This window comes from Mobula birostris, chromosome 4 (assembly GCF_030028105.1).
Source record: "Mobula birostris isolate sMobBir1 chromosome 4, sMobBir1.hap1, whole genome shotgun sequence".
Taxonomy (NCBI): domain Eukaryota; kingdom Metazoa; phylum Chordata; class Chondrichthyes; order Myliobatiformes; family Myliobatidae; genus Mobula; species Mobula birostris.
In genome coordinates this window covers 154,042,015-154,163,910 of record NC_092373.1, presented here as the reverse complement: position 1 = coordinate 154,163,910, position 121,896 = coordinate 154,042,015, and the positions used below count along the sequence as shown (strand labels likewise).

At 40.7% G+C, this 121,896-nt stretch overlaps 1 protein-coding gene across 1 annotated transcript; it reads left to right on the top strand.

Moving 5' to 3' along the window:
* The first annotated feature begins 341 nt into the window (after nt 1–341).
* On the top strand, nt 342–77,733 carry LOC140196671 (TBC1 domain family member 14-like). The gene is made up of 14 exons (XM_072256270.1): nt 342–599; nt 5,187–5,916; nt 29,471–29,594; nt 52,758–52,876; nt 54,573–54,655; nt 56,878–56,995; nt 58,893–58,999; nt 60,274–60,354; nt 61,171–61,265; nt 61,908–61,979; nt 65,099–65,227; nt 67,039–67,148; nt 70,011–70,269; nt 74,507–77,733. Exons 1-14 carry the CDS (start codon nt 440–442, stop codon nt 74,570–74,572), a joined length of 2,253 nt encoding a protein of 750 aa, XP_072112371.1. The 5' UTR covers nt 342–439; the 3' UTR covers nt 74,573–77,733.
* The last annotated feature ends 44,163 nt before the right edge of the window (nt 77,734–121,896 follow it).

Genomic DNA, 121,896 nt, shown 5'->3' with positions numbered 1-121,896 from the left:
CCGGATCATGTCTGTTTGAAGGAGAAGTAATTAGAAAGGGACAGATGATGACTGAGATACAAAACACTGGTGTACCTGGAAACTTGAAACAACAGCGAATACTGGAACTATTCACTAGCAAGGCTACAGCTGTGACGAGTGAAAATGCTGAGTTAACTATCGGTTACCTCTGATAACAAACTGGCAATGTTTGGTAGCTTACATTACTCAACATTGTCCAAATTGACGTCATGAGCAGCTCCTTGCCCTGACGGGTACCAAGGGTACATGCGCAGAGCTCTCCACTTGACGCTCTCGGTTGCTTTGGTCTGAAAGGATTGATCAAGCTGGACTGATCGTGCTTTATGTGACATCATTATATTTCAAAATGGCGGCGCTGAGGCTGCGATACTTCCGCAATATGGTTCGGGGCTGAGCGCCGGCCGCCGGACCGCAGCTGATGGAACGTCGCTCCCAGGACCAAGCTAAAGCCGACGAAGTCAGAGATGGGGCCGCGCCACCTGTAGTTCAACTAAATGGCGAGCAGAGCGATGCGCACGGTTCCGTTCAGGGTCCGTCCCCCTCCCGGAGGGTCCGCGTCCTCGCCAGGGCCAGAGCCGGTGAGTCTGGAGTCGTTGGTTGGGGAGGGAGCCGCCCGGCCTTCGTCTTTTGGTCGATGGTGCTGTACAGGCTGTGTGCGCACCGTTCACACCTTCTGCCGCTGGTCGGCGCCACCCAATAGCTCCTACTTTCCAACCCCCTTCCCGGAGTCAACTTATTCTTCTCCCGTTCTCCCCCACCCCCTCCCCAACCCAAGCCTCCCTCAGGGGTGACTTTCTTTGCCTCTCCTCTCCCCGGAATCTTTCTTTCTCTTTTCACCTTCTCCCCTCCCCATCCAGCACCAAACCTTCACCCCAACAGATATGCTTCTTCAGCTGTGTGTAAAACACTCGAAAACTTTTGTCTGTGGCTGTATCATTCAGGGGTAGTGAAGGAAGGGTTAAAACTGATTGGGATAAGAAGTCAGAGGCGAAAGACAATCTTAAGGAAAGATCTAAGCGTCCTGATGAGGATACAAGGAGGGATTTTAATTATTTTGATATAATTTCTAAGGTGGTGTGGGTGTCACTAACAAGGGCAGTATTTGTTTCTGATCCCTACTTGGCTTGAGGTGGTGGTGAGGTGCTGCCTTGAACCACTGAAGTCCTTCTGGTGTGGACACTCCTGCAGAATATTGGGGGTTCCAACACTGTTTGTTAAGTTAAGTTAGGCATTTTCAAAGGCCCATAACAAATGGCTGTGTGGAAAGAAAGTTGAATAATATTTACAAGTCAGGATAGTGCACAACTTAGAAGAAATCTGCAGCTGATGACATTCCCATGCGTCTATTGCTGTTTGGTCGTTGAAGTTGGTATGAATTTGGAAGGTACAGTTGGAATAACTGGTTAGTGACTTCACTTTGTAAGTGGCATGCACTGCAGATGCAATGCACTGATAGTGGAAGGAATAGTGTTTCGGGTGGTTGAGTGAATTCCAATCAAGTTGGCTGCTTTGTCCTGGAGGACAACAAGCTGCTTGAATAATGATGGAGCCACACTCGTTAGATAAGTGGCAACTATGTTATTGTGCTGCTGATTTGTGCCTTGTTGAAAGGTTTTGGGGTGTTAGAAGATGAGTCTCTTGCCACAGAATAGACAACCTGTTCTGATCAGCAAAATATTTATATGGCTGGTCTGCTTGTATTCTAATCAGTAGCAAACCACCACTGTGCAGACTGAATGGTGATACCATTGAATGTCGATAGAATTTTTGTAAGCTTTAACTTGAAGGAAGTAAATAAATCACGGGACTAAGTTCCTCATTGCCACAGAAATAGAGGAAGTATTTTGCAATCGAAGCCCACCGGTGGTTGGGGTTGTTCATGGATGTTGTGTCCTAGCTGATACACAAGCCAGAACAGCATGATACAGAGAGCACTCTTTGCCCATGCACAGACTCCCCTGCTCCACATCGTTGCTGAATGCAAAGGAACTGCAGAGACCGAAACACTTTGGCACAAGCTGTGTTGCAGAAGTTCCCAGTCAGCGATGAACTCAACATAGGCAACACGCACAAAATGCTGGTGGAACACAGCAGGTCAGGCAGCATCTATAGGAAGAAGTACAGTCGACGTTTCGGGCCGAGACCTTTCGTCAGAACTAACGGAAAAAAGAGATAGTAAGGGATTTGAAAGGGGGAGGGGGAGACCCGAAATGATAGGAGAAGACAGGAAGGCGAGGGATGAAGCCAAGGGCTGGAAAGTTGATTGGCAAAAGGGATACAAGGCTGGAGAAGGGAGAGTATCATGGGACAGAAGATCTTGGAAGAAAGAAAGGGGGAGGGGAGCACCAGAGGAAGATGGAGTACAGGCAAGGAGTTATTGTGAGAGGGAAAGAGAGGAAAAAAAAATAAATTAGTGATGGGGTAAGAAGCGGAGGAGCTACCTGGACTATTCCTCTTCCCTCCCTGTTACTTGTAAAAATGCCATCCCCTTCTCTCAATTCCTCCGTCTCCGCCACATCTGCTCTCAGAATGAGGCTTTTCATTCCAGGACGAAGGAGATGTCCTTTTTTAAAGAAAAGGGCCTCCTTTCCTCCACCATCAGCTCTGCCCGCAAATGCATCTCTCCCATTTCATGCACATCTGCTCTCACCCCAACCTCCCGTTACCCCACTAGGGATAGGGTTCCTCTTGTCCTCACCTACCACCCCACCAGCCTCCGTGTCCCAACATATAATCCTCCATAACTTATGCCATCTCCAATGAGATCCCACCGCCAAGCATATCTTTCCCTCCCCCCCCCTCCACGTTCTGCATTCCGCAGGGATCGCTCCCTGTGCGACTCCCTTGTCCATTCGTTCCCCCCCCCATCCCTTCCCACTGATCTCCCTCCCGGCACTTATCCTTGTAAGCGGAACAAGTGCTACAACTGTCCTTACACTTCCTCCCTCAGCACCATTCAGGGCCCCAGACAGTCCTTCCAGGTGAGGCGACACTTCAGCTGTGAGTCTGCTGGTGTGATATACTGCGTCTGGTGCTCCCAGTGTGGCCTTCTGTATATTGGTGAGACTGGACATAGATTGGGAGACCACTTCGCTGAACACCTACGCTCTGTCCGCCAGAGGAAGCAGGATCTCCCAGTGGCCACACATTTTAATTCCATGTCCCATTCCCATTCCGATACATCAATCCATGGCATCCTCTACTGTCGAGATGAAGCCACACTCAGGTTGGAGGAACAACACCTTATATTCCGTCTGGATAGCCTCCAACCTGATGGCGTGAACATTGACTTCTCTAACTTCCATTAATGCCCCTCCTCCCCTTCTTGCCCTATCCTACTTTATTTATTTATTTATTTATTTATTTCTCTTTCCCTCTCACAATAACTCCTTGCCTGTCCTCCACCTTCCTCTGGTGCTCCCCTCCCCCTTTCTTTCTTCCAAGATCTTCCGTCCCATGATACTCTCCCTTCTCCAGCCTTGTATCCCTTTTGCCAATCAACTTTCCAGCTCTTGGCTTCATTCCTCCCCCTCCTGTCTTCTCCTATCATTTCGGGTCTCCCCTTCCCACTGTCAAATCTCTTACTATCTCTTCTTTCTGTTAGTCCTGACGAAGGGTCTCGACCCAAAACGTCGACTGTACTTCTTCCTGTAGATGCTACTTGGCCTGCTGCGTTCCACCAGCATTTCGTGTGTGTTGCTTGAATTTCCAACATCTGCAGACTTTCATGTGTTTGCGAACTCAACATAGGACTGCCTTAGGGACTTCAGCTCCAGATTTTTCCTTGGGTGGGGGAGGGGCGGGTTTGCTTCGAGGTATAGCTACAAGTAGTAGAGGTTTGAGATGAGAGTTTTTCTTCTCTGCTTTGCAATCAAAATCTTTAATATTGTACAGGTAAAGTTCAGAGTGGCAAAAAAAAGTTTAGTTATACTTTAAAGTAAAATGAATTCAAATACTGGGTCAACAGAAGGGCAAAAGTTGATGCTCTGACTTTTCAGTGCTTCTGATGAACAGAAGTTCGTTATATTTGGCATCAAACTGTGTGGTTGATTCTTTAAAAAATGCTTTTAGTAGATAATGTTCAGTGTCGGGGTATAGAACATTGACTGGCAAATCGGATCCAAGGTTTCTTATTGGCTTTGGTTTAACTGGGCACACTGGTATCCATCAGGTGTGATCTTTTTAAATTTATTGATTCAGAATTGCTTGTGAGCAGTGATCCGCTGTTGTTCTTCATTTACCTATGCACAAATTCAATAATCATTTTTAGTAGATTCCTTATGTCAACGTGTTTTCAAGATTGTTTGACCCTTAATAGTGAAGCCTTATGTGATGGTAGAACCTTGTGTTCTTGAATGTTGTTAGATGAGCATAAACTTCAATATTACAGCATAATAAAATTCATTTAAACACACGCAATGTTGAGAGACACTTCAAAACCTTTAAGCATGCCAGAACAATTTTAATGGTGTAAGCCAACAAAAGCTTGCCTTTGTGCCTTGTAGCCAACTCTATCCATCTATAGAAATGGCAATGCGATTATCAGTTGCAGCACAGTCTGAGTGAAATTTGCAGCTTAGATGCTGGCCACAAATCTCCAAGCTACTGCCAGTTAGATAAGTAAATAAACTTAGTTATCTGGGACAGGTGACATTTTGAGTTTTAAAATTTCTACACTGATCTTTGTCATCCCTTAAAGTTTGATTATTTTGTACCAAGATGACTGTAGTGAGATATTTCCTCCTTGTGTAACATAATCTTGTTTTGATCATGTCTAATAATGGTGTCTCATTAGTCTGGGTTAATATGCTTTGCTTGTGTTTTTTTTCTCTTGATAAAACATTTTAATAACTTTATAAACCATCTGTGCTTAATATTGTTAGTCATCATTGGACTCCCATACTGAACTACAAAAGATAATTAGAAATGCTCTCAGTTTTGGCTCCAAGCCAGGGCAAATTTATTTTCTGAAAGTATAATGTTGACTCCATTTAACAGTTTGACTTAATGGTTTTCTTATCATTCTTGTGCTTTTTCAATTTGGTCTGAAAACCTGTTTTTACGATCCTGGTTTTTCTATGTTTAATGTTTTTTATCAGAGCTTTGAGTCCTCAGATTTTTGTTTCGTGGCCAAAATTCAATGTTATTTTTACTTTTTTTTTAAGGTACATACAGCAGCGCACCTAAGATATTGGAGGACAAAGTTTGGACCGACTTCACGACTCCTGCTGGACAGTGTGTTGGAAATTCTGAAGTTGTGAATTTTCAAAACTGTGAAGTAAAAACAAGGTGGTCTTTGTCTGTTCCAACATATAAGCACAATTTGCACTGTTCTAGGTATGAAGACAGTAATAGCCTTAATTCTGAGGACTCGGGTATTCCTACACTAGAAGTTGGAAATCCAGAACCCATCCATTGTGGTGTGTTAAATGTCAGAACGAACAACTTTGATCCATCCCAGTGTGCTGGATTTTCAAATGACAAACTGGGACAAGGTTCAAGTAGTCTCCCACCTGGCATGTGCTCACCAGCTATACGACTGGAAAATGACAACGCAATACGAAAATCCTCCACATTCCCTCGTTCTGGTTATGACAATGTGAAGCTGTACAGTCCATCTGCTAGAGGAGTAAACAAAGCTGATGAGATATCTGTAAGCAGTATTTCAAGCCTGAGCACAGAACTCTCCACAACCCTGTCTGTTAGCAATGAGGATATATTAGATAGTCTGGTGACCAGTGATTCGAGTGCAATTGTAACTCTGGAAACTGATGAGGCACAGTTCATTGACATCAGTCTAAATTCTTCCAGAGACACATACTTGCAAGCAGACAGTTCATCGGAACAAGAGACCAAATACAAAAGGTTGGGTACCCTTGCCAGCTTTTTTGCCAGGTATAATATAATTTTTAAAACATTTCTCTTCTATTAGAGAGTGAGTGGTGTGAATGTTTCTAATTTGTGTTAGCATGGTGGTTGCATTCTTGGGCCACTGCATTCTGTTTAGTGACTTGTTAAAATGGTAAAATTGAAAGTGCAATATGAAAATCCTTGCAGCATTTGCCACAAGGCAAATTAATGGCACAAATAAAGAGTAATGATCTCGTTATCATTATGGAAACAAGGCTGAATGGTGACCACAGCTGGGACCTAAATATTCATGAGAATTTGACATTTGGGAAGATCAGGAAAAATCAAGCTGCTTCTGTTTTGATGAAGGAGGTCAGTGCAGTGATAAGAAATGATCTTAGTTTGGTAGATCATTACATGGAATTAAAATTAATTTGGGTTTGCAGAAAATAAAGGGTGCAAGTCAATTACAGGCCTCCATAATTGTATTATTAGCTTAGTAACTAGATATAAAAACAATGGATGACCTCAAGACAGACTATGTTAAATTAGTTCTAATAAGATAATGGGAATGGTCATTGAATGTAGATGAACTGATTATCTGATCAATATATCATTGAGGATAAGGCTATTTTAAAGTTTATTTTGTGCAGTGAGGTGGTGTTAATTAATGAGCTGGCATGAATGTAATGGACCGAATGTCCTTTTTCTGTGGTGTCATAATTCTGATTTTTATCTCATTGTTCAGTGCCCTTTATGAAAGGCTTTCCATATCAAATACGTCATTAAGATAAAAATGGGTGCATCTTAATCTGAAACTGCTGTTCTAAATGTAAACAGTAAACTATGAATGTGTGCGTAGTAAGTTGGTCAGAGTAGGTTTGGGTGATTCATTGATCGACATGATGGTGGTGAGGCAGTGGCTAACAATGAATGTAGTATTGCAATAGTTTTTCATTCCTTTCTGGCATAAAAAACTAAAATAAGAGCAACCCATCGGTGGCTAATAAAATAAAGTGAATGATGTATTGCTGCCAAAAGCCTGATGGTTGAGAAGTTAAATTCCACAAAAAGACTTGGAGATTGAGGGCAAATATGGTATATACCAATGAGATTGCAAGCAACACAGTCAGACTGTAAAAGCTTCTGCACGTAGGCAAAATTAGTAAAAACAAATTTAAGTCTCTTGCAGTCAAAAGTAGGAGAATTTATAACGAAACCGAAATAGCAGATCATTGAGAAAAATATATTCTTTCCTGACAGAAGGCAATATGAATAATTCCACGGAAATGGAAGGGAACCAAGAGCCTGATAAAAAGGAGGAATTGAAGTAAATTATTATTCATCAAAAAAGGTGCTTGGAAAATTAATGGGACAAAAAACTAATAAATACCCAGGGTCTGGTAATCTGCATCACAGAGCACTGAAAGAGATGGTCATGGAAATGGTGGATTGTAGCGGTGTGCTACACACAGCGCTAGAATAACAACACGTAGTGGGTGAGTTGGAGTTGCGATAAAAGAGATTTATTCAAATTTTGCGGCCTCCTTTAAAGCCTTCCCGTTCCCGCCCTCCTGGGGCGGGATTGCTGTGGGAAATGCATATTCCCAGACCCTTTCTGCGCGCGGGATTTTCCCCCTGCTGGTGAAGATGGCCTGGCTCCCTTTTTGGGGCCAGCCCTCTGCCTGCGCGCGCTGTTGTGAGCCGGTTCGTGTGCGCTGGAAAGTGGGTTGCCACATAACCCCCCCCCAGAACCAGCAATACCTCCCCCAATGTCCACAGTCTGGATTGGCCTCTGTTTAGGAGGTCTGCCTCTGCGCCGCGGTGCCTGAGCCTGGACCGGCTGCGCCAAGTCCACATGGGCCGGTTTGAGTCGGTCCACTGTGAAAATCTCCTCTCTCCCCCCCAATGTCCAGCATGAACGTGGACCCGTTGTTCCTGATCACCTTAAATGGCCCCTCATAGGGCCGCTGTAGTGGTGCCCGGTGTCCGCCCCGTTGTACAAAAAGTACAGTTCTGCAGGTCTTTGGGTACGCAGGTCGGGCTCTGTCCGTGCTGTGAAGTGGGTATGGGGGCTAGGTTACCGAGCCTCTCATGTAGTCTCTCCAGGACTGCTGTGGGTTCTTCCTCTTGCCCCCTTGGGGCCAGTATGAACTCTCCTGGGACGACCAGGGGTGCGCCGTACACCAGCTCGGCTGACGAGGTGTGCAGATCCTCCTTGGGCGCTGTACGGATTCCGAGCAGGACCCAGGGAGTTCGTTCACCCAGTTAGGCCCTTACAGGCGGGCCATGAGGGCTGACTTCAGGTGATGGTGGAAACACTCCACTAGTCCGTTCGACTGTGGGTGGTAGGCAGTTGTGTGATGTAGCTGTGTTCCTAAAAGGCAGGCCATAGCTGACCACAGGCTGGAGGTGAACTGAGCGCCCCTGTCGGAGGTAATGTGGGCTGGTATCCCGAAGTGTGCTACCCAGGTTGCGATCAGTGCTCGGGCGCAGGATTCGGAGGTGGTGTCGGTGAGCGGGACCGCCTCTGGCCATCTGGTGAACCGGTCTATCATAGTTAAGAGGTACCGCGCTCCTCGTGACACTGCCAGGGGCCCCACGATATCCATATGAATGTGGTCAAACCTCCGGCGGGTGGGTTTGAACTTCTGCGTCGGAGCCTTGGTGTGCGACTGTACCTTGGCCATTTGGCACTGCATGCACGTTTTGACCCATTCACTGACCTGTTTACGCAGTCCATGCCACACGAACCTGTTGGCGACCAGCCAGACGGTTGCCCTGATGGAGGGGTGCACTAAGTTGTGAATAGAGTTGAAAACGCACTGCCGCCAGGCTGCCGGGATGACGGGGTGGGGTTGGCCGGTAGCTACGTCACACAATAGGGTCCTTTCACCTGGGCCTACGGGGAGGTCTTGGAGCTTTAAACCGGAGACTGCAGTCCTGTAACTAGGGATCTAATCATCTGCCTGCTGTGCCTCTGCCAGCGCTGCATAGTCCACCCCCGGGACGGGGCCAATATAGTAGGTCTGGATAGTGCGTCCGCCACAACGTTGTCCTTTCCCGAGACACGCCGGATGTCCGTCGTGTATTCGGAGATGTAGGGCAGGTGTCGCTGCTGGCGGGACGACCAGGGGTCGGACACCTTAGTGAATGCAAAGGTAAGCGGTTTGTGGTCTGTGAACGCAGTGAAGGGCCTACCTTCTAAGAAGTATCTGAAATGCCGGATTGCCAGGTATAGTGCCAGTAGCTCCTGGTCGAAAGCACTGTATTTGAGTTCGGATGGTCATAGGTGTTTGCTGAAGAATGCCAGGGGTTGCCAGCGACCCTCGATGAGTTGTTCCAGCACTCCACTGACTGCTGTGTTGGGTGCGTCCACCGTGAGGGCAGTAGGAACGTCCGTTCTGGGGTGCACTTGCATCGCGGCGTTTGCCAAGGCTTCTTTGCTTTTAACGAAAGCAGCCACGGCCTCATCATCCCAGGTAATGTCCTTGCCGTTACCCGACATCAGGGTGAACAGGGGGCGCATGATTTGGGCTGCTGAGGGGAGGAAACGGTGGTAGAAATTCACCATATCCACGAATTCTTGCAGGCCTTTGGTTGTGTTGGGTCAGGGGAAGTGGCGGACCGCGTCTACCTTGGCGGGCAGAGAGGTTGCCCCGTCTTTAGTAATCCTGTGGCCCAGGAAGTTGATGGTGTCAAGTTCGAACTGGCATTTGGCCGGGTTGATTGTAAGGCCGAATTCGCTGAGTCGGGTGTAGAGTTAACGGAGGTGGGACAGATGCTCCTGACGACTACTGCTGGTTATGAGAATGTCGTCCAAATAGATGAATGCAAAGTCCAGGTCGCGTTCCACTGCGTCCATTAGCCGCTGGAACGTCTGTGCGGCATTCTTTAGGCCGAGCGACATTCGGAGGAATTCGAAAAGGCTGAACAGGGTGATGAGTGCTGTTTTGGGGATGTCATCTGCATGTACCGGGATTTGATGGTATCCCCGGACGAGGTCTACCTTGGAAAAGATCCTTGCGCCATGTAGGTTTGCTGCAAAGTCTTGAATGTGCGGCACAGGGTAGCGGTCTGGCGTAGTACCCTTGTTCAGCCTGCGGTAGTCGCTGCATGGTCTCCAGCCCCCCATTGCCTTGGGCACCATGTGCAGGGGGGAGGTCCATGGGCTGTCGGACCGTCGTATGATCCCCAATTCCTCCATCTTCTTGAACTCCTTCTTCGCCAGTTGGAGCTTGTCCGGGGGGAGCCTTCGAGCATGGGTGTGGAGGGGTGGTCCCTGGGTCGGGATGTGGTGCTGTACTCCATGTCTGGGCATGGCTACCGTGAACTGCGGTGTCAGAACTAATGGGAAATCCGCCAGGACCCTGGTGAATTTGTCGTTGGACAGCGTGATGGAGTCCAGGTGTGGGGCTGGCAACTTGGCTTCACCCAGGGAGAATATTTGAAAAGTCTTGGCGTGGACTAGTCGCTTCCCTTGCAGGTCGACCAGCAGGCTGTGAGCTCGCAGAAAATCTGCCCCCAGGAGTGGTTGGGCCACGGCGGCCAGTGAGAAGTCCCACGTGAACTGGCTGGAGCTGAACTGTAGCCGCACTGTGTGGGTGCCGTAGGTCCGTATTGTGCTGCCATTTGCGGCCCTCAGGGTGGGTCCTGGTTCTCTGGTGTGGGTATCATAACCCGTTGGAGGTAAAACGCTGATCTCTGCTCCGGTGTCGACCAAAAAGCGGCATCCCGACTGCTTGTCCCAGACATACAGGAGGCTGTCCTGATGGCCAGCTGCCGTAGCCATCAGCGGTGGCTGGTCCTGGCGTTTCCTGGAATTTGCAGGGCGGTCTACAGTGGCAGGCTTCTGTGCCCCACCGCTGGTGGTAGAAGCACCATTGTTCGTTGAGCTCCTCACTCCTGTCGCCGGGTTTTGTAGGCTCTGCTGCCGGGCCTGGTCTGGTCTGTCGTTGGGCATGCGGCTTGGTGATCTGTGCGACGGATGCCCCTCTCTCCTTCTTGGCATTCCACAGCACATCTGCCCGGGCCGCCACCTCCCAGAGGTCGCTGAAATCTGCGTCGGACAGCAGCAGGCATATGTCCTCGGGCAGTTGCTCTAGGAACGCCTGCTCGAACATGAGGCAGGGTTTGTGTCCTTCAGCCAGGGCCAGCATTTCGTTCATTAATGCTAACGGTGGCCTGTCTCGCAAACCATCCAGGTGCAGTAAGGGGGCGTGCTCGTTCGCGCCATGAGAGCCCAAAAGTCCTTATGAGCAGGGCTTTGAATGTTGTGTATTTGCCATCCTCTGGGGGCGACTGTATAAACACCTCAACTTGTGCAGCTGTCTCCTGGTCGAGGGAGCTCACCACGTAGTAGTAACGAGTGGAATCGGAGGTTATCTGCCGAATGTGGAATTGGGCTTCTGCTTGTTCGAACCATAGGTGGGGTCGCAACGTCCAGAAGCTTGGCAGTTTTAACGAAACTGCATGAACAGATGCGGCGTCGGTCATCTCTGGTCCAAATATCGTTTGGGCCGTCGGGGTCACCAATTGTAGCAGCATGCTACACACAGCGCTAAAATAATGACATGTAGTCGGTGAGTTGGAGTTGCAATAAAAGAGATTTATTCAAACTTCGTGGCCTCCTTTAAAACCTTTCCGTTCCCACCCTCCCCGGGTGGGACTGCTGTGTGGAATGCATATTCGCAGGCCCTTTCCACTCGCGGGATTTTCCCCCTGCTGGTGAAGATGGCCTGAGCCGGTTCGTGTGCGCTGGAAAGTGGGTCGCCACAGGATGCATTTTGTCATCTTTCATTATGTTGTGAGTTTATTCCTGCAGATTGGAGAATAGTAAATGTAATTCTATTTAAACAAAGGAAGGAGAGGAAAGACTGTGAAGTATAGACAGGTTTGCCTACATCAGGGGTAGGCAACCTACAGCCCGCAAGCAAATATTGGGATACTATGCTTATCCGGCCCACGAGTGATTTTTTTCCTTATTCTGAGTGTTTCACGCGACCATACTGATGGACATGCATGGCATCTTGTTTCACTGGCCCCAGGTTCCGTTTTGTTCTAAACCAAACACTGATATATACGAATGACGGGAAGACAGACTACCTTATTAATATGTATTAGATACTCTCTGTGCACGCTCAGGTTTTCAGATGGGATCGTTCAAATTTGTAAACAGAAACAGCATCACTGTGTTTTAACAAGAAATCCACATTAAATATCCAGATATTTACATGTGCTATGATACTTGTTGAATAACTCGCGTTTTGAAATAAAATTGAAGAAAAAAATTCCAATGGCAATGAATGCAAAACACAGGAAGGTAGACGCTGAGTGCCAAAATTTCCAAGACACTTGGACACTAGATTACTTCTTCATCGAGCAAGCTGGGAAACCAGTTTGTTTCATTTGCCTAGAAAATGTTGCTGTGAAGAAGGTGGCAAATATCAGGCGACATTACGAGGCCTGCCATAGAAAGCTGCAATTGTGGGAGTACCAGCTCCAAAAAGGAAATTGTGCACATTTTCCCACTTTTCAAAAAAGTAAAGCACAAGATCCAGGCCTTTTTGTGAATATGGTCCAAGAATTGAGAAAAGTGTTTTCATCTCGTTTTGCTGATTTTCGCTTGCGTGCAAATGAATTCAAGCTGTTTGCTGCTCCATTTGATGTGGAAGTGGACACTGCATCAGAAATTTTTCAAATGGAATTGATTGAGATGCAGTGTGACGATATATTGAGATCAAAATTTCATTCTGAAGATGTCAGTGCTTGACTTCTATAGAAAATATATTCAACCAGTTGGGAAGTATCCTAACTTAGAGGGCCATGCAAAAAAGATGGCATCATTGTTTGGCAGCACTTATCTGTGTGAGCAATTATTTTCAAAAATGAAGCACACCAAGAACCATTTGAGAACAAGATTGACTGATGCCCATCTGGATAATGTCTTTGCTCTTGGCAACAGGTCTGACACCCAATATTGAGAAGCTTTCAAGCAACAAACAGCATCAAGTTTCACATTGATTTATCAACTGTTTGCATTAAAATTTTCTTTTTTATTATACTTAATTTACCACCATTCAATGCATCATGTTCATACGTTTTATGTTTAAAATTCATTGTGTCCTTTTAATAGATTCAAAAGATGCCTTGATTAAAATAAATTGCAACTAAACTGAGTTCTTTGATTACTAATTGGCATCCTTGGTTAAGCACAAATGATTTCTAGCATGTGTTATTCATTCATTTCAGGCAAAACATAACTAGATGTATTTAAATGGATAATTCCTATATTTCAAGTTTTTATGGCATTTATCTGGCCATTAATACGTGATCCGGCCCACAGAGGCAAAAAGATTGCCAACCCCCGGCCTACATCAATGGCAGGGAAATACAAGAGTTAGATGAGAAGAAATTTGTTCACTCAGATGATTAAGCTGTGAAGGCCAGTTGGCACAATCTTTTTAAAGTGATGGATGTCTGAATACAATATATCAAGAAGTATAAGGAGAAATTATGGATGTTCAGAAAGGGGTTCAACCTCAATCAAAGCGTAGTGAGTTGAATGATGTATTCCTGTTTCACTGAAAGAATAGCTGCTGTATGGTAAAGCTGCATGGCACTCGGCACAAACGGGCATTTAGATAATTGAATGAATTGCCAGCAGACTCCAGTGCTCAAATATTGCTGCGGGTCTGTCCATTCATCTAACTGGAGAGTACTTTGTTACACTTCTGATGCTTTGTAGCTGCTGGAGAATTGAGAGGAGACTTAATAGTTAATATGACTTTGCTTTAGCAACTTTAATTATTTGTATCCAGGACATCTGTGAGGGAGATACAATGACTGCAGTATGATATGCTTGGGACTCTCTGTGAGGATTAATGACATACTTGGGATTCCTTGTGAGGATGAATAACTTTACTTTGTGGCTCAATTCTTCAACAGATCTTCATTTTTGAACGTATTGGAAAGAAGTTCATTGCAACTGAAGGTGGTAGGGCTGAGAGTGTTGCCCTGATGACCATCCTCACCATTGTCCTGACATTGAAACGTTTGATCTCTGACAATTGTGAATAAAATCTTGTCATTTGTGGGGCATTTTACCCAGATATTATTCACTTTAGACATGTTGTGCAACATTCTGTCAAATATTCTCTGGATCTCAAAGACTGACATTTAGCTCAAGGTTAATTACTTTCACTTAGCCGCTGGTGTTCATTTTGTACATTCGCATTTAGAACAAGGCCATAACAGTGACGACAGTGGACTTGTCCTAGTGGAACTCAACTGTTCACTTGACAAGGTTATTATTAAATAAATGTTACTTGATTGTGTTAATCTCTCTCCAGTAGTGTTTTGATAATGAGTTGATTGAGCATACGTTAACCGATGGGGTTGAATTTTCTGTTCTTTCTGGACAGTGGAGTGGCTTTGATGGTGTATTTTTGATTTTTAACATGCTTCGTAGCTCTGTACATCATAAAGTGAAGTTTACAAGGAATTAGTTTGGATTATCATTGAGAATGCAAACAATAGTGACAGTAGGTCATGTGGGCCTGGAGGTGAATCTATACAGTCATTGTGTTACCCTTGGGATCAAGTTGTATTTCTTTTTAGGCAACAATATTGCACATTTTGTATAACTCTTATTTAACTGAATTGACATATCGCCGTCGTGCAAGCTTGGTATGTTTGTTAGACTAACTTGTTTTGTTATTTTCGAGTCATATTTCACAGAATTTGGGCACCGCACATGCCTATTTTGTACTGAGATAACAGCTCTTCCTGTAAATATAGCAAATGTAAATATAGTAATATTTAGATCTGAAGTATATCTGTTGGATGTTCGTAAAGTAGTGCTTGTAACTATTTCTCTAGATTTTCCTACCTTCCTACTCTAGGTTCTACAACAAATTTCTTTATTTCATTTAAGTTAAATTTAAAGCTGTAGTCATTTTTTTTTTTTGTTTTAATCTCTTGATTTCTACAGTACAATCCCAGACAAAGGCATGGCTTACTTTTGCCACATACTATTTCTTATTATGGTGCTTATGCAACGTTTAATTGTTAGATATAGTGCTTTCTTACTCCAGAGAGAGATGGCAGAATTGTTTGCTCACTTGAAATTTGTGGCAGGAATGGTGTTTGTGCTGCTTCTGCACATTATCATTCTCAATCATCTTCTTTGGATCACTTTGATTTAAACCGAAATCTTGTAAAATAAAGGTATCTATAGTCATCTAATTCAAATTAAACATTAGTTGGCCACAGAATTATGAAACATTGGTTAGGGACAGCCTAAAGAAAATTAGATCTGCTATAAAGATAATGAATATGAAAATTGTAGCAATTATGAAAGTAATGAAAAAAATATTTACATGAAAAGCCAGAGAACTGTACTCTGCTAATGTAGTCACTTGTTTAAACTTGTAGGCACAGATCCAAGGAGATTTTGTGTGGTTTCTCAGTGTTCAATTCTGAGAATTCCTCAATATTGTTGATAGCCTGTTTTCTGAACAAAATTCATCGTGTTTTGTTTGTGAAGTTGCCTAGATAGCGAGGCAAAACCAATAGATAATATCAGATGCTTTTTAAAAACAATTCACCTACTGCATAAGTGACTTCTACAAAATAGCTGATTGATTTTGATGCTCATTCAGATTTTCTACACTCGGTAAATTTATTAGGTACACCTAAACACCTTGTTAATGCAAATATCTAATCAGCCAATCGTATGACAGCAACTCAGTGTTAAAAAAGCATGCAGATGAGGTCAAGAGGTTCATTTGTTATTTAGATCAAACATCAGAATGGGGAAGAAATGTGGTCTATGTGACTTTGACAGTGGAATGATTTTTGGTGCCAGATGGGATGGTCGGAATTTCAAAGAAACTGCTGACTTCCTGGGATTTTCACAGGCAATAGTCTCTAGAATTTAGAGTATGATGTGAAAAACAGAAAACATTCAGTCAGTGTCAGTTCTGTGAGCAAAAACACCTTGTTAATGAGAGAGCTCAGAGCAGACTGGTTTGAGCCAAGAAGGCAGCAATAACTCATAATCTTGGGATACAGTGTTGTGCAGAAGAGCATCTCTAAACGCACAACATGTCCAACCTTGAAGTGGATGGGCTACAGCAACAGACTACCACACAGGATTCTACTCCTATACCTTAAAAAAAAAGTAGTCACTGAGTGTATGTCTTCCTGAATGGTTTAAATTTCAACAGTGCAGCTATTGGAGAAGAACTATGTGAAATATTAAATTTATAACATGAAATTATTAAATATATATCCTGTTTCCCTCTCAACAAAGCCCCATCAAAGGAGGTGTTCAACAAAGTTAAACCAACACGACTTACTGAATTAAAATACTGAAATGGTCTTTCAACTACTATTGTAGAGGCTTCATTAGTGTAATAACTGTAAGAGTTTTGAGAAAACTCCCTGCATCACAGTAGGTTTGTGGCTTGACAACATGTGCATAGCTGGTGGGTAAATGTGAGTGAGTACTGAATACCCTCAGGCAAGTTTTATCTTTCATCTTTGAAACTTTCTGCATCATTCTCTTTGTGCATTATTTAACATTGTGCCATATAGCATTATTTTTATAGACCTTTCTTTCAGAAAGCCATCAAAGTCAAATTTGAGAATTATTTGTACTTGGTGTCAAGCTAAGTGTATTTGATTAGAATCAGAATTAGGTTTATTGTTACCGGCATGGGTTGTGAAATTTTGTTAACTTAGCAGCAGCAGCAGTTCTATGCAATACATAAGATAGAAGAAAAAGAAATTGAGTAGATAAAAAAATAGTGCAGAAACAGAAATAATATATATTAAAAAAGTGAGATAGAGTTCACAAATTCAATGTCCATTTGGGGATCAGCTGGCAGAGAGGAAGAAGCTATTTCTGAATCGCTGATGTATGACTTCAAGCTTCTGTACCTTCTACCTGATGGTAACAGTGAGCAAAGAGCACGCTGTGGGTGCTGCATGTTCTTAATAATGGACACTGTCTTTCTGAGACACTGCTCCCTGAAGATGTCCTGAGTACTTAGTAGGCTAGTACCCAAGATGGAGCTGGCTATATTTATGACCCTCTGCAGCTTCTTTCGGTTCTGCGCAGTAGCTCCTCCCCCCCCCATCCCAGACAGTGATGTAGCCTGTCAGAATGCTCTCCACAGTGCATCTATAGAAGTTTTTGATTGTTTTTGTTGACATAGCAAATATCTTCAAATTCCTAATGAAGTATAGTCGCTGTCTTGCCTTCTTTATAGCTGCATCAATATGTTGGGACCAGGTTAGGTCCTCAGATTGTGAAACTGCTCCCTCTCTCCACTTCGGATCCCTCTGAGGATTGTTATGTATTCCTTTGTCTTACCCTTCCTGAAGTCCACAATCAGCCCTTTTGTATTACTGACATTGACCGCAAGGTTGTTGTTGCGACACCACTCCACTAGTTGGCATATCTCGCTCCTGTACGCTCTCTCGTCTCCATCTGAGATCCTTCCAGCAATGGTTGTTTCATCAACAAATTTGTAGATGGTATTTGAGCTATGCCTAGCCACACAGTCGTGGATATAGAGAGAGTAGAGTAGTGGGCTAAGCACACACCCCTGAGGTGCACAGTGTTGATTGTCAGCGAGGAGGAGGTGTTATTACCAATCCGCACAGATTGTGGTCTTCTGGTGGGGAAGTTGAGGATCCAATTGCAGAGGGAGGTACAGAGGCCCAGGTTCTGCAACTTCTCAATCAGGATTGTGGGAATTAAGATGTTAAATGCTGAGCTATAGTTGATGAACAGCATTCTGACATGGATGTTTGTGTTGTCCAGGTGGTCTAAGGCCGTGTGAACAGCCATCAAGATTGCTTTTGCCGTTGATCTGTTATGGCGATAGGCAAATTGCAATCGGTCCGGGTCCTTGCCGAGGCAGGAGTTCAGTCTAGTCATGACCAACCTCGCAAAGCATTTCATCACTGTCGATGTGAGTGCTACAGGGCGATAGTCATTAGGGCAGCTTACATTATTCTTCTTGAGCACTGGTGTAATTGTTGCTCTTTTGAAGCAAGTGGGAATTTATAACCGTAGTAGTGAGAGACTGAAAATATCCTTGAATACTCCTTCCAGTTAGTTAGCACAAGTTTTCAGAGCCTTACCAAGTGGTGCGTCGGGATCTTCCACCTTGCAAGGGTTCACCCTCTTTGAAGGTGGCCCAACATTGGCCTCCGAGACAGAGATCACAGGGTCACCAGGTGCAGCAGTTTCTTTTTACTTAATAAAAACAATCCCAGAACTTTGTTTCAGCCTATGTGGAGCAAGAAGATAGTCAGAGGAAAAAGTGAATGCCTGAATGAATTAGGAGTAATCTATATGTGGATCTAGGTGATGGTATCTAGATGTATACTTCTAGTCAGTATTCACAAAGAAGAAGCATATGATGAGTTCAGGGAAGGATACATAGATAATCTGGAGTGGGTCAGTATTAACAAGGCTTTGAATGTCATGGGACGTGTAAGGGTTTTTTGGGGCCAGTTGAAATCTTTCCTACATTGCCATGGAAAGCATGGGAGAAGATAACTGGGGCCCTGATAGATTTTCTGCATGTTTGTTTACCATGGGTGATGTACCAGAAGATTGGAAGTTAGCATTTGTTATTTCTATATTTTTAAAAACCAGGAAACTGCAGGTTGGTATGTCTTGGGTAAGAAGTTGGGAAACTAATAGAGAATATCCTAAAAATAGGATTTGTGTACAGTTGGAAAGTCCGGAAATGACCTGGAATAGGCACCATGACCTTTGGGGAAATCCTGTTTCTATTAAGGATACGACTAGGAAGACTGGTGGCAGAATGGTAGACACTCGGTGTGGACTTCAATAATGCATATGAGAAGGTTGCATGTAGTAGGCTAGCCCACAATGTTAAGGTGCATGGGATCAAAGGTGAACCAGCTGATTGGATTCAAAATTGATTTGATAGAAGGTAGGTGGAAGAGCACCTTTTTGATTGGAAGTTTGTGACCAGTGGTGGATTGATCCTGTGACCTTTGTTGTCTGTGATGTATGTTAATGACTTGGATGTGAATGTCAGAGGCATGATAATGCTGGTGGTATTCTGGATAGCAAGGAAAGTTGTTTCATCTTATAGCAGAATACAGGTCAGATGAAAAGCTGGGCTAATTGTTTGCAGATAGAATTTAAAGTGCAAGATGCAACACTTAAAACGCTGGAGGAACTCAGCAGGTCAGGTAGCATATGTGAAAATGAATAAATCTGTGAAAACATTTTGGGCTGAGACCCTTCACCAGGTCTGGAAAGAAAGGGGGAGGACACCAGAATAAAAGTTGGGGGGGGGGGATGCGAGGAGAACAATGACAAGCTAAGAAGGTGATAAAGTCAGGAGTCGAAGGAATCTGATAGGAGAGGAGAGTGGACAGTGGGAGAAAGGGAAGAAAGAGAAATCGATGTTCATGCCATCAGGTTGGAAGCTACCTAGGTGGAATATGAGGTGTTGCTCTTCCACCCTGAGAGTGTCCTAATTGTGACACAAGAGGAAGGTATGGGCGGATATGTCAGAACGGGAGTGGGATTGGAGTGATCCCTGCAGAAAGCAGAGAGTGCAATATGCATTTTGGGAAGGTAAATAGGGAAAAGACATGTTCAGCAAATGACATTGCACTGTGGAATGTTGATGAATCCATGGTCTTTGTGGCTCTAATACGTAGTTCCCTGAAAGTGGTGACAGTATAGATCGGGTGGTGTAGAAGACATATATAGCATGTTTGCCTTCATACATCTAGGCAAAGAATATAAAAGTTAGGGATTATGTTGCAACTTTACAAAGCACTAGTTAGACTGTATTCGAATTATTGTGGACATTTCTGGTTGCCAGACGGTAGGAAAAGTGTGGTTCCATTTGATAGAGTGAGTAGGAGATTCATCAGATTGTTGCTTGGATGAGAGATCTTTTATTATAGAAAGAGATTTGATTGGATAAACTAGGTTTTTCCTGAAACAAAGGAGGCTGAGGCATGACTTGATACAGGTGCACAGATATAGATGGTCAGATTCTTTTCTGCCATGGAAAATCCAGGTTTAAGGTGAAAGGAAGGAGTTTGAGGGGATCCAAGGGAACTTTTTACACAGTGGTTGATATCTGAAACTCGTTGCCAGAGGATGTATTGGAATTCGATACAATCACTATATTTAATCAACAATTAGACACTTCAATGAGCAAGGCATAGAAAAATACATAAATAATCAGTTCACTTAAATAGCTTATCTGCTACTAAAAATGTAACTTGTACCTTAATTCAAAGTTAGAATTAAATCCCTTAAATATTGCTCAAATATTTTTTGACATAAAGAAACATTAAACCGCCACAAGATGGTGCAGAAGTACCTCCAGGTGGCTCACTGACATTTTAAGAGGCCTGATGCAGAGTTAAAATATGGCCCAACTATAGCCAATCCAAAAGAGTCTCACATGTAAGTATTTTAAATTATTTTCAATGCAATAATCACTGCAGTAAAAATAGTAATGCAGACTTACTATTGATCTGTATGAGGATGAAATACTAAATATTGATTGAGGATAGAGGCACATACAGTGCACTGGACAAACAATCCAAATCTTTATGAAAGTACTGTGATCAGATCTAGCCAATGCTGGCTAGGCTAAACTTGTAAAGTTTATCAGATAAATATTCAACCCAAATCTGGTGCATTCAGGCTTCAGTGGGTTCAATTTGGAACAGACGAGAGTACAAATGCTGGAATCTGGAGCAACAGGAACCCAGCAGGTTCAGTGGTATTGGTGGGGGCTGGGGTACAGTGGATCGTAGACATTTTGGGTTGAAGTGTTGATGATTATCTCCCTCACCAGACAGCTGCTGCTTAAACTGTTGAGTTCCTCCAGCAGATTTTGTTGTGGTTTGATTGTCCCTGTTTCCTTCAACATTTTTTTTTCTGAACTTTCTCTTTTAACTGCACAATATATAATCAAAATCCTGAATAGTGAGCTTGTGTGCTATGAATGAAAACTGATTTAAATTATTAAATTTTTGTTTTCTGCCAGCCATTTCTTTCAGATAATTTTGAGTAACTTGCCTTTCTGATAGCCTTGGGGGTATTCATAATTACTGATGATCAACCTCTATTCTAATATTATACATCATTCAAAAAAATAAATTTAAATGTGTGGATAAAATTGAGGATGTCTTTGCTTTGACTGAGGAACTGCATATTTAAAGAATATGGAAACTAGTTAAGCAACACACATCAAAGTTGCTGGTGAATGCAGCGGGCCAGGCAGCGTTTCTAAGAAGAGGTCCAGTCAATATTTCGGGCTGAGACCCTTCGTCAGGACTAACTGAAAGAAGAGCTAGTAAGAGATTTGAAAGTGGGAGGGGGAGCAGGAGCAGGAGATCCAAAATGATAGAAGCCAGGAGGGGGAGGGCGAGGGAATACAACACCTTATATTCCGTCTGGGTAGCCTCCAACCTGATGGCATGAACATTGACTTCTCTAACTTCCACTAATGCCCTGGCCTGCTGCATTCACCAGCAACTTTGATGTGTGTTGCTTGAATTTCCAGCATCTGCAGAATTCCTTGTGTTTGCGTTGGAAACTAGTTAAGATCTGTTAGAGAACGACAACTTTCTTTGCATTGGGACCTTCATCTAAAACAAGATGGCATGTTATTAATAGATCATTTCCCATTTATAAATATTACTGATAATTAAAAAAAAATGTCCTAGAAGTGTTTTATTTGATTTAGGATTAAATAAGCTTCTTCATAAGTCTTGGGAATATTTGAACAGATGGTATGAAACAGAATTTCCAGTAATTTTAAATGAAATCTCAACATCTCGTATTCCCTCTGGGTAGCCTTCAAGCTGATGGCATAAACATCGATTTCCCTAACTTCTGATAATTTTCCTCCTTGTGTTCTTGCTTTTTCCGGTTCCCATTTTGCTTTCCTTCTCTCACCCCTTCTCTTCTCACCTGCCCATCACTTCCCTCCCCCTTCCTTTACTTCCATGGTCCTCCCCTATCAGACTCCTTCATCCTAGTCTTCTTCCACTTATCACATCCCAACTTCTCAATTCAGCCCCCCCCCCCCCCGTCACCTGGCTTCACGTATCACCTGCCAGCTTGTACTCCTTCCCCACCTCCTACCTTCTTTTTCTGAATTCTTCCCTCTTTCCAGGTCTTGGCCTAAAATGTTGACTCTTTATTCCCCTCCATAGAAGCTGCCTGAGTTCCTCAGTATTTTGTGTATGCTGCTCATTCTTTTAGAGGGATAGCTAGTGGTTCTGCTGCTCCCAACCTAAAGCTTGGGATCACTTAATTCTTTTTGGTTGAAGTAATTTGAATATTGCATTAGACATAGAATAAAAAATAGAAGCAGGGCATTCAGTCTGTTGGGATTTGTCCAAAACTGAATTAATGGGTGTAATCTGAATTGTCTACTTTACCATTTCATTTTTCTGTCATCATTAATATTTTGTGGTATTGGTTTTTTATCACATGGAAAAACTGTGAGAGAGTTTTGCACGCATCCTTACAGATTATTTAAAACATAACTACATCAAGATGGTACTAAGGAAAAGCTGAATATAGTGTTATAATACAAAGAAAGTGCAGTCAGGTAGACAATAAGGTGCAAAGGGCCATAATGAGGTAAATTGTGAGGATGAGTTCATCTTTGAAGTGCAAGAGGTCAACGTAGAGTCCTAACAGTGGAATGGAAGCTGTCCTTGAGCCTGGTGGTGTGCATTTTCAAGCTTTTCCTTTTCCTGCATGGTGGGGGGGGCAGAGAATGTCCAGGGCAGGACGGTATTTTGGTTATGGTTGCTTTTCTGAGGCAGCGAGATGTGTAGAAATCCATGGAGGCCAGGCTAGTGTTCGTAATGGACTGACCTGTGTTCAAGGCTGTCTGCAGTTTCTTACAGTCTTGGGCAGAGTAGTTGTCCTACTTTGGTGCAACGGGATAGGATGCTTTCAATCTATAAATATTGGTGATGGTCAATGGAGATGCTGAATTTCTGAGCTTTAGTGTGATTTCTACACCATAGTCATTATGGCATAGTGTCTACCTCATTTGGCCAGCTCAAGCTGTTGGTGATATTTACACCTGAACTTGAAGCTCTCAAGCACCATTGATAAGTATGGGATAACATTAAGACTGCCTAAGCTTTTCTTCATTCACTAAACATTGAAATGAATTTCACAGCCTCAAGTCTTTATGAAGTCTTTCTTACCCTTTGGTTTTAGTGATAACATTTAGTTAAGGTGGTGGTGTAGTGGTGAATTAATTGGGTTAATAAGCCTTGACTCTATACCTGCTGCTTTCCTTTCCTTCCTCTATCTGTGCATTCATCGAACTATTGGGGATTATTAATGTTTTTCTTTTTTCTCTCTCTCCTGTATTTGTCTTGTGCATTTTAGTTTGTACTTTTTCAGGCATATAATTTGAGAATTTAAGCTCCGTTCTTGACCACTGTTGCAATTTAAGTTTGGTTCATAATTTGGAATTTTGTAGAGAAGGTTGAAGGTATTAAGTGGAATTGACTTTATTACTTCCATTCTTCATATACATGAGGATTCTCTGTCTGAATACGCAATGTGCAATTTATAGAAATTTATAATAAATAGCATGTGCAACAGGACAGTCAATATGACATGGGAATACAGTTGCATCAGCATGAATTAAGTAGTCTAATTACCTTGTGGAAGAAGCTGTCCCTGAGCCTGTTGGCCCTGGCTTTTATGCTGCAGTACCATTTCCCAGATGGTAGCAACTGGAACAGTTTGTGGTTGGGGTGACTCGGGGCCCCAGTGATCCTTCAGGCCCTTTTTACACACCTGTTTTTGTAAATGTCCTGAATAGTGGGAAGTTCACATCTACAGATGCACTGGGCTGTCCACACCACTCTCTGCAGAGTCCTGCAATTGAGGGAAGTACAGTTCCCATACCAGGCAATGATGCAGCCAGTCAGGATGCTCTCAATTGTGCCCCTCTCGAAAGTTCTTAGAATTTGAGGGCCCATACCAAACTTCTTCAACCGTCTGAGGTGAAAGAGGCGTTGTTGTGCCTTTTTCACCACACAGCCAGTACGTACAGACCATGTGAGATCCTCAGTGATGTTTATGCTGAGGAATTTGAAGCTGTTCACCCTCTCAACCCCAGATCCATTGATGTCCTACATTTATTCTTGTGTGCCAGATTTTTGTGTTTGAATCTTGTGATCATGACTTGACATTCTGGACCCTTAAACTATATTCACAATGTAATAATCTTAATTCCCATTTAGAAATAAAATGTATTTAAAATCTGCTGGAGCCCGGGGTTCAATTCCAGCACCATCTGTAAGGAACTTGTATATTTTCCCCATGACAGTGTGTGTTTCTTCCCACAGTCCAAAGATGTATCAGTTAGTAGGTTAATTGGTTATTGTACATTGTCCCGTGATTAGGCTAGTGTGAAATAGGTGATTTGCTGGGCAATGTGGCTCATTGGCCAGAGGGCCTGTTCCACACCATATCTCTAAATAAAAATAAATAAAATAAAATGCTTCTGTGGAGTAAGCAGAATTGTTGGAAGAAAAATTAACTATTCAAATCATCTCTGCAGTATCACTTAAGAATTGTTTATGTATAAATATGCTTAAAATAAATGTACTGTAATACCGTTATCAGAAACAGAAAACAAAGATGGAATTATAGTAACTCCATCAGAATTGATACAGCAACCCACAGTTTGTTAGACAATTTTCAGTACTGCTGTATGGCAGTGTGATCAGAACATTGACATGCCTTTATGAATGGGCCACTGTTCACTCTAGTAAATAAAATGACCTGCTTATGTGCCTTTAGATTAGCTGCCTTTTAGTTGACAGCACTTGTTGTTTGTAAAACTGTAGTGTTAAGATAGAGTTCTTGCAGGAAATTAATTTAATATGCAGCTTCCTTCTCTGAAAGTGCATGGTTTGTGTTGGCAGCTGTTAACTAAGCTTGGCTTTTATTGCTAGCTTTTACATTTAGGCATTGGTAAATCCAGTCTCCTCGATTTAGAGAATTGATACATCCTAGAAAGCCTCCAGTCTCCCAGTATTTGAGATTTATGGTAAAGAACTAATGCTAATTTTAGAATTTTAGCTTGGAATTTAATAATTTAATAATTGTGAATTGCTTTTACCCTTTTAAAAAAAATTGTGTGAAGATTTGACTGCAATCCGTCCCTCCTTGAGCTTGTCCACTGTACTATTACTGTTTGCTGGCAAGGCAAGATGTAGATGATTATTTCAGGTCTAACTGTCCCGTGTTTAATATTTTTGATCAGGAATATTTTGTAAATGCATAGTGCACATTTCCCCATTAAATTCTGATAGAAGAACCAGTGGGATTTTTGTTGGTCAGGAAATATTAACTGAGAATGCATATATTGTAGTTGAACTGCTTCAACCTAATTTTCTTCTATCTGCCGTTCCATTGCTGGGAAGATCTTAAAATATGTTAAGGCAGTCTTGGAGTAAAATTGAGATGCATTTTTAAGCTTTAAAGGCACATTTAAGTTGTTTAATTGGACAGGGGAATCTTTCACAGATAGGATTGAAATAAATAATTGGATAGTATTAAATGCTAACTTCATTCAATTTGGAACTTTATGCCCAGTTATGTTGTACATGACTGAATGCTGTTTTCATACTCACTATGGGGCTTTTCATAAAAGCTAAAAGTAAACTATAAATTGTATTTCCTGAAGGTTTTTAATAAAATTATATTCAGTGATTCCTGGGCTGAAATCTGCTGCTTTGAATCTAAGTCTGTTTGTTTCACACAGATGGTTTTATAATGTCATGTGACATTGTGCCTACACTCAAAATATAGTTTGTATTTCCTCCTGTTGAAACATAGTTGAAAGGATAATAAGGATATACTTTTAACGTATAAATATTGCAGTTTGAAATTTGCTCTTAATTTGAATGAGCCAATTGAATGCAACAGAAAATTAGAATATACTGTATGGCAGTGAGGAGCACTGTGGGGAAGAAGAGATATTTTGACTGCAGTCATGTGCAAAGATCTTTGACTGAGGCATAATATGGAGGTCTACATCCAATGACTGTTCAAAGAAGAACGTGGGCATTTCTCTCGTCTTGTATTGCAGTGATAATAAAGTTGAAATTATCAACATTCATTAACATTATCATTAGTTTGTGCAATTCACAGAATTTGGGAGATCTTATTTCATGCTTAGAACAATATTTTAGGAGGCTGCTCTGCCCATCTGGTCCAGTAGGCTGTTAAGGTACCAATCCTATTAAATTAATTCCTGTCACCCTCATTTCTCAGAACCCTCGCAACTCGCACAAGTCCATTCTTTTTTTTTCTGCCTATAGCCAACACTACTGGGTAACTTACCAGCATGTCTTTATGAGATCTAGTTGCAGTGTAAGCTCCACACAAGAATAGAATCGAACCCTTCTCCCTGGAGGTAGCAGGTGGCAACGTTAATTGCTGCACCAACATGTCACATGAATACAAAAATCCCAAATCTCTTCAGTGCTCATCGCATACAGACTGCACTGTTGCTAACATTCTCCACTGTGGCCAAGGGAAATTTAGCTGAATTGATCTGCATTTATGCATAGCTTCCTCTTCCAAATATGCTGGAAATCTTTTTAATTGCTTGACGTCTATATCAACTTTAGTGCCATATTAAACTGTCATGACTGGTCAGCAAACATTTCGGACGTAAAACTCAATACTCACATTTTATCATTTTAGAATAAGGCATGATATTTGAAAACATTAATGTTTTAGTCTGTATATTTAAGAGATTTTCCAATCCAAACAACATTGTGTCATGTTTAAAACCTCAGTTTCCTCGGGTGCTGTGTGTACACAAAAATACGGTTGATTAGCCGACTGGGTGAGTTTGCCCATCAGAAGTACTTTTTGAACTTGTACCAAGCCGTGTTTATTGTCTCACAAGGCTGAGGGCAGTAGGTAGTTGTGTGGTATAGAAACAGGCCTTTGACCCTATTGTCTATGTTGACCATGATGCCTGCCTGTACTAATCTCACTTGTCTGCATAAATTTAATAGTCCTTTATGACCTGATCATCAAGTTTGTGTCCAGGGCCCCTTATTGCTACTGTTCCTGTCTCCACCATCATCTTTGGCCGTTCATTCCAGATACCTCTACCCCACAGAACTTCTGAGCTTTCTCCCTCACTCCTTAATCCAATGCCTTCTAGATTTAGAACTGGAAAACCATGGGCAACAGACATTTGCTGCCTTCCCTGTCTATATCCCTCTTAATTTTATCAAGTCACGTCTCAACCTTCTTTGCACAGTTGCACTTCCTTGAACCCAATCTATCCATTCTCTCCTGGTAACTCAAGCCCCCCAATCCAGCCAACATCCCTGTGAATTTTTTTTTCTGCAAGCTATATCTTAAATACATCTTTCCAGTCATGGGGCAACCAGACGCATGCACACAGTATTTTGCATAGCTACAACATGACGTACCAGCTCTGTACTTAGTACCTCAACTGGCAAAGGCAAGCATGTCATAAGTGTTCCTCGTCAACCTGTTTACCTGTGTTTTGAGTTTTCAAGATCCATTTTTCAGATTTGTTTGAAATTTTCTTTTAAGACTGGTGAAGTATGCTCTTGTTTCAGCACGAAATGCAAATTCTGGATGATATTTCTCTCAACCAACAGTGTATACTTGTATCTGATCATGTTGTTTGTGACATCTTATTGTGTGCTAATTGTGTGCTACTTTTCTTATATAACAACACCAAAATAAGTTGAATTGAACTCTCATGTGATTCCGTAAGTATATAAATGCTAGTTGTAGCTATTATTGAATGTTGGTTTATAGATCTGCTCTTTGTTTTTTTTTAAAAAAAGTACTTCTACATCTCGTATGTACTGCCAAGAATACCTGGTGTCCTGCCTTAGGAAACTATTCTCAAAATAGTTTATAAATATGGCAATAGATTAACAAAACAATACATTTGAGATAACAGTACAAGTTAACAGAGTAATGGATTTGTTTATGGTTTTCATTGGTCAACAGTATAATCCAATGTATTTGAAATTTTAGTTCCTTTATCAATATTTATTTAAAAGCATTCTTTTAATGGTGGAATGTTTCAAGATATGAGATAATGTTCCTGTTTCCATTGATTTTTCTAGTGGTAATCTACATCATTGTTCGAGTAATTGGCATGCACTGATAGTCATCAAATCACATTCACAAAGTTTTCTAGTAAAGAACAAAATTTCACTACAATGTGAAGCTATTTCAATCAAAATTAAGTATAACTCAGTATCATCCTCTGTTCTCTGAATTGGTATCTGCTAAAATAAACATGATTTTTTGACAGATGAAAAATGTTGCAAATTGTGCCAAAGATAGTATAAACTACTTCATGCACCCATTTAAAAGTAGAAACATTTGTAATGAATTAAAGCATGTTGGGCACGTGGCCAAGTGGTTAAGGCATTCGTCTAGTGATCTGAAGGTGGCTAGTTCGAGCCTCAGCTGTGGCAGCGTGTTTGTGTCCTTGAGCAAGGCACTTAACCACACATTGCACATTCTAATCTGCGCCTTATAAGGCATGAAAATGCCTGACGCTGGCCTCTCGTGGTCTGAGTCGACATTCCCCACCCCCTCCCCCTCAAAGCATGCGACGTTGGAATCTATTTCATTTTCTAGACTGCTGGTAATGGTGGTTGATGATGTATGCACATTCCATGCATAAATAATCTGTTATAAACTATTGAATTGTTGTTATTTCTGAGTCTGAATCTTTTGGTAAGTCTGTTCTGACCAGAAAGTAGATATAGTTGATAAAAGCAAACTGGATTGATCTACTAAAGTAAATTAGACACTGCCAAGAGTAACAGATGTCAAATGTAAGCAGTTGGAATCTCTTTTCATGCAGTTTGATTTCTCTTCAATGAATACAAATAGTTGATAAATGAAAATTTTACTTAAAAAAAACCCCTCAAAATACTGGAAATACTCAGCAGATCAGACATCAGTGGAGCAGTGTTTTTAGCATCATTGACCTGAATGATTAACTCTATTCCTCTCTCTGATTGCTGCCTGGCTTGTTTTATTTAATTTCTTTATTGCAAATCCTGCTTGATGTAATATGTTATAATTTTAATCTGTTTTCTCTCTATGATATTAAATAAACCATGGTGTAGTTCAACCATGTTCTGGTTTTTGATTTCAGATTTTCAGCACCAGGAACTTACTTGATTTTTTTGTACTTTGTGAATGCTAAGCAATTGCCTTTTGAATGAATTTGCCGGTGGTGTTCCATAAGCAGGAGGGCCATATTTTTAATATGCAGAGCTTCTGAATGGTATGATGTTAATGGGATTTTTATCCTCTGTGGCAGGCGTTCCCAACCTTTTTTATGCCATAGATGCCTATCATCAACCAAGGGGTCGGTGGACTCCAGGTTGGGAACCCTTGCTCTATGGAGTAGTAATTCTCAAACAGTATGCTCGACACACTTTAGAAATAGAGAAAATTCCAGTTAATAGCTGTTTGGTTTTACTTTTTCAGGAATCTGTTTGCGAAGAAACTCAAAGATTCCGTACCATTAGAGCAGAATGCTCCAAGCTGGAAATTATTTGGGAGAATGCCTGCCAAGGAAAGCCCTCTTAAAGATTCTAAGAAGATTCAGCAGGTATTGGTGATATTCAGAATCATTATCCATGCCCTGATTTTGAAAATAAATTGTATGACATAAATCACAAACATGAGAAAATCTGCAAAGCTACACACACAAAATGCTGGAGGAACTCAGCAGGGCAGGGAGCATCTATAGAGTTGTGATGAAGGGTCTTGGCCAGAAAAGTTGATTGTTTACTCTTTTCCATAGCCTGGCCTGCTGAAGTTCTCCAGCATTTTATGTGTGTTGCTTTGTATGATATAAATATTCCTTTTGGTCTCAGTTTTTCCATGTTTATCACTTGCAGAAAGATCATTATGGTTGAAATGTATATGGACCTGTTATTTGTGATAATTACCTGGGATTTTAATGAAGGAAGTAAAAATTTCCCTGTTTTCCAGGATATATTAAGTAATTATTAAAAGGTGGTGAGAGTTATTTATAGCACAAATGGATACTGCATTGTTTCTTCTTTAGGATGAAATCTGATTTAATGTGGCGCTATTTTAACATAAAGAATTTTGTTCTGCCTAAGAATTAATGAATTGACTTTATTTCTTGCATCCTTCACATGAGGAGTAAAAATCTTTACGTCTCCATCTAAATGTGCAATCATAGTAATTTATAATAATTTATAATAGAACAGTCAATGTAATATAGCGTACACTCAAATCAGCGTGAGTTCATCAGTCTGATGGCCTGGTGGAAGAAGCTGTCCTGGAGCCTGTTGGCCCTGGATTTTATGCTGCGGTACCACTTCCCAGATGGTAGCAGCTGGAATAGATTGTGGTTGGGATGGTTTGGGTCCCCAATGATCCTATGTGCCCTTTTTACACACCTGTCATTGTAAATGTCGTGAATCATGGGAAGTTCACAACTGCAGATGCGCTGGGCTGTCCGCACCACTCTGTAGAGTCCTGCGATTAAGGGAGGTACAGTTTCCATACTAGGCATTGATGCAGCCAGTCACGGTGCTGTCAATTGTGCCCCTGCAGAAAGTTATAGGATTTGAGGGCCCATATCAAACTTCTTCAACCGTCTGAGGTGAAAGAGGTGCTGTTGTGCCTTCTTCACCACACAGCTGGTGTGTACAGACCACGTGAAGTTCTCCGTGATGTGGATGCCGAGGAACTTGAAACTGTTTACCCTCTCAACCCCAGATCCATTGATGTCAATAGGGGTTAGCCCGTCTCCATTCCTCCTGTAATCCACAACCAGCTCCTTTGTTTTTGCAACATTGAGGGAGAGATTGTTTTCTTGTCACCACTGTGTTAGAGAGATGACTTTTTCCCTGTAGGCCACATCGTTATTGTTTGAGATAAGGCCAATCAATCTAGTGTCGTTGGCATATTTAACTAGCAGATTGGAGTTGTGGGTGGCGATACAGTGATGGGTGTACAGGGAGTAAAAGAGGGGTTGACATTTGATGTAGGGTTGACATCTTGGAGTGAAAACAAAGAAACCCAAGTGTTGCATGAATTTAACTGAAGTCATTATTGTGCTGTGAATTCTCAGTATGGCTCTCTGATAATCACCATTAACAAACTGTAACCTTTTCATTTATTGAAAAAGCAATTACACAGGTAACAAAGTCTTTCTAGATTGATTCTTGTTTACAGAAAATGTTCCAAGTTCCTAGAGGACAATTTTGCTGGTTATATTTTGCTGTGGACTTCATGCAACACAGCTCATTCCTAGATAATAAAGGTGTGGAAACTTGAGGTATAATATTTTATTTTGCTGTTCCTATATCAACCACTGCAAAATAGTGAATTCCATCTTAATAGTGGTAAATCTAGCTCGTCATTAGGATGAAAATATTTTGTATTGAAACAGTATCTATATTGTGCTTTGAAATTATGCATGCTGAATTGCTTCACTGAGTTGGAGAAATTCAGGTATGAGGAAGTAAACTGCATGCAGTCTGTTTGTATTACAGGTGAAATTGGGAGCTTAACATGAAATCAAATTAATGTTGTGCAGGGATATTATGGTTCAAGGAAAAGAGGCACTAGAAATCTAGTGTCAGATATTCCACTGCCCTGATAGAATTACAGTGCCTGTAAAAAGTATTCACCCTCCTTGGAAGTTTTCATGTTTTATTATTTTACAACATTGAATCACAGTGGATTCAATTTAGCTTATTTGTTGACACTGATTCACAGGAAAATACTCTTTCATGTCAAAGTGAAAGCAAATCTCCACAAAGTGATCTAAATTAATTGCAAATATAAAACACAACACAATTGCATAAATATTCACCACCCTCATGTCAGTAGTTAATAGATGTACCTTTGGCAGCAATTACAGCTTTGAGTCTGTGTGAGTAGGTCTCCATCAGCTCAGCACATCTGGACACTGTAACTTTCCCCCATTCTTCTTTTCAAGACTGCTCACGCTCTGTAGGATTGCATGAGGATCATGAGTGAACAGGTCTTTTCAAGTCCAGCACAAATTCTTAATTGGATTGAGGTCTGGACTCTGATTTGGCCATTCCAGGACGTTAACTGGTTGGGCACAGGAGGACATTCAGCCAGAGACTCATTCTACCGAGATGCAACACAGAGCGTCATAGGAAGTCATTTCTGCCTGTAGCCATCAAACTTTACAACTTCTCCCTTGGAGGGTCAGACACCCTGAGCCAATAGGCTGGTCCTGGACTTATTTCCTGGCATAATCTACATATTACTATTTAACTATTTATGATTTTATTATTACTATTTAATTATTTATGGTGCAACTGTAATGAAAACCAATTTCCCCCGGGATCAATAAAGTATGACTATGACTAACTTTGTTTTTAAGCCATTCTTATGTATCTTTGGCTTTATGTTTGGGGTCATTGTTTTGCTGGAAAACCTATCTTCTCCCAAGTCGCAGTTGTCTTGCAGACTGCATCAGGATTTCCATGTATTTTGCTGCATTCATTTTGCCCTCCTACCTTCACAAATCTTCCAGGGGCTGATGCAGTGAAGCAGCATGATGTAGCCACTGCCATATTTCATGGTGCGGATGGTGTGGTTTTGATGATGTGCAACGGCACTTCACCTGTGAGTCTGTTGGGGTCATCAACTGCATCTGGTGCTCCCAGTGTGGCCTCCTGTATGTCGGTGAGGTTTGACATAGATTGGGAGACTGCTTCGCTGAGCACCTATGCTCCGTCCGCCAGAGAAAGCGGGATCTGCCAGTGGCCGTTCATTTTAATGCCACTTCCCATTCCCATTCCGATATGTCCATCCATGGCCTCCTCTACTGCTGCGATAAGGCCACACTCAAGTTGGAGAAGCAACAACTTGTATTGCATCTGGGTAGCTTCCAACCTGATGGCATGAACATCAATTTCTCGAACTTCTGGTAATGCCTCCCCCCTCACCATTCCCCCCTCTCACCTTATCTCCTTACCTGCCCCGTATGAAAAGCTTCTAATTTTGCTTTTTTAATCTTGCTGCTATTTATTTTTCTAGTTGCACATCTAAGAACTTCTAGTTTTAGAATTAACTTTTCAGTATTTAATTATACAAATATTTGATTTAAAAATTGATATGCTCTTTTTTTGAATGTTATTTTAGTCTCTTCCAGAGTCTCAACAGAAATCCTACTAAATCTAGCCAAAAATGTATGTAAAACCCTCTTTCCTTTATGCCATGCACCTCAATCCCACACTCAGCCAATCAGATAGAGGCTGTTGTCAAAGATTCTTTGCCACATGATTAAGGGGTTGGATGGTGTTGGTGGAGTTCAGTATGTCATGGATTTTTACAAAATGAGTTGAAAGTAACGTGAAGGAATAATCTGTATCTATAGTCATCAACTCCAAAGTTTGCACGGCCGAATTGTGAAGGAAATGTGAGGCATGAAATTATTTTCCAAAAGAGAATATGAATGAATAACTTGGAATGTAGACCACTTGTGTACAAGTCTCTTGAGTAGGCAGCCGTCGATCCCAGGGGATCATGGGTTTGCGCTTCTGGATGACTGTGGCCTCTCCAAGGCGCAAGCCTGGGCGGGAAACTGTTGTCTATGCAGCAGATTCCTTCTCTTCACGTCACTGATGTAGTCTAAGGGAAGGGCAAGCGCCGATTCAGCATGGCACCAGTGTCGTTGCAGTGGTTGTCAGAGCGAAATTGTAAAGAGCATCAAACTGCCTTTGGGACTCCAGCTCCGTATTTCTTCCTCTGAGTTTACTCCCGAAGCCTTTCCTATGGGTTGGTAGGGCCGCAAAGCAGCATAGGTTAAAGACCAGAGTTTTCCTTCTCCTAGGCGGGCTGCCATCCAAGGCTGATGAGCTCCACCTGCCTGAATAATATTAAGTCTCGACTGTATTATTGAATGAAGTTATTGATACTTGGAACACTATGGACTACAGTATTTGCATGTCCTATGGATTTGCTGGTAGGAAATGTTAAACCAAGGTTGAAGATGGAAGAGAAGCTTAATGAGTTTTAGGGTAATTTCTATAGCCTATCCTTGGGGAAGGTAGTAAAGTGGATTCACAGGTTGAATGGTGTATACGTACAATATTTGGTAAGGTGGGGGGGGAGTATTTTGAATAAAATTTGGTTGAATGATGCAAAAAAAAATCAGGTACAATTGTCAATGGGTTTAAAAATTCAGGTTGCTTCAATGTACAGTGGATTCCAGTTAATTATGCTATCATTTAATTGGGGCAGCTCAGAAAGAACAAAATCTAATCAAGAAAATAGCCGGGGTTCACTTAGTTATTTAGGGTACTATGCCAGTTAATTGGACAGAAGACTATGGCTGAATACTTTCTAACTAGTGTCAGTCTCATGCACTTGTGTGGCTGGCTTAGAGCGAACAGTTTTTAAATAGCATCAATTGCATGTATTTGTCTATTTACCTTTCAGAGACACAACGAATGATTTACAAAGTACCTTATACTGATCTGTATAAAATTTGATTTGGTTTCCACAACTTATTTTTATTTTTGGGAAAAGTTTGAGAGACCTGAAACCCGGTGGAGTACCTGGTAAGGCTCTGAGAACTTGTGCTAACTAACTAGTGGGCGTATTCAAGGACATTTTCAACCTCTTATTGTTCCCATTTGCTTCAAAAAGGCAACAATTCTACCAGCGCCTAAGAAGAATAATGTGAGCTGCCTTAATGACTATTGCCCAGTAGCACTTACGTCTAATGTGATGAAATGCTTTGAGAGGCTGGTCATAACTAGACTCAACTTCTGCCTCAGCAAGGACCTGGACCCATTGCAATTTGTCTATTGCTACAATAACCATATAACATCTACAGCACAGAAACAGGCCATCTCGGCCCTTCTAGTCCATGCCGAACACTTACTCTCACCTAGTCCCACCAACCTGCACTCAGCCCATAACCCTCCATTCCTTTCCTGTCCATATAGCTATCCAATTTTACTTTAAATGACAATGTCAAACCTGCCTCTACCACTTCTGCTGGAAGCTTGTTTCACACAGCTACCACTCTCTGAGTAAAGAAGTTCCCCCTCATGTTACCCCTAAACTTCTGCCCCCTAACACTCAACTCATGTTCTCTTGTTTGAATCTCCCCCACTCTCAATGGAAAAAGCCTATCCGCGTCAACTCTATTCCCCCTCATAATTTTAAATACCTCTATTAAGTCCCCCCTCAACCTTCTACGTTCCAAAGAATAAAGACTCAACTTGTTCAACCTTTCTCTGTAACTTGGGTGCTGAAACCCAGGTAACATTCTAGTAAATCTTCTCTGTACTCTCTCTATTTTGTTGACATCTTTCCTATAATTCGGTGACCAGAACTGTACACAATACTCCAAATTTGGCCTCACCAATGCCTTGTACAATTTTAACATTACATCCCAATTCCTATACTCAATGCTCTGATTTATAAAGGCCAGCATACCAAAAGCTTTCTTCACCACCCTATCCACATGAGATTCCACCTTCAGGGAACTATGCACCATTATTCCTAGATCCCTCTGTTCTACTGCATTCTTTAGTGCCCTACCATTTACCATGTATGTGCTATTTTGATTAGTCCTACCAAAATGTAGCACCTCACATTTATCAGCATTAAACTCCATCTGCCATCTTTCAGCCCACTCTTCTAACTGGCCTAAATCTCTCTGCAAGCTTTGAAAACCTACTTCATTATCCACAATGCCACCTCAGTATCATCTGCATACTTACTAATCCAATTTACCACCCCATCATCCAGATCATTAATATATATGACAAACAACATTGGACCCAGTACAGATCCCTGAGGCACACCACTAGTCACCGGCCTCCAATCTGACAAACAGTTATCCGCCACTGCTCTCTGGCGTTTCCCATCCAGCCACTGCTGAATCCCTTTTACTACTTCAATATTAATACCTAATGATTGAACTTTTCTAACTAACCTTCCGGGTGGAACCTTGTCAAAGGCCTAACTGAAGTCCATATAGACAACGTCCACCATTTTACCCTTGTCAACTTTCCTAGTAACCTCTTCAAAAAATTCAATAAGATTTGTCAAACATGACTTTCCACGCACAAATCCATGTTGACTGTTCCTAATCGGACCCTGTCTATCCAGATGATTACGTATGCCATCTCTAAGAATACTTTCCATCAACTTACCCACCACTGACATCAAACTCACAGGCCAATAATTGCCAGGTTTACTCTTAGAACCCTTAGAAGCAAGGTCGCATTGTGTATTCCAGAAACCAGCTAATGCCGGCTGGTTTAGCGAGCAGAGCGGCGGACACCCCTGCTGAAATCCGGAGGAAAACACACAGAGGATGCAGAGGGGGATCACAAAGCCGAGGAACGAGGACTGGGTCGAGACAACAGAGACTTATGGAGAAGAGGAGTTCAGTGGGTAATACTGTTCTGGCTGACCGGAAGTGCACTGGGAGCAGTAAGCGTAAAGGAATTGGGTGCTTACTGATCTGGTTAACAACAGATGGTGCAATCCGGGGCATATTACGATCGAGGAACGTGTTTGCAGACTGGATATTGAACTTTTTACTGTTGGACTTCGGCCACATTCCACAGTGATACAATACTTGGCGGCACGGGAGGTCGTTCCTGCCTGTGGCCATTGAACGTGCAGCTCCTCCCGGGGAGGGTCAGACACCCTGAGCCAATAGACTGGTCCTGGATTTATTTTCCATCTGGCATAGTTTGCATTTCGTTGTTTGACTGTTGATGGTTTTTGTATTGCTATATTTACGCTCTATTCTTGGTTGGTATGGCTGTAACGAAACCAAATTTCCCTCGGGATTAATAAAGTATATCTATCTATCTATTTTAAACAATGGAACAACATGAGCAATACGCCAATCCTCTGGCACCATTCCCGTTTCTAATGACATTTGAATTATTTCTGTCAGAGCCCCTGCTATTTCTACCCTAACTTCCCTCAAGGTCCGAGGGAATATCCTGTCAGGACCCGGAGACTTACTCACTTTTATATTCCATAAAACCGCCAGTACTTCCTCTTCTTTAATCATCATAGTTTCCATAACTTCCCTATCTGTTTCCCTTACCTTACACAATTCAATATCCTTCTCCTTAGTGAATACTGAAGAAAAGAAATTGTTCAAAATCTCCCCCATCTCTTTTGGTTCCACACATAGCTGTCCACTCTGATCCTCTAAGGGACCAATTTTATCCCTCACTATCCTTTTGCTGTAGAACTGTATAACTGAATATAACTGCAGAAAGCCTTTAGATTTATTTTCACCTTACTTGCCAAAGCAATCTCATGTCTTCTTTTAGCTTTCCTAATTTCTTTCTTAAGATTCTTTTTACATTCTTTATATTCCTCGAGCATCTCATTTTCTCCATGCTGCCTATATTTATTATAGATATCTCTCTTTTTCTGAACCAAGTTTCCAATATCCCTTGAAAACCATGGCTCTCTCAAACTTTTAACCTTTCCTTTCAGCCGAACAGGAACATAAGGATTCTGTACCCTCAAAATTTCACCTTTAAATGACCTCCATTTCTCTATTACGTCCTTCCCATAGAACAAATTGTCCCAATCCACTCCTTCTAAATCCTTTCGCATCTCCTCAAAGTTAGCCTTTCTCCAATCAAAAATCTCAACCCTCGGTCCAGACCCATCCTTCTCCATAATTATACTGAAACTAATGGCATTGTGATCACTGGACCCGAAGTGCTCCCCAGCACATACCTCCTAACAGGAGATCCAACACTGCCCCTTCTCTAGTTGGTACCTCTATGTATTGCTGCAAAAAAACTATCCTGCACATATTTTACAAACTCCAAACCATCCAGCACTTTTACAGTATGGGCTTCCCAGTCTATGTGTGGAAAATTAAAATCTCCCACAATCACAACCTTGTGCTTGCTACAAATATCTGCTATCTCCTTACAAATTTTCTCCTCCACTTCTCGCTCATTAGGTGGTCTATAATACAGCCCTATAAGTGTCCCTACACCTTTCCCATTCCTCAATTCCACCCAAATAGCCTCCCTAGACGAGCCCTCTAATCTATCCTGCCAGAGCACCGCTGTAATATTTTCTCTGACAAGCAATGCAACACCTCCCCCTCTTGTCCCTCTGATTCTGTCACACCTGATGGGTCAATGACAGACGCGACCTCAGTGGCTGTTCACACGGCCTTAGACCACCTGGACAATACAAACACCTATGTCAGGATGCTGTTCATCAACTATAGCTCAGCATTTAACACCATCATTCCCACAACCCTGATTGAGAAATTGTGGAACCTGGGCCTCTGTCCCTCCCTCTGCAATTGGATCCTCAACTTCCTAACCGTAAGCCACAATCTGTGTGCATTGGTGATAATATCTCCTCCTCACTGACGACCAACACTGGTGCATCTCACGGGTGGGTGCTTCGCTCACTGCTCTACTCCCTATATACCTATGACTGTGTGGCCAGGCATAGCTTAAATACCATCTATAAATTTGCTGATGATACAACCATTGTTGGTAGAATCTCAGATGGAGACGAGTGAGCATACAGGAGCGAGATATGCCAACTGGTGGAGTGATGTTGTAGCAACAACCTTGCACTCAACGTCAGTAAGATGAAAGAGCTGATTGTGGATTTCAAGAATGGTAAGACAAAGGAACACGTACCAATCCTCAGAGGGATCAGAAGTGGAGAGAGTGAGTAGTTTCAAATTCCTGCGTGTCAAGGTCTCTGAGGACCTAATCTGGTCCCAACATATTGATGCAGCTATAAAGAAGGCAAGACAGCAACCATACCTCATTAGGAGTTTGAAGAGATTTGCTTTGTCAACAATAACATTCAAAAACTTCTATAGGTGTACCATGGAGAGCATTCTGACAGGCTGCATCACTGTTTAGTATTGGGGGGGGCGGGTGCTACTGCACAGGACCAAAAGAAGCTGCAGAGGATCGTAAATTTAGCCAGCTCCATCTTGGTTACTAGCCTATTAAGTACCCAGGACATCAAGGAGTGGTGTCTCAGAAAGGCACCTTCCATTATTAAGGACCTCCAGTACGCAGAGCTTGAATTAAATTGACACATTCTTCGCATAGCTGAGTAAAAATCTTTACATTGCATCTCTATCTAAATGTGCAATGTGCAGTCAGGGTAATTTATAATAAATAGAACAGTCAATGTAACATAGAAATACACTCAAGTCAGCATGAGTTTATCAGTCTGATGGCCTGGTGGAAGAAGCTATCCCGGAGTCTGTTGGTCCTGGCTTTTATGCTGTGGTATTGTGGCTGGGGTGGCTTGGGACCCCAATGATCCTAGAGGCCCTTTTTACACACCTGTCCTTGTAAATGTCCTGAATCACAACTATAGAATTGGGTTGTCCACACCACTCTCTGAAGAGTCCTGCAGTGATGTAGCCAGTCAGGATGCTCTCATTGCCGTTTTTCTCATTGTTACCATCAGGTAGGAGGTACAGAATCCTGAAGGCACATACTTGGCGATTCAGAAACAGCTTCTTCCCCTCTGCCATCCAATTCCTAAATGGGCATTGAACTCGTGAACACTACCTCACTTTTTTAATATATATTATTTCTGTTTGTGCACTATTTTTAATCTATTCAATATACTTACACTGTAATTGATTTATGTATTTTTTCTTCTGTAGTATGTATTATGTTGAATTGCTGCTACCAAGTCATGACACATGCCAGTGATAATAAACCTGATTTCTGATTTTTAAAATTGTTTATCACAATCTCCAGAAGATTCCTTAACTGGTAATTTGGCTGTTTGTTCAGTAGTTCATATTTTAGCTTCATCCTTTGCTGTGCTGCAGTGCAACCTGAGTAATTGTTTATAAACCTGGGAGGCCATGACTAATTCAATTCGAAACTTGTTCCTGCCCAGCTGCATCAGTGATTTGCTACTAAGGCATAATAGAGGAGTCTGAGAAAACTGATTGGGTGTTTGCACTCTGCAGATGATTAATATGGCTGCAGCCTTTTCACTGACGGTGGTTAACTGCAGACCTCAGTGATATTCTGTATGCAGTAGTAAGGATTTGGAGAGAAGGTCATAACAGATAAATTAGCAAGCCTGACGTACTGTAGTATCCTTTGCAGAAAAAGCAGATTGAGCTTTAAGATATATAATGAAGTCTTTTCATTCTTGCTGTCCCTTGGATTGTTGTCAGGCCAGCTTTCATGGTAAGAACACACCTTAAAGCTGTGACATTAAGTTGAATAAACAAGTATTTTCAGATTTGCTTTAAAGTATATAATTATATGTTTGATACCTCGGTATTTTTATTGATGCAGTCTTTTCTTTGTCTGCTTGGCACACAATGTATTTGTGAATTACGCTATAACTAGCACTGTTTTCATGAAGGATCTGTAACCTGTTCTACAATGTTCTTCGTGCTTCCATGGGGAAAGGAATCTTTGTTTTGCACAAAAACTAACGTCACTCAAATTTTGTTGAAATATTATAAGCTGAGGATCATTGTCAAATTTTGCAGGGGTGAATCTTTTTTTAATCCAAATGTTTTCAGCAAGAGACGATGCATTTTCTTTGTATTGAAAGCCAGTCATTATTCAAGTGTACATGTTGATTCGCCGTGTTACTTTGCGTCATATTTTAGTTCAAGTTCAGGAAAAAAAAAACTATCTCCACGTTGGGATGATTTAATATTTTTCAGCATTGATTTTAGCAGAGGGTTTGTACACTATCACCACCAAATAATATATTTTTAAAAATTTCAATGCTTCAGTGAGCATGAGAAATTTGCTGCCTAAAGGGAAAATCAGATAGGTTTAATAGTTGGGTTGACATTGTTTTTTGCACCATGGAGCAGTATTGTATGAATAAGAAAGTAAAGGGAGATGATATAAAAAGAACCGGGTGGTTTATTTAAAGTATGTTGATTTGCATACATTTCGAAACTACATGGTAGAATGGAAATTAGATTACTAAAGTAGATCTCACATGCATTTGTGCTTGACAGCTGAGTGAGACGATTTATTTACTTGTATGCATTTATCAGTACACATACACAACAATAAAGTTATAATAAAAGTACTGAATACTATGCAGCTAAGGGAAAATATCAATGTTACTCAAAAGGGGATCTGGCATGAATATTTCAGTTACATTGACGTATTATTATTTGGTCAACTGTGATTAAATACATTTGAGTGACACATGTTTTCATTAGAAATGTCTGTATTTTCAGTTGTACTGAGTAGGGTCATTTTTGATTGATTTAATGTTTTGGAACATGTCCTGGATAATATCAGTTATTAGAAAATATTAGTTGTGGTCACTGTGTTTTGTCAAGGGAACGTGACCTCTTGTGACTGATCAAAGTCGGTTGTACTGAAGATTAAATATGACCATAAATCAGTACTGGTGGTTGTCACAAATAAACATCACTATCTTTCAGTTGTTTTGCTATTGCTGAGATAGGAAGTATTTGAAAGGAAATGGCCAGTAGTTTGTTCTAGGAACAAGGCTTAAAGAATTGCAATTACTGTGTTTTTACTTCTAATTAGATTATTTTAGATTCGATTATGAGGACACTAGGCCTCATTTATTGTCATTTAGAAATTCATGCATTAAGGAATGATACAATATTCCTCCAGAGTGATATCACAAAAAAAATTCAAAGAAAATTCAAAATTCAAGAACATTCAAAGTTCAAAGTAAATCTATTTTCAATGTACATAAATGTCACCATATATTACCCTGAGACTTATTTTGTGAGCATTCATAGAGCAATCTATATGCAACTTTGCGTTTGCATTGGACAGATGCACACAGATGCAACTATTAACATCTTACAGTGTATCTCATTAAATAGCAGAGTGTGTAAATGTATTGTGCAATATGAAACTAATGGAACTGATGGCCTTAGATTCTTATGTTTAGGTAACCCTGTCAGTACAATAATTGTTTCAGTGATCATGGTAGATGGTGGACTACTCTCTCTGCACAAGATATTTGTTGGCTGTAAAATGATTGGGCACTAATGTTCTTGAATTCTTATCAAGAAGCCTTTTTGTATTCCCAAACTAAATTAATTCGAATCTTTTATCTTTGTTATAGAGTTATCCTTTAACTAGAGACGTAAGAATTGATCATAATGTTAGCAATATGGCACCATTCTGAGAATTTACGCATTTTTACGATTGTAGGCTATTCTTGTGTAAGACTTGAGGCTCACAACCCCATTTACAAAAAAACACGCCTTTGGGAACTCTAGCAAATTGTGCTTGAGTACAATATTTAATTCTCTTTCAGTTTAGCATTTTTTTAGTAAATATTTCAAGATACATCTTCAGATGTAAATTCTGTGCCTTTTTCAAAAAAAGGAGTAATCCATTTCATGCCACATGAATTTACCAGAATTGACCAAGTTGTCAGTTTCATAATTACAGCATTGCTATCTTCAGAATCAGGTTTATTATCACTGAAATTTGTGCAGTAATTGCAATTTAGAAAATTTTAATAAATATTTAAAACAATAAATAGTGCAAAAAATAGTAAGGTAGTGTTCATGGGTTCACTGTGTTCCGAATTCTGATGACGAAGGAGAAGAAGCTGTTTCTAAAAGGTTGCCTGTCTTCAGGCTCCTGCACCACTTATCTGATGATAAGAATGAGAAGTGGTGGGGGTCTTATTGCCCTCCATTGTACATCTGCAGAAATTTGATGGTGTCTTTGGTGACGTACCAAATTTCCTCAAACTAATAAAACATAGCTGCTGGGGTGCCCTCTTTTGTATAGTGGACCCAGGATAGAACTGTTTAGAACTGTTGTCACCCAGGTACTTGAAACTGCTCAGTCATTCTTTCCACTGCTGACCCCTTGATGAGGACTGTTGTGTGTTCCCTTGACTTCCCTTTCCTGAAGTCTACAATCAATTCCTTGGTCTTACTGACACTGAGTGCAGGAACATTACAACACCCAGACAACCAGACGATCTACCTGATTCCTATATGCCTCATCCTCACTATCTGAGATTCTGCCGACAACAGTTGTGTCATCTGCAAATTTATAGATTATGTTTGAGTTGTGCCATATAGTCATGGTTGTGGAGAGAGTCAAGCAATAGGCAGAGCACTCATTCTTGAAGTGCACCGGTGTTGATTGTCATCGAGGAGAAGATGCTATTTCGATCTGTATTGACTGTAGTCAAAGGACCCACTTTCGGAGGGAGTTACAGAGGGCCAGGTTTTGAAGTTTATTGGTTAGTGCTGAGAGGATTATAGTGATGAATACTGCATTGTAATCAACAAAAAGCAGCTTGAAGCAATCCACATAAAAATTGCTGGTGAACACAGCAGGCCAGGGAGCATCTATAGGAAGAGGTACAGTCGACGTTTTGGGCCGAGACCCTTCGTCAGGACTAACTGAAAGAAGAGCTAGTAAGAGATTTGGGAGGGGGAGGGGGAGATCCAAAATGATAGGAGAAGACAGGAGGGGGAGGGATGGAGCCAAGAGCTGGACAGTTGATTGGCAAAAGGGATATGAGAGGATCATGGGATGGGAGGCTTAGGGAGAAAGTAAGAGGGAGGGGGAAGCCCAGACGATGGGAAAGGAGTATAGTGAGAGGGACAGAGGGAGAAAAAGAGAGAGAGAAAAAAAAAATTAATGATAATAAATAAATAACGGATGGGGTACGAAGGGTAGGTGGGGCATTAACGGAAGTTAGAGAAGTCAATGTTCATGCCATCAGATTGGAGGCTACCCAGACGGAATATAAGGTGTTGTTCCTCCAACCTGAGTGTGGCTTCATCTTTACAGTAGAGGAGGCCGTGGATAGACATGTCAGAATGGGAATGGGATGTGGAATTAAAATGTGTGGCCACTGGAAGATCCTGCTTTCTCTGGCGGACAGAGCGTAGGTGTTCAGCAAAGCGGTCTCCCAGTCTGCGTCGGGTCTCGCCAATATATAAAAGGCCACATCGGGAGCACCGGACGCAGTATATCACCCCAGTCAGCTCACGGGTGAAGTGTTGCCTCATCTGGAAGGACTGTCTGAGGCCCTGAATGGTGGTGAGGGAGGAAGTGTAAGCATCTTGGTGTAGGTTTTGCTTTTGTCCAGGTGGTCAAAGGCCAAGTGTAGAGTCAGTGAGATTGCATCAGCTGTAGACTTATTGTGGCAGTAGGTCCAGGTTCTTGGAGTTAATTCTAGCCATGACCAACCTCTCGAAACACTTCATCACAGTAGATGAGTGCAACTGGGTGAAAGTAGTTGAGGTAGCTCTCCCTGCACTATTTGGGTATTAATAGGATTGATGTCCTTGGCAAGCAGGTGGGAAACACCGACTGCAGCAGTCAGAGATTAAGCATGTCCTTGAACACTCCCGCCAATTGGTCAGCACAGGTTTTCAGTGCCCTACCAGGTACAGCATTGGAGCCTGGCACCTTGCAAGGGTTCACCCTCTTGAAGATGTTCTGATGTTGGCCTCTGAGACAGATATAGTGTTGCCAGATACTGCAGAGATTCACATAGATGTAGTTTTATTCTCCCTTTCAAAGCATGTTTAAAAGGTGTTCAGATCATCTGGGAGTGAAGCATCACAGGCACTTATGACAGGTTTTGCCTTGCAGGAAATAATGACCTGCAAATCCTGCCAGAGCTGACGTGCATCTGTTTCTGTTTCCAACTTCACTTGGAATTGCTTTCTCGCTCTTAGAAGCCTTCCATAGGTCACACCCGGACTTATAAAATTGATTCCATTTTCTCACTGCAATCAAACATATTTCTAAGGAGATCGTGTATTTGGTTCCCACTTGGATCTTTTTGGTTCTACTTTCACTCTTCACTTTTGTCATATTTAAGTGTTCATTTTGGCTAATCTACTAATCTGTTTAATTGGATTCTATTTAATGAAATGCATCCTTTCTGAATGCTATAAAAAGTAAAGTGGAAGACATTCTGTGCAGTGAATTAATACAACAAATGAATACATTGATTAATAGAAAAGCTGCAGAAAGGCAAGAAATTATAAAACTGTAGCTTAAATAAGAAAATATTGAAAGAAAAGCATTAAATGTTGATTTGTCTATATACAACGAGTCATTGCAACATGATATATACTGTAGATTCTAAAATAGATTGAGAAAATTTCTTGGGTTGCTGCCATTTCAGGGTTCTTTTAAAGGTATGTGTGAACCAGATGGCTGTGTGGTTATTCACTAAGAAATAATAATTAATTCCATTGTAATCAACCCTACTGGCCACATTGCTCTGAATGCTCGGGTTAAAGATGCAGATTGATCAGCTTTATTTGTCACATTGTATAATACAATGAAATCTGCCGTTTGTGTCAATGCCCAACACAGTCTTGAAAATTTATTGCAGGCAGTCTGCAAGTGTCACCATGCTTTCAGTGTCAACATAGTATGGCCACAGTTTACTAACTATAATCCGTATATAGAGTATAGAAATAACGTGTATTGTAACCTTTTAATCAAAACGTGGCATTGTATGTGGAGACTGAAAGACTGCTATTGTTGTCATTGTTTAACAGCGGATTCAGATATTCTCCGGATGCTGCTGTGTTGCTTTTGTTACCGTGCACACTTATTTTCATTATATTGTATGTCATTTTACTGTAAGCGCATGTGTGTGAACATGCGTAAGACAAAGACTGCTTACTGATAGCACGTAGATTCAGGGTTGGAACAATGGCAATCCCAAGATATCTCATATATTCCAAAATCCAAAAAAATCTAAAACACTTCTGGCCCCAAGCATTTTGGATAAGGAGTACTCAACCTGTACTTGGTAATATTTCTCAATGTGAGTCTGGAAGTCTTCAGGTAGCTGGTAACACCTATTTAGTTCGCAATGTTCAATGCCATTGACAGTTCATGTAATTTAAATCTGTTGAGTATTACAATAGACATTCAATATACAGTCATCCCTCAGTATCGGTGGGAGATTGGTTCCAGAACCCCTTGCGGGTACCAAAATCTGCGGATGCTCAAGTCCCTTATATAAAATGACGTAGTACAGGTCGACCTTCACTAATTCAACTACTTGTAATCCGGCACGTTCAATAATCTGGCACTGATTTCAAATTTTCCGCGCAACTGTAATTTCAAATTTCCTGGGCCACCGTACCAATCTGTTGCACATTGTTTTGGTTGCGCTAGATCTGTTCACGTGTTGGCCCGCTCTTATAAGCACAGACAGGCGATTCCTGCTTGTTTTCCTGCATTTATTAATATCATTTGCTCTTTTTTTGGCCCCAATTATGGCCCCAGTGGGTAAAGGAAATGCACCTCATGCTGAGAAGCGAAAACACCGCACATTATCCATTAAAAATAAGGTTGAATTCTTGAAAAAACTGGACAGTGGTGTATCGGTGAAAAGCTTGTGCGAGTGTTACAACATTGGCTCTTCCACAGTGTACGATATAAAGAAACAGAAAGAGAAACTACATTTTTTTGCTGATAGTGGCTTAAAGAAACAAATGTGTATAAGAAAAACAATGAAAGACGGAAGATGTTCGGAACTAGATAAAGTACTGATAACGTGGTTTAACCTTCGTGTAAGTGAAGGTGTTGAACTATCTGGAGATATGGTGAAGGAACAAGCAAAAGTGTTTCATGAAGAACTAGGACTAGATTATGAGTGTGACTATACTGAAGGCTGGCTTCATCGGTTCAAGCAGCGTCACGGCTCACAGTTTTGTGCAGTGCGTGGGGAAAAACGTTCAGCAGACAAGGAAGCAGCAGCAGAGTTTGTTGATGAGTTCGCTAAGTTAGTCTGCGATGAAAAATTAACCCCGGAGCAGGTGTACAATGCTGATGAGACTGCTTTGTATTGGAGATGTACACCAAGAGGAACGCCAGCAACAGCAGATGCAGAATTGCCAACAGGGTATAAGGCATTGAGAGATCGTGTGACTTTGCTAGGCTACTCTAATGTTGCAGGAACCCACAGATGTAAGTTACCGGTCATTGGCAAAAGTTTACGTCCCAGGGCCTTCAAAGGTATGGTGCAGTTTCCTGTTAATTTACTGTGCTAACAAAAATGGATGGATTACAACTAGCATCACACTAGAATGGTTTGAAAATTATTTCATTCCCGAAGCACGAGCTCACTGTGACTCTGTTGGCCTGCAGCACAACTGTAAGAAAATGCTTGTTTTAGACAACTGTTCAGCACACCCGAAAGCAGAACTCCTGGTAAAAAAAAGTTTTCAGTATCTTCCTGCTACCTAACTGTACGTCATTAATTCAACCCCTGGGCAATGGCATATTACGTTCTCTCAAGTCGAAGTATCGTTTCATTTATGAGGCGCCTTTTGAGTGCAGTTAATGCTGGCAGACCGGTAAAGGAATTTATAAAGGATTTTAATATGAAAGAGATGATTTACTGTGTTGCTAATGCTTGGAGGTCTGTAGGGCCATCCACACTGAAGAATGGTTGGCATAGATTATGGCCAGGTTCAATGTTTGAGTCTGCACCTGGTGAAGACACTGGGAATGACTTTACAGGCTTTAGAGTTTCCAAGGAAAAACAGATTATACGTGATAAGAGCTAACTAATCCTGCTGCCAAGGATCTTGCATCAAGGTTCAATGATGACAGTGTTGAAGAATGGATGAATATAGATGAGGATGAGCCTACTGTTCATCATTATACTGACTCGGAAATTGTGCAGATGGTTGTACATCCAGAAAAGGAAGATATTGGAGGAGAAAGCAGTAATGAAGATGAGGAAGTTGTAGCAGAGAGACTTTCTATTGACAGGGTAATTAAGTTGACAGATGAATTGCTGAAAGGATTAGAGCAACAAAGTTTTATAATGGAGCAAGAAATAATGAGTGTTTATATGCTGCAGGATAAGCTAATCAGAGAGAGACTGAAATATACGTAACAGCTTACCTGGGAGGATATGTTCAAAAAATTACTAGAAAAAGTGCAACAGGGGAGCTAATACTTCAAAATCCAGTGCCATCAACTTCTGCTCACCCAGATGTGCTGCCACCAACCAGTTTCAGCACCCGTTCCTGCTGCTTCACTCATTTTCAAAATGAAGATGTTGATGATCCTGACAACCCCACACTTGCAGACATGTAACTTTGCCTGAAGGTATATTAAAAGTCTCACTTTAGAAGCAAAAGTGTTCAACTTTTCTGTACAAATTAATTCCTGTACATTTACCTGTACCCTTTATTTTATCTGTGCCTGCACATTATATTACTTTATTAAAATTTCACTTGCTACTCATTTAATATTTCTGTTTCATTATTATCTAACTTATACTGATTTACATGATATTTTACAGGCATGATGAGGCGGTTAGCTATTGCTTAATGTGATCCTTCTGTAATCCGGCATTTTCATGAATCCGGCACTCCTCGGGTCCCGATGGTGCCGGATTAGTGAAGGTCGACCTGTGTTTGCATATAACCTACGCACATCCTGCCGTATACTTTAAATCATCTCTAAATTACTTATAATACCTAATACAATGTAAATGCTATGTAAATAGTTGTTATACTGTATTGTTTAGGGAATAATGACAAGAAAAAAGTCTGTACATGTTCAGTACAGACGTAACCATCGTAGCTCTTCTGGGAACCCTGATGCTGCCTCGGCATCAGCCGATGCCGATTCTCCCGTAATCTTTAAGTTCTTGAGGCTGTAGTGCTTTACACAGCCAGCCAGCCATCCCTTACTAGCCCTAAACTCCTTCCTCTCGCTCACAACACAAGTAGCGAACAAATGAGATGCAAGGCGAACAATGCTCAAACAATGAGCGCTGGAGAGAGACTGAGGATCTGTGAAATGGTGGGAGGCTACAGCAGCGCATTCCTACACACATCACTTCATTCACGTGGATTCAGCGTAGTGCTTTTTGGAACTTTCTGGAATTTTTTTAAAATATTTTCGATCGGCGGATACCAAGGGCCAACTGTAGTCTAAAGCTATAATTTGTAGTCATAGTTACAAACCAAGGAGCCATACTTCTCAGCAATTCTTGAAGAATACACAGAAGTACCTCTGCCTTTTAGTCAGTTTTACTGTATTAACTTCTGATTTGTTATTTTGCAGAGTAATCTTTAAATTTCAGTAATAGAAATAACACCATGTTTAAGCCATGACTTAGGATGTAAACACTAAAATATCTTTTCAAATCCTGTTTTCAGATTCAAAATTGCTGATCCCTTAACAATGGTGCAGATTACTGGATCAGAGCTGGTAATGTTTACTGCTGATGAACTCGGTGGTAGAGAGCAATATTTGTACTTACACTTTATCAGTTCCACTCCATATCTCCAAACCAGTATGTCATTTACTATGCCTTGCACTTCTAGCTACTCTCCTCAGCTTGATCCCCGTGATCTTGTCTTGGAGGCCGACATCAGATTGTCTCTCAGGGTGGTGAACCCTTGCAAGGCAACAGGCCACGATGGAGTATCTAGTGCGGTTCTGAAAACCTGTACCAACCAGCTGGTGGGTGTGTTCAAAGAAATTTTTAATCTCTCATGACTACAGTTGGATGTTCCCATCTACTTCAAAAGGGCAACAATCTACCAGTGCCCAAGAAGAGTAGTGTGAGCTACCAATCATCTATCAATCAGTAACAGAAGTGCTTTGAGAGGTTGGTTTATGGCTAGAATTAACTCCTATCTCAGCAAGGATCTGGACCCACTGCAATTTGCCTATCGCTACAATAGGTCCGCAGCTGATGTGATCTCATTGGCTCTTCACACGGTCGTGAATCACTTGGACGGTGGTAATACTTATGTTAGGGTGCTGCTTATTGACTACAGCTCAGCGTTTAGCGCAATCATTCCTACAGTTCTGATTGAAAAGTGCCAAAGCCTTGTACCTCTCTTTGCAAACAGATCATCAGCTTCCTAACCTGAAGGCCATAGTCTGTGAAGATCGTTAATAATATCTCTACCTCGCTGACAAATGCATCTCAGGGATGTGTGCTTATACTACTGTTCTACTCTCTCTACACCAATGACTGTGTGGCTTGACACAGCTCAAATGGCATCTATAAATTTGCTGATGACACAGCTATTGTTGGTAGAATTTCAGATGGTGACGCAAAGGAGAATGGGAATGATAATGTATCAGCTAGTTGAGTGGTGTCACAGCAACAATTTTGTGCTCAATGTCAGTAAGACAAAAGAACTGATTGTGGACTTCAGAAAGGGTAAGATGAGGGAACACACTCCTGCCCTTGTAGAGGGGTCAGAAGTGGAAAGGGTGAGCAATTTCAAGTTCCTGGGTCCCATCATCTCTCAGGATCTATCCTGGGCCCAGCATATCGATGCAGCTACAAAGAAGGCACAGCAGCAGCTATATTTCATTCAGAGTTTGAGAAAATCTGGTTTAAATGTTCTCATTTCATCTGAGAATTCATTAAGTTAATCACTTTTGGAAATTCAGGTTGATAACTCTATTGCCCTTAATTTTTGTTACCAAATCTTATCTCATTCTTCAATTTCGTCTTTTTCTACTTCTGCATTTCATTTCCTGTGACATGTTAAATTACAATAACCAATCTTACCTTGCAACATTTTTATTGTTCCACTGCTGACAAAATTGCCTCATAAGCCTCCTAAGGTGATTTACCATTGCCAATCTCTTGCTTTTTTGTGAATCTGAGAATAACGTTGAAATAAACATGCTCTATTTTAAGACATCACAGAACAATGTTTGGTAGTACAGACTACTGGTCTTTCTGAAACTGTTAAGCATTTTTTTTTACATTATAAGCAATTCTGGTGTATGCACCTGTTTTGAAAAATGTTGCCCAACTCCCCCTCACCAAATTCCTCATAGTTTTGGGTTTCTCATTTTCTTTCAGTACAGCACATCAAATCCATGTTGTCTCGGAAATCTCATCCTCCCATTTATTTCGCTGTAGTCTAACCTGTTCCACATACCCATCAATATCACTTTGATTCTCCTAAAACATATCTACACTGCAGTAGCCAGTTAACCCACTATTTAGCATGCCTTTGGCATATGGCAAAGATGGGCACGGGGCAGACCCTATGTGATCACAGGGAAAAAATGTACAAATCATGCACAGCACCAGAGATCAGGATCAAACCCTGACTGTTGAAGCTCCAAGACATCAGCCTTGTGTAGTGAATCATTCTGCTGCCAATGGTAAACTCAATTATTTGATTTATTAATTTGAGTTGCATTTTGATGTATATAAACTATTTTGAGGTTCCTTAAGGTTGTCATAGTCGGGGGGCAGAGCAGTGGATGGGTGGGGATAAGCTCCCACTACCTATTAAATGCACTCAATGGCATGTGCCTCAAATGGCCTCTGACTGCCAAGTCCAGCTCCTGGACTTCACATATGGCTTGGCTATTAACCTGGAGGAACAATTCCTACTAATAAGAGAAGGGTGAAAGGCACCTTAAAACCACTCACTTTGGGCAGATGGGGCTCATCAGCCATGGTTGGCAACCCATCTAGGAGAAGGAAAACAGATCTCAAACCTCTGCTGCCTTATGGCTATACCTACTTCAGACTTCAGGAGTAATCCCCAAGGAAAAATCTGGAGCTGGAGTCCCTAAGGCAGTCCTACATTGAGTTCAACACTGACTGGCAACTCCTTCAATGCCACTGGTGCCAAACTGTTTCAGTTTCTGTCATTCCTTTTGAATTCACCAGCTATGTGGAGAGTGGAAGCCTGCTGCATGGGCAACAGCTTGTTCTCCATGTGGTACTGCCCTGGCTTGTGTATCAGCTTTGACATAGACAGCTAGGGTGTACCTTCTGTGGTCGACGTCGATCAATAAAGGGCTGGAAACAATGTTGACTAATTCTGTCTACCACCTAAAATTAACCTATTTTTAAATTGCTCCAAGTTATTTGTTAAAAGTGCAAGTTATTTATTAAAAGCAATTCATCAAACTGCTGTAGAATAGGCAGTCCCATAATTGATGAATTATAGTAAAATCTATTTAAAACTCTATTTGCATTGAGAAGAATCACTGAAGCATAACTTAAGCTACATGCAATGTCCCATAATCTTGTGTGTTTAGCCCAAATTCTGCCAAAAGAACTGTACAAGTAGCCGGACTAAATTTATATTAAAAAATTGGTATGTAAATAATGATGCTTTGCCTTTAGAAAATCTAATTTCCCTCTTTAGACTTGCACATCTCACAAAAATATTAGGTAACAGAATTTGATAACAAACTGTATGAGAAGTTTTAATGAAATTTTTAAGCAACATCTTTGAAGTTAAAGATGTGTTTGTATCCTAGAGCTTGAAGGCTTTGCCATAGAGACTCAACCAGTGATGGTGAAGTGAGGTGCAGGGTTGAGCAGGACAGTCTTGTAAAATCTTGAATCTTACTTTACCCATCCAGCTGCTTTCAATTATTTGTGTATGTGCCAGAATTATCTTTTGCCCAGTAGGAATTAATGGCTTGTGGTATGCAATTCCCAGACTTCACCGTGGGGAGTTGCTGGTGGGTATTTTCCTGTCATGTAAACTAAAATAGTTAGAATATGAAGTGGCATTTTTGAGGGGAGAGTTTAGTGAAAGGCTTCTAATGTTTTGAGTGTTGACAGTGGTGTAAATCAAGGATGCAGAAGCCAAAAATGGAGAAGTCAATCTTCAGTCTTTCTGCTACTTCATCAAAATCTGTTTGATTTGAAGCCTGTGTGTATTTCATTATCCATACAATTTTACAGTTAGTTAGTAGGCTTGGAAATAAAAGTAAATTATCTGTCCTTACAGGAATATGAAGAAGGATCAAGGAGAGCCCAGAAGTCCCCCTCTCCTAATCAATGTGTAAGGAAAAATCTCGACTTTGAACCCCTTTCCACAACAGCACTAATTCTTGAGGACAGGCCAGCGTAAGTATTAAGCACTATTTTCTTATTATTTAACCTTTTTTTTTGTCACAAACGAGCTTGTACACCCCAAAATACTTGGTTCTCCTGTTGTGCCTCATCTATGCAATAGAAATGAGGTAGAATTAAATTACAAATGATTCATATTTTCTGACTTGATGGTAAATTGCATTTTCTATATACTTCTATTAGCTGATCAATCTGATTTGACATTACTTGAAAACTCTGCAACAAAGGTTATCTGTGAATCTGTTTTTCTACCTCCTCATGGCTATGAGGTGAATGTTAAGTTCCTTGAGATTAAAAGTCAAGTTATCTGTTGTCATTGAAAATTCAGTGCATATTAATATAAAATACTATGGGCCAAGCTCTATTTTGTTATATCGTACATAGTGACTAGAGACAGAATTAGTAAATCTATTTGAGAACGATACAAAACTTTGATTATAGTTGCCAGTATCTGTATGTAGGTGTGGGTGAGTAGCTATGATAGTCCCATGGTTAACCATCCTGGAGTATATTCACAAGAAATTATAGTTACAAGGATAGATTTGTGTGGTATGAACTACTTAATTTGGAAAAGGCTGTAAGGATATTTGATAAAATATAAATGATGATGGTCTGCATAAAATAGAAGTTGGTTATTGGATGGATCAAGATACAGAAGTCATCGGCATAAAATTAGAGAGAACTAAAAATGACATGAGGAACAACTTTTTTATGTTGTGTTTGGAATCTGAAATGTTCTACCTGCAGATGTGGTGGAAATCAATTACATTGTGACCTTAACAAGGGACTTGGATAAATATATTGCAAAGAAAATTGTACATTTGGATCTTTGAGACTTGGGTGGAGAGAGACAGCAAGGACATGATTTGCCAAATACCCTTTCCCTCTGCTGTAGGTGTATGTTGATTCTATAACACAGTTTGTTAGTTTCCAGTGAGGACTCAATGATATCAATAGGTGTGAGCAGGGGAGAAATGCTAACTTTTATGCTAAATAACTTGGGAAAGTCATGACTGAGGCTGACACTGAGTCATACAAAATAAGAGAAACTCAGATTGATCCCTAGTGTGTGAAAAATTGATCAATTTTCAACTGGTGATTAAAATCCCATAAATTGTCTCCGTGTGAATAATGCATTTGGAAAGAAGTTCTTGCTAAATTCTTTGAACAACGTCAGATATTGAAGAGCAACGCCCACTGGAATGGTTTTAGCCTAAATCTAGAATATCTTCTGTCTAAATTTGTGTAGGATGTGACAGAAAGGCAAGTTGGAGAATGAGTAGCTGTTACAGCCTTAACTAGGAGGAAACTTTTTGTAGACCTAAAGGATTAGGAAAGAGATGATCACTAATTCAAGACCAACTGGAGAAGCTGAGTGTGCACTCTAGGTTGGTATTGCAGCTTGTTATCGAAGAGGGTTGAATGAATTTAAGTGAAATTAAAATAAGCCCAGAACAGAACATTGCTACGTTCAACCAACATCCAAATTGGCATTATACTGAGAAAATGCTGAGATTATGCTGGAATAGCAGAGCAATTTTTGGTGTACAGTATCCCTAGGGTCTGTTACTTGGCTGAATTAGTCATATCATTGAACAGTTATTTTGTATATTTTAGACCTGTGAACTCTTTTGTAGTTTGAGCTGTTGCCAAAGTCAGGAAATTAATAAATGCTTCGATTTCTCCTCAGAAATCTCCCTGCAAAACCAGCCGAAGAAGCTGAAAAGCATAGGCAGCAGTATGCAGAGATGGTGGCTCAAGTGAAAAAACGAGGTTAAATACAACTTGTTGCATTGATATAATGTCAGTAAATGGTATCTTAGTATTGAGTTTTTTTAACAATATAGTGCAGCTCTGCTCTTATTAGAGTTTTCTTACCAGTTTTGTTTTCCCTTCCAGTTCCCACCATCTCATCTTACTTACATTTCCCATATGTTTCTTTTCTTTGAAAGTAGAGCTAAGCTGGTTTCAAAAACAAAATAGCGTATAATTTTAATGTACTTAGCCTGATAGGAACCAGAAGATTATTTTCTACCAAATGACAACAGAAAATAAAACTGCTTAGATAGAAGAGAATCAAGCCTATGTCGAATGAACAGTGAGTTAGAGCTGAGGTCAAGATCAGATCAGCTGTAATCTTCAATGAAGGAGCAGGCTCGAGACCATGTGTCTAACTCTGATTTATTTGTTTTTGTTCAGATGTGAGATATGTAGCTGACCATTTTCACAGAAGCACAGAGTTGTGCAGTATAGAAACGGGCCCTTTGGGCTATAGTGTCGGTGCTGACCATTATACCTATCTATACTAATCCCACCTGCCTGTATGAATTCCATATCCTTCTACATTCTGTTCATTCAAGTACTTTTCCAGATGTCTCTTAAATATTACTAATTGTGCCTCCTCTTCCACCTCTGGCAGCTTGTCCAAGATAATAACAACTGTGTGGAAAAATTTAGACCACCTACTTCTCACCTTAAACCTTTGCCCCCTAATTTTAGTAGCCCCTACCGTGGCAAATGGACTCTGGCTATCTGCCCTCTCTGTGTCTCCCAGGATTTTATATACCTCTCTCATTTCACCTCTGTCTACTTTCCACAAGGGAAAACAGATGCAGTGCATCCATCTCTTGTTATAATTCAAGCGCTCCAATATAGGCCCTCATGAATCTTTCCTGCACACTCTCTACTTGAATCACAACTTTTCTGCAGAGTGGGAACCAGAACTCCATGTGATATTCCAATATTTTGTACAATTGCCACATGACGTTCCCAACTCCTGTATTCATTTCCTTGAATGATAAAGGCAAGCATGCCATATGTAGTGTTCACCACCTTGTCCACTTTCCTAACTGATATGGCTCCTTTATGGCCTTGGACAAATTCACACTGTCCATTATGCTGTCAATTTTGGTGTCATCTGCAAAATTATTAATCATGTTACCAACATTTCTATCCAAATCACTAATCAAAATGTCAAACAACAGTGGACCCAGCAACAATTCCCAAAGCACATCAGTGGTCACAGATATACAATCTGAAAAACATCCCTTCACCACCACACTCTGCTTCACCAAGAGCCGTTTCTATTTCCTGAGGAGACTGAGGTCCTTTAACATCTGCTGGACGATGCTGAGGATGTTCTACGAGTCTGTGGTGGCCAGTGCTATCATGTTTGCTGTTGTGTGCTGGGGCAGCAGGCTGAGGGTAGCAGACACTAACAGAGTCAACAAACTCATTCGTAAGGCCAGTGATGTTGTGGGGATGGAACTGGACTCTCTCACGGTAGTGTCTGAAAAGAGGATGCTGCCCAAGTTGCATGCCATCTTGGTCAATGTCTCCCATCCACTACATAATGTACTGGGTGGGCACAGGAGTACATTCAGCCAGAGACTCATTCCACCGAGATGCAACACAGAGCGTCATAGGAAGTCATTCCTGCCTGTGGCCATCAAACTTTACAACTCCTCCCTTGGAGGGTCAGACACCCTGAGCCAATAGGCTAGTCCTGGACTTATTTCTTAATTTACTGGCATAATTTACATATTACTATTTAACTATTAATGGTTCTGTTACTATTTATTATTTATGGTGCAACTGTAACGAAAACCAATTTCCCCGGGGATGAATAAACTATGACTATGACTCTCTGCTGTCTTCACCACCACTCTCTGCTGTCTTCACCAAGCCAATTTTTGTATCCAAATCACTACTTCACTCTAAATCCCATATGATCTAACCTACCATCCAGGATCTGATCAAAGACCTTGTTAAAGTTCGTGTAATGCATACTCAATTTCTGCAGTTAAATATTGTCAACCATAAATATATAATATAGGTGTAGGGCTTTCGTTGACGCTTAAACTCTGGTTGGTAGTGGAGGTTGAATTAAAGAGGAGTGGCAAGATACACAGAGATGCAGTATGGAATATCCTATGATTGTAATGTCTTCAGGTCACAGAAATCCATATTCAACTTGGAGTATTCTCCTTTTGTAGAACAAAAAGATGCCCAGCGGCGGAGGAAGCTGTTGGAAGACAGGTGTAAACTGGAGGATACCATCGGTAATGCTGTGATGACCTGGAATAATGAAGTCCTACCCAACTGGGAGACTATGTGAGTGAGAGAAACAAATATTCTACATTGTAAGAAAAAGACAATTTTTTTGTGTTTATATTTTTTAAGCTTTTTGCATTGGATTGATATTATACTTTGAAGAAAATCCTGTAGTTAGTATTTACTCTCATGTGATATCAGCACTAATTGGATGTGCATTTCCTTTTCCTGAATATCTCCCCTTCTTTGTAAATGAACTAAGCTGTTATCAGGCACAGTTTAATGGTTGTACTTGGCCAATCTACATGTGTGAATAGAGAAAATGTCATTTGGCTAAGTAAAAGATGCTAAAACGAGTGCAAGTGGTCTTGAACAAACAGGAAAACCTCCGCCATAGCTTGGGCCGCCTGGAATAGGGGTCCCAGTTCAGGGTTACAGAGCAAGAGATTAGGACCTGGATGAGAAGTTTCAGGTGGTTAATCTATGGCTTCTGAGGCTGTGTAGGCTAAGTCACAGAATATATCTAAAGATGAAAGTAAAAATATTGAGGGGCAGGGAGAAGGGATGAGTGTGTGTGTGTGTGTGTGTGTTGGGTTATGGAGCCACTTTAACCTGGTTGATGCCTTTCATTAACCTGGTCCGACACCACATGGCTTAATGAACCGGGTGTGCTCTGGGACACATCATCAGAAATGCAACCTGGGGTCATTGGGTGTTTCGGGTCTTTAAATCATTAGACACCCTCACCCAGGCGACCCAGCCAGGGTTGATCAGGCCCGGCTTATGTTTATCCCATGGACCAAGGTAATGAGAGGCATGTAATGCTGAGGTTTATGGTAATTTAGACCTCACTACCTGACATCTGTATGTCTGGGATCACATGGGTTAAATTAAGTGTTTACTGGAGATTCAGCGTCACTCCATCCTGTGAATGAGTTTAGTGGTGACTTGTTTTCTGTGGACCCAGCTTGGGTTTAACTTACTGGTTTTCCCTCACCTTGTGGGTATCTCAGCTTTTTTGTTGGCATTTCATGGACTGGGAGAATGAAGAGTGTATCACTGTGAGGTTAGGTTGAGAGTATGTGGGCAGTGGGAGAATCATCCCTCTTGTGCTTCTTAATCTCGTCACTTGAGATTCAGTGTCACACAACCCTGCCATTTTGATCTGGCCCATGCCTTCATTAACCAGGTCCAACACTTGCCTTTATTGGATCCTGCTCCTCCTTACACAAGTCATTGGGTTTGTGGGGGTGTGGCCAGGGTTAATTAGGGCATGCCTAGGGTTAGTGGGGGTGCTCTCTTGGACCTTGGAATTAGGTTTGAGGGTAGGGTTGATGGATGTGTATGTGGGGCTGGGAGAGATAAGGTTGTGTAGTTCAGTGTGGTGGGTGCACATGCATGCAGACACGCACCCCTCAGTGGTTTATTCCTGTACCTAATTTCTGTGTTTCTCTATATTCTTGCTTTGTGATAGGCCTAAGCCTTTTTATTTACGATTTAGCAGGCAGTTATTTTTCTAGTCAGCAATTCTACATCAAAACCAGAAAAGTGATACAATAAATGTTAGAATGTAAATTATTGATCCTTTAACTTTAGTCTGCATCCTGACAGTCATTCCCTTGGTCCTCTCCAGCCTACTCAACCCCACCACCATCTGCAGTTTAAAGCATTTGTTTTCTCACTTTTCCAGCTCATGGATTCTGCCTGACATTAGTTTTTTTTTCTGGCAGTTTCTGTTTTTTGTATGTTCAACTCTGGTGGATTTCCCTGAATTGGTTCACATCCTTGGTCACCTATAGGATTAATTTTTAGCGAAGTGCTATTGATCTAAATTTATTCAAAATTTATCCTTGTGTATTTATTGAATTCATTTTAAATCATTTTTTTTAAAATCCTTTATGCTATTTTCTAGTTACCAACTTGAATTATGTATTGTCTGTTTATAAAATAAATGAAGGTGTAATTCTCGTAAAGTCCGTGATCTCTGGTGGCAAGGAATTCCTCCTAGTGTGCGAGGGAAGGTGTGGAGCTTGGCCATAGGCAATGATCTAAACATTACTCATGGTGAGTCTGCATAGTTAATCGGCCTTTAATGGGTTTACTAAATTAGAACTTTCTGCATAAACTGTCTCAAAATTGTTACAAGTACAAGTCAGTAAACTATGTATTGATTTCAAGAGTTTTATTTGCTATAGTTGAAATTGCCTACTGAATGTGATAGAATGAAATAATTCCTGTCCCATGATCCTCTCATATCCCTTTTGCCAATCACCTGTCCAGCTCTTGGCTCCATCCCTCCCCCTCCTGTCTTCCCTATCATTTCGGATCTCCCCCTCCCCCTCCCACTTTCAAATCTCTTACTAGCTCTTCTTTCAGTTAGTCCTGACGGCGAGTCTCAGCCCGAAATGTCGACTGTACCTCTTCCTATAGATGCTGCCTGGCCTGCTGCATTCACCAGCAACTTTTATGTGTGCTGAATGAAATAATTGACAAGAGTGAAAGGAGGTGATTTTTTGTTAACCTGATATTTTAGGATCTTGTAGCAAAATCCAAGATTCTTTCCTTTGTTCTCCCTTCCCAAGCATCAAAACAGGCTTTTTCCCCCTCTGTAAATGACATACTTTTTCCCCACTTGTTCCTCTTCTTCAACCTTTCCAATTGTTAATTTAGAATGCATCCACTAAATTATTGCTAGATTATATATATCTTTTTGCTCAGATTAAAAGTTTAGATTTACAAATGGGAAATATTCTATGACTACAGTTTGATAGATTAAAACCTTGAACAATCAACCACTTATGTTGTATTTGCTGTTCTCCTTAACTTTTTAAAAATAAAATTAATTTTTCTTTGCCTTTCTCATTGTAAAATGTATTAGATTTCTCAATTCCCTAATTATGAAATAACAATATTTAAACTATTGTCCTTCACACTTGTAAGCAAAGATCTAGACCAGCATCACTGAGACTACCGTTAAATCATTAGCACAGTTTCCAAACAGTGAAAATTCTTTGTTGTGAATTTGACTTATACTGTTTAGATTCTCTGTAAACAATGTTATTTCTCCTCAAAGTCAGTTCAGTTCCTATCATATAACCTGTCAGTTCATATAACTTGACTTTCCTTTTCAGCAAACATCTATTCCTTATGGCAAGATAAGTAATAATGCAGGAACAAACTTGAATTAATTTATAAAATGATGTATCTTTTTCTTAAGGCACTTTTCTTCATTTTACTTAAAATTGCTGCACTAGAACATTTCTCATTTTAAATTTTACTTTCAATTTTAAAATTACTTCATGGACAATTTAAACTTTTCAAATAATGTTCTCTTTCAGAGCTTTATGAAATTTGTTTATCTCGAGCTAAAGACAAATGTAGATCTCTCAGTACAGCACACTCCGACATAGACAATGAAGGTATTTGATTTGAAACTTTATTTTTATGCTAATGGAGAGGCTTGAATGGACCTGACACCAGTTTACTTTTGCATCAAATAACCTCATTAATGTACCTTTGCATAGTCAATAGCAATTAACACCTGTAAGTTTTGTGGATGGTATTAAAGGCTGCTTTGGGGTTGTCCAAGTTTCCTATGCTTAATGATTGGGAGAAATATTAGGGAAAAAATGACTTGGACTTTACTTGCAGAAAGCGATTATGTGTCTAGTATCTGATACTGATGCAACCAAGATCACTCAAACCTAACTTGATACTGATTGAAATTCTCTTTTTTCAAATACAATTTCTTGCCACTATTTCAACCACTTGATATGAGAAAAAGTTGGTCCTTTGTGCCTTATATTTCTCAGACTTTATCAAATTCCCTTTTTGAGGTTTGCTGAATCTTTCCTGTTTGTGGTGGGTGTCTAAGAGAGTGAGTTTATGGCCTATTATTTTGCTCAGATTAGCTGTCCAGTCACAAGCATTGCTTGATTTTAAATCTGACCCTTTCAACCCCCTCCCCTTATTTGTTCAAATTAGCTTAATGCAATCCCTTAAGGTCAACAATGTTAAATCATTATTTTATTTCATTTAGAGAAATATGACAGAAAAATCACTATTCTTTTGAAATAGTTGGTACCATGGAGTTATTGAATGGTTTGATGAAAATTAAATTCTTTTGGGTATTGCAGTTGGTCAGATATTTGCTCATTTAAAGTTTTCATTTGGTGCATCTCAAGCTAAACAATTGTTATATTCTACTAAGCAGTGTATGTCTTTATAAATTCCAGATCAAGGATTATCTGCAGCAGACAGGGAAGCCAGTTTAGAACTCATAAAGTTGGACATTTCGCGTACATTTCCTAACCTTTGCATTTTCCAGCAGGTAAATATGAAACTGAAAGGTTATTTTCTGCAGAATAAGCTAAAGATCATTACTAATCATTGCTATACCTAAACTATTGTAATAACATGTACTGCGATGTTTTAATTAGTTTAACTGTTTAGTTTGGTTACATCCCAAGGTTTAGTCATCTCTAACAAATGACTAATATGCAATATTACAGAATATGAACATAATTTCTAATTATATGCATCTTTGCAGTAAAGTATGTGATTGAAAGCAACTTGCTGATCATTACGGAATTATGTAAATCTTAAAATTAAATACTGAGCTTTATTATACAACTTGAAATATATTGAATCTTCCAAAGGTGTAGGCTGTCTGATTTTACAGTATTAAATTAAGAAGCTTTAACAATTTTGGCAGTGCTACAAGATCATTAAAAAATGTCATCATTCATGCTTTCTAATACGCAAGTACAATGTTTATTAAAAAAACAAAGCCAGAATTTTTACATGCTTTTGGAGGTTCACTGTAGAAGTGGATAGCTTTCTGTAAGCTAGTGATGTAATAGAAGCCTTCAGTGAAAACGATTTGAAGTGTTTTCTTTATATGAAGATTAAGTACTTTGCAGTGCCACTTAGTTTTCTGATGAAACTCTTGTCTGTCTGTCTTTTCCTGCAGGGAGGGCCTTATTATGATATACTACACAACGTTCTTGGAGCATACACCTGTTACAGGCCTGATGTAGGATACGTAAGTTACCTCCACATACATCTAACGGCAGCACCTAATATGCCCCTTTTGATTGCAGCTTAAAACCTATCTCAGTAAGGTTTTATTTGCCTGTTTTAATGTATCATATTGTTACATGGTGTACTTTATTTTTAAATATGAAGCTCACAACTGTACTGTAGATATTGGGTTGCAAATGATATTTTGTAAGTGCAAGATGTTTAATTAAATGAAATGCAATGATGAACATTTATTTTTGAAGTTTACGTCTGAAATGGTAAGCTGAGAAAAATCCATGCTACCTCAAGTAGAAGGATGAAGTTGCTTATCCATAATTGCTAACTAGTTTAATCTGAGGCAGTGCAGGAAATGTTTAAAACAGAGAGCGTATGTGCAGAGAGGAAAATAAATGTTTCTGGTTGAGTTTTTCTCTGTAATGTTCTAGTACCTGGAATTATGATATTGGTTGCAGGTGGGGCAAGACTGGCAGCTCAATGTTCTAGGGTTCCATTGTTTTAGACATGACAGAGCAGGAGGAATTAGAGGAGGGTGACATTACTAGTCAAGGACAGACTGGAGAACTTGTCTAGTGAGACATTATGGATGGAACTGAGTCATAAGAAAGGTATGACTATGTTAATGGGACTATATTACAGATCACCTAACAGTCCAAGGGATTTAGTGGAACAAATTTGTATAGAGATCATAGACTTTTGCAAGAAGCGTAAGGTTGTGACAGGTGATTTTAACTTTTCACATATTGACTAGAAATCCCATATTGTAGAAGGACTAGATGAGAGAGTTCGTCAAATGTGTTAGGAAAATTTTCTTAATCAGTACATAGAATTCCTAATGAGAGAGTGTGCAATACTTGATATCCTATTAGGGAATGAGTGAGGGCAGGTGACAGACATTTGTGTTGGAGAACACTTTGTATCTAGTGATCACAATGCCAGCCATTAGTTTCAAAGTAAATATGCAAAAAGATAGGTCTGGGTCACAGGTTGAAGTTCTAAGTTGGAGAAAGGCGAATTTTGATGGTATCAGAAAGGATCTGGCAAGCGTGGATTGGGATAGGCTGTTTTCTGGCAAAAGTGTACTTGGTAAGCGGGAGGCCTTCAAAGGTGAAATTTTGAGAATACGTAAGTTGTATGTGCCTGCCAGATTAAAAGGTAAAGATAACAGGCAGGGAAGCTTGGCTTTCAAGAGATGAGGCCCTGGTTAAGGAAAAAAAAGAGGTGCATAGCAGATGTAGGCAAGAAGGAACAAATGAGGTGCTTATGGAGTATAAGAAATGCAAGAGAACACTAAGAAAGAAACCAGGAGGGCTGAAAGAAGGCATGAGGTTGCCTTAGCAGACAAGGTGAAGGAGAATCCTATGTGATTCTACAGATGTGTTAGGAGCAAAAGGATTGCAAGGGACAAAATTGATCTGAGAGATCAGAATGGTAATCCATGCGTAGAGTCGGGGGGCGGGGGGAGAGATCTTAAGGGCATCAGGAGCAGAATTGGGCCATTTGGCCCATCAAGGCTTCTCAGCCATTCAATCATGGCTGACTTATTTACCGCTGTAATCCCATTATCCTGCCTTCTTCCTGCAACCCTTGACTCCCTTACTAATCAAGAACCTGTCATCCTCCACTTTGCAGTCGTCTATGGCAAGGAATTTTGTAGCTTCACCAACCCCTGGCTGAAGAGATTCCTCCTCATCTCTCTTCTAAAGGAATGTCCTTCTATTCTGATGCTTTGCCCTTTGGTCCTAGACTATCCCATTATTGGAAACATCCTTTCCATATCCACTCTAGGCCTTTCAATATTTGAAGATTTCATTGAGATCCTTCCTCATTCTTATAAACTCCAGTGAGTACAGGCCCAGAACTATCAGATACTCCCCATATGTTAACCTTTTCATTCTGGGGTCATTCTCGTAAACACCTGTGGACCCTCTCTAAAGCCACCATTTCCTTTTTAGAAGTGGGCTCAAGACTGCTCTGTGCTCCAAATGTGATCTGATCAATGCCTTCAAAAGCCTCAGCATTACATCCTTGCTTTTGTATTCTACTCTTCTCAAAAGGAATGTGAATATTGCATGTGCCTACAGAGAGGAGAACAGCGGAGAATCATGAGAATATGAGGAGTAGGTAATATTGAAGAGTTGAAAAATTTCCTAATGATTGAAATTCTGAGATCAGAGTTGCTGAAAAATTATGAAGTCAAGACTACAAAATTAATATTTTGGAGGTGTATCTTCTGTTTGGAACAGCCCAACTCTTATCTGCACACATGCTGTAGCAGTGCACTCTTTACTTATGTAATGAACAGGTACTTTTATTGTGAAAGTGACACTGTGTTACACCATTGTGGAATGCACAGGCAAATAGGTCAATTGTGTTAAATTATTTTAAGTTGCCTTAGCGTTGAGAAATCTAATGTTGACCCAAAGTAAAATCAAAGGTGATTTGCTTCCTGCTAGTGTTGTTGACAAGATTGGAGAAAAACCATCTATATCAATTTTTTGAACAGCCTTAAGATGTTGAATAATTAACAGTAGTATTTCAGTTTAACACACAAAATGCTGGAGGAACTCAGCAGGTCAGGCAGCATCTATGGATGAGAATAAAGACAACATTTTGGGGCAAGACCCTTCATCAGGAGTCAGTAATTCAGTTATCTAAAAATAATAGAATTGATTTCTTGGCCCTCTTAATTGTTTGTCTTTTTTTTCTGTCTGAATGTTATTTGTAGTCATGGAGATACAGTATGGAAACAGGTCCTTCAGGCCACCAAGTCCACATCACTCGTCAGCCAACCACTTACAATAACCCGACGTTAATGCCCTATTTTATATTCTCCCCACATTCCCACTCACCTACTTTTGAGGAAAAAATACAGGGATTAATGAACTTGCCAACCTGCATTTCCTTGGGATATAGGAGGGAAAAGGAGCACCTCGAGGAATCCCAACACAGTCGCAGGGAGAAGCTGGAAATTTAGTATCAACAGTAACTGACGTCAGGATTGAACCTGGTGTTTGCTTCTGTGAAGCAACAGCTGTATAAACTGTACCACTATGCCTCTCCTTCACTTGATTAAATTATAGCCACTGATGGATGGTAACTCTAAATTTTATTCCTCAAAAGGTTCAGGGAATGTCTTTCATTGCTGCTGTGCTGATTTTGAACTTGGATACTGCAGATGCCTTCATTGCCTTTGCTAATTTATTGAACAAACCATGTCAAATGGCTTTTTTCCGTGTGGACCACAGCCTTGTGAGTATTTTAGTGTTTTAAACCTACTATTGTAAAAGTTTCTTAGTATCAATCAGTTCTATGAGAAATTGAAAGTTATGCAATTTTTAAATTGTTCAGTTAAAAGACGGGACTATAAAGGTTAAGTTTTATTCCCAGAACAACTTCCTCCCTACTCGTTATTAATGGAAGAACATGGAGCCAAGAAGCTGATAGGTTTTTATGATGACAAATGTTTGCATTGCAAAGCAGTATTAATGAAATAATATTTTATATAATTTGATTTTGGGCTGTTTATGCCAGGATAATGGAAAAACTTGGTATGAAATTACAAAACATTTTAACAGCTGGAATTATTGAGTAGTTTGTTTCTTAACTTTTCCTATTAAATCATGGTTTACAGCACAGGGGGGTCCACATTCTATTGAAGAACTGCTGTGTTAAGATGTGTTATGTTTTTCTACAAAGTGGATCAATATGTCAATATATCTCATTGGGCCATCTCAATAACAGCTTTAAACATTCTTTTTGAATGAGACGGAGGAGAGTTGGAAAAATATCTTTCTAATTTTGACTGCCTCTAACTTTAGCTCTAATATTATAACAATAGTTTTTCCAGCCAAGCCCCCTATAGTTTAATATGAACTGAAGATTGAATCAAAAATTCTTTGAATTCACTGGACAAAATTCCTAATATCCAGTTGGGTCTAGAAATTATAATAAAGCTGAAACAATTGGCCTATGCACAGCTTGGAAATGAATTTTAACAGATATAAGTCCTTACCATAAATTTGTGAATTTAATTGTTAATATTGACTTGTTAATTAGTGTTTCATTTCAATTTAAACATGGTTGATTTTTTCCAATTAGACCTTCTGATAGATGACCTGTCAGAGGCCATTAGGCAGTCCATTGGTGGGATTTTACTTACCCACCTTCAATGCATTGGCTTACTGTTATGGTGGTGGTGGTGATGCTGATATAATATTATAAGCCCTGCAGCTGCAGGATATTTGCATGGGTATGTAGACCAGCCTGGGTGAAGTGTGATCCAGCCCAGTAGTTCACAAACCAAGGGCAGATTGCAGGGGTGGGAAAAGGAATGGTGATTATAGCCGACAAAGCTCAAAATTAACTTTAGAATGTGTATAATGAGTGGTCATGTAGTTTTTCTTTCCTGGGAGACTGAGTGAAGGAATTTAATTTTTGACAAGATTTCAGAAGATATTTTTAAAAAAGGCATCTGTTAGTCATGCGAGACCATGGATCTGCGCCTGGAAAGTCTTCACTCTCCAGGGTGCAGACCTGGGCAAGGTTGTATGGAAGACAGGCAGTTGCGCATGCTGCAAGTCTCCCCTCTCCACGACACCAGTGTTGTCGCAGAGGATATTAAAATTTCTATATGGTAATGCAAATGTTTGTACATTTGATCCTGCTACAGATGACACCAATGTTATGTTCACAATGCAGATACTATCCTTTATGTATAGATCAGAAGAATTCTGAAAATTGAAATGATTTAACTAATATAAAATGTTTTCACCTTAAATATAAATATGAATAGTTCCATAATTTTAAAACTAGCCTTTGCGTACAATAGAAAAATTGTTTCCTGCAAGTGGTGGAGATTGCTTTTATGTAAAGAATTTTATTTCAAGTATTTTAAAATGTCTAAGTTAACCACTAGCAGAGAAAGATTGAGAAACAAGATAATATGAAATTGTATAGTTAAATGTTGCCAAGTGTAATATTCTTTTAAATAGTTCTCATTAATATGATTAAGCATTCATTTTATGAATAACTTAATGCATTCTTTTTACTCCTTCATATAGATATTGAAATATTTTGCAGCCTTTGAGGTGTTCTTTGAAGAAAACCTGCCACGGTTATTCGCACATTTCAAGAAAAACAACCTTACCCCAGATATTTATTTAATTGACTGGTAATAGCTTTTTTTAAAACCATCTGAGAATTTTAATAGGCCACTTTAATTGCAGTTTAAGACTACATAATTCCATTCCTGACTTTTCTTTCACTTTTACATTTTGCTTTTCTTCAGATTGCTATATTTTTGGCTGATTTTTTTTACTCTATTAATTTGCATATTTTATTCCTGATAGTTTTTCTCAAAATAATGGTGGCTGTTATCATTGATCAGTTTTTTGAAGCTGTAAAGGTATTCCTCACTCTATTTTTTCCATTACTGTCAAGACAGAATTTGATGCCCTCCATTGACTCTGTCACAAAAGCTTCTTCATAATGTACTCTACATTTTATTATTTGATTCTCAGTCCCTGGCTTTTTCTTGAATTTTTGCTGTGATTTTGCAGAAATTGAATCCCTTGTGACCAGTAAGTGACAGACAGGGGCAGGGATTCCATCAATTTACAAAAAATGCAGCTTAACATGGAGGGTATTTATGTAACCTTGTCATCATAACTAATATATAGTTGAGCTATGACCTTTTCTACACTAGTGTATTGCAAGAGTCATCAATCAAATCTCCTAAACTTCCCAAATGTTGTAACATTGCTTATCTTTAGTACTAAAGTTTCTGTTTTTATCTCTTCTATTCATACACTTGTTAAACATTTAAAAAAAAAAGGCACTATCAAAGCAAAGAAAAATCACTGGGAAAAATCACTTTGCAAACTTTATACCGCATTGAAGAAGATCGTCTAGCAATATTTCACATTGTGAAGGTTTTTTGGAGAGATCTTTAGGAAGCATTCAGTGATTTCATGACATAATCATTACCCAGTTTTAAGAAAAACATGCAAATATATTATCCTTTCAACAATATTAAGCACACTTAATATTGTTGAAAAGTAATAAGTATTATGGTTAAATGTTATAATTTTAGCTATTGTGTTTACAAGTTAGATTGGTAATTGGTTAAGTCTTTCTCAGAATCTGTACTTCCATGGTGGTATGTACCTTCATGTTAAATGAAAATAAAGTGCTAACTTTTTTAAAACTATCGACTTAAATCTATTGTGCTTCCAGTTCATTATTTTGCACTTAATGAACTGATTAGTGCTCAAAGGTAAAATTGAATCATTATTTTGAAATTCCTAAATTATTCCTTATTTTCGTGTAATGTCAGTATTTCTGATATGGAAACTGTACAGTCAGTGCCATTGAAACTTTCTACTTAGGCAGCATAGACAGCTGCATAAACCTGTTAAATCCTAGTCATTTATTTTCCATTACCATGGGAGTCAGATGTAAAGTTTCTCTACAACCGTGAGTATGGTACCTATTTGGTGAAAGGAATGGGAGTTTTTTTCATTGAGCATTTTGAATTTAAAATGTGGGGATTTTGACCCATATTTAGTCAGATAACTTCATTAAATTGTTTAATAATCACTTAGTTAACATTGCTTACTCATAAGGTTAGAATTATCATGGTTGGCAGTTTAGATTTTCATTTTTTTTAGGTTAAAAGAGATTGCTTTTACTTTCACTGTTCTACTTGAATACAAAGTACAGGAAGTTGCTTTAATGCCAACAACCTGCTTAAGCTGTGAAGACTCTCCAAACTAAAAACTAAGTGACTCCTCTTGCCAGTGATTGTGCTGCATCTCCACTGATGGGAGGTGTAATTATGCTGTGATAAACCTGCCCTAGATATTTTCCATGGACATTAGCAAGAAGTATGGAATAGAGTTGAGAGGAATGTGGATATTGCTAGTGAACTAGTTGCAGTTTTGTACAGATTTTGATAATTTGCATGTGTTTTGTGCATGCCTAGATATTTTAGGAAGTGAAAGTCCAGTCAGGGATAAATTCTGCCTTCACACTTTGAGCACCTTTCACCCTAATCTTAATAATAGTAAATAGATTTCTCTAACCATATCTCTCGTCAAAGGAAAGAAGAAGGCTAATTTCTTCAACTATTGTGTATCTGTTCCCTTAAAATGTACTAACATTCCACTAATCAAATGAGGAAATGGAAGTTCTACTCTTTATGGGCCTTTGTTCAAGATGTATATTTGGTCATGCGGGAATTTGACAGATTATAGGGAAAGCTGCATCTAGGTTAATTTAATCAAGATTTTGCTGGTAATACATCGGACCAGATTTCGCTGGAATGGGTCAGTTGCCCAGAGTGACCACCCCAAACGAGTACACGTCTGGTTTGGATGCAGAGGACTGATTTTGTGATCCAGAGCATCAGCTTGACTTGAACAACAGTGCAGGCTGCAGGGACAACTGAAGTCCTAGTCCTAGTCCAAGCCCCCAGAAAATTTGGTGTGCTGTTGTTTTTTTTAACACTACCAAACATTTAATAGCTAGCTTTAAATTTAATTAGCTAAAACAAATCAACTATTAAAATTAAAACATTGCACCAGACCAATTTTTTTTCAATGACTTGATCTCTTGCTTTTGCTCTGTACAGCTCTATTATCCCCATTAAAATCAGTGAGGTCTTAGATCCTGCCCAAGTTCTTCACTGCAGTTTTGTTTTTAAAGATCTGCTTATTTTCCCAGCATTGGTGGATGGAGGGAGGATCGCAAAGAGAATCTTGATAGATACTACTCACTTCTGTCATTTAAGTTAGGAGACCAGAAACCCATAAATTAGGATAAATTATCTATACTTAAGTAAGTAATTGATAGCAGTTTGTTCAGAGCCATTGGCATTTGCCATTAAAATCTGAATAGTTGCTCTTCCAATGAGAGGTTTTTTTGAAGAAAGAAACAGGTGTCAGGTGCAATATTTAGTCTTTATTTTGCAGTTACAATTACACATGTTGTAAGTATTTCATAACTGGAATTAATACTGTACATCTTTCTTCAGGATATTCACTCTGTACAGTAAATCCTTCCCTCTGGACCTTGCTTGTCGTGTCTGGGATGTGTTCTGTCGTGATGGGGAGGAATTTCTTTTCCGAACTGCTCTGGGAATCTTAAAGCTTTATGAAGATATTTTGACGCAAATGGATTTTATCCACATGGCACAGTTCCTGACCAAGCTCCCTGAAGAAATGTTGTCAGAGGATCTGTTTGGAGCCATCGCAGCCATTCAGATGCAGAGTAGAAATAAAAAGTGGGCTCAGGTAAGTCCCTATTATCATGACAGTGATGATGCATTACAATGTATTAATGCAATGTACTTTTCCTCTGAAGGTATTTTAAATTGATTTATTGCAATATACAGTAGGGAAGTGATTTTACAATTCTTTTCTATAGCATTGTTTATGACTCAAATTTAACTTAGTGCGTTTCTTTAGTGCTTTGTTTCATCTGGTTTAATTTAAACATTAATAGGTATGAAAATTAGCACAAAATACTGCAGATGCTGATGATCTGAGCTTTTTTTAAAATGCTGTAAATCGAGTCAGGCAGCATCTGCAGAGAGAAAATGGTTAATGTTTCAAATTATTCATCTGTCTTACCTGGGGATAGTTGGGGATAAGATGAAGAGATGTGGAAAGGACATCAAAAGGGAAACAAGTGAAAGCAAACAAAATATAGAGTATAAGGCAGGAGCAGAATTAGGTAGTCTGGCCCATCGAGTCTGCTCTGCCATTTCATCATGGCTGTTCCATTTTTCCTCTCAACCCCAATCTCCTGCCTTCTCTCCATATCCCTTCATGCCCTGACCAATCAAGAATCTATCAACCTCTTCCTTAAATATACTTACAGACTTGGCCTGCAAAGCTGCCTGTAGCAACAAATTCCATAGATACACCACTCTGGCTAATGAAACTCCTCGTCATCTCCATTCTTAAAGGACGCCCCTCTGTTCTGAGGCTGGGTGTCCTCTGGTCTTGGACTCTTCCTCCAGAGGAAACATCCTCTTCACATCTACTCTACCAAGGCCTTTCACCATTTGATAGGTTTCCCTTTGAGAGGATTTGAATACAGAAGTAAGGAAGTCTTAAACAAATTTCTATAGATGTGCAGTGGAGAGTATATTGACTGGCTGCATCACAGCCTGGTTTGGAAAAACTAATGCCCTTGAATGAAAAACGCTACAAAACATAGTGGAGATAGCCCAGTCAATCATGGGTAAAGCACTCCCCAACATTGTGTACACGGAGTGTTGTCACAGGAAAGCAGCATCCATCATTAGGGAGCCCCGTGACCTAGGTCATGCTCTCTTCTCACTGTTGCCATCAGGGAGGAGGTACAGGAGCCTCAGGACTCAAACCACCAGATTCAGGAACCGTTCTTGACCCTCAACCATTAGGCTCTTAAACTAAAAGGGATAACTTCACTCAATTTCACTTGCCGCGTCATTGAATTGTTCCCACAAGCTCTTGACTCATTTTCAAGGACTCTTTATCTTGTGTTCTTGATTTTGATTGCTTATTTATTATTATTATTATTATTATTATTTCTTTCTTTTTGTATTTGCATAGTTTGTCTTTTGCACACTGGTTGAATACCCAAGTTGGTGCAGTCTTTCATTGATTCTATTATGGTTATTGGATTTATTGAGTATGCCTGCAAGAAAATGAATCTCAGGGTTATATGTTGTGACATATGTACATTTTTAATAACTTTGAACTGTGAACTTTGTTACTGTGTCAGGCCTTTCTGAGATCCCATGGAAAGTTTTGTGAAAAGTTTTGTGACTTTTCTAGATGAATATCCATTTCCTGCTGTGAAGAAATTCAGCAAAAAGAAATCACAGGGCTTGTTCAATGGATGTCAGGTTCATCATATGAGGAGAGGTTGAGAGGTCTTTTCAAAACATAACTAGATGACTAAATGTATTCAGGGAAGATGTTCTCTGTGGTAGAGTAATCTGGAACCGGCAGCACCTTTTCAGTTTAAGGGGTCAGCTGTTTGATGAGAAGAACTTCCTTCATTCAGAGTGTTGAATGTTTGGCAATCACTTTCCTGGAAGACTGTAGAGACTTGGTCTTTGTGTTCACTCTAAACGCGAAATTTTTGACATTAAGGAACTATTGCTGAAAGATGGCACTGAGATAGATGAGTCATGTTGAATGGCATAACATGCTCAGGGGCTAGAGACCTACAGTGGTGCTGTGAAGTTTATGAACTCTGTAGAGTTTTCTCTATTTCTGCATAAATATGACCTAAGATGTGAACAGATCTTCACATTAGTCCTTAAACTAGATAAACAGAACCCAATTAGATCACACAAAAAAAATTATACTTGCTCATTTATTTATTGAAAAAATGATCCAATATTATTTGTATTTGTGGGAAAAAGTATGTGAACCTCTTGGGTAATGCCTTCTACAAAAGCTATTTGGAATCATATGTTCCAGTCAATGAGATGATATTGGAGGCATGGGATGTAGCTGTGCCTTACTCCTATATTAAAAAAGTACACAAAGTCCATTTACTGACAGAGCCTGCCCTTCTCAAGAAAGATCTGTTTATGTGCTCCATGCCTCGATCAAAACAACGTTCAGGGAACCTTGGAAGACGAATTATAGAGATGCATAAAGCTGGAAAAGGCTACAAAAGCATTTCTAAAGACCTGAGTCTTCATCAGTCCACAGTAAGAGAAATTGTCTGTAAATAGAGGAAACTCAGTACTGTTGCCACTGTCCCTAGAAATGGGCATCCTGCAAAGATCAGACCAAGAGCACAAAGTGCAATGCTGAAGGAGGTGAAAAAGAAACCAATGGTAACATAAAAAGACCTACAAAAATCTCCAGAACTTGCTAAAGTCTCTGATCACATGTTCACCGTAAGAAAAACACTTTACAAGAATGGTATTCATGAACTGACACAATGGAGGAAACCACTGCTCTCCAAAAAAAATTGATGCACTTCTCAAGTTTGCAAAAGACCACCTGAATGTTCTACGATGCTTCTAGGACAATGTTCTGTGGAAAGATGAGACAAAAGTTGAACTTTTTGGCAGAAATACATATTGCTGTGTTTGGAGGGAAAAGGGTACTGCGCACCAACATCAAAACCTCATCCCAACTGTGAAGCACGGTGGAAGGAGCATCATTGTTTGGGGCTGCTTTGCTGCCTCAGGGCCTGGACAGCTTGCAGTCATTGAGGGAACAATGAATTCAAAATTGTACCAGGACATTTTACAGGAGAATCACCTGAAGGTTAATAGAAGTTGAATATTGCAACAAGACAACGATCCAAAAGACAAGAGTAAATCAACAACAATGGTTTAAAAAGAAGAATTCTTTTGTTTTTGAGTGGCCAAGTCAAAGTATTGACCTTAATTCTATAGAAATGTTGTAGAAGGACCTGAAACAAGCAGTTCATGTAAGGAAGCCCACCAACATCCCAGAGTTGAAGCAGTTTTATAATGAGGAATGGCCTAAAATTCCTGCAAGCCAATATGCAGGATTGATCAACAGTTACTTGAAATGTTTGGCTGAAGGTATTGCTGTGCAAGGGAGTCACACCAATTACTGAAAGCAAAGGTTCACATACTTTTACCAGCAAATACATGTAATATTGGATCATTTTACTCAATAAATAAATGAGCAAGTATAATGCTTTTTGTGTTATTTATTTAATTAGCATTTCTTTATCTAGTTTTAGGACTTGCATGAAGATCTGATCACATTTGAGGTCATATTTATGCAGAAATAGAGAAAATTCTATAGGGTTCACAAACTTTCTAGTATCTCCCCTCTTTAATCAGCCCATTAAATTAATTAAAGCAACACACACAAAATGCAGCATCCATGGAAAAAAAGTACAGTCAACATTTTGGACTGAGACCTTTCATCAGAACTGGAGGAAAAAAAGATGAGGATTCAGAGAATTCATTAAATGGTTGGAAGGTGGATCACAGGAAAGACTTGTTGGAATTTGGGATTAAAGAATATTGGTGTTGGAAAATGGAATTTTTGCCCTTGAACAGATTTATGTAGATTGCTACTTTTTAAAAGTGGGTTGTATTTGTGGTTTGACTTTGAAGTTAACTAGCTTATCAACATACTTATGGGATTGTAACATATGATAAAATTTTCATTCATTTTGATTGATGTGATAAAATCAAGATCCTGAGAAAGATTTTTTTTGTGGAAATGAGTCTAGTTCCAGTAGCAACATTTAATTGTTTTTTGTATTTCATGGGATATATGTTCTACTGCTCAGTAGTGTTTTTTTTCCCCCTTGCATAATATAGAACTTAGCATATTTGGTTACTCCACTTTTGCAATAAATTGGCACGAAATGCCTGTTTTCTCTTAGCAAAATTTTCTCCATTTTTAACAGCAGGCTTCCATATTTCAAATTGCATTATGCCTACCTGTGATGCAACTCTATTATCAAGATTGAATCTTGAGAAATAGTGTTATTTTTGTGTCTAAATAATTTTTTATGCATTTTCAGATTCTCTCAGCATTGCAAAAGGATTCGAGAGAGCTGGATAAAGGAAGTCCTGCTATGAAGCGATGACCTGTGTATTTGAATGTTTGAAGCCATGTTGTAGTAAATTGTGTGTTTGGTAAAAAAAAAAAATATGAAAATAATGACTCAGTTGCAGTGATGGGTTTCTTACTGCGATTTACAACATCGTGTTGTTTGATATGAATGCTGGAGTAAGCCTTAAAAGAATATATTTACATAATTTAAATTGTGGATGCAGCCTTAAGAATTTTGCACAGCCTCATCTCCTATGTATCACAGGCCGTTTGTAAAACCAGTTTTAATCCCAACAGTTGAAAACAAAATATTTATTGTACATCAATATACCATCAGCAACATTCTCAGATATGTCCAATGTGATTTATAAATCTTTCAATTCCAAACAGTGGAATGTTGTCACTAAATGTGGTAGTTTGTCTTTCAGTTTTGCCTTCCTTTTGTCATACTAACTTCAATTAAGTGCAGGGAGCATCAAATTTAAACTATAAATCCTGTGTTTCCACCTTGTTTCCAGTTCATTTGATTTACATTTAATAGCTTGTTCCATTCAACTTCAGTCCAGTTATTGAATGTTTGTTGCCCTTCCACTGCCTATATTACATCTTATTTTGCATATAATTACAGAATCCTGTGCATCCTTGCATTTGACTTAATTCTGCTGTACTTAAATGGGACAACACAATGGCTGTATCTATTCATCACAAGCTGTTTAGAATCATACCACTATATTTTTCCCATAAGGTGTGTACTTGAAGTAGAGCTGCTGTCATTTTGTTGCTATCCATGCAAATACTGAGGTCACAAAACAATACGATTTTAGCAGCAAAAATAAATTATCTATGGACAACAAAATGTAATACAGTTTCTACTTCATTATAAAATGTTCAGAATAACTCTGGCCTTACTACACTGCAATTAAAAAGGTAACTAAAAGTTGTCATATGTCAATGGATTAAACACTATTTTTACAGTAAGGAACAATTGATGTGTGCAGACAGAAGATGAAACTGTGTGGTTGTGTACTCAAAAGTGATATATTTCTTGGTATTCTTTAGCTCAGGGCATTTTTCTCTATGAAATTAAATGGCTTCAATGTACCACCAGAAATTTAAAAGACTAAAATATACACTTGCTTTTTAATAGCTGCTTAAATTGTAGGTGGTGATTTCACTTGTATCTTTTGTGACCTTATACTAGCACTTTCATAACAACCTCTTGGAAAAATCAGAATATGGCATAGAAGTTGGGAATTTTGGAGTTTGGTTACAATTAAGGTGACACATGCTTGTACATGTGCCGCCATTTGTCACATTAAGCTTAACCCCTGGGTAACTTTTCTACCATTGCCGCATCTTAACCATTCAGTCCTGCACCAATTTTTGCATCTCTGTTCTCAGTAGAGGTTATTTGGAGCACTAACAATTTTTGTCTATGTACTTTGTTTCTGTACCTAGCAGTCCACCACCAGCATACAGAGAGAGCTGATTCAGCATAAGCCATTATTTCAATGTGCAACCTTGGAGTCGGTTAACAAACACTGAGGTTCTTCAAACAATGAGATATTTGGATAAGATAAAATAATCTTGTGCCGTTCTGAATTCAGCCTAGATTGTTTTGAGCCATTGATACTGGAATTTCTTACTATTGCTGCATGTTGGAGCAAGATACTGAATTGTTGATGTGCAATTTGTTTCACGACGGTTGCTGATTAGCACAGTCCGGTAACAATGTGACTTGATTGAGCTAGCACCAAACATTTAAAATGGATTTTATTTCAAGTTGTTGGGTTAACTTGCTTTTAGGGTTATATGGTTAATTTGTAAAACAGTTCCAGTTGCATTCCCACTTAACCTTAAATTGGGTTTTATGATCAGTTTGTTTTTTTTTTGAGCTATTGAACTTAATTATATTTCTGAAGGAAGAAAAGCTTGAGTTTAATGAGCACAGATGCAATAACTTGCAGGACCAGATGTTTTAACGAGTGAGCTAACTTTTCTTTGGGATAGGGACTGCCCATGCTATCAAAATCTAATTTGTAGACTGTATGATCACTGTGCATGCTTCTAAGTGGATTGATGTACTGTATAATATTCCTTTAATCATCATAAGTAGGATAGAATCTGAGTCCCATCTAGGATGAATTATCATTTAAATTTGGGAGTAATGCACATCACTTAATAATTTGAAAGGCAATTTGAATACAGCAAAATATTCCATATTTTACCAATTTAAAATACAACTGAAACAAAATGAAGCATGTAACCTTACAATAGCTGGGAATGCATTTTATTCTGGGACCGTGCAAAATAAACAGTTATGTTAATATCTGTGCATTTGTGTTCTTAAAAAAACTCTGGCCAGTGTTGACCACTTTACAAGATGACTATCTAAATGGATTTTGCAAAAAGGAACTATAACTCAGCCCAATCATTTGCTGTTGACTGCTTTTGGAGATCAAAATATCACATTGAGGCTCTATTAGCAGAGTGATCTATTTGCACTTGTGTATAATATCTGTAACTGGTACTTGTCAACTTTGTCCTCAGTTCTTCTGTGTGTTGTACTCCATCATATAGTGCTTTTTTTGTAGATGTGGTTCATCGTGCAGTGAAGATTTATTTTGGTAGTGTGAAGAATTAAATGCTGCAATAATTGAATATTTGCACAGTTTTGAAAGAATTCATTGTGAAATATCCTCTTCTGGGGTGTAGTAGTTGAAGTGAGGATTCTTTCTTGAATTTGATAAGGTTTGAGGCACTTAGTAACAAACAATGCAATTAATGTGTATATATGTCTCAATTTAGCTATTTCATTGTACAGGTTTTAATGTTTAACAGCTATCTGTTTTGACAGATCATTTCGTTGTGACTGAAGTGTGATTTTATTATTTTGTTACTGGATCTTGGCACTGGAAGTTATTTTTCTCACATTTTAAATGTTCTTAATTGTACACCCTGTGGCATATTATTGACACCATTTCAACTCTGTGAAGTGGTGTTTTAAAAAGCACGGCTGCCATTTTAATAATGATACACACCCTATTAATGTTTAGTTTACTTCTATCCTGGGCATAAGTGATTTAAACTGAATAAGGTTACCAGATTATGAAAGAAATTATACTGATGCAGAACATGGATTTTCCTCCAAATGTAAATAAGATGTTTTCCTAAATAAAGGTGGATTTAGAGAAACATTTTGTCTTGTTTATTAATAGTCCTGATGCCCTTCAGTTGTGATTAAATTCTGGAAACATTTTAAACCAACTACGAGTGATTTCAACACTGAGTGTTTCTTTCTAAATATCAGCGGTTGACATCAAATGTTTTGGTCATGGCTTGAAGGAGAATTTGCCCATTTTGACATTGGAGAAGATGCCATGATATCACAAAGTGAAATGCATTCACAGTACATTTTTTCCTCCTGCTGCGATGAATCATGATTGGATTTGTATTGAACTACCTGCTGCAGCATGTAGTAATAGATTCTTAACAGCACAGAAACAGGACCTTTGGCCCAACTTCATGCTGACTCTTAAACACAAAATACTCTGCAGTTGCTGGGGTCAAAGTTAGGGCCTCTGCCCCTGCCCTCTTCAGTCCTGACAAAGGGTTCCAGCCCGAAACTTTGACTGATTGTTTCCACAGATGCTGCCCGACCTGCTGAGTTCCTCCAGCGTGTCGTGAGTGTTCCATGCTGACTCTGTTGCCCAGCAACCTAGCCCCATCTGCACACCCATGCTACATAGCCCTCTAAACATGTATCCATGTACTTATCTATTTGTCTTTTAAATGTTGCTAATGTGCCTGCCTCGACCATTATTTTTGGCAGTTGGTTGCAAGTATGCACCACCTTTTGCTTTAGGAAGCTGCCCTTTATGTCCTGCTTGCTTCTGATGTATTAAAAAAACAATTTGAAACAAATTATCTGTTACTCTTTAATTCCAAAGGCATGTAAAGATTGCAACCTGTGAAAATTAGTTAAATTACTACATTGACACTTTGTTTTCTAAGACCTGCAATATATTAAGGGTAGCATGGAACAGTCAATGTGCAAGATTCTTACTCCCACTGAGTTCCTTCTCTTTGGGAATCTGCATTGGAGGAAATGAATACCTCTTGTCGAGAAAGTCCCCTTGATATCAACTGCCGGAGTCATTGCAGAACACTTCCTGTAAGAAGGTTTGGTTGTTTCAACAGCACCTCCACCAGAGCACCCTTGCCAAAATCTTCTGTACCAGCTTGTCTCATGAGTCTGCCATCCAAATTAACCAAGCTGTATAGCACCTGGGGAACTAACAGAACCATGGATTGCGCTTATAGGAGTTCCAGTTGGTTAAAATTGCACCTCTGCAAAAATGTTTGACCTATTTAACAACTTCCCTTGTGACAAGTAGCAAAAGCTATTTTCATGACCTCAATAAATATGTCTGCACTACCCACTGAAGGCCAACACTGCTATTTTGCTGTCTTCTGCTACATTGTAGAATCTTGTTCTCTGGGGAAAAACTTTCACCATAAATTTCAAAGGAAGAGATTTTTTTCAAAGTGGCTACTATGGTGTGAAACCTGTTTCCTTTGTCAGGGGCAGTCTTGGATGATGCAATTGCATCCAACATCAGATCTTGCTGATGCAAGTGGGAATTCTTTGTGTTGCAAATGTTGGGAAATCTCTCTGTGGAATAGAGAATCCGAAATTGCGCAGCGATGCAGGTGGATAAAACAGTTTATTGCTGTCTTGTTACTTTTTGGTTTAAAAGCTTTTCAAGTTTAAAATGCCTTTCAAAACATGCATAGGGAAGTATTCAGAGGTGAAGTGCTAGACAGATCATACAGATCGGGGGGGGGGGGGGGGTGCCGGTGGATCTATGGTGAAGCTCATCGAAATGATGATACTTGCGCTTGGCTGGGGAGGACTACATTTCCTGCTGGACAGAATTAGAGCTTTTTGCAGAAACCATGCTTCAAAGCAGCTAGCTGATTTCCTCCTCCTCCCTCCTCTCTGCCCCCCCCCATTGTTACTGCTCCCAATTTCCCAGAGCACCAGCTGCATCATAGTGATAAACAGAACATGGGCATTTTCGCTGCCAGGAAAACAGCTTCTGCGGACAAGAGTCCAGGGAATGATACTCATAGCTAAGTCGCAATATCCTTAAAGGCTGACTTCACTGTTTCTAATTTAAAGGATAATTTCAAAGCTTAAAAGGACAAGTTCTTGGTGCTTCCCACTATACTAGCTTATGCCTTGACACTGCAATGGATGGAGGCCACTGCACTTCTAAAGTTTAATATTTTGAAAATAGTCCTGAGGATCATTCGACTGCCATCTTGGCTATTGCACCTGGTGTCCCTCACCCTTGCCCAACACCTTTTTATTTTGGCTTCTTCCCCTTTTTCTGCCCTGATGAAGGGTCTCTGCCCGAAATGTTGACTGTTTACTACTTCCCGTAGATACGGCCTGATCTGCTGAGTTCCTCCAGCATTTTGCAGGTGTTCAATTTTAATTCAAAGTTTATTGTCATCTGACTGTGCATATTTACATTCAAATGAAACAACATCCCTCCAGACCAAGGGGTGCCCACAAAACATCACACACAGCACATCATTCTTTTTAAATGTTTTTAAAATTATTATATTATTCAAAAATAACATGAGTACATCAAAGTAAAACAAGGAAAAAAAACACAGCATATCAAGCAAAATATTGCCACAAATAAGGTAATAAAACATAATTCAAAGTGTATGTAGTGTGCAACACAAATAAACAGTGAAGAATAAAGAGCTTGCTGTCCTCATGATGAGATTTCAGTAGTGCCAGGGTATTCATTAGTGTTCTAGCCTGAGGGAAGAAGCCGTTATTTAGTCTGGCAGTCCTCGTCCCGATGCTCCTGTACCTCCTCTCTGACAGCAGTGGGTCAAAGAGATTGAAGAATCCCCAGGATTCTATTCCTGTGGACTATGCATAACCTGAGCAGTTCTTAAGTCAGAAATATTCCTTGAGCCGAGTTGCCACCTGGCAGGAGGTGCAGACTCTAGGTAAGCCAGGTTTTTGTAACCAGGCAAGGACCTGTACCAATCTTCATTCTATTTGCTGAACTTAACCCCTCATCATTAGCCATTTCTCATTTAATCAAGAGTGCCTTTTACTTCTACGCCTAGACAGTTTTAATCTTCTAAATTAGCGAATTGAATATTTTAAATAATTTATATACTTCTCTTGTTTATTTTGAAATAGAGCCTTAGTTGTGTAATGGGATTCTCCATTCAGGATGTCCAAACTCATTACAGAGTGTGAAGTACTTGAATGTTGTTATTTTCAGCATTGGAGTGTAATATCCAATTGTCACATCATAAGCTTCAAATAATAATACCAATTAATGATTCATTTTAATGATATTAATTGAGGAATAAATAGCAGATGCAAATCTTCACAGCAGGATCCTGAGATCCTGCAGAGAGTAAATGGGGGTCTCACAGTAACATCTATATAGCAGAACCTGACAGTATTGACCTACCTCAGAGCAACTTTGGAGTGTTAGACTAGACTTCTGTGCTCAGGTCTCTGGAATTGGTGCCCCAGAAGCCGTGATCACTATTAACCATGTAGGACACATTTTTCCCTATTAGTCTAACCACTTTCAGATCATATTTTGACAGTCGTCTATTTTGTGTTTGCTTCTTTACTTGTACTTGCAGATCAGCTTTACTATCAGTACTTTCTAGCCAATAGGAAATTAGTTCATTGCATAATATGGTACATCTGTACTGTTGTCCCTGGAATATCTCCAGGGATTCTCCAATAGATGATCAAGCGATCCCCTGGAGAAATGCCATAAATCTGTGTATGTCAAATGAAGGACACTTAATTTCATCACCTGCAGAAATAAGGAGTGGGACAGCCGTAAAGCTAGTCCAGTTTGGAAGGAAATTAGGAGTGTTTATTTTTCCCTATTTTTGCAATTTCCAGATATTATTGAGAGCTGAGTTGATTTATGATTTCAATGAATATCAACATATAATTTAGATACACAACCTCCAGTGTTTTCAGATGCAATCTGTTCGATACCCCTGTTGCCGCTGGTATTTTCTCCTGCGTGCTGCAATTTCTTCCCACAACCGAACTGATTGGTTAACTGGTTCCTGAAACTACCGGTACCCCTTGTGTCAGTGGGTGACAGTAGAATCAGGGTGGGGGGGGTGGGGAGGAATTAACAGATGTGTGAGAAAGAATAGGTTTCAAGGAAGTAAGTGAATACTATTGCTCTGAGAGCCTGTATACACTAACAGGCCATTTGGTTTTTAGCGTTGCCATGAAAAATAAGTTTCCCCCTTTGTCTTATATTAGGTAATGTTATATGTCAATATTGTAATCTTCATAAATGTGTTTTGTTGGCTTGATTTATCCTTAGAGAGGAATGTAATCTTAAAATAGTCTATATTAGGATAACAGAATCATTCATGAACATCCTTAATCAGGAAGTTGCACTTTGCTCAGTACTGTTTGTGGCCTTTAGAAAAGACATTGCTCAGAAATAAATCTGTGGAGATAAGAAATAAAATAATCACCGAAGGTGCTATTCAAACTTGTGTTTTATACAAATAACTAATTGTTGTGTCTTTTAAAATATTTATTTTTGTATTAATTGATCTTCCTATTGAAAAGTCCAACTATCTATTAATACCCAACATGATAACCAGTCTCTGGTGCTAATTCAAAGGTCGTACACAATAATCAGATCAGTTTATTGAGATAAATTGATAGCTCAATAAACTAAAGAAAAATGTATAATAGTCAATATATTGGATGTAGCCTGTTGCATTTTTGTCAATTTGATGCTTTTTTTTCCAGAGGGGCCACCCCCATTTTAAGTGGAGTGGGCTGTATTTGAAATATTTCCCTTATTCTTACAAACTATTCTGTGGATCAGAGCAGGAAGTGGAAGGGGCACCTACCCAAAAAATTGCTCAATCTCCTACACACCACTGTTATAATGTGTGGTTATTTGAGTTACTATCGCCTTCCTGTCATCTGCTGGAACAAGTCTGGCCATTCTTCTCTGACCTTTCTCATTAACAGTGCATTTTTTCCCCACAGAACTGCCACTCACTAATTTTTTTTTAGTTTCTTGCACCATTCTTTGCAAACTCCTGAGCCTGTTGTGTGTGAAAATCCCAGGAGATCAGCAATTTGGAAATACTCAAACCACCCCCTCTAGCAACAACAGCCATTCCACAGTCAGTCACTTAGATCACATTTCTTCCTCATTCTGATGTTTGGTCTGAAGAAAAACTGAACGGCATGACCATGTCTACGTGCTTTTTGTATTGACTTGCTACCACATGATTGGCTGGTTAGATACTTGCATTAATGAGCAGGTATACCTAATAAAGTGGCTACTGTGTGCATATATGGTAGGGGAAATTTCAGCTGGAGTGCCTGTTGGTTTTTTTTGCATTTTCAGGTAATGTAAAAGAATATGAACTAATGTTTGTAATAATTGGAATCAAAAATCGCACCCTCAGGACACCACTTAAGATTTCATCATGGCAGTGTTCTAGCTCCAACTCTCAGATGTTTCATCATTGACCTTCCCGTTCAGAAGCCTGCATGCTTACTGACATTTGCGAAAGTTCCCTTGCATCTGCATCAGGAGGTGCTCAATATTATTCAGGCATAAGCTGAAAAGTGGCGAGTATCATATGCCAATAAATAAACCGGGCAATGAACATCAACAAAACAGAATCCATCTACCTACCTTTGACTTTCACTGATATCACCCCCAATCCCCAGCATCAATGTCTCAGCCTCCTTCACCCCACAGGAGGGCTTTTGGGTATGGACACTTTCTGTACCTTGGTCACAAGGTGCCAGCAGAGGACACTTTGGGTGTCCAGCTCATTTGGCCAGCCACGCCCTGTAGCACCCAACCCATTATGTGCTGAAGTTTCTTTCATGAGACTAGAACAAGTACTGTTTTGACTATGAGTCCCAGCAAATACAAACATCCCACATGATCCCACAATAAGTACACCACCAGAGGTGAACTATGATTGGATGTATCCAAAGGGTTGGATTTTGTTCCTTGTTGATACAATTTGCTGACTTCACTTCTGAGCTTCAGCTATTCAAAGCCAGAAAGACTGGTTTTACAACCCATGAAATTGTAAAAGCTTTCGCTTAAAGTTTGATAAGATTATTTTTATATCAGAAACATTAATATCTCAAAAAGTTAATGATAGCATGGGGAAATATTCACTCCAATTATTTTCTGCATATCAAACTAGCTCAAGTTAACTACATAATGATAATAATATAAGATCAAAACATTACAACATTAGAACAGTCACTGAAATAATTGCGTATTCCTGGTTCATATTGTCAATAATCCTCTAACATTCAGCTGAGTGCTGGATGTGGGTAAGAATTCAGATCTGCTGCTAAAAATGAGATAGAGCAAGCATTACTGAAGGCCTTGTGTGGTTTTACATAATTTATACCAGAGAGATTCTCTGCAGTAAAACCTTTTGTTTCTATAAACAAACTAGGAGTTTATCTAATTTCACATCTTGTGAAGCTTGTTATTACTGTGGTTTTGCTGCCTTGATAAGTTTCAAGAGCTGACAATGTGAAGTGGGGGAGGGGTAGTGGTGTCCAGAACACTTAGAATCTCTTCCAGTGGTCCCCTAGCTGGACAATATGTGTCTCCGTGCAGTGGGGGATGTGTGCTGCAATAGGAGTTTGTGAAGCTATATTGCTGACTTAAAAGTAAACATTTATATATATATATTCTCAGCAAATTTCAAAGTAAACTTATTATTGAACCATGCAAATACAAAAAGAAAGGGAAAAGAAATAATAATTTAAAATAAATGAATATTGAGAACATGAGTCCTTGAAGCGAGTCCATAGGTTGTGGGAACAGTTCCATGATGAGGTGAGTGAAGTTATCTCCCATGATTCAGGAGCCTGTACCTCCTTTCTGATGGCAGCAGCGAGAAGAGAGCATGGCCTGGATGATGGGGGTCCCTGATGATCGATTCTGCTTTCCTGCAGTAGTTCTCCATATAGACGTGCTCAATGGTGGGAGGGCTTTTCTCTTGATGGACTGAGCCATATGCACTACTTATTATCAGCATTTCCTTTCAAAGGCATTGAAGGTTCCAGTGATATAACCAGTCGATATACTCTCCACCGCACACCTATAGGGGTTTGTCGATGTTTTAGGTGACAAGATGAATCTTCTCAAATTTCTAAGAAAGTAGAGTTGCTGCTGTGCTTTCTTCATAAATCTACATCAGCGCCTCTATTTCCTGCGCAGCATCAAGAAAGCTCACCTCTGTCCCAGGATACTGACGGACTTTTACCGCTGCACCATTGAGAGCATACTCACCAACTGCATCTCAGTGTGGTATGGCAATTGTCCCGTATCGGATCGCAAAGCACTCCAGCGTGTGGTGAAAACTGCCCAGCGGATTATCAGCACTCAACTGCCCACCATTGAGAACATCTACCATAAGTGCTGCCTGGGCAGGGCGAAAAGCATTATCAGGGATGCATCTCACCCTAACCATGGACTTCTTACTCTCCTCCTATCCGGTAGGTGCTACAGGATCCTCCGCTCCCGCACCAGCAGGCACAGGAAGAGCTTCTTCCCTGAGGCTGTGACACTGCTGAACCTCTCATCATAGCACTAAGCAGTATTGTACCCATATTGTACTGTCTCAGTACTTTTATATTTGTGTGCTGTAGCACTTTTTTCGTTCGCAGTTATTTTGTAAGTAACTCTATTCTTTGCATTTCTGGTCAGATGCTAAATGAATTTCATTGGTTTTGTAACTGTACTCGGCACAATGACAATAAAGTTGAATGTAATCTAATCTAATCTAATAATGGCATTTACATGCTGGACCCAAGACAGATCTCTGAAATGATAACGATTAATTCAAAGTTGTTGACCCTCTCCGCCTCTGATCCCCTTTGTCATTGCTCATTGAATTAATTGGCCTAAAATATAATTGTGAGTGTGAAAAGTCATTTTTATGGCAGTGGGAGCACACAGAGTTTTCATTCAAACCACTCTTCTATTCCAGTATTTGTCATGCTGTGTCCCAGCAGTAGAAATAATGTTATGTCACAACATTCCCATAGCCACTCTTTGATGGGGGTTCTTCATGTGAGTGTCATTACCCCACTACATTTAGAGACATGATCTGTGTCTATTGCACCTCCACACTATTCTTAACATGGGCCCATAAGCTCTGCAACATTTTATGATGCTATTGCTTGATGGTCAGTCCGTTAAATGTCCGCTGTTGGGGAAAATATACACCATAAATCTGAAACATGCTAAGACATCCAGGGCCTGGCATAGGCTATAGTCTTCCATTGCTGAAATTGGCATGGACTCCAGCTTTGTATGGAAACCTCAATCATTATGCTGGAAAATCACCCTCCGAGCATTGGACCCAAAACCTAATGGGTGAGCTGAATGGTTCAGATTACGAGATAAATGGTTTGCAAGTGAAAGGCAATACTTTTCATGCATGTAATTGGAAACCTAATGGTCTGATCTCTGCCTCCGTTTCTTTGCCTTAACACTGGGTGTAGATGGAAATCTCCACCATCGATACAAACTCACATTCCTCTATTCCATTAACTGGAGCGTTGAAGCTGAAATGTTGTGTCGTACTTGTGGCCTGTCAGTTTTAAGTAAGATTATTGCATTGCGAGAATGTTCTTGGTGTTACAGTGCTATTTGCTTTTAGCTGTAGAGTGGCACACTGCCAAATGAAGATTTGCATCATCTCAGTGGTACTGTGTAGGAAGGAAGCAGATGCAATGAGTCATGGATATCAATAGAGTCTATTCTTTTTGTCAGTTACATATAGGATTGTAAGTTTCATTTTCTTTCCCATTAAATTATAGTAAAAATATGGCCTTTGTGAACATATACAGTATTTTGCCTATTCCTCTTACAAAACTTCACAGGGAGAAATAGATCAGGCATATTGTATTTTTATGTTAAGTGTTACATACCTGATACACTTAATTTACAAGGCCTGATCACTGAAAATAAAATAAATTATATAAGACGTATATATTACGTATATTCAGCTCATATGCCACTTGGTAATGTGATACGGTTAAACAACACCACCATCTAGAGGTAAGAAAGGGATATTGAGTGGAATGGTTGTGCCTTGGTTTCTGTTCCTGTTACAAATTTCAAAGTTCAAACTAAATTTATTATCAAAGTACATAATTGTCACCATATACAACCCTGAGATTCGTTTTCTTGCGGGCATACTCAGTAAATCCGAGAAGGATGACAGAATCAATGAAAGGCCAGGTCCAAAAGGACAGACAAACAATCAATGTGCAAAAAACAACAAACTCTGCAAGTACTAAATACAAAAAAGAAATAATCATAATAATAAATAAATATCAAGAACGTGAAATGAAACATCCTTGAAAGTGAGTCCATGGGTTGTGGGACCAGTTCAGTGATAGGGTGAGTGAGGTTAACCCCACTGGTTGAAAAGCCTGATGGTTGAGGGGTGTGATGGACCGTGTTATGTTTTGCAAGTACAAAACACAAAAGCTAATTGAAAGGAAAACAAGGAATTCAGGACATAACCTGGTACATTTATTTTTACATTTGGTGAGACATGCGCATATGACGTGGTGGCGTGATGACGAATGCCATGCGCGTACTTTTTTGTGTAACCCATAATGAATTATTTAAACAAAGAATGCTTAATCAGCAATATATTTACAATGTTACTCATATATTACTGAAATATTAAATATACAACTCTTTTCCCTGCTTAGCTATAAACTCCAACAACTCAATTAAAAATGCATCTCAACTTGTGTGTGTATATATACATATATATATATATACACACACACACACACACACACACACACACACACGTATGTGCATAAATAGAAAGGTAAATAAATACAAAATGTACATAATATACTATATAATACAACTACTATATCGACATCCACAGCATACTAATTTTAAATTGTTCCAATCAGGTCTGAAGATTTAATCACTGGGGAGGATTTCTAAATCTTGTGATATTGTCTTTATTGACAAGGAGTGTCATTCTGCTTGGCAGTGAGACTTGTGACTGTGAAACAGTCTTGGGTTCTTCAGTCTCCTCCATGGTGGAGTTGACTCTGGGACTGCAGGAAGTGGTTCTGACAGCTCTGGCTGCCTTCCTTCTGGATATGCTGGCATCCTGAACAGTACATGGCAAGCTTCATGGAAATTGTGGATCATAATGTGTGAGTACCATTTCCTTTAATGCCACCTTGCACTGCATTGCCATTTCTTCCTAATCGGCAATAATGAGTTCAAGGGGTGAAGCACGGACGCCAGGTTTGGCAGGAACCTGTTATAGTAATTGACAAACCCTAAATGCACCACAACTGCAACACATCCTTTGACACTGGGGCATCTACCACTTCTTGAATTTTCCCAGCACACTAGTGTAATCCTTGTGTGTCAATAGTTCAAAGTTCCAGTTTAAAGTAAATTTATTATCAAAGCACATACAATGTATGTCATGATATCAAACCCCGAGATTCATCTTTTTGTGGGCATGATCAATAAATCCACAGAATAATAACAATAACAGAATCAAAGAAAGACTGCATTAACTTGGGTTTTGCAGAGTGCAAAAGACAAGAAACTGTTCAAGTACATAAAAAATAAGAAATAATGATAATAAAAAAGCAATAAATATCAAGATGAAGAGTCCTTGAAAGTGAATCCATAGGTTATGGGAACAATTCAATGTTGGGATGAGTGAAGTTATCCTCTTTGTTTTAAGAGACTGATAGCTGAAGGGTAATAATTGTTCTGAACCTGGTTGTTCTAGACCAGAGGTTCTTGTACCTACTTCTTGATGGCAACAGCAAGAAGACAGCACATCTTGGGTGGTGGGCATCCCTGATGATGAAGACTGCTTTCCTCCAATGATACCCCATGTATATGTGCTCAATAGTGGGGAGGGCTTTAGCTGTGATGGACTGGGTGTATCCATTACTTATTGTAGAATTTCCATTCAAGGGCATTGGTGTTTCCATACCAGGTTGTGAAGCAGCCAGTCAATATACCCTTCACCACATGTCTATAGAAATTTGTCAAAGTTTTAGATGTCATGCCAATCTTTGTAAACACCTAAGGAGGTTTACTCTTCCGTAATTGCACTTATGTGCCGTATCAAGAATAGGTCCTCCAAAATAATAACACTGAGGATTTTAAGGTTGCAGACCCTCTCCACTTCTGATTATCTGATGAGCACTGGCTCATGGCCCTCTAGTTTCTTTCTCCTAAAGTCAATAATCAGGTCCTTGGTCATTGTGTAGAGGTTGTTGTATTGGCATCACTCAGCATGATTTTCAGCCTCCATTCCATATGCTGATTCATCACCACCTTTCATTCAGCCTATGACAGTAGTGTCGTCAGCAAACTTGAATGTGGCACTGGAGCTTGGATTAGCTACACAGTCATAAGTGTAAAGTGAGTAGAGCAGGGGGCTAAGCACACAGCCTCGTGGTGCTCCTGTGCTGTTGGAGATCTGCAAGTGAGGAAATCGAGGATCCAATTGCACAGGAGGTATTGAGGCCAAGGTTTACAAACTTATTGATTAGTTTGGAGAGGGTGATGGTGTTTGGTGATGGTGTTGAGTGCTGAGCTGGAGTGCTGAGCTGTAAAGACCATCCTTTGCTGTTGAGATGTTCCAGTCCTGCGTGAAGAGCCAATTAAATGACATCTGCTATTTACCTGTTGCTTTAGTAGGCAAAATAGCAGATTCAAGTTGCTTCTCAGGCTGTAAGTTAAACATAGAACATAGAACATAGAATAGTACAGCATAGTACAGGCCCTTCGGCCCACAATGTTGTGCCGACCCTCAAACCCTGCCTCCCATATAAGCCCCCACCTTAGATTCCTCCATATACCTGTCTAGTAGTCTCTTAAACTTCACTAGTGTATCTGCCTCCACCACTGACTCAGGCAGTGCATTCCACGCACCAACCACTCTCTGAGTAAAAAACCTTCCTCTAATATCCCCCTTGAACTTCCCACCCCTTACCTTAAAGCCATGTCCTCTTGTATTGAGCAGTGGTGCCCTGGGGAAGAGGTGCTGGCTATCCACTCTATCTATTCCTCTTATTATCTTGTACACCTCTATCATGTCTCCTCTCATCCTCCTTCTCTCCAAAGAGTAAAGCCCTAGCTCCCTTAATCTCTGATCATAATGCATACTTTCTAAACCAGGCAGCATCCTGGTAAATCTCCTCTGTACCCTTTCCAATGCTTCCACATCCTTCCTATAGTGAGGTGACCAGAACTGGACACAGTACTCCAAGTGTGGCCTAACCAGAGTTTTATAGAGCTGCATCATTATATCGCGACTCTTAAACTCTATCCCTCGACTTATGAAAGCTAACACCCCACAAGCTTTCTTAACTACCCTATCCAACTGTGAGGCAACTTTCAGGGATCTGTGGACATGTACCCCAAGATCCCTCTGCTCTTCCACACTACTAAGTATCCTGCCATTTACTTTGTACTCTGCCTTGGAGTTTGTCCTTCCAAAGTGTACCACCTCACACTTCTCCGGGTTGAACTCCATCTGCCACTTCTCAGCCCACTTCTGCATCCTATCAATGTCTCTCTGCAATCTTTGACAATCCTCTACACTATCCACAACACCACCAACCTTTGTGTCGTCTGCAAACTTGCCAACCCACCCTTCTACCTCCACATCCAGGTCGTTAATAAAAATCACGAAAAGTAGAGGTCCCAGAACAGATCCTTGTGGGACACCACTAGTCACAATCCTCCAATCTGAATGTATTCCCTCCACCACCACCCTCTGCCTTCTGCAGGCAAGCCAATTCTGAATCCACCTGGCCAAACTTCCCTGGATCCCATGCCTTCTAACTTTCTGAATAAGCCTACCGTGTGGAACCTTGTCAAATGCCTTACTAAAATCCATATAGATCACATCCACTGCACTACCCTCATCTATATGCCTGGTCACCTCCTCAAAGAACTCTATCAGGCTTGTTAGACACGATCTGCCCTTCACAAAGCCATGCTGACTGTCCCTGATCAGACCATGATTCTCTAAATGCCCAGAGATCCTATCTCTAAGAATCTTTTCCAACAGCTTTCCCACCACAGACGTAAGGCTCACTGGTCTATAATTACCCGGACTATCCCTACTACCTTTTTTGAACAAGGCAACAACATTCGCCTCCCTCCAATCCCCCGGTACCATTCCCGTGGACAACGAGGACATAAAGATCCTACCCAGAGGCTCAGCAATCTCTTCTCTCGCCTCATGGAGCAGCCTGGGGAATATTCCTCACTCTTCCTTCAGTTAGTCCTGACGAAGGGTCTTGGCCTGAAACGTCGACTGCACCTCTTCCTAGAGATGCTGCCTGGCCTGCTGCGTTCACCAGCAACTTTTATGTGTGTTGCTTGAATTTCCAGCATCTGCAGAATTCCTGTTGTTTGGGGAATATTCCATCAGGCCCCAGGGACTTATCTGTCCTAATGTATTTTAACAACTCCAACACCTCCTCTCCCTTAATATCAGCATGCTCCAGAACATCAACCTCACTCATATTGTCCTCACCATCATCAAGTTCCCTCTCATTGGTGAATATCGAAGAGAAATATTCATTGAGGACCTCGCTCACTTCCACAGCCTCCAGGCACATTTTCCCACCTTTATCTCTAATTGGTCCTACCTTCATTCCTGTCATCCTTTTTTTCTTCACATAATTGAAGAATGCCTTGGGGTTTTCCTTTACCCTACTTGCCAAGGCCTTCTCATGCCCCCTTCTTGCTCTTCTCAGCCCCTTCTTAAGCTCCTTTCTTGCTTCCCTATATTCCTCAATAGACCCATCTGATCCTTGCTTCCAAAACCTCATGTATGCTGCCTTCTTCCACCTGACTAGATTTTCCACCTCACTTGTCACCCATGGTTCCTTCACCCTACCATTCTTTATCTTCCTCACCGGGACAAATTTATCCCTTACGTCCTGCAAGAGATCTCTAAACATCGACCACATGTCCATAGTACATTTCCCTGCAAAAACATCACCCCAATTCACACCCACAAGTTCTAGCCTTATAGCCTCATAATTTGCCTTTCCCCAATTAAAAATGTTCCTGTCCTCTTTGATTCTATCCTTTTCCATGATAATTATGAAGGCCAGGGAGCGGTGGTCACTGTCCCCCAGATGCTCACCCACTGAGAGATCTGTGACCTGACCCGGTTCATTACCTAGTACTAGATCTAGTATGGCATTCCCCCTGGTCGGCCTGTCCACATACTGTGACAGGAATCCATCCTGGACACACTTAACAAACTCTGCCCCATCTAAACCCTTGGAACTAATCATGTGCCAATCAATATTAGGGAATGTAAAGTCACCCATGATAACTACACTGTTATTTTTGCACCTTTCCAAAATCTGCCTCCCAATCTGCTCCTCTGTATCTCTGCTGCTACCAGGGGGCCTATAGAATACCCCCATAGAGTAACTGCTCCCTTCCTGTTCCTGACTTCCACCCATATTGACTCAAAAGAGGATCCTGCTACATTACCCACCCTTTCCGTAGCTGTAATAGTATCCCTGACCAGTAATGCCACCCCTCCTCCCCTTTTTCCGCCCTCTCTATCCCTTTTAAAGCACTGAAATCCAGGAATATTGAGAATCCATTCCTGCCCTGGTGCCAGCCAAGTCTCTGTAATGGCCACTACATCATAATTCCATGTATGTATCCAAGCTCTCAGTTCATCACCTTTGTTCCTGATGCTTCTTGCATTGAGGTACACACACTTCAGCCCTTCTACCTTACTGTCTTTACACTGTTTATTCTGCTTCTCTTTCCTCAAGGCCTCTCTCTATGTTAGATCTGGCTTTACTCCATGCACTTCTTTCACTGCCCTATCGCTCTGGGTCTCATCCCCCTCGCAAATTAGTTTAAACCCTCCTGAACCATGCTAGCAAACCTACCTGCAAGGATATTTCTCCCCCTCGAGTTCAGGTGCGACCCATCCAATCTGCACAGGTCCCACCTTCCCCAGAAGAGATCCCAATGATCTAAAAATCTAAAACCCTGCTCCCTGCACCAACTCCTCAGCCACGCATTCAACTGCCATCTCCTCCAATTCTTACCACCACTGTCACGTAGCACTGGCAGCAATCCTGAGAACGTCACCCTTGAGGTCCTGTTCTTCAGCCTTCTGCCTAATTCCCGAAACTCACACTTCAGGACCTCATCCCTCTTCCTGCCTATGTCGTTGGTCCCAACATGTATCACGACTTCTGGTTGCTTTCCCTCTCGTACCAGGATGTCGTGCACCCGGTCAGAGACATCCCGGACCCTGGCACCCGGGAGGCAACAAACCATGCGAGTGACCTTCTCACGTCCACAAAATCTCCTGTCTGCTCCCCTGACTATAGAGTCTCCAATGACGACAGCTCTCCTCTTCTCCGTCACACCTTTCTGCACCACCGGGTCAGACTCAGTGCCGGAGGCCCTGCCACCGTGGCTCACACCTGGTTGGTCGTCCCCGCCAAGAGTATCCAGGATGGTAAACTTATTATTCAGGGGAATGGCTACAGGGGTGCTCTGCACTACCTGTCTGCTCACCTTCGCTTTCCCCCCTCTGACTGTCACCCAACGACCTGCTTCCGATAGCCTAGGTGTGACTACCTCCCTGTAGCTCTCATCTATGACTGCCTCATTCTCCCTTATGAGTTGAAGGTCATCCAGCTGCTGCTCCAGATTCCTTACATGGTCTTCCAGATTGCCCAGCCGTATGCACTTCTGGCAGATGTGACTCTGCGGGAGAGGGGAGTTCCCCCAAGACTGCCACATCTCACATGAGAGGCACATCACCGTCTCAGGAGACATTGTAAAAACTAACTGCGAGCTAGCTTGTCCTCCGTCTCTTCTTGTCGAAGCCTCTCGAGTCAAAGCCTCAAAGCTCCACTCCTTCACTGGCCCACTCACGCTCTGGCCGCTTTCCACTGGCCGCTTCGCTTGAGCTATCCCTCTATTTACCTGTTTGAGCTTTTCAAAATGTTTGGTCACCTGGCCTTGACTGCCCAATCAGCTGCTTTCTGCTGAGTCTGAGCTATTCAAATCTTGATTGTCTAATCAACGGCTTTCTGCTGATCTATTCAAATCTTGATTGACTTGATTGCACAGACCAACTGCCAAAACTGCCAGAATCTCTCGAGTCAAAGCCTTAAAACTCCACTCCTTCACTGGCCCACTCACGCTCTGGCTGCTTTCCACTCCAATTCATATGTATCATCACCAACTTCTCAGACACTTTATCACTGTGGATATGTGCTACTGGCTGATAGTCATAGATGGTGTGACCACAGTAAGTGATCCTTGTTTTAAAGAATTCACACTTGCATCGTGCTCTGAGCCCATAATCTTCTAATTTTTTTAACACTGTTTTGAGATTTTGGAGATGTTCCTTATCACCCTTATCAGTAACAAATGTGTCATCCATGTAACACTGAGTGCCTGGCACCTTTGCAGCACCTGATCCATAGCGTTCTGCTAGAGTGCAGGTGCTACTCCAAAAATAAGCCTATTATGATGATAAAGCCCTTTGTGAATGTTTATGGAGAGAAACACTTTAGACTCTTCTTCCATTTCTATCTGTAGGCAGATCTCAGTTAAGTCCACTTTGCTGAATTGTTTCCCTCCAGAAATGTTTGCAAAGATATCCTCTATCCTGGGCAGAGGGTATTGATGGTGATTCTAAAATTCATCATAGATCCTGACAGACCCATTCTTCTTGGCTACTGGGACCACTGCCCAAGAGTTCCACTCAACCATGGAAAATCTGGTCAACCTCTATGTGATCTAGCTCACTGGCTACTTTATCATGGATGGTGTAAGAACTGGAAGGGCTCTGCAAAACTTGGGTGCGGCATTTTCACTTAACACCATTTTATCTTTGATAAGTTTCAGTTTCCCAATACCATCCTTAAACACTGCTGTGGCCTTATCCACTCCCTTACTTAATTAGCTTTCAGTTGACTCCATTGCAGGAGATTGGATGCAAATTATGGATGGATCGCCAATCAAGTTATAGTTGTCTGAGTCAATCATGACTCTGCAATGCTGGCCCTCCTGTTTTTTTCAACACACAAGCCCAATGTGGCTTGTTGGTTGTAGTAACTTGCTGTAATAATTGTCATTCACAAAGAAGTTACATTTTCTCCAATATGAGTTCTTAGTTGGATATCTGCAGACTTCAGTTCAGTATCTTCAAAATGCCATTCAAACTCATTTTATCGAATGGCTGAAACAGCTGAGCAAGTGTCCAATTCCATTTTAGTTAATTTGCTATTCACCTCTGGTGTAAGGAATATCGCTTGTCTCATGTTAGTTTTCTCACTATAAATCTCAAGGCTATTTAGTCCTATGTCACTCTTATCATTATCAGCTTTTTCATCAAGCATGCAGATTAGTGCTTTTTTTGGAACTGCAACTTGAATTTTTATCTTATCTCTTCCCTGTCCTGTCCATTTGTTTTTGTCAGCCCAGACATGCTCGTTGTTGCATTTTCTGCAAGTTTCATTTTTAAACCTGCTTTGGTCTGGTATACGTGAGCCCTTGCAACAACAGTAACACAATTTGATTGATCAGGCCAGGCTCTGACTAGATGTTGCAATTTTGTTCACACTCACTTTCATTCCTGACTGAAATTCATTTGTGTCTCTGCCTGCTGCTTCCATTGATACAGCAATTCCAACTGCCCTTTTAAATGTAAATTGTGCTTTAGTTGGGATCTGTTTTTGAATGCTTTCCTGTAAGATTCCACAAACTAAACAATCTCTCAGTGCATCATTAATCCCATCTTTAAACTGACAATGCTCAATCTCTTCAATTCAGCGTGTACGCTGAAATGGACTCCCCTTCCATTTGATTCTGCTTATGCAACCTAAAGTGTTCTGTAATCAACAATGGTTTTGGTTCGAAATGCACCAGCATTACTTTCATGATATCAGCAAAGCTCATTTCGGCTGGCTTGGTTGGAACAGTTACACTCCTAAACAAACTATATGCTTTTAAATCCAGTGGACTAGCAAAATTGGCATTCGCTTCTTATTGGCTATTTAATTTGCTATTTAGCGCTGTGCAATTCACTCTGTATACAAAATCCAGTTATCTGTTGTGTAATCAAATGCATCAATCTTTCTGATATAGTTAGCCATTACTGCTCTTTTTATTATTATGGTTATTATCACCTGGCACTCACTGTTTATGAACCTGTGAATTCTTCCATTTTCTCCTTTTGTTTTAGAATCAGAACCAGGTTTATTATCACTGGCATGTGACGTGAAATTTGTTAACTTAGTAGCAGTAGTTCAATGCAATACATAATATAGAAGAAAAATAATAATAATAATAAATAAGTAACTCTTAATCAGTATATTTTATATAGTATATGAATATTGAATAGATTAAAAGTTGTGCAAAAACAGAAATACTATATATTAAAAAAAAGTGAGGTAGTGTTCAAAGGTTCAATCTCCATTTAGGAACCGGATGGCCGAGGGGAAGAAACTGTTCCTGAATTGCTGAGTGTGTGCTTTCAGGCTTCTGTACCTCCTACCTGACGGTAACAGTGAGAAAAGGGAGTGCCTTGGGTGCTGGACCTTCTTAATAATGGACACTGTCTTTCTGAGACACCGCTCCTTGAAGATGTCCTGGGTACCTTGTAGGCTAGTACCCAAGATGGAGCTGACCAGATTTACAACCCTCTGCAGCTTCTGTCAGTCCTATGCAGTAGCCCCTGTATAGCAGACAGTGATGCAGCCTGTCAGAATGCTCTCCATGGTACATCTATAGAAATTTTTGAGTTGAGATATCAAATCTCTTCAAACTCCTCATAAAGTATAGCTGCTGTCTTGCCTTCTTTATGACTGCATCAATATGTTGGGACCAGGTTAGATCCTCAGAGATTTTGACACCCAGCAACTTGAAACTGCTCACTCTCTCTTACTTCACATCATTCTATGAGGATTGGTATGTGTTCCTTCATCTTACCCTTCCTGAAGTCCATAACCAGCTCTTTCGTCTTACTGACGTTGAGTGCCAGGTTGTTCCTCAGACACCACTCCACTAGTTGGCATATCTCACTCCCGTACTCCCGCTCGTCACCACCTGAGATTCTACCAACAATGGTTGTATCATCTGCAAATTTATAGATGGTATTTAAGCTATGCCTAGCCACAGTCATAGGTATAGAGAGAGTAGGGCATTCGTGATTGTTTTTCCATTTGTAAAGAAAATGTGATAATCCGAAGAAAATCCCTGACATCCCCTTGGTACCTACTTCTAAGCACCTTAAAACTATGCCCACGCGAGTTAGCCATTTCAGCCCTGGGAAAAAGCCTCTGGCTATCCACACGATCAATGCCTCTCATCATCTTATACACAGCAGATACAATGAAACACAATAGAATCAATGAAAAACTATGCACAAAGAAAAGATAGACAATCAATGTGCAAAAGAAGACAACTGTTCAAATGCACAAAGAAAACAAAATAATAATAATAAATAATATTGAAAACATGAATTGTAGAGTCCTTGAAAATGAGTCCATAGGTTATGGAATCAGTTCAGTGTTGAGGTGAGTGAAGCTGTTCACACTGGTTCAGGAGACTAATGGTTGGAAGGTAATAACAGTTCCTTAAGCTGGTGGGCGCTCAGTACATTGAGTGCTTGATTAACATCTGCCTTTGGCAGTATGTAACTGCAGTCAGGATCATGGCAGTGAACTCCTGGTAAGTAGAACGGGTCAGCATTTAATCATTAGTTTCGAAATCACTAATATATAAAACAGGCATCTTAAACTGTAGGAAAGAAATACAAGTGAATGTGACCCATATCAAACTATCACATGAAGCAGGAAGGTTATTTAATTTGGTTGAAAGATTGGGCAACATGAGAACAAAGATAAGGATGTTTGAGGAGATTAGAATAAATGTGTCCTCCACCAGGCAGTCAATAAATGGAAGATATATTGAACAAAATCATCATGCTGACTGAATATAAAAGAATATAAGATAGCACACAGGAGTGGCTTTGAAGTCTATAGGTAGAGATATCTAATGTCACGAGGTACTGAAGAGGCTTTCTGTTGCATTTATCTCCACAATGAAACAAATGAAGCCTGAATGATGTAGGATGTCATGTGGGTTAACTGGAAACTGGAATGTCAGGAAGTTGTCATTGGTCATATTTAAGATTATGAAGACATGCAGTCCTCTTTTATTGTCATTTAGTAATGCATGCATTAAGAAATGATACCTTATTTCCTCCGGTATGATACCACAAAACACAGGACAAACCAAGACTGAAAAAAAACTGACAAAACCACATAATTATAACATATAGTTACAAACAGTGTAACAATACCATAAGTTGATGAAGAAGTCCGTGAGCACAGTAAAGTTCAAAGTTTCTCAATGTCCCACATCTCACGCAGACGGGAGAAGGAAGAAAAACTCTCCCTGCCATGCCAACCACAATCCGACTCTGAGTCATCCGAAAACTTCGAGCTCTGATCAGCTCTCCGACACCGAGTACTGAGCGCCATCTCTGTCTGAATGATTCGACCTCCTTCTCGGTTGCCAAAAGCAGGCAAGGCCGGGGATTTTGAGGCCTACCCTCCGAAATATTCACGACCACACAGCAACGACAGCAGCGAATGGGCGTTTCAGCAATTTCTCCAGATGTTCCTCTGTGCTTTCACGTCCATTCTCCATCAAATCAGAATTGTCCACGGCCCCTATTTAACAGATACAATATCATTTTCACCGGAGAGATGCGCATGCACGGCGCGCCACCATCTTCTCCTCCCGCCATCATATCATCAGAGCCCTACCAATAAACCTGTAGACATCCACAGCCATAAACATATTTTGCCTCTCTGAGCAGTTTATAATGCCATCTTTACATTATTTCAGACCATTCACTCTCCCTCCTCTCCCCACCACCCAACCTCACAAATTTTGTGATCCATTAATACCACAACTGGCAGTATGAGGACACTTCTTGTATTCCCCTCTGGCCTTGTGGCTAATGTAAGATGCAATGTTAACCTTGATGCCGTGATAGACGTCTTGCAGTAGACCATTAGGCAGGTCATAAGATGAGTTGCTGCTGTTTAGTTACCTAAGTGCCTCAAACAGAATCTCCCAGTTTGTTGCCATTAACTACACTTTACACAATATTGTCCTGCAATGGAGAAATCAAGATGAAGGAAAGAGAGTCATGGAGCATTCAAATAGACCCTTTGATCTACCGAATTTATGCTGACCATCAACACTGTTCTAATACTAATCCCCTTTTATTCTCCCTACATCTGAACCAACACGCTTCAGATTCTAGTACATTCGCTACACTTGTCTGCACACTAGAAGTAAATTCACTGTGACCAATTAACCTACCAACATGCACATCTTTGAGGTGCAGTAGAAAACCAGAAGACTTGGAGGAAACACATAAAATCATGGCAAAAATGAGAAAATTCCACACAGATAGCACCAAGGCCAGGATTACTGGAGGTGTGAGACTGTGTTATCTGATGAATGTTTGATTTTTGGGCTCTGCAGGCTGAGCTAGCATTTAATCACCCATCGCTTCTTGCGATTGGGAAGGTGATGGTGTAATGCCTTCTTGAACCGCAGCAGAAGAGTTTCTTGACAACTCATTGACCACTGTCTCTGCGAAGTGTGTCCTAGTTCTGCACCAGTGCCTCATTAGATGACACAAAATAATCTGCAGATGCTGGGGTCAAAGCACGAAGGGTCCTGACGAAGGGTTCCGGCCCGAAACATCGACCGATCTTTTCCACTGATGCTGCCCGACCTGCTGAGTTCCTCCAGCGTGTTGTGAGTGTTGCCTCATTAGATGAGACAGAACGTCTCTCCTAGGCTTCTCCCACTGCAATTGCATGTTTTAGACAGTGGATATGAGGAATAGCTGCTAATATGGCAGCATTTTGTACCAAATAATAATCCCCAAACAAACTGCATTTCAGAATCTAGCATTAAATGTATGACAGTAAATTGTAATCTGGTCTCAGGACATCATTGTTTATTTGCTTCATGCCAATCTGCAACCTTGACGCTACACCCTGAGCGATGACGAGTGCAGGTGCTCAAATGGGGGCTGTTGTGATGCTTGAGTGGTGGTCTCCAGCACCTTGGCCTGACTAATGTTAATTGACTGATGCTACGGTAGTCTAGCAGCAGAGTAAACACTGATTGAGGAGCCGAGGCTGCCGTCGGGGAAAGGGGATCATATGCCTTTCTTTTGACCAATTTCCTGCTGAACTGCACAAGAGCAAACTGTAAGCCATCCTTGACTGGTGCATTGTATCCTCTATTTCATTTCCCTGTGCAAAATGGAGATGGTGAAGTGCAATGCCTGCATGATGAACATTCTCTGAGGGCAACAACTGGTGGCATCAGATTCACAATAAGGGAGGCCATTATGATCACCTGGTACATTCTAGACTGGTAAGTTAATGTTGCGCCCAAGTACAGAGAGATCTCTCCATCAAAATCTATACCTGAAATGTGCATTTGAATTTTTTTTAGGCAGAGCTCAGACCTATGCATGTCCTCTGAAAATCCTTTCCATTTCTAGTTCCTGCTCACTTGAGCACTGGGAATGATCCAGTCAGGTCTTTCCCAACTCCCTGTTCTGGCCAAACTTGTGGACTGAATTTACTTGCTGCTTTTCAGTCGGCTAATTTGAAATGTTGTTGCATCTCTTGGAGGGTGTTGCCCTCCCATTCGTGGGACCATAAATGCTGAGATGTTCAAGCAAGAACAGGATCCAGTCAAAATGGTATACAAGGAGTAAACAGGTAGTCTTCCAGTATTTGGCCAAGAAGGTGCACGTGGTTGTTTGAGAAAAGAGGAAACTTATGGAAATAGTAAACAACCCTGTCGTACATTGTCTCCAAACTCACCAGCTGCAATCCTGCAGTGAGTTCACAATAGCACAAGAGGAGCTGTAATGTAAGAAAGGATTCAATGATTTAACCAGTTCAAATAAGCTAAGAATTTTATATTTATCTATCATTTTCTGTAAATGAAATCTTCAATTTTTCAAATTCTTGTAAAGAAAAATGCTTTGAAATACTTTAATCCATTAAAGATGCCTCATCAGTGCATTGTGTAGTGATAGTTATTTGTGTTGTCAGTGGTAGATCTCTTGCAGTTTATTGTTTACTAGTCTGTCCTGAGTTGGAGGGAGCCAGCAATTTCACAGTGTGAAGGATATGCGGCAAAGTGTGAACACCAGAGCAAGTGCAGATTAATGTTTCCAATGTGCAAGTATTTCACAGAACAGAAAAGGAAACTCTACTTGCAACTGCATGGCATCTTTTAGCTGTTCGGATTCCAAAGTCCAAGTGTCTTGGTCTTTATGAAATAAAAATAAAAATATTTTAAAGACTAGATCATTGATCCCTTTAACAGTTTCTGTTGCCCGATCTGTGTTTTTGTCAGATTTTGCCCACCCACCTCTTGACCCAGTTTGTTAAAATCAGGTTGGCATATTAGAGAAGGGACAGGGTTTGAAATCTGAATTGCAATTTCTTTATCATCCAGTCTGGGACTAAGAGTTTTCTTAAATAAACATTCACCAGCCAGCATCAAGTAATGCTTGTTCATGATCAGTGAGAGTCCAGCGTAAGAAGGCCAACATTTAAAGCTCAAGAACTGCCAGTGGATGTCATGTGAGCTTGTCTGCGGCTGGTTTGATATCTCGCAGATCTTTTTAAGAAGCATCTTATTTGTTGGCAGAAGATAAGGGTCAGCATTAAAGCTGTTGCAATTGTATTGTTTAGGAGGAATGCAGTAATTGTGTACCTTGTATTCTTCTATGGAAATGACACATTTTAACATGTTTTCTCAAATGGGAAATAAGAGAACTACATGCAGACAGGTGTGAAAAATACAGGCAATTGTAAAGAAACAGTTAGCAAGCTGGAGTTGCCCACATCAGCTTGGCATTCCGTTGCTTGATAGGAAGAATGTGGTGTGGACTACATAACAGCAAATACAAATAGCCAAATATGGAAAACTATTCAACCATTCCATTTCATTCCAGAACATTACCTTATCATAGGTTTGGTAATCAGTCTGCCCTTACTTGTATTCAAATGTTCAATATTAACCCTGCTCTATTAAGATAAACAATCATAAATAATTAACCTGTTTCAATTCATTTAGTTTGCTTTGTGCAGTAATCAGTCAAGTAGGAGGAAGCTGCTGTAAAGGTCATATCACTTAATCATATGTTATTTTGTACAGTTTCATGGATGAACTAATTACAATTTTTTTAAATGACTGCAAGTTATCAACCAGAAGTTTTAGAACTTCTTTAGACAGTACAGTACATATTTGTACTAAGGATCTATAAGTGAATACTAAAGCATGCATATATAATTCTCCATAGGTAAGATTTCCTGATCTCTTATAGCTGTCTTTGGAAGGAAGGTAGGGAGCAATTTGTTGAGCAGCTCTCCCAAAAGCAGCGAATGACAACAGGAGGGGAATTGACCTGAAGGCTCTAGGTGCCATTGACTTCCTTCAGTCAGCTTTGTGTACTTGACATTTGGGCTCATCCGAGCCAGAAGATCAGACGATCAGCACGTAACATAAAATACAGCTCATTACAGCATGCTGCCTTGTCAGCACTGCACTCCAGCAGTACATTAAAGTAAGGACTCATTCATTTGCCCTGATAGTTCGGGTAAACAATAAAAACCTCATGATAAGAGTGGATCTATTTCAATTTAAACATACTATGTTTCCAAAAATAGCACAAATGCCTATTCCCTTCATCTTTAAACATAAGATTGTTACAAAAACAATTGCCTTTGTTATCTCTGAGAGTGAGATCTTGCTCCATCTGACAAGTCTGTGATGTTTGAATGCACACTAAAATAGTTCATTGTATTAAGGTATCTCTAAGATATGTGATAAGGATATATAAAGTTTTATCTTTTCTTTTGCCTAACAAATTACAGAGAAGTCCGGACTAAGGTGGAGAATCGTGGACAGTAGATATCCCTCAACTTTTTCTGCCATGTCCCACTTCAGAATTATTTGCTTCAGTCTAGCCTCCACTGACCCACCAAACTGCCTGAATTTCACTCCTATGATAAACACTGACGAACTGCAGTTTGTTTTAATTATTTCATCCCTTTCTAACTTTATTGTACAACCTCTACGGGGGGCTTGCAATACCATTTCCCACTGCAATTCAAAAATCTAGTAGAAGGAGCCTCAAAAATAGATTCCTGTTATTTAAATTCTTAACATCTCTAGGCATTGCTTTCTGATCCACAGGCAAGAGAGCTACCAGCTGAGAAATATTGTCACTAACTTATAAAGACAAAATAAAGAAAAGCAAATGCAGATAGAGCGATCACTCTGTGAAGCATTTGTGTTCAGTCCACTGGAGTGACCCTGAGCATTCTGACGCCTACCATTTTAATTCTCATCTCACTCCCTCTCTGGATGTGGCCCTCCTGCACATCGAACAACAATGTGTTACAACACTCACCTTATGTCTGAACATCTTGCAGCTTTCTGGATTCAATGTCATTTTCTCCAACTTCAGGAAACGTGTTTTCTCCATCCGTTATCAGAACAGGCTATTTCTGTTGTCAATCATCCAACTTGGATATTGACTCAGTTTTACACTCTCCATTCATACAGTCTGACTTATCCTCTACCTTCCCCCGATTCATTCATTTGACCAGGTGATCCCAGAACACACCTTCATGGCAACAGTGGCCTCATTCTATAATAGCTACCTTCTCTCCAATTGAACACTATCTCCTTTATCCCTCTTTCCAAATTCTGACAAAAGGATCTTCAACCTTAACTCTGTTTTCTCTTTCTACGGATGCTGCCTGATCTGCTGAGAGATCTTCAGCACTTTCTGTTTCTTTTAAAGAAAACATGAAGGTAGATAAAGGGAAGGAGATAAGGAAAAATGTATCCTCATTGGCATCATTTGTTTGTTAGGTATGTTTAATTTATACTCGCTCCCTCAATTTTTTCATCCTATATTGAACATCCAATTGAAACAATATTTGCAAACTAGAAACAAGAGTAGACCACTCAGTCCTTTGAGCCTGTTCTGCCTTTCAATATTATCACTGCTGATCTAATTGTAAACTCCACTCTGCCTACCCTGGGTGGCCTTTCAATCCTTACTGCTCAAGAATCTATTTGCTTTTTACTTAAAACATATTCAAATATTTGACCACGTATGACCTTTTAGATGAAATATATTTACGATACAGTTAGATAGGTTTTTACATAGTAAGGGAGTTAATGGTCATGGGGAAAAGGCAGGAAGATGGAGCTGAGTTTACGGACTGATCAGCCAGGACCTTATTGAATGACGGGGCCTACTCCTGCTCCTATTTCTTATGTTCTTATGAAATAACTTAATGAGCCCATGGAAAGACCTTAATTTAATGAAATTACAATGATTGCTTCAGTAGATTTTATAGGCTGTGCAAGAATAGCTCCTTGCAATTCTTCTTAAAGTTCACTTAACTAGTAGGGTTAACTCAATAGATCTCTGTTGGTAGAGGGACTGGTAATAATATCATTAAGGGACGGCAAGGGTATGTAATATGCAGGGATGTTTCCCAAGGAGCACAACCAAATGACATTGGCCCATCTAGAGGCTGCCTATTATGGAACTATTTCACTAGAAGATTGTATTAGAATGTTCAGCAGACTATGAGAGTTAAATAACTATGGGAATGTTGCAGATTCTTGAAGAATGTGTTAAGCATACCCTTGAATTATTCTCCTAGTAATCTCTTCCCATAACAAACCTCAAAATAGATGTCCCTGTTTTGTGAGTCTAGTGCCAGGCATATGGAAGAAGTGGATAGTCCAGCTTAGTCATGTGTAAGCAGGGCCTCTGTATGGGGCACATTGGCCTGGGAAAAGTCAGTGATGTTGATGTATTTACCATGGGGATTTTACAGAGACAGCGATGGTCATGTGTTGATATGTCTGCTGTATGTAGTATATAGTCAGAAACACTGATGTGAAATCTGAGGGATCACAGATGTGTAGTAAATAATGAAATTTGGGCTATGTCTTGATCTTCAGATGCTTCCTTCCCCACTACTAAGTATTTAAAAATATTGAAGTGCACAGCCTATAAACAGTCATTGTAATTAAGGTCTTTCCTTTGCCCTCACTATTTTATTTCACCTAAAAGCCATATGTGGTATTAATGCATTGTGGTAACTATCTCAATAACAATGGATTGTGTGTGTATTGTTAACCCAGTCAAGCATCTCAAGGAACTTTATAGCATTGTTATGACACACAGTAACATAAAGAGAGATGAATACAGATGATCAAAAACTCTAACTTCACTATAAATCACTTTGAATTGAAAAATTAGCCTCAGCCTTCCTATTATTATGATGAAAAATAAGAATCCAAAGAGGCACTGTTACGGCCTTTTCTCAACAGCACACATAGATTGTATTGTTCAATGCCAGAATGGATTTGAACAAGGAATGATTCTCATGATTACTATCAGTATGAGACTAATGTTAATGTTCCTGTTTGCTGTGTTGCTGATTCGTGTTAGTGAAATGTCCTCCCAATGATGTGCATGTATCAGATATAAAACAACAGTTCCACTGAAGTACCAACCATTGCAACAAGAACATATCACGAGAGTCAGCTATTCAAGGTTTCAAATGTATCAAAGGTACATTTAATGTCAGAGAAATGTATACAATATACATTCTGAAATGCTTTTTCTTCGCAACCATCCACAAAAACAGAGGAGTGCCCCCAAAGAATGAACGACAGTTAAATGTTAGAAACCCGAAGTCCCCCCCTCAGCTCTCCTCCCTTTTGCGCATAAGCGGCAGCAAGCTACAATTCCCCCTCCCCCCACCAGCAAAAAAAGCATTGGCACCCACCATCGAGCACTCAAGCGTGCGGTGAAGACGCAGACTCGCAGTACCCCAAAGACTAGTTCACCTGGTATTCGACATAGCACAGGCTCTCTTTCTCCCTAATAAGGGAAAAAGCGGTGTCTCCTTGGGCATGTTTCTCATGCATTCAAAAGGATTCAGTAGACAGCATGACAGCATTGACCCTTACCGTCCTTACCCAAGCTGGGGAAACCTTCTCAGATGTTCTGCCCACAGCTGATCTGCTCTGATCCCTTTCCAAATTTTAAAAGGAGCATCCCATGGTGAAGTCAGCAGCTTATCAAAGAAATGTCTAAGATGACTTCTTTTCTCTGTAGGCTTATAGAAGTATAATACATTCTTATTTAAAGCAGTAGACTCTATTTATACCAGATCATGTTAGTGTTAACAGGCCAGTGTCGGAAAATCTTGGTTATGATTTTAATCTGGAAGAACAAGGGAATACAAATACCTAGTGAAATAACTCATAAGGTGAATTGTAGTAACACAAACAAAATGCTGGAGGAATTCAGTAGGTCACCTATGGAGAGAAATAAGCAGTTGGCTTTTCGGGCTGACACCTCCGTCAAAAAAGGGGGAAGAAGCCAGAAATAGAAGGTGGGGGAATGAAGGAGTACAGGCTGGCCGGTGCTCGGTAAAGCCAGGTGCGGGGGCAAAGAGATGCAGAGCAGCAGACACATCTCAGATAGACTCTGCAGTGAAGCAGCAAATCATCAACATGAGAGATTCTGCAGATATTGGAAATCTGCAGCAATACACACAAAATGCTGGAGAAATGACTCATTTGACAGAAACACACTATTAGTGATTTAGTTCTGCCTGAGTTCCATCCTCCAAACATTAAATTCATAACTCATATGTAAAGGTAAAAAAAAAATCTCCCATCACATTGGTTTAAGTATAAAATCATTGTACAATGTACTATTGAGCCAAAGAAACCAAGATGACTGTAATTGACATTGCCCCAGTATCAGGAGGGGAGAATCAATAACATACCCTTTCCTCATAACTATATAGCTAGGTACTATTAAGTTTTGTAACTTCAAAACATTAAATTAAATCAAAGGAAGACTCGGAAAGTCGAAGGATGCAGGTCTAGCTTCGTCTTTGGATGAGGTGTGCACCTATCATGTGGTGGTGTGATGACATATGAAATTAACGTACTTTTGCATATAACCCATAATGAATTATTTAAATGAATATATATATATATATATATACACACACACAAGATTACTTAGGTATTATTAGCTTAGCTATAAACTCCAACTCAATAAAGAAGCATCTCAACTATATGTGCAGTATACTGTGTACAGATATCCACAACATAGTAAGTTTTAAATTGTCCTATTCAGGCCTAAAGATTTCATCGCTGTGCTTGGCCAGTGAGACGTGTGGCTGTGAAAACAATCTCAGGTTCTGGGGCAAATATGAGGAAATCTGCAGATGCTGGAAATTCAAGCAACACACCCAAAATGCTGGTGGAATGCAGCAGGCCAGGCAGCATCTATTGGAAGAGGTACAGTCGACGTTTCATGCCGAGACCCTTTGTCAGGACTAACTGAAAGAAGAGATAGTAAGAGATTTGAAAGTGGGAGGGGGAGGGGGAGATCCAAAATGATAGGAGAAGACAGGAGGGGGAGGGATGGAGCCAAGAGCTGGACAGGTGATTGGCAAAAGGGATACAAGGCTGGAGAAGGGAGAGGGTCATGTGATGGGAAGCCTAGGGAGAAAGAATGGGGGAGGGGAGCCCAGAGGAAGATGGAGGGCAGGCAAGGAGTTATAGTGAGAGGGACAGAGGGAGAAAAAAGAGAGAGAGAGAAAAAGGTGTGTTGTGGGGGGGGCGCGGAGAGAGTATAAATAAATAAATAAGGGATGGGTACTGGGGCCTCCTTCGTGGTGGTTGTAGAGGATAATTGTGACACTGCAAGAAGTGGTTCTGACAGCCCTAGACAGCTTTCTTTTCCTTTTCTCTCTCTGGATCTACGTTTGTACTTCAATCCCTTTCTTTTTCTTTTTCACGTTCCTTCTCTCTTTCACACCATTCTATTTCTCATTCACATTGTTTATCTCCTTCACTTTCCTCCTTTTTCTTGTTCCAGTTTGTGCATCTCGATCTTGGGAAGGTGATGATCAAGAAAACCAAGGAGATGATCGTCGATTTCAGATGGTCTCAGCCTGAGCACACACCCCTCAGTATCAACGGCTCCACAGTGGAGAGAGTGGAAAACATCAAGTTCCTTGGGGTGCAGATCTCGGACAATCTCACCTGGTCCAGGAACACCACTGGGATTGTGAAACGGGCCCAGCAGAGATTGCACTTTCTGAGGAAGCTTAAACAAGCATCACTCCCCACTAACATCCTAACTACATTCTACAGTGGCGTGGTTGAGAGTGTGCTGACCTTTTGCATCACAACCTGGTACTCCAGCTGCAGTGCTGTCGACAAAAAAGCCTTGCAGAGGGTGGTTAGGGGAGCAGAGAAGGTTATTGGGGTCTCCTTGCCTTCTGTCCAAGACCCCTTTCAGAGCTGATGCCTCCAGAAGACACGGTACATCATTAAAGACCCCTCACACCCTCTCCATGAACTGTTTGTTCTTCTGCCATCAGACAAACAATATAAGAGCATCAAAACTAAGACCACAAGGCTACTAAACAGCTTCCTCCCACAGGCAGTCAGACTGCTAAATAGCTGCTCTACCTGACTCTGCTTTGGACACTTTTAACTTGCACTGGACACTTATAGCTGATTTTAACTGACATGTGGCTGCTGTGTTTTACTATTTATTGTTATGTTTATTATTTAGTGTTGCGTTTGTTATGTTATGATTGCACTGCCCCTGAGAAACACTGTCTCATTCTGCCCTGCAGAGCTGATGTATGGTTGGAATGACAATAAAGTTTTTTGAATCTTTGATTTAGTTCACTGAAGTATTTTCTTGTTAATCTTTCTATTGCTCCCTTTGCAATCTGATCTCACCTCTTGGTTTCCTCATTCACAACATCATCTCATGAATCCTCTCTTTTTGGCCTTCCATTCATCCAGCTGGGCTTTGGGTTTTGCAACAACTTCACTAGCAGCTTTTTGTCTCCATTTGAAGTTCATGCAATAACCTTAATGCACACAGAGTAGATTCTGTGTCTTTATACTCAAAAAAGCCAAATGCTTGCAACTTTTCTGAAGCTCCTTGAACTCTCTTCCAGCTTAAAACCAAGCCATATTTTGCAAGTAACTTCCTGATTAACATATAAGAAACTTTCTCAGATATGTTGTCTTCAAAACTGTTGTGGTCAGATCAGGGTTTTCATCACTTTGACAATATCACCAAAGCTCATCTCTGATGGTTTTGTTGGAGCAGTCAAACTTCAAAGTCTTTAAACCTGATGCAATTAACAAAATTGGCACTAGGTTTTCATTGGCTATTTTATTTGCTTCAAAGTACTGTTCCAATAGCTCGGTATACTTGAGCCAATTACCGGTTTTGTAATTAAACTTGTCAATTTTCCCGATGTAGCCAGATATTTCTGATTTTATGAACCCTGAATTCTTCCATTAATGACTTTTATTTAAACTCGATCATGTCTTCCCTTCCAATGAACACGTGCTGCTCTATTTTGAAGTTGCTGCCACTGTGTTTTATTTTATTTTGTACATCTTACTGTATGTTAACAGGTTGGTAGCCATGTCAGGTTCATTTTAAAAACATCTCGTCACCAATGTTATATTTTGTAACTTCAATGCAATAAACCAATTCAATGGGACTCTGAAGAATGCAGGTGTAACTTCATCTTCTACTTTAAGCGAGGTGCACACATATCATATGGTAATGTGATGATGCAATGAACATATTTTTAATATCGCCTGTAGTGCGTCATTTAAACTAACGATATATATATATATATATATATATATATATATATATATATATATATATATATACACACACACACATACACAAGATTACTCAAATATTATTGAAATATTAAATATATAGCAGATACAGTTGAATTAAGGATGACCATCAGTAGAATAGTTTATCAATGTTCACCTGTGAATGATAATCATTAACAAGTTGACAGACTGCAAAGGACAGACATTACTTAAAATTATACCTAGATAAAAGAAGCATTACCACTGACATGCAACGATGAGGCAAGGCAGGATAACCAATTTCTCTGCTCCGTAGGCATTCCATAGGATCAAGAAAGACTTGTTTTCATTCCAGTTCTAGATGTCACTACAGTTCAGTGAATTTCCAGTACTAGAATTCAGTGAGTGAATTCTTGGTACATCTATTAGTCTTGCGAGACCATGGATCTGCGCCTGGAAAGACTTCACTCTCCACGACATCTGGGCAAGGTTGCCCGTCCTGCAAGTCTCCCCTCTCCATGACACCAATGTTGTCTAAGGGAAGGGCATTAGGACCCATACAGCTTGGCACTGGTGTCGTCACAGAGCAATGTGTGATTAAGTGCCTTGCTCAAGGACACAACACGTTGCCTCGGCTGGGGCTCGAACTCACGACCTTCAGGTCGCTAGTCCAATGCCTTAACCACTTGGCCACGTGCTCACACTCTTGGTACATAGGGTGACGGTTACATGCCAACTTACTAGACAGACCTGACAGTCCATGGACTTGGTCTGAAGGTAAGGAGGCACATCCATAACAGAGACACTACATACGTACTTGTGTGGAAGGAGATGTGATTGCATTGTTTGACTTTTCACGTAAACACACAAATTAGGAGCAAGTGAAAGGCTCTCAGAATGTGCGGCAGCTCCATTGGTTACTAAGATCAGGATCTGATAGTAATTTTAACTGTGCATTGCCACCTAACCCTAGTGACCTCTGCTCGTCATGAATCTATCCATTTCTGTCACAGTGATGTTCAAAGGCTTTGTTTCCATGACCTTTTGAAGAGAGTCAAAGTCAAAGTTGAGATTGTTGTCGTATTCACAAGTACCTGAATGCACAGGTGCAATGAAAAACATCATCACAGGCACATAGCATCATATGAGCGGCATTCACAAGAAAAAACATAAACTAAACATAACTTTTGCAGAAGAGAATATAATTAGAACATAAAAGGTCAATTTTAGTGTAAAGTGGCATAGTTTTGCTAAACTCTAATGATTAGGTTATGCTGGTTGGTTCAAGAACCGAATGGTTTGAACCTGATGGTGTGGGACCTCGGGCTTCTATACCTGCTGTCAGATGGTGGATGTGAGAGGGACGGCATGGCCTGGATGATGGAGATCCTTGATGATGGATACTGTCTTCTTGAGGTAGTGCCTCCTGTTGGTACTACCAATGGTGAGGAAGGATGGGCCCATGATGTATTGGGGTAGAAACTACTACTCTTGGCAGCTTCTTAAGTCTGCACATTTGAATTGCCATACTGACTGTGATGCAATCAGAACATCTGAAGATGTTTGTTGAAGTGTTTGGTGACAAACTCAACCTTGTTCACATCCCGAGGAAACAAAGACACCGGTGCACTTTCTTTATGATTGAATCTATGTGCATAGCCCAGAACAGGTCGCCTGACATGTTAATGACCAGGAATTTAAAACTGCTAACTCTCACCACCATCGATTCACCAATGTAGACTGATACATGATTTCCCTCCCTCCCCCTTCTTGAAGTTAATATGATTTATTTAGTTTTACTGACATTGAGCAAGATGTTGTTGAGATACCACTCAACCAGATATCCTATTTCACTTTGGTAGGCTCCAGTATCCTTTGAAGATAAATATTTTGCCTAATCTCTGACCAAATTTTTCCTTTTAATTTTAAACCTTTTAAACTGCCAATCGTGAGAAAATGCTTTTATCTTATTTTCTTATCTTATCTGTACATTCCAGAGCCATCAAATGTTACTCATACCCAGGATTATTCTCATAACTTCCTTTAAATTCTCCAATATCAGCACATCCTTTCTTAGATAAGTCCAAAACGCCAGTTGTGCATGATTTAAAATCCCTTAGCAAGATTCAATTATAGTGGCCCCTAGAATGAAAGAGGTAACCTGTCTCAATGACTATCATCCCGTAGCACTTACATCCATAGTGATGAAGTGTTCTGAGAGGTTGGTGATGAAATGTATCAACTCCTGCCTGAGAAACGACTTGGATCTGCTCCAATTTGCTAACTGCAGCAATAGGTCCAGAGCAGATGCCATCTTACTGACTCTTTACTCAACCCTGGAACATCTGGATCGCAGAGATGCATACATTGGGATGCTCTTTATTAACTACAGCCCTGCATTCAACAACATCATCCCCTCAAAGCTAATCAATAAGCTCCAAGACTTTGACCATAATACCTCCTTGTGCGATTGGATCCCCAATTTCTTCACTTGCAAACCCCAGACAGTTTGGATTGGCAACATTTTGTCCACAATCTCCATCAGCACAGGTGCACCATAGGGCTGTGCTGTTATCCCCCCGCTCTACTCACTTTGCACCTATGACCGTGTGGCCAAGCACAGCTCCAATGCCATATTCAAGTTTGCTGATGGCACCACTGTCACTGGCCGAGTCAAAAGTGGTGATGAATCAGCATATCGAAAGGGGATTGAAAATCTGGCTGAGTGGTGCCATAACAACAAACTCTTACCCAATGTCAGCAAGACCAAGGAGCTGATTATTGACTTCAGGAGGAGGAAGCCAGAGGTCCATGAGCCAGTCCTCTTTGGAGGATCAGAGGTAGTGAGGGTCAGCAACTTTAAATTCCTTGGTGTTATTAATTAGAAGGTCTTGTCCTGGGCCCAGTATGTAAATGCAATTACAAAGAAAGCATGGCAGTGCCTCTACTTCCTTAGGAGTTTGTGAAGATTCGGCCTGACATCTAAAACTTGGACAAGCTTCTATAAATATGCAGTGGAGAGTATATTGACTGGCTGTATCACAGCCTGGTATAGAAACACCAAAGCCCTTGAATGGAAAATACTACAAAAGGTAGTGGATACAGCCCAGTCCATCATGGATAAAGGCCTTCCCACACCTGAGCACATCTACAGGAAGTGTTGTTGCAGGAAAGCGGCATCTTTCATCAGGGACATCCACCACCCAGGAAATGCTTTCTTCTTGCTGCTGTCATCAGGAGGAAGATACGGGAGCTCAGGATTCACACCAGCCTGGTCAGGGACGGTTATTACTCCTCAACAATTAGGTTCTTGAACCTAAGGGGATGACTTTACTCAACTTCTCTAGCCCCATCACTGAAATGTTCCTACAACCTATTGACTCACTTTCGAGGACTCTTCATCCTACATTCCCAATATTTATTGCTCATTTATTTATTGTTGTTATTTTTCATTTTGTATTTGCACAGTTTGTTGTCTTTTGCACATCGGCTGTTTACCCTCTTGGGTGCGGTCGCACATTGATTCTATTATGGTTATTATTCAGTTGTGGATTTATTGAGTATGCCTGCAAGAAAATGAATCTCAGGGTTGTAGATGGTGACGTATATGTAGTTTGATAGTAAATTTACTTCTAACTTTTAAGTGTTGTTATTCTACCTACTTCAACCACTTTCTCTGGCAGCTTATTTCATATATGTAAAGAGGTTACCCCTCAGATGCCTTTTAAACCTTTCACTTCTCACCTTAAACCTATAGCCTCTAACTTTAAATTCCCCTTCCTTAGGAAAAGGATTGTGTGCAGTCACCTGGTGTAGATCCTATATGATTTTATACAATGTCCCCCTCAGTCTCCTATGTGTCATGGAATGAAGCCCTAACCTGCCTGACCTCTCCCTGTAGCTCAGGCTGTTGCATCTACAGTAAATAGATCTTGTATCTTCATAATATTGTACTTATCATTTCATTGATCTAATAGTCTCTGCCATAATATATAATATTCAGAAAAAAAGAACAATAACTCTATTAATTTGGGCCAAAAAGTATTTATTTTTGTCTGGTCCCCAACAAACAGCATCAGTGATCTATTCAACTGGCAAAATGCCATTGGGTGGGCCTGCCTGCTTATTGCCCAACTTTCCACAACCCGAGCATACCAAGGTCAACTGAAATAAGTGCTCAACATAAAGAGCTCAACACTCTGCCTCGGCCAGATAGTGAACAGAACTTGTAGGTACCATCTCACTATGAAACTGTTCTCAGACTACAGCAGAGGATGCTTTGTGTAAATGGTTAAATCGTCTGAGGCATCTACTGTAAATCTCACTCAATCTGTACGGCTGTTAATGTGAAAGTTACCAGAGTTTTGGGCAGGATCCTGACTTAGACATGCCCTTTTCTCATTACTCCTATCAGAGAGGAGGTGCAGAAGCATAAGACCGGCACTCAATGTCTTAGGAGCAGCTTCTTTCCCTCTGCCATCAGATAGTCCATAAAACCATGAACAGTATCTTGATATTCCCCTTTCCCGTTTATCTATTTGTTATTGTAACTTGATGTTTCTTATGTCTTGCATTGCTGCCACAAAACAGCAAATTTCACGACATATGTCAATGATAATAAACCTGATTATGATTTTGTTTCTGATAATGACTTTGCTAATTTTGACATTAACAGCCATAGGAATTGAGGTATGATAGGGGTATTCATTCATAATCCCGCAGATGATAGCTTTGCACCATTGGCTCCTCAGCCTAGCACAAAATCAAATGTATGAATCTGTGGTTCCTTCATACAGAGCAGATTACTATTGCAACAGCAACTGTCAGAATCTTCTAACTCAAAGTGCATTGAAATTGACAGGTTTCTCATGCTTCTGCTATGATACAATGTATTGGCCTTAGAAACTTTATTTGTATCTATACTGACCACTCTGTCTTGGTTATTTTTATCCTCCATAGGGTGCCATTCCAAACGTACAGGCTTTTTATTTCTTGTAGTGAGTTAGGTGCAGTGCCTAGTGTCATCACAGAAGTCAAATTTTCGCTTGGTTTAAACAGTCAAACTATACGCAACCCCATGTTACAGGGAGGGGGAGGGGGGCAGGAGGGCAGGAGGAGGGGGGTAATTGGGTTCCTATAATGCAGGCTGTACTGCAATTTCCCAGAACACGAGGCTGCCTCATCAGTGCATGAGTCAATAGAACAAAAGTTGAGGTAAAATATATTTTATGTGGGTTAATTTACTTATAGTCATAGTCATACTTTTTTGATCCTGGGGGAAATTGGTTTTCATTACAGTTGCACCATAAATAATTAAATAGTAATATGTAAATTATGCCAGTAAATTAAGAAATAAGTCCAGGACCAGCCTATTGGCTCAGGGTGTCTGACCCTCCAAGGGAGGAGTTGTAAAGTTTGATGGCCACAGACAGGAATGACTTCCTATGATGCTCTGTGCTGCATCTCGGAGGAATGAGTCTCTGGTTGAATGTACTCCTGTGCCCAACCAGTACATTATGTAGTGGATGGGAGACATTGACCAAGATGGCATGCAACTTAGACAGCATCCTCTTTTCAGTCACCACCGTGAGACAGTCCAGTTCCATCCCCACAACATCACTGGCCTTACGAATGAGTTTGTTGACTCTGTTAGTGTCTGCTACCCTCAGCCTGCTGCCCCAGCACACAACAGCAAACCTGATAGCACTGGCCACCACAGACTCGTAGAATGTCATCAGCATCATCCGGCAGATGTTAAAGGACTTCAGTTTCCTCAGGAAATAGAGACGGCTCAGACCCTTCTTGTAGACAGCCTCAGTGTTCTTTGACCAGTCCAGTTTATTGTCAATTCATATCCCCAGGTATCTGTAATCCTCCACCATGTCCACACTGACCCCCTGGATGGAAACAGGGGTCACCGGTACCTTAGCTCTCCTCAGGTCTACCACCAGCTCCTTAGTCTTTTTCACATTAAGCTGCAGATAATTCTGCTCACACCATGTGACAAAGTTTCTTACCGTAGCCCTGTACTCAGCCTCATCTCCCTTGCTGATGCATCCAACTATGGCAGAGTCATCCAAAAACTTCTGAAGATGACAAGACTCTGTGCAGTAGTTGAAGTCTGAGGTGTAAATGGTGAAGAGAAAGGGAGACAAGGCAGTCCCCTGTGGAGCCCCAGTGCTGCTGATCACTCTGTCCGACACACAGTGTTGCAAGCACACGTACTGTGGTCTGACAGTCAGGTAATCAAGAATCCATGACACCAGGAAAGCATCCACCTGCATCGCTGTCAGCTTCTCCCCCAGCAGAGCAGGGCGGGTGGTGTTAAACACACTGGAGAAGTCAAAAAACATGACCCTCACAGTGCTCGCTGACTTGTCCAGGTGGGCGTAGACACAGTTCAGCAGGTAGACGATGGCATCCTCAACTCCTAGTCTGGGCTGGTAGGTGAACTGGAGGGGATCTAAGTGTGGCCTGACCAGAGGCCGGAGCAGCTCCAGAACAAGTCTCTCCGGGGTCTTCATGATGTGGGAGGTCAATGCCACTGGTCTGCAGTCATTGAGCCCACTGGGGCGTGGCGTCTTCAGCACAGGGACGAAGCAGGACATATTCCATAGTACAGGAACCCTCTGGAGCCTCAGGCTCAGGTTGAAGACATGGTGAGGTACTCCACATAGCTGAGGGGCACAGCTTTTCCTTTTCAGACAAATTCTGTGAGAGTTTATCTTATTCTGTATCACAAATTTCCTGAACAGCCGTAGGGCAAGGTCTTGCCTGTAGTTAATTCCAAACTTTAAATTTAGTTGAAGTGCTGTGTTTCAATAGAGATGCTCCATCTGGTACCTTGGCAGATGAGTAAGGGCTGATAGCACAAGGACTCAAGTACATGACCAGCTGGTTAGGAGGGGGTGTTCTATTAATTGTATGTAAGGAAGTTTCGATTTTTATGTTACTGCGGAGGCTAATTAAAATGGCGTCTTTGTTATGTTAATCTGGGGAATGCGGCTTTGTTGTGTTAAACGCTGAGAAAGTTTGCGCTAGCAGCTTGTTGTGGTTTAGAGGGTGATAAGAAATATGTTATTAACCAATTGGGATAGTTGTTATGGTTTTAGTGTATTTGAAGATACTGTATGCGCGGGGTTTTGGGGCAGAAGGCGGGACAGCGAGACAGAGGATGGACGAGGTGCTGTGAGTCCGCTAACGGGGTCGGACCCCGAGCGGGACGTTCAGCGAGGAGACAGAGATGGACTCGTGTGGAGCATCTGGTTGACCACCGTTGTTGGTCCCAGACGTCCGGTCGAGGTGGTCCGAGGGGGTCGTAGGGTGAAGAAGAAGGTCCTTGAGCTCCAACGGTTTTTGTGCACGAAGAGACTGAACTTTGATAAGTGTGGCGCCTTTTATATTTTATTCTCTTTTAATTATATAGTTCCAGTAATACCTATAAACTGTAAATCATTTAATTGCATCTGGTGTATTGTCTGTTATTTGGGCGGGGTGGAGTACCTCACACAGCATCCACACAAACTAATTACCCAGTTTGGCGGGGCCGAGGCTGTTTCCCTAGATGACAGCGAGCCGAGTGACCCTGAGGGTGGCCAGGGGGGGCTACATTGTGTGGGCTTTGTCTGAGATTGAGTCTGCTGGTATGCTGTGTGGATGCCCTGTTTAAATCTGTAATGTGCGTCTCTGTGGGTTATTTGCTGTTGATTGCTGTATGCGTTGTGGGTGCGGTCTTTGTTCGAGTTCAGACTAGCATTGACGAGTTGGAGGTGGAACTCGGGCTGTCCATGCTGTTGGGAGAGAGAGGAAAGAGTGGTCTGATTTGGAGGTAGAGTCTGCGAATAAATGTTCTAGCTCTAGCAGGCTCCGCCTGGCACTGGGGATAGTGTCCACCCCAAGAGGGGCGGAGACTTGTGAGACATGGGCGGAGTGGATCTCTCAGTTGTTAGATGAGTGACAATGCTCGGCTGAGGGAGAGCGACAGGGATTGGTTGAAAGTTTGAGTAGGCGGGCTGGTGACGGTGTTAGAGCTGTCAGGTTCACTTACACCATAGTGACAGCTGTCAGTTATTTGAAAGAGGGGGGAAAGTTTTCAGTGTGTCTTCTCTGGCGAGGAGGGCGGCTAAATTGCTTGCAGTGCCGGGGGATCATTTCAGGGGATCAGTTGTTCAGCTGATCAGAGAGGTGTCGGGAAACTTACTGGAGGCCCAGTGGGGGAAAAGCTTGGGGTCTCTGGGGAAGCACGTTCCCAGCAATATACCAATGAACTTCCAAAAGGAAAAGACCCTATTCCTGAAGGCTTAGAGGGGCCACGCGCCAGGGTGTCACTATGGATAGAGGGAAGCGATGCTAAAGCGATCCTCGACCCCGGGGCGCAGATCAAGTTGTTGTACAGTTCGTTTTACAACCGGTGTCTGAAGCATTTTCCCTTGACAACCGCAAGGGCACCGGAGACTTTGGGTACTAGTGGCAGTAGTTCTCCAGAAGACGATGATTGGTTAATGACCCTGGAGTTCATGGGGGCATTGTCTGGGCACCCAGCGTGTCGAGTTGCTTCTGAGGACATGGGTAGCAGCCTTGAGCCAGTACCAAATTTAAACGAGACCCAGTGGTAGTACGGTCTGGGGAAAGTAGCTGAGGGTGAGACCCTCTTAGTAGATGCTCCGAACTACCACGAGGGAGGGGAGCTGACCTGGAAGGCGTCCTTAGGAAGAAACAACCGGAGGCTGAACGTCCTTTAACTGCTGCTTTTCAGGTCAGGGAGGAAGAAGCTGGTGGCGTAACTGCGTCCCAGATTGAGATGGCCAGGAACCCTGAGTCAGAACTGCGGAGGCTGTGGCGAGAGTTGAAGGAGTCCCCGAAGAAGCTGACGTCTCGACTGCAGGAGGCTGAAGGGGTAGCCCCAGCTAAATGTTTCAGTTTGGAGAAACTCAAACAGCAGCTACCGATCGAGGGAATGAGGAAGGATACGGATTCGAAGGATGATGTGCTGCACATGTGGAACATGCTGCCTTTCGCTAACTTCCCCGTGATTGAGGAAGAGACCTTTGGCCCTTCTCCCACTGAGTCAGGTGTAGTGGGGAGAGCTAGCTGTGGGCAGTCTGAGTTACGGCAGGATCAGGAAGGAGGAGAGGCGGGGCCCCGGACACGGGACTGGGGGCTCTGAGTTGTAGTGGTGGCCTGAGTGAGAGAGGAGTTGGCAAGCAGGCCCGAGGTATCCCTATTAGCGTCTGAGCCTTTTGGGTTTAGGTGAGGGGGTACGGAGGTCTCAGAGGGTTAAAAAGCTCCCAGATAGGTTGGCCTATTTAGCGCCAGTGGGACGGGAGTAAGGTCCACTGTTTGGGGAGCACTGTCACTGTGTGTATATGTGTATGTGTGTGTTGTGTGTCTGTAGGACTGGGTGGCGAGTTATTTAGAAGTCATGAGGACATGACTTTATTTGGTGGGGGAGAGTGTAAGGGGGTTTTGATTTTTATGTTACTGCGGAGGCTAATTAAAATGGCGTCTTTGTTATGTTAATCTGGGGAATGCGGCTTTGTTGTGTTAAACGCTGAGAAAGTTTGCGCTAGCAGCTTGTTGTGGTTTAGAGGGTGATAAGAAATACGTGATTAACCAATTGGGATAGTTGTTATGGTTTTGGTGTATTTGAAGATACTGTATGCATGGGGTTTTGGGGCAGAAGGCGGGAGAGCGAGACAGAGGATGGACAAGGTGCTGTGAGTCCGCTAACGGGATCGGACCCCAAGCGGGACGTTCGGCGAGGAGACGGAGACGGACTCGTGTGGAGCGTCTGGTCGACCACCGTTGTTGGTCCCAGACGGCCGGTCGAGGTGGTCCGAGGGGGTCGTAGGGTGAAGAAGAAGGTCCTTGAGCTCCAACGGTTTTTGTGCACGAAGAGATTGAACTTTGATAAGTGTGGCGCCTTTTATTTTCCTTTTATATTTTATTCTCTTTTAATTATATAGTTCCAGTAATACCTATAAACTGTAAATCATTTAATTGCATCTGGTGTATTGTCTGTTATTTGGGCGGGGTGGGGTACCTCACACAGCATCCACACAAACAAATTACCCAGTTTGCTGGGGACGAGGCTGTTTCCCTAGACGGCAGCGAGCCGAGCGACCCTGAGGGTGGCCGGGGGGGCTACATGTATATCATGTCACCTGATGAATGATAACTGAAATCTGTGTCATTACTACAAATTGTACTTTTTATCTGTTTTATACTTAAGTAAGATATGCTTAATTGCAATCTTTATTTTAATTCTTTGAGTATCTTTGATCCTCTTGGTAATGAGGAAAATGAGTCTTTAACACCGTTCTCTGAAATGGGCAATTGGTTGCAGCAAGCCCAGAATGATTCATGTTGGCTCCTGTGGTAGCTGGAGTGATTGACCTTGTGGATTGGGAGCTCAGGTGACAAGATCTGCAAGAGATGAATGAGCAGGAGCAGGTAATTGGCAGCAGGAGACTGGAGCAACAGCCAATCTGCCGGAGGAACTCAAAGGGTCAAGCAGCGTCCAAGGGAGGAAAGGAACTGTCGACCTTCCAGGTAAAAACCCTGCGTCGGTATATTGGAATCGGAGATTCGGTGAGCAGCATTTGATAAGGTTAAAAGACTGTGAAATTTGACTCGGAACAGCAGGGGAACAGGAGGGAAAAGATCCTGGTGAAACAAAACGTTAGGAAAAAGACTTAGTAGAAGTGTGTCAAAGGAATTGGAAGAAATGGGCTGGTAAATCTCTGGAATTCTCTACCCCAGCATATCATGGAGGCTGAACCATTGTGGATATTTAAAGGGTCAAAAGATAAATAAATTGTTGAATGATCAGGGAACTGAGAGCTAAGGAATCTGGGACAGAAGAGGAGATGAGGCTGGAACAGATCAGTTGTGATTATATTAAATGATGGGATAGGCTTGAGGGGCTAAGCCGCCTCCTCCTCTCTTATTTTATTCTGCTTTTACTTAAAGAAAACCTTGCATTTCTAGCTTAAATTCCAGTACTGCATAATGTCTATATAAGTGATCTAATAGCCATTTCAACGTGCTTTATAGCTAGTGAACTGCACTGGAAATGTAATCACTGTTGTAAAATAGGGAGTAGTGAGGCCACCCTGTGTGCCACAACGTCTCACAAACAACAGTCTGATGATGGCCAGATAATTCGGTTTTGAGTGTTGGTTGAATGAGTTAATACTGCTTATGTCAATGGAATATTTTTTTCTAAATTTCTTAGAAATAGTGGCATAGAATTTTCACTTCCAAGGAAAGAGGAAATGGGATGTTAAAATATCCAAAGGCAGCACTTGTTACTTGGTACCCCTTCGATAAGCCTGGATTTTTCTCCTCAAGGCTGAATATCACAGGTGTAATATAAGCCTTGAGGTGTAAAAGCAACCCTGCTGCATGCATGCAACCTTTTCTTACATTTATTTCCATGCCTTTATCTATCTCATAAACCAAACACCAACCAAACCAGACTAACAATGTGAGTCATTCTGATTCAACATCAGAATGACTAAGCCCTTACGAGGTTTTGGAATCTCAATCCTCAATTAATAATCATAGATGGATTTCCCTGTAGGGGGCGCGTCTTCATTAGATTAAAAATGAACTTCCCTCTGTTACCTTTAGGTGATGTTGTGATTAAGCAGTTCAAAGATCCACATTTGCAATCCTGGGATACATTTCACAAGAGGATTACTGTACAACAGAGCAAGGAATAATTTAATCTCTTTGCCAACAGGGCATTCCTTCATTTACTTGGCAACCAATACACTACCCGCTAGTCCGATGAGACACATTCAGGATGTTGCTGAAGGATCCTGTCTTCTATTAGCTATTAAATAGAACAAACTGATTAGAATGGATACAAGATGATTAACGTCTTCACAGTATTTGTGAAACATTATTGCTTATCTGCTAATAATATGCAGTTGCATAGAATTTCTGGACAAAAGTAAACTTGGATTCCTTGGGCTACTGTGTCTCAGATATTTCAGTGGGAGGTGTAACAAATCAAAAATTATGTAAAAATGTTGCTACTGCTGAAGAGGTAGTTTGAACTGGCCTCGCTTGGTTACCAACAGTCCTTTTGTAATCCTAGCTATCACTGGATGACATGACAGTAGAAAACAATGCCACAGTTAATAAAGCATCTTCAAGATTATTGCACCAAATCCCTAAGTGAGTGGTGATGAAAATGATAATTCTCGGTAATCAGTTGATTTATATAGATGAAATTTTTATGTTTCCTTTTCATAACATGTAAAGATTAAGAGCTTACATTTTCAATTGTAAACAGATCTCCCATGGTATGAGTGCCCCAAGGGCTCTAAAGTGGCATCTGTGCCATGACAGACTCTTAGAGTGGCAAAAACTATATTGA

Coding starts and splice junctions, on each gene's coding strand:
- LOC140196671 (XM_072256270.1), top strand. CDS start 440: ATGGAACGTCGCTCCCAGGACCAAGCTAAAGCCGACGAAGTCAGAGAT. Junction 5,917..29,470: donor CTTGCCAGCTTTTTTGCCAG/GTATAATATAAT, acceptor TTACTTTTTCAG/GAATCTGTTTGCGAAGAAAC. Junction 61,980..65,098: donor ACAGGCCTGATGTAGGATAC/GTAAGTTACCTC, acceptor ATTCCTCAAAAG/GTTCAGGGAATGTCTTTCAT.